Source organism: Nicotiana tabacum, chromosome 13 (genome assembly GCF_000715075.1).
Source record: "Nicotiana tabacum cultivar K326 chromosome 13, ASM71507v2, whole genome shotgun sequence".
In the NCBI taxonomy this organism is placed as follows: Eukaryota; Viridiplantae; Streptophyta; class Magnoliopsida; order Solanales; family Solanaceae; genus Nicotiana; species Nicotiana tabacum.
Window position 1 is genome coordinate 51,121,268 of NC_134092.1, and position 144,179 is coordinate 51,265,446.

Genomic DNA, 144,179 nt, shown 5'->3' on the forward strand with positions numbered 1-144,179 from the left:
AGTCAGCCCACATGGCATATGTGGGAAGGCGGCCTAGTCGATCGAACGCCATGTTGTGCACATAGTGGTACTACTCTTGGTAACACCCCTTTTTCATATCACATGTCAAACCACATTGTCCGTGGGGAGATGGCCTAGCTGATTGGGCGTGATCGGAGTCCGTGCTAAAAATATGGTGGTATATCGGTGCTAATGATCTCCCAACCAAAAATATATATTATTTTTCGTATTTTGAAAACTAGTATGTGTTAACTGGGCATTTGGATATTGTTGATTGTGATTTGTTGTTTCTACGGTTTTCCCTTTCTTATAATGGTATTCTGTTTTGAAAGTGGACATTTAGCTTTACTTAGTAGTACTTCTCCATAAGTGCTAACGTCCTTTTTCTGAGGGCGCTGCATCTTCAATGGATCCAGGTGATTCGTCAGTAGGTGGTTTTGACCTTCGTTAGCAGTTAGTCTCTATTCAGCAGATTTTGGTGAACCCTACTTTGTTCAGGGCTTCATGTCATTTGACGTTGTACTTTACATTTTGAGGTATAGCCGGGGCCTTGTCACCGGCACATCCATACTACTCTTCTATTGTACTTTGAGGCTTCGTAGACAGGTTGTGGGTGGTATATGATGTTGGGAATTAAACTAGTTAGTGTTCGTATTTGGGCGAACATGTTTTTACTATATTAGTAACATGTTATATTTTGGAAATCATAAATGAATATCCTTTAGTAGTGAAAAATATTGTGGAACACTTGACTCTTCGCTTGTCTATTACCTATATTAGTTCTTATATTGTTAATGGGCAAGGTTGGGTAGAAGGCATCTAACAGGCTTGCTTAACCGGGCTATTTGGGCGAACATGTTTTTATCATATTGGTAACTTGTTATATTTTGGAAATCATAAATGAATATCCTTTAGTAGCGAAAAATATTGTGGAACACTTGACTCTTCTCTTGTCTATTACCTGTACTGGTTCTTATATTGTTAATGGGCAAGGTTGGGTAGAAGGCATCTAACAGGTTTGCTTAACCGGTCGCACTCCCCAAGGTTAGGGCGAGAGAAACTTGGTATTAGAGCCTATGGTTTTAAAGTGTCCTATGATGTCTCGGAGCCGTGTCTAGTAGAGTCCTTCTTATCGGTGTGTTGTCGACCACACTATAATGGGGAGGCTGCTTGGACATTTCGGAATTTCACACTTCTTTGATACTCCAGATCGTGCGATAGAGATCAATATATGAAGCTAATTTCTTCGTTATGCCTCATTTTCAAGATGAGTAATCCACTAGTTCGAAGTTGTGATGAGGGAATGACCCCATCATTGAATCTGGGGGAGATTATACAAGAGTTCATTGGTAGAATGCATCGAGCCGTGGAGGGATTGGAAGAACTTATTGCTAAAGGAAATGTCCTTGTTCCCAACAATGTCACCGCACTACCGGATTGTGTGGTGAGAGAATCTAAGAAACAAAACAGAGTTGTTGGTGCTAATGAACCGGTATTTGTTATTTGCAAGAAGTGTCACTTAGGGAGATGTAGGATGACTCTTGAAATCAATTACAGTTGTGGAAAGAGGGGGCACAAGAAGAACAAATGCCCTAGGTTGGGTACACCCATCCCAGTCTGCCCGATGTGTGGGAATGAACATTTGGCATCGTGTTGTGAGTATGCTCAGCAGCATGTTAGGGGTGGCAGGTTTGGGAAATTCCAAAGGCCCACACAACAAACCGGTACGGGGTTTGTTATTCCTGCATTGGAGGCCTAGAGGAAGGATAAGGGGGATGCTTATGATGTATGCAAAAAGGGTGAATATCAGGTCAGTGGGGCAAGTCAGTTTAGCAGACCTCATCCTCATTGTGTGAAGTGTAGGAGATGTCATTCATAGGTATGTCACTATGGCACCAATGTATGCTACAAGTCTTGTATGAGGGGTCATGCTCAGAGAGATTGTCGTTCGTCTCGCCAGAGCATGGGCAGGGGTGCGACACAACCATCCAGTTCTACAGTTACTACGTCCACATCACCTCCCCCAGCTTGAGTCACTATAGTGCCCGTAGGGCGTGGAGTAGCTAGGAGTGGTATCGAGAGCTCGGGAGGGCCCAGCAGGTTTTAGGCTATGAGAAGGCGTCAAAAGTCGGAGGCTTCTCCAGATGTGGTTACATGTATATCGACTGTCCAAACTTGTGATATATATACCCTTATTGATCCCGGTTCCACTTTGTCATATGCCATTCCTTATGTTGATATATAAATTGGGATAGAATCGGAACAGCTTTATGAGCCATCCTATGTATCTACTCTTTGAACGAGACATATCAACTGTGAAGTCTCTTTATCACAGTTATCTTACTTACAACCTCTTGAGGAATTGAGTTCTATAATTATGTCCTTGAATTGAGTTATAACCCTAGGCAAATACTTCCCGCTTGCTTCCCTAAATGCTCAAGAAGGGACTATACCTGATGAGTCTCTTACAGAACATTCTGATTCAAATGGATAACACCTACTCACATGTACTTGTGCACGCACTACCATAATGTTTATCCACAAGGTATCAAATCTAATGTAAGGCAGCCTAGTGCCAAGATCTTTCTAGAGCCAGTCTCTTTCTCCTATGCACATGACTCATATGGTTTGAACAGTCACTCTACTCCCCTCTGTGAGCATTATCATAAACCCTTTCAACTGTCTAGTAATGTAAGAGCATATCTCAGCACCCATCATATGTGTACATGTCAATTGAAATGGTCACTCGTCCACATAAAGTTTCTCGGAAATTTGGGATTTCTCACAAATTCGCCATAAGAATATCTACTGTTCGCCCATCTCAGTATGACATTCATGTCCACCTAAAGAATGCCTTAGTGAGTAACTCACTTTGTTCCTAGTACTGTAGTTGCCCATTTAGTGGCCGGGTATTGCGTCTTGAGAGTTATTATGGAAAAAAACATGTCTCTCTAACCAACACATGATTTTATCCCAATCTTAAGGTGTCCTAGCTATGTGGTTTCACTCGTGAAAGGTTGAAATTAGATGCTTCCAGATTTCGGCATATATCATGGTCATATTAATTTGAAAGATAACTTTGTCGTATCTCTAGTCCTCTCGTATAGGATCAACTATTGGAAAGGGTTAAGTTGTCAAAATGATAATAATCTTACAGGTGTTCAACTTCTTTTTCAACCTCGTGGGCTTGTGGCAAAGATTCATTATGTTAGTTAATGTTGAGGGCATAACGCAACTTCATGTATTTTTGAAATCTCTATCATATTCATGGTGCAAGACTCATTTTGAATTAAACTGATATTCCCTAAACATAACGAGGCAACTGGTGTCATGTACTTTACTATTTCTCTTTAAGGCTTACAATTGCCAAACAAGGCACATATGGAGTGAAACAATTGCTACTATCACTTTCCTGACTTATCATCTTCCCAAAATAATTGATGCTAATGTTTGATCCTCTCGATCATGCCTCCCATACATCCCATGTCTAAAATGACTCACTAGTTATACATCTTAGGATCATGTACATGGTTCCCATATTATTAATATGTACTGGTAACTCTATGCCTCGTTTGTTGAACCGATGATTCCATCACAATGATTAACCACGGCAGCACTATTGGTGGTCACCCTAATGTCTCTTAGAATATAACCTCTTAAAATGCCCTTCTCAGTACAATGATGGATTCTTGAACAATTCCAGCCCAATCTCGAAAATCGCTGTTCCTATTTGTGGTAAATCTATCGAGAGTTGTAGGTTCAAACATGTCAAAAAGAAAGCATCATTCCATGATCGAACATATTGTATAGGAAGATTATGGTCATATTCATTCTACCACATCGTAGAATAATGCTTGAAAGTCACCAAAGGTTTAGTTTGGGTGTTCGACGTAGAGATTTAGAGTTGAAGAAAGTGAACAGGTTATTCTCAAGATTTTCTCCATAAAGATACTATGTGAATTGTTAATAAAGGTAAGATAGGTGTAGTTTACATTTGGGCCTTATGGAATCTTGAAACAATAAAATGGGCCAAGCTATGAGTATGATGTGTTTCCCATCGTTGTTCTCCATGCACCAGGTGTTTCATGTGTCTACGCCCAAAAGGGTAGTTGGGAGTCATTTGTCTATCATTCCGGGGGAAGCTATGGAAGGTGAAGTTAATGGGTAATTAGCTTATGAGAGGTTCCTAATTGTCATCCTTGCTATATAAGTCCGAAAATTGAGATTGCCTCCGTCAAGTCCTATGGCTAAGTTTGTGAGTAGAGGAGGTTGCCTCGATAGCCGAGAGTGTTGTGGAAAGGGGATATTCTAACTCATTTGTAGAGCCAAATGGTTGTGGTTCAAAGGGTACTTTCTACGTGTTATGGTTTAATGTGTATACATGGCCAGATACAACTTTTGTTAATGTAATGCCCTAATGTTGAGATCAATGTTATTGATATATATACTGCGATATTTTGTTGAGTTATGGATATGTTGTTCGGGTGGTTTTGGTGATTATATGGCAGGTGGATAGGCCCAATTACAGAGGAGACTCTACCGAAATGTTTGGAAAATTTGGGAGTTAGTCAAATTTGGGGGATTGCAATGTTTGAAAGGAGGGGATGAATTATGTTGGGTGTTTTGGGGCGGACTCTACTCTTCATTCGAGGACAAATGATCCTAAGTGAGAGGAGGGGGGATGTAAGGCCCCGAAAATTTCGCCAAGGAACTTTAGGGTTCGTGGTGTCGACGTAGGCTTACGTGTTTAAGGGTTGTATAAATTCTTCGCGGCAAGCAAGCTCGCCGCGGTACTGACTTTTTGGGTTGAAGAATACATCAAGGTGTTGGTGGAAAATTGTTTGTTAAAGGGCAAATTATGCGATCAGATTCGCGGCCGCAGATCCATTCTGCTGGCCGCATAAACGTCGCAGAGTTGAGCAGGGAGTTGGTGAATTTTGAGGGTTGTTCCTCGGTCCATTGTGTGATCGAAAACCTATTACGTGGTCCACACTTCTGTCGCACAGTTGCACGAGGAAATTTTGTTGGGCTATTTTGCGGCCCATTCTGCGGCTGCATAAGTGGTCTGCGGACCGAAGACCGGTCGCAGACCTGTCCAAATCATCCTAGTTTTTAGGCATCACTTTCGCGGTCCATTATGCAGACCCCATACCTGTTCTGCGACCGCAGACCTGAGTTCGGAGGGTCCATTTTTTCTATTTTTTTAACCCGACCCCATTTTGATAAATAGCCTTTGGGGCTCATTTTGGGGAAATTATCTGATGATTTTAGAGAGAGACGGAGAAAACCTAACACTCTAATCATCCAATCTTTCCCCAACCTTCAAGAATCAAGGAAACCAATCACTAGATTATCATCTATTCGGGTAAGAACATGTCCTAAAACCTTCATACAATTGTTATGGGTTTAATTAGGTTATTGGGGTTGGAATTAGGCCATGCGTGCTACAATAGGTTGCAGTATGTGGGTTTAATGTACTAGTTTGGGTAGTTTCTTGTTGAAATTGCTTAAGGGAGGAAGCGATTACCATTGTAGAGCTTTGTAGTCCATTTTGCATACTTGGTGTTCGACAAAATTCTTAAGAGAGATACACCATGTGGATTCTTCTAATTTTTATCCGATTTTTGCTACCTTCTTGTAGCTTGTTATTGCTAGAAGTATTGAGGCGTTGTAGTACCTAAAGGAAAGTTCAAACAAGGTATGTTGGCTAAACTCATCTTTTAGAATTAAACCCCACAATGGCCTTGTAAGTCCGGTGTTGCTCATTATAAATTGATTATTCCGAACAAGCCTTGTGTCAAAAGATATATGCGTTCAAATTGTATTTCAAACGTTCTTCTTTGTTTAGTTACTATTTGAGAATGTGGTTAAACATGGGTTGTGTGTTAATATGTCATGATTTGAAGCGTGATTTTAATGAAAACTAGCATGACGAATTGTGTAAGAAATCGCATGTGTCTAAGACCCTTAATTTGGTTAGTTGCTCAAATGTGTATCTAAAGTCTTGAATTAAAATTCCATGTTGTTGATAATCTGTAAGGATTCTTGAAAGTGAAAGAAAGGGGTTGGAGATGGAGAGTGTGGCCACCGTGCCAATAATGAGAGTTATGTTTCTGCCCAAACGTGGCTGTTTTAACTAGTGCTATGCTTTGTAAGTGTTTCCAATGTATCTTTAGCACTTATATATATTCATGAGTTGAAATAGTGTATTTCCCTTTTTGGAAAAAATATTTCAAGATTAAATGATGTGTTACTCGTTTATGCTTCTAACTTGTTCTTTGATTGCCAACCATTTTACTTTATTTCTTGGAAAAGAATTCATTGTGTTTAAGTCTTCAATGCTAATAACTTAAAGTTGTGATTTCCGGAATACTCTATATGTTGAAGCTTATGCGATGAATAATGAATCTTGTGAATGGCCAAAAGAGCCAAGGAAATATTATTGTTGTGAGTGGTTGAAAATACTAATGAAGGTTTATACAATGTGAAAGATTACGAGGTGAATACATTTGTAATTATACTACATTTATGTGCAAAAACAAAAAGATGTTTTTGGGAGTATCATTAGCAAAAGGAGGAACGGTGGGTCATAAGGCCCACACCCGAAACTATACGTGCCGGTGTACTGGTGGATCAACTATTGGAAAGGGTTAAGTTGTCAGAATGATAATAATCTTACACGTGTTCAACTTCTTTTTCAACCTCGTGGGCTTGTGGCAAAGATTCCTTGTGTTTGTTAATGTTGAGGGCATAAAGAAACTTCATGTATTTTTGAAATCTCTATCACATTCATGATGCAAGAATCTTCTCATTTTGAATTAAACTGATCTTCCCTACACTTAAGGAGGCAACTGGTGTCATGTACTTTACTATTTCTCTTTAAGGCTCACAATTGCCGAACAAGGCACATATGGAGTGAAACAATTGTTACTATCACTTTCGTGACTTATCATCTTCCCAAAATAACTGATGCTAATGTTTTAACCTCTCGATCATGCCTCCCATACATCTCATGTCTAAAATGACTCACTAGTTATACATCTTAGGATCATGTACATGGTTCCCACGTTATTAATATGTACTGGTAACTCTATGTCTCATTTGTTGAACTGATGATTCCATCACAATGATTAACCACGGTAGCACTATTGGTTGTCACCCTCATGTCTCTTAGAATATAACCTCTTAAAATGCCCTTCTTAGTACAATGATGGATTCTTGAACAATTCCAGCCCAATCTTGAAAATCGTTGTTCCTATTTGTGGTAAATCTATCGAGAGTTGTAGGTTCAAACATGTCAAAAAAGAAGCATCATTCCATGATCGAACATATTGGGTGGGAAGTCTATGGTCATATTCATTCTACCACATCGTATAATAATGGTTGAAAGTCACCAAAGGTTTAGTTTGGGTGTTCGACGTAGAGATTTAGAGTTGAAGAAAGTGAAGAGGTTATTCTCAAGGTTTTCTCCATAAAGATACTATGTGAATTGTTAATAAATGTAAGATAGGTGTAGTTTACATTTGGGCCTTATGGAATGTTGAAAAAATAAAATGGGCCAAGCTATGAGTATGATGTGTCTCCCATCATTGTTCTCCATGCACCAGGTGTTTCATGTGTCTACGCCCGAAAGGGTAGTTGGGAGTCTTTTGTCTATCATTCCGGGGGAAGCTATGGAAGGTGAAGTTAATGGGTAATTGGCTTATGTGAGGTGCCTAATTGTCATCCTTGCTATATAAGTCCGGAAATTGAGATTGCCTCCGTCAAGTTCTATGGCTAAGTCTGTGAGTCGAGGAGGTTGCCTCGATAGCCGAGAGTGTTGTGGAAAGGGAATATTCTCACTCGTTTGTAGAGCCAAATGGTTGTGGTTCAAAGGGTACTTTCTACGTGTTATGGTTTAAATGTGTACACATATCAAGATACTACTTCTGTAATGTAATGCCCTAATGTTGAGATCAATGTTTTTGATATATATATATACTGCGATGCTTTGCTGAGTTATGGATATGTTGTTAGGGTGGTTTTGGTGATTCTCTGGTAGGTCTATAGGCCCAATTATAGAGGATACTCTACCGAAATGTTTGGAAAATTTGGGAGTTAGTCAAATTTGGGGGATTGCAATATGTGAAAGGAAGGGATGAATTATGTTGGGTGTTTTAGGGTGGACTCTACTCCTTATTCGAGGACAAATGATCCTATGTGGGGGAGGATGTAAGGCCCCCAAAATTTTGCCAGGGAATTTTTGGGTTCGTGGTGTCGACATAGTCTTACATGTTTGAGGGTTGTAGATATTCTTCGTGGCAAGCAAGCTCGTCATGGTATGGACTTTTGGGTTGAAGAATGCATCGAGGTGTTGGTGAAATTTGTTTTGATAAAGGGCCAATTATGTGGTCAGATTCGCGGCCGCGGATCCATTCTGCGGGCCGCATAAACGTCGCAGAGTTGAGCAGGGAGTTATTATATTTTGAGGGTTGTTTCGCGGTCCATTCTGCGATCGAAAACCAGTTGCGTGGTCCACACTTCCGTCGCAGAGTTGCACGAGGAAATTTTGTTGGGCGATTCTGCAGCCCATTCTGTGGCTGTATAAGTGGTCTGCGGACTGAAGACCGGTCGCAGACCTTTCCAGATCATCCCAGTTTATGGGCATCACTTTCGCGGTCCATTATGCAGACCGCATACCTGTTCTGCGGTCAGTTCTGCGACAGCAGACCTTAGTTTGAAGGGTCCATTTTTTCTATTTTTTTAACCCGACCCAATTTTGATAAATAGCCTTTGGGGCTCATTTTGGGGCAATTATCTGATGATTTTAGAGAGAGGTAAGAGCATTTTAGATAGAGAAGGAGGAAACCTAACACTCTAATCTTCCAATCTTGCCCCAACCTTCAAGAATCAAGAAAACCAATCACTAGATTATCATCTATTCGGGTAAGAACTTATCCTAAAACCTTCATGCAATTGTTATGGGTTTAATTAGGTTATGGGGGTTGGAATTAGGCCATGCATGTGACAATAGGTTGTAGTGTGTGTGGGTTTAATGAACTAGTTTGAGTAGTTTCTTGTTGAAATTGGTTAAGGGAGGAAGCGATTACCATTGTAGAACTTTGTAGTCCATTTTGCATACTAGGTGTTTGACAAAATTCCTAAGAGAGATACACCATGTGAATTCTTCTAATTATTATTCGATTTTTCCTACCTTCTTATAGATTGTTATTGCTAGAAGTATTGGGACGCTGTATTAACTAAAGGAAAGCTCAAACAAGGTATGTTGACTAAACTCCCCTTTTAGAATTGAACCCCACAATGGCCTTGTAAGTTTGGTGTTGCTCATTATAAATTGATTATTTCGAACAAGCCTTGTGTCAAAAGATATATGCGTTCAAATTTTATTTCAAACATTTTTCTTTGTTGAGTTACTATTTGAGAATGTGATAAAACATGGGTTGTGTGTTAATATGTCATGATTTAAAGAGTGATTTTAATGAAAACTAGCATGTCGAATTGTGTAAGAAATCACATGTGTCTAAGACCCTTAATTTGGTTAGTTGCTCAAATATGTATCTAAAGTCTTGAATTAAAATTCCTTGTTGTTGATAATCTGTAAGGATGCTTGAAAGTGAAAGAAAGAGGTTGGAGATGGATAGTGTGGCCACCGTGCCAATAATGAGAGTTATACTTGCGCCCAAACGTGGTTGTTTTAACTAGTGCTATGCTTTGTAAGTATTTCCAATGTGTCTTTAGCGCTTATATATATTCATGAGTTGAAATTGTGTATTGGCCTTTTTGGGAAAAATATTTCTAGATTAAATAATGTGTTACTCGTTTATGCTTCTAACTTATTCTTTGATTGCCAACCATTTTACTTCATTTCTTGGAAAGGAATTCATTGTGTTTAAGTCTTCACTGCTAATAACTTAAAGTTGTGATTTCCGGAATACTCTATATGTTGAAGCTTATGTTATTGATCCTTGAAGGTAAATTAAAGAAAGTGTTGAATATGAAGTACGGCCGCGTGCGATGAATAATGAATCTTGTGAATGGCGAAAAGAGCCAAGGAAATATTATTGTCTTGAGTGATTGAAAATACTAATGAAGGTTTATGCAATATGAAAGATTATTAGATGAACATATTTGTAATTATACTACCTTTGTGTGCAAAAACAAAAAGATGTTTTTGGAGTATCATTAGCAAAACGAGGAAGGGTGGGTCATAAGGCCCACACCCGAAACTACACGTGCCGGTGTAAGGGTGGATGGTGATGGATTGTGATTATTCCCCTTATTGGGGATGAGATTGATATTAGCCGTGAATTGGAAAGTCAACCGACACGGCATATGTGGGAAGGCGGCCTTGCCGATCGAGTGGAGATCAGACGCCATGTTGCGTACATGGTAGTACTACTCTTGTAACACCACTTTTTGCATCACGTGTAACATTGTCCGTGGGGCGATGGCCTAGCCGCTCGGGCGTGATCGGACTCCATGCTAAAAACACGGTGGTATATTGGTGCTAATGATCTCCCAACCAAAAATATATATTATTTTTCGTATTTTGAAAACTGGTATGTGTTAACTGGGCCTTTGGATATTGTTGATTGTGACTTGTTGTTTCTACGGTTTTCCCTTTCTTATAATGGTATTCTGTTTTGAAAGTGGGCATTTAGCTTTACATACTAGTACTTCTCCATATGTAATAACGTCCCTTTGGACGGGGGCGCTGCATCTTCAATGGATGCAGGCGATTCATCAGCAGGTGATTTTGACCCTCGTTAGGAGTTACTCTCTATTCAGCAGATTTTGGTGAACCCTACTTTGTTCCGGGCTTCATGTCATTTGACATTGTAGGTTACATTTTGAGGTATAGCCGGGTCCTTATCGCCGGCACATCCATACTACTCTTATGTTATACTTAGAAGCTTCGTAGACAGGTTATGAGTGGTATATGATGATGGGAATTAAACTAGTAAGTGTTGGTATTTGGGCAAACATGTTTTTATCATATTAGTAACTTGTTATATTTTGGAAATCATAAATGAATATCCTTTAGCAGTGAAAAATATTGTGGAGAACTTGACACTTCTCATGTCTATCACCTGTACTGATTCTTATATTGTTAATGGTCAAGGTTGGGTAGAAGGCATCTAACAGGCTTGCTTAACCGGGGTACTCGGTTGAGCACCGGTCGCGCTCCCCGAGGTCGGGGCGTGACACGAGTCCAACCAGAACTTACAATTTAAAAACTTGACATATAATTGACGATCCCTTTGAGTCTGAACTATGATCCAAAGATGATTCTCATGCTCCTCTGGACTGCAGGAGTAATCCAAAATACCATCAATAAGACGATCACAAAAGAATTCAAATTGGGCTTGAACACACGGTTCATCAAATCCATAAATGTTGTTGGGGCATTAGCCTAACCAAATGAGATCACTAAGAACTCTTTTGACCATACCGAGTCTGAAAAGCTATCTTAGGGACATCTCATGCCCTAATCTTCAACTGAAGGTAGACAGATCTCAAATCAATCTTTGAAAACACTTTGGTACCCTAAAGCTGATCAAATAAGTCATCAATCCTCGGCAGCGGATACTTGTTCTTGATAGTGATCTTGTTCAACTGCCGATAATCTATACACATCCTCATCGTTCCATCCTTCTTCAGGAATAACACCGGTGCACCCCAAGGTGATACACATGGTCTAATGAATCCCTTATCAAGAAAATCTTGCAACTGCTCCTTCAATTCCTTCAACTCAACTGGGGCCAAACGATATGGTGCAGTAGAAATGGGTTGAGTGCCCAAAACCAAGTCAATACAGAAGTCGATATCTCTATTGGCTGGCATCCCCGGCAAATCTGTAGGAAACACCTCTGGAAACCCGCAAACAACTAGTACTGAATCCATAGAAGGAACCTCCGCACTAGGATCACGGATATAGGAAAAATATGCCAAACACCCCTTCTCGACCATATGTCGAGCCTTCACATAAGAAATAACCCTGTTAGTAGAATGGCCAACAGTCCCCATCCACTCTAATCGAGGCAACCTGGTATGGCTAATGTCATAGTCTTGGCATGATAGTCCAAAATAGCGTCATAAAATCCAAGCCCAAAATAAAATCAAAGTCCACCATGTCAAGAAGTACAAGGTCTACCCTAGTATGAAAGCTCCCGATAGAAACCACACACGAGCGATAAACATGATCTACCACAATAGAATATCCCATAATTGTGGACATATAAACATGAGCACTCAAGGAATCACGAGACATAACCAAATATGAAGCAAAATAGGATGACACATATGAATAAGTAGATCCCGGATCAAATAAAACTGAGGCATCTCAAATGACTCTGCCTCAAGTCTAGCTGGAAATGCATAAAAATGGGGATGGGCCCCTCTACTCTGACCTCCGCCTCTCTAACGGCCTCTAACTGGCTGGCCTCCACCTCTCGGCTGGAATCATGTCACGAGTACCCTGATGTGGTCTGCTGCTCATCAATCTAGGACAGTATCTTCTGATGTGACCCATACCTCTACACTCAAAGCACTCTCTCGGCTGTTGTGGCTGCTGAAGCTGAGGCTGACCCTGACGGTCGGACAACCACTATGATATCTCTAAATCGGTGGTGCATTGATGGGAGCTGAAGGTGCACCGTAGGCTAGCATCTCAGGATGAGACAATTAGAACCACTAGTGCCAAAAGCACCACGTGCTTCCTGAAGCACTAACTGAATCATCATGTGAGGATGGCCTCTACCAAATGAACCTCTGCCTCCAGACGAGGCACCACTAGAACCACCAAAATGATGAGGCCTCTTCTCAGATACTGCCTCTCTACCCTTACCACGAATCATCTCGATCTATCTAGAAATCTCTACGGCCCTCTGGAAAGAAATACCATTCCCCGCCTCCTTAGCCATCTTTAGCCTGATACCAAAAATAAGTCCATCAATAAATCTCCTCACCCTTTCTCTATCAGTAGGAATCAAGATAGCTGCATGGGTAGGTCCATAAATTTGGTCTCATACTAGGTAACGGTCATGCTACCCTACTGTAGGCGCTTGAACTACATGCGGTACTCCTCTCTCAAAGTAAAAGGAATGAACTTCTCCAAAAAAGGCTGCAAAAACTGATCCCAAGTGAGTGGTAGTGAACCTGATGGTGTGCCTCACTCATAGTACTACCACCACCTCTTGGCAGAACCGGTCATCTGAAACACTACAAAGTCGACTCCATTGGACTCCACAATATCCATGTTGTGTAACACCTACTGGAAATTTTCTAAATAATCATATGGGTCATCAAAAGGTTTACCACAAAAATAAGTAGGAAAGAGCTTGGTGAACTTATCCAACCTTATCAATCCCTCTGAAGACATCGCGGGCCTCTCCCTGGGTTGTGTACCCATAACGAGCAGAACTACTCAAACTGCTGGAATCGCTGAAGTATGATATATAGGAGCCATCTACTCCGGAGTGTGAGTGGCGAGAGTCTGAGCACCTCCCCCAGCCTGCAATACAGCTGGTGCCATAGGAAATACCTCAGCATGGGCCACACTCTCCATGAGGCGCACTAAGCGAACTAGGGCATCCTGAAATATGGGAATAGCAATGAATCTCTCCGGGACCTAAACGATTTGAATAGTATGGTCTCAATAGGGATCTCATCCTCATGATCGACCAGAGGCTCTACAATGGGTACTGCTGCACGTGCTCTAGGCTGAGCTCTGCCTCTGCCTCGACCCTTACCTTGGCCCCTACCCCTGGTAGTGGCTGCAACAGAGGGCTCTGGCTCCTGTCCAGCTATAGATGTTGTACATGTTCTCACCATCTGCGAGAGTAAAAAAAATAGAATGCAACTTCAGTAATAGAATAAAGTCACACGATAGAGAAAGAAAGAAGTGGAATTTTCTTAAAGCTTTATAGCCTCTAGAATATAAGTACAGACGTATCAGTACTGATCCTCGGATTCTACTAAGCTTGCTCATGACTTGTGAGACTTAATCAACCTAGTGCTCTGATACCAACTTGTCATGTCCCAGAATCCCAATCTCGGGGACGTGATGGCGCTTAACATCTTCTTGCTAGGCAAGCCAATATTAGATAACTACTTAACTAGTTTTAACAATTTAGGCAAAGAAATCATGATTAACAACTAATAAACTCGAAAATGAACCAAAGTATTTATATAAATAACATGGTACTAGATCTACTCCCAGATATCCAGAGTCACAAGTACGTGAGCGACTAGAACATTACAAATACTGTCTGAAATAAAGTACAATAGTTTGAAACGAAACAAATAGTAAAACATGATAGAGGTGGACTTCAGGAATTGTGAATGCCAGCAGCTCTACCTCAAGTCTCCGAAAGTAGCTGAATTTGAGCAGTCTCGCTACGCGCCGCTGGGACCAATACCGGGATAAGTAGAAGAAGGGTAGAAGTGTAGAATGAGTACAACCGACCTCATGTACTCTGTAAGTACCGCGCCTAACCTTGACGAAGTAGTGACGATGCTATGGCAAGTCACTCACAATAAACCTGTACGAAATAATAATAACAGAAAAACAAGAATAGAAATAATGTAGTAAACTCATATAACGGACCTGAAGGTCAACTATTAGAGGGCCCCAGAATAACATAATCTCAAACCTCGTATCACGATATCAAGAATAAACTCTATAGCCGTAAGAGAAGTAGATGCGATGAAAATTGGTTGCAGGGTATAACCCGATCCTACAATTAACATGATACCATGATCCGATTTCCATTATCATACCATATCATCATCTATTCATATAATATTCCGTCCTTATCTTTTCATACCATATCATTTCCTATTCCGTTGCGGCGTGCAACTAATCCCCCAATATCAATTTATTTTAATAACGTTGTGGCGCGCAATCCGGTCCCTAATATCAAATTATTAACATAAACAACTCAACACCAATATTTACGTAATATCAACACAAAAGAGGATAAAACGTACGGAACATTATAGAACCACCAATACAATGGAGAATATCTAACACCTCGAAATCCCAAACCTTATCGATTCATCAATACAAGAATAGCTAAATGGCTCACCTAAGCGAAATAACATGATAGAGTGCATCGAGTAATGTAAGGAAAATAAAAGCAGGTAAAACATGTGACATTGAGAATATACAATTAAGAGAAGTAGGAACAAGTAGTAGGTAAGCAGATTATTGAGTGAGAAATGAAAAAATCAAGCAAGCAACAACTAAGTAACAATTAACAATTAAAGCACAAATGTCAAGTAGGAACATGCAACAATTAAAGCATATATCAAGAGATAACATGGAATAAATAAAGACATGGAAATGCGAAGAGGGAGCCGCATCTGCGACATCTGGACCTCCTCTTTCCTCTTTGCAATTGCGATGCTGGTGCTCGCAATTGCGACTACTGCAGCACCAGCACTCCAGCAACCTATAACCAGCTCAAAACCATCCCAAAACTCACTCGATCCCTTGAGACTCCAAATCAAACATCTATACACGTTTAAAAATATCATACGAACTTACTTGGGCGATCAAAATACCAAAATAATATCTAGAACCACGAATCGGACATCAAAATACATGAAATTCAAAATAAAACTCAAGAATCCTCTAGAATCACAACCAAGCATCTGAATCGTATCAAACTAACTCCAAATTACATCAAATTTTGCAGACAAGTTCAAAATAGCAAAAGGGCATATTCCAAGTCCCAAAACAAAAATCTGAACCCGATAACCATAAAGTCAACCTAAGGTAAAACCTAAGGAATTTTCAAACATGCAAATTGTTAACTTTCGGCAAAACAAGCCATATCAACCTAGGGACCTCAGAATTAAATTTTAGGCATACGCCCAAGTCTAAAATCACAGTACGAAGCTACCGGAATGGTCAAAACACCGATTCGAGGCTGTAGTCAACTCAAATGCCATTTTAAGTCAAATATCATTTTTTCTTCAAATATTTATGTAAAGACTTTCCGAAAAACAACACGAACTACGCACGTAAATCAAGAAATATCAAATTAATCTAATAGAGGTCTCAGAACACGAAAAAAGGACCCATCGGATCGTCACAGTATCCAACATCAATAACTTAGGCAACTAGTATCTCAACTAAGTTTAGACAATATACTTACCTCAAATAAGCCAAGTCAATAATTCAAAAATGCCTTCTCACCCAAATGACCCAATTAAATCAAATAAAGCCATAGTAAACAACCCAAATAATAAAGCTTTTATCTTTATACAAATACACAAAGTCAACAAAAAAAGTCAACCCGAGCCTACATCTCGAAACCTGACCAAACTCGTAAATTTCAGTTATGTATTCCAATACGAGTCCAAATATATAAGTCTCACCCAAATCCGACTTCAAATCGCGGTTCGAATCCCAAATAATCACTCTCCAAAATCTAGTATAAAAACTCCAATTTTTCCCCTTTAAATGCATGTTCCAAGTGCACAAAACAACGGGGAATCAGGATATAACATCAAAATCAAGTAAAGATTACTTGCCCTCTAAAGTGTGGTGAAAAACTCTCCAAAAATCGCCTCTAGCCGAGCTCTAAATCTCCAAATAATGAATAATGAGCTAACCATTTGAAATAATAAACTGTCTAGCGATCTCCCCATCTGCGGATAAATACCTCGCATCTGCGAGCCCTCATGTGTGGTCAAAACTGCGCATTTGCACCCTTCACTGAGGCGACCAAACCTCGTAGGTGTGGAACTTTTTCGCAAAAGCAGTCTCTGCATCTGTGGACCTTCATCGCAGACGCGGCCCTTGCAGAAATGGCCTCGGAAACTAATCCGAAAATAGTCGAGCACTCTAGTACCCCGCCCAATCGTACCAACAAGTCTTAGTACTTCACCCAAACCTATCCAAAGGCTCAAAATACTGAAAGTAACATCAAAATCAAGAATCATCGATTAAAATCAATCTGTAAGTTCATAAACTTCCAACTTCAAATCAAGATTCTGATTCAAGCCTAACCAATATAAACCGGAATTGACCTAAACTTTGCATACAAGTTCAAATAACGAAACTGACTAATACCAATTTCAGGAACAATAATCCAAACCCGTTATCATCAAAATCAACTCCCGGTCAAATATATGCCTAAGTCCAGAATTGCCTTACGACCCTATTATAACCATCAAAACACGAATCTGAGGTCTTTCACACAAAAGTCAAACTTTGGTCAACTCTTACAACTTAAGTTTACAAAATGAGACTATGTGTCACAACTCTCTCCATAACCATCATTACAGATAACCAAACATCACATACACATATGAAAAACATCAAGTAGGGGAACCTGACTTAAATACAGAAAGCGACCGGCCGGGTACACTAAATCTTCTACTATATAAGAAAAGGACACATGCAAATATATGATCTATTTAAAACTTTATAAATATTAAATAAATAATTTTCATAATAAATACGATATAAAAACGAAACCCATATTTGATAGTATATATCCCAACTAACACATGCAAAAGTTTAAAATTGTATTCTTCTTGGGGCCTCCACCAAACCCTCCCATTTCTTCAACGGAAAAAAAGGGAAGAAGATAGTGTCCAGTTTCGATAGTAGTGATGTGAATTATCGAAAGAAGAGCAAGAGGGCTACACAATGTTTATTTGATGGTCAATGTAGAGAAGTCAATAATATGATCTGGTATTAGGTGGCAAATTGAAAGGTTGAACCACAACTTGGCAAGTGACGATACAAATCGACCGTCTCATTGGACAAGTTTATAATGTCAAACTGGTATAAAATTCCATCCTCATTGACCTCACTTCTTAACTGGTAATTTTCTTTTTTTAATGTTTGGGAACATATGAGGAGAATGTCAAACTTGTGATAAGTCTCACTAAAATTAAAACCTGTTATCGTACAAAGTTGAATAACAGAGATTGAAGAATACTTGCCTTTAACTAGACAAAAGACGAAGATTTTGGTAGCCAACTTATCAGAACTGTTTATTTTGTAAAATTGAATTTAATTTTACACCATTAGTGAATTTTAATCTGTAATCGCATGATTGTTATTGCTTTTAATACTAATTACAAATTAATGTATATTAAGGGATTATCTATAATTACTTAATAAATTATCTGATTATGTAAATAGTTTCACATGTTCATGACCTAAAGTTGTTGAACTAATGAACCATCATCCACAAAGCTTTCAGGAGATCAAGGACATAATGAGAAGGGGAACAAGAGTACTCCAGTTATCCATGGAGTTGAACTTGCTCAGTTTAAAAAGAAAATGATCTAAACTGGCAGAGTTAACAACATTCTGTATTATAATTATCTACGGAACGATATTAAATGAATGGGGGGGGGGGGGGGGGATGAAGTAACAGAAGAATTTATGTGGGAATAGTCTTCATACAATTTTGAAAAATTATCAAACTTTGACAACTTCGACTACTCCTATTTCTCCTAAAAACCGTCAAAACTCCAAAACAAAATGAAAGGACTGGTGTCACAAGACTTTACTTATAAGAATGCTTCAGTATGTCATGAATGTGAAACCTCAAACTAGACAGAATTGTTCCATTTGGAATTCATCTACTTTTTTTTTCAGTTTGGGAAAGTGCAGTTATCTAATGTTTCAGGAAGATCAAATAACTCAAATTAACGTTTATTTTTCTTTCTAATTGATGCAATGTCTTTTCTAAAGAAAATTGTTACATCGACTGATTGTGCACTAATTGTTTGATTAATTAATGAACAAAAATATACCTGAATGATGCATGAGATCGACCAAATGTAGGACGGAAGATTCCTACCTCTATTTTATGTTGGATCAATTACAAGGATGGTCACTTAGTGTACTTTTAATTTATTAATATAATAATTACTAAACTATTTTTTGTTATGGGAAAATGTAACGACCCGACCGGTCGTTTTGAGAATTAGCATCTCATTCGGTAGCGTAAGGTCTTGAGCAGTTTCGTATTATGTGTTATGACTTGCGTGTGTGGTCGATTTCGATTTTCGGATGATTCGGGATCAACTTGGAAGAAGGATTCTTGTTTTAGAAGCTTAAGCGGTAAGAGCTGACCGAAATTTGACTTTTATGTAGACGACTCTGAAATGGTATTTTGATGATTTCAATAGATTCGTACGGTGATTTTGGACTTAGGCGTGCGTCCGGATTTCGATTTGGAGGTCCGTAGGATAAGTTGAAGCATTTTGCTAAAAATTGAAAAGTTGAAGTTTTGGAAGGTTGGGAGGTTTGAATGGGAGTTGACTCGGTTGATATTGGGCTCAGATTGCGATTTCGAGAGTTGGATTAGCTCTGTTATGTCATTTAAGACTTGCATGCAAAATTTGAGGTCATTTCGAATTGATTTGATATGGTTCGGCACAAGTTTGGAAGTTGGAAGATTTGAAAATTCATAAGTTCGATTCGAGGTGCGATTCGTAGTTTCGACATTTTTTGATATGATATAATGCCTAGAGCAGGTCCGTATTATGTTTTGGGAATTATTGGTATGTTCGTATGGGGTCCTAAGCGGCTTTGGTGAGTTTTGGATATGTTTAGGTTGTGTTGCGCATGTTTATGATGTTTCGACGTCGTTTCTTCAAGCATTAATGGCACCACATCAAGAAAATGAGCTCCAAATGTAATATTTATTGAAGCATTAGATCCATATTATAATTACAGAGCCATAGCAAAAAGAATCCTCAAATTCAGACATTATATGATAGAGTTAGGCCCATTTTCGTGTCGAAAATAGTACTGGTTGTTAGTGTAGTATCCCAGGGCTCGCAAATGCGAACTTCTGATGGCATTTGCGACTTCTGCCTGTTCCAGTTCACATTTTCGAACATTTTATCGCAATTGTGAAATTTTCCAGTCCTGTTCTCATTCGCAATTGCGAAGGCATCTTCGCTTTTACGAGGGTTCGCAATTGCGAACCCCGCATCGCAAATGCGACATTTGTAGCTTGTTGTCAGCTGTGTAATTCGGGTTTTTGCTTCATTTTTTGATGTTTTTGAACCCTAGGTCCGAGAGTGGGCGATTTTGATAGAGAAATTTCATTTACAATTATTGAATAAGTGCCCTTGTTCAATTTCCATGAATATTTCATGATTATATTTGAGTTTTAACATCAAAATAGTGAGAATCAAAATAAACAATTGGGAATTTTGTCTAAATTTTGAAAATATGAATTTTCTTGATTTCAGAGTCGAATTGGACTCCAACTTGAAAACAAATCATGTACTTGAACTCGTAGGGTTATGAGTAGTCGAAATCTACCCCTCGACTCGGGTTTTGACCGCGCGAGCCCGGGTTGACTTTTGATGACTTTTTAAAAATTGTATAAAGATCCTAGCTTTGTTAATTGAAATTATTTTCTGTTGCATTGTTTGATATATTTAAGTCATCTTTGGCTAGATTGAGCCGAGCGGAGGTGACTTTGTAAAGGAAAAGCTAATTTAAGTATTGATCTAGCTTCTTTGAGGTAAGTATTTTTCCTGATTGTGTGCGGGGGAACTACTCCTTAGGATTTGTGGTAGTCGCCAACACATAATTGTGGTAGAACACTTGCACAAGCATACACATAAACAAATCACCCATATCGTTTTAAGAAGATGAATCCTGATGTTATTGACCATTTACATGTACTCCCGTGTACTTGCCTTCAGTGTGAGAGTTATTATGTTGGCACGTGAGTTGTCCGTGCAGTCATGAGTCATTGTTATTGTTGGTACGTGAGTTGTCTGTGCAGATATTAGATATTTTCACTCTTTTGGCACATGAGTCGTCCGTGCGGTTATGAATTGTAATATGGGCACAAGATTCCATGTGAATAGGGTTCGTGAATTGGGACCCGTTATTTTTTATTATGAGGTTTGGTACCTCGTGGAAATCTTTGAATAAATCTGGTGTAAAAGCGGTGGTTCTTATTGTGTTGTTACTTGTTTTTCTTTATTTGGTCTCACCGAACTTAGACTGTATTCAGCTTACTCTACAGCGTTGTTACCTGTTGTTCCTCGTTGCTAATTGTTGCTTTAGTATCCTATTATAAGCATTGTTTTAGTATTGTCACCATGCCTAGCTTTATATTGATATTGTCCCTTGCTAGTTCTACATTTAAACTTGTTCAAGTTGTTTAGTCCAGTAGGTGTCTTGACTGTCCCTCGTCACTACTCCACCGATATTAGTCTTGATAGTTACCAGGTACCGTTGTGGTGTACTCATGCTACGCTTTCTGAACATTTTTGGGCAGATCAAGGTACTTCGGAGTTGGTTGATCAATAGCTAGTTGTTCGGGTTTTGCTGTGGAGACTCAAGGTAAACCTGCCGTCGCGTTTGCAGGCCTCGGAATCTCCCTCTGATATTGTACCTGTACTATTTATTTCTATTCTGAAATAATTGTATTTAGGGATTTTCTAGCAAACTCAATATAGCTTATGACTTGTACTACCGATTTTGGGATTATAAGTTTTGTATAGAGATTTCTATTTCATATTTAACAGTTGTTGGTTGAATTTTGCTATTAATTCAGTAAGTGTTAGGCTTACATAGTCGTAGAGACTAGGTGTCATCACGACATCCTACGGAGGGAAATTGGGGTCGTGACAAGTTGGTATGAGAGCTTTTAGGTTCATAGGTGCTACGAGTCATAAGCGAGTTTAGTAGAGTCTTGTGAATCAATACGGAGACGTCTGTACTTATCTTCGAGAGGCTACATAACTATTAGTATAATTTTACTTCTTTCATTCCTATCGTGCGAATTTATTAATATCAGAGTTTGAGCCTTTGTCATTCTATTCTCTCACAGATGGTGAGGACACGAGTTGCAGTTACTGCTGATGCTGTCCCCAGAGACGGTGTTACTAGAGGCCGGAGCAGAGGCAGAGGCAGGGGACGAGGAGGAGCACGTACTATAGCTAGAGCACTTATCAGAGCAGCAGTTGAGGAGCTGCCAGTTGCTCCTGCTAGGGGACAGGCACCGGAGGCGCCTGTTGTTTCCCCTGGACTTCAAGAGACCTTAGCACAATTCCTGAGCATGTTTGGTACATTGGCACAGGCGGGGTAGATTCTGGTTGCACCAGCTACTTCATAGACCAGGGGAGAAGCTCAGACTGCCGCCGCCCGTACTCCAGAGCAGCGAGTCCCTATTGGTCAGGTTCAAGGTGTCATGCCGACACAGCCTATTGTTCTAGCTCAGCCCGTGGTTAGGGCATCGGCATCTGAGGAGGAACAGCTTAGACTTGCAATGTTCAAGAAGTATTACCCTCCTACCTTCAGTAGTTTGGCTTCAGAGGATGCACATGGTTTCCTAGAGGAGTGCCACCGTATTCTCCATATTATGGGTATTGTGGAGACGAGTGGGCATGCTTTTACTTCGTTCCAACTTAAAGGAGCGGCATATCAGTGGTGGAGAACGTACGAGTTGGGTAGCTCGGACGATGCAACTTCACTTTCAAGGACTCAGTTCTCAAAGATGTTCTTGAGAAAGTTTGTTGCCCAGACTCTTCGGGATACCTGGCACGCGGAGTTTGAGCAGTTGCGCCAGGCCACTATGTCAGTGTCAGAGTATGCTGTTAGATTTAGTGATTTGTCCAGACATGCACCTGCTTTGGTTTCTACAATTAGAGAGCGAGTTCGGAGGTTCATTGAGGGGCTCAGTCATGATATCCGGTTCAGCATGGCTTAGGAGTTGGAGACGGATGTTCCATTTCAGCAGGTGGTAGAGATTGCTAGCCAATTAGAGGGCATGCGAGACCAGGAGAGAGGGGGCTTGCGGGGTCAGGAGAGAGAGGACAGGGAGGCTAAGAAGCTTCATGGACTAGAAGCATCTACTAGTCCCTATTTTGGAGGCAGGGTACGCCATGGTAGAGGTTTTCTGGGTCAGCCAGTTCAGTTTGCACTTCAGGCTTCGCACGGTCCTTAAGATATCAATGGGTCTCAGAGTGCCCATACCGGACAGCTTCCGCAACCACACCAGCGGAGGGGTTGCTTTGAGTGTGGAGATACCAGCCACATGGTGAGAGATTGTCCCAGACTCCGGACAGAGGTATCACAACGGGGTATTCAGGCTATGATTTCTGCTCCAGTTATTGATATCCCCGCTCCACTAGCTTGGGGTGCAGGTCAGGCGAGTAGAGGGCGTCCAAGAGGGGGAGGCTTGGCCCGTTGATATGCTTTCTATGGAGGGGCTAAGGTTGCTTCACCTGATGATGTCATGACAAGTATGGTTTCGATTGTTATAGAGGGGCATCGTTCTTATTTTGATTTGGTTCTACTTATCGGGGTGAATCGTATTATTTTGCTTCACATACGGGTGACTTTTATGATTTTATACTCTGCTTATGTTGTTACCCCTGTTGGGAGATTCGATTGTGATAGCCATGTCTATCGTTCAGTTTTGTTCATTATTGAGAGCTATGAGACTAGAAGTGTCTTTTTGTTACCCATTACGGTAGGCTTTGTGATTTAGATACTCTACAGGTGTGGGGGTCCGGTATGTGTTGTGATTTTTGTTAGTGGAATTGAATTAGTGGAAGGTTTCGGTTGGTATGATGTGTATTCTACTTATGATTCAGAGCTGAGGATGGGATCCTCTCATTTCAAAGAGGTTTGTTATGTTTGGACCGGGTTGCGTGCCACGATAAAGTTATATTAGGATGAGATCCTTGTGATTTGTTCATATACTTTGATTCTCCTTTGTGGAATTAATTCGTAGTTTGCTATTGATAGGGAGTTATGCTTGTAGGGCTTGTTTGATAGTTCTTTCATGTGTTTCCTTGTATATTCAGCCATATTCGTGATGTATGTATTGGGTTTTAGCTTGCGAGGTGTGTGCCCAGGTGACGTTAAAAGTGATTTGTTGATTTGGGTGAATAGTTATGAGGTCTTCATGTTTCTTGCATCGTTGTGAGTATTGTGAAGGTTTGTAACAGGGTTCTAGCGGATATGAGGTTAATTGCCAGTGCTGGATTTGATTATAGACAGCTACTACGATCAGAAATGTTGTTATGGACATATGCGTGATGTGTTATGTCGTGTGGTTGTACCTTGTGGGTGTAGGCATGAGTTGTTGCAGCTGGTTGAGGCTGATATCGTGTGTTGGTGTGGGAATCGGCTCTTTGGGAAATGATCGGAAGGTGAGAAATTTGGTTCTAAGGTTATCAATGTGGGTAGAAGAAATAATTTTCAGTTGGGATGGTGTCGTCGGGCCTATGTAGATTGGGGTGACATGGGATCACCCGCGAGTATATATATGGTAAGTTCATTATGTGATTTGAGGATATCGAAATGGTTCTTGGCACGTTCGAGGACGAACATTTGTTTAAGTGGGGAAGAATGTAACGACCCGATCGGTCGTTTTGAGAATTAGCATCCCGTTCGGTAGCTTAAGGTCTCGAGCACCTTCGTATTATGTGTTATGACATGCGTGTGTGGTCGAGTTCGGTTTTCGGATAATTCGAGATCAATTTGGAAAAAAGATTCTTGTTTTCGAAGCTTAAGCGGTAAGAGTTGACCGGAATTTAACTTTTGTTTAGATGATCCTGAAATGGCATTTTGATGATTCCAATAGCTTCATATGGTTATTTTGTACTTAGGCGTGCGTCCGGATTTGGATTTGGAGGTCCGTAGGACAAGTTGAAGCATTTTTCCAAAAATTGTAAAGTCAAAATTTTGGAAGGTTGAAAGGTTTGACCGGGAGTTGACTCGGCTGATATTGGGATCGGATTGCGATTCCGAGAGTTGGATTTGCTTCATTATGTCATTTGGGACTTGCATAAAAATTTAAGGTCATTCTTGATTGATTTGATATGTTTCGGCACGAGTTTGGAAGTTGGATGATTTGAAAATTCATAAGTTTCATTCGAGGTGAGATTCGTAGTTTCGACATTGTTTGATGTGATTTAAGGCCTCAAGCAGGCCCGTATTATGTTTTGGGACTCATTGGTATATTCATACGGGGTCCCGAGGTCTTGGATGAGTCTCGGATACGTTTAGGTTGTGTTGCACTTGTTTTTGATGTTTCGATGTCGTTGTTTCAAGCATTAATGGTACCAAATTAAGCAAATAAGCTCCAAATTCAGTTTTTATTGAAGCATTAGATCTGTATTGTAATTAGGGACTCATAGCAAAAAGAATCATCGAATTTGGACATCGTATAAAAGAGTTATGCTTATTTCCATGTCGGAAAGACTATTGGTTTTTGGTGTAGTATCCCACGACTCACAAATGCGAACTTTTGATGGCATTTGCGAATTCTGCCCTATTCTAGTTTGCATTTGCGAACATTTTATCGCAATTGCGACATTTTCCAGTCCTGCTCTTGTTCCCAATTGAGCAAGGTTCTTCGCTTTTGCGGTGGTTCGCAATTTCGAACCCTGGATCGTAATTGCGAACCCTGGATAGCAAATGCGACATTTGCAGCTTGTTTTCAGCTGTGTAATTTGGGTTTTTGCTTCATTTTTTTATATGTTTGAAACCTAGGTCCGAGAGTGGGCAATTTTGAGAGACAAATCTCATCTACAATTGTTGGGTAAGTTCCCTTGTTCAATTTCTATGTATATTGCATGATTATATTTGAGCTTTTGTAAGGCCCTATAAAATTTTACCTAAAAACCGAGGTTTCGTGGTACCGAAGTAGGATTATGTGTTTACCTAAACAATTTGGGTTGAACAGTGCGTTGGGGAGTTGAAAAAAATATTTTTTTGGAAATACAATGCTTTTTCTGCGGTCACAGAACTGATCTGCGGAGCGCATATCTGCCGCAGACCAAGGCAGAAATTTGGGCAAAAGTTTTGGACCATTATGCGGCCGCATATTCACTTTGCGGGCCACATAACCCCTCGCAGATCCATCACACAAAAATATTTCAGAGGAACGTTCTACGGCGCATTATGCGATCGCATAACAGATTTGTTAACTACAGACCCGTCGCAGAGTGAGCCAGGGGTGCCCAGTTCCGGAGGGCCATTATGCGGTTCATTTTGCAGACCGCAAAAGCATTATGCAGTCGCAAATGCGACCGCGGACCTGCGTCGGGGCTTCTTTTTTTTTTCTAATTTTTGAACCTGACCCCATTCTTATAAAACAGCCTTGGGGATCATTTTAAAAGGGAACACATATATTCTAGAGAGAGGGAGTGCCAAAGAGTGAGAGGGGAAGTTCCTAAGCTCATCATCCATCAATTCTTGCTCAAAGTTGAAGATTTTGCAAGAAGAATTCACTATGTCTTCATCCTAGAGGTAAGGTTCTACTCCATAGCCCTCAATTTCGTGATTCTAATTGAAAATATGTAATAATCCAAGCAATTCTTGGGTGTGAGAGTTGTTTATTTTTACATGCATGTACCATCAAGGGTAGTAGAAAGATTTTTGAGCTCTTTTGGGTGAACTTTGGGTAGTGGGGTGAAAGAATCCACCATAGGAGGACCTTGAGACCTTAATGCACACCTAGTGTTCGATAAAATGCTCAAGTGAGTTGGAACTATGAACTCCTTCCTAATTTGTGTTCAACTTTGCTATATCTCTAAATAGATGGAAGTGGCTAGGATTTTCGGAACATTGTAGTAATTTAAAAAGGTTGAGGCAAGGTATGTTGGCTAAACTTCTCTCTTAGAATTGAATTACCATGATGTTCTTGTAAGTCCTGAGTTGTCCATTATGAATTGACTTTTATGATAAGTTTGGTGTCAAAAGATGTATTTATATGAATATGTTCAAAATGTGTTCCTGAATATTCTTATCATGTTATGTTGTTCTTCGGGAGCGTGTTCAAAGTATGAGTATGTATTAAAATGTTGTGACTTCAAGTCAAGCCAAATGAAAGTGATCATATCAAATTGTGTAAGAAATCACATGTGCCTAAGACCCTAAATTGCTAATGTGTGCTTAAAGTCTTGAATAGAAATGTTTGTTGTTGACAATCCGTGTTAATGTTTGAAAGTGGAATAGTGAGCATGAGTTATGAAGTACGGCCAATGTGCCAAGAATGATATTGCGTTATGGTCAATGATGCCAATAAAATGAATGACATGTAAAAGAATATGAATCGAGTGGTAAATACTTTTAATAATAAATGCTTGGGAGTATCGTTTAGCCACCGAGGAAGGGTAGGTTGGAACAACCTAACCCCGAAACTACACGTGCTAGTATAGGAGTGATTGAGGGGTAAATTCCCGTTTTAATGTGATGAGACTGCTTCCCCTTATATAGGATGAGATTGGTGTGTTGAGATGTTTCCCCTTAAATGGGATGAGATTATTGCTAGCGAGATTTGATGTGATGTCGACCCACACGGCATTGTGGTGAGACGACTTAGCCGATCGGGCTGAGATCGGATGCCATGTCACGCACATGGTGGTATTGTGAGTGTATGTCTCGAAGTGAGACGGCTTAGCCGGTCGGGCTGCGATCGGACTCCGTGCTAAAACACGGTGGTGTATCGGTGCTAAATATCTCCCAACTTAAATTACCGAAACCTATTTGAAATTTACCTTTCCCCTAACTTAACACCTTGATATTGTTTGAGTCTTTTATTGATTTCATGTTTTAGTCTCTGTTTACTGTTGCTCGTTCTATTGAGAGGGTGTTTAGTTTTACATACTAGTACTATTCCATATGTACTAACGTCCATTTTGCCGGGGGCGCTGCATCTTTAATAGATGCAGGTGGTTCCATAGTAGGTGGTATTGATCAGTGATAGCAGCACACCCTCTCCTCAGCTGATTTGGTGAGCCCCACTTCATTTCGGGGTCCTGTATCTTTTATCCTTTGTACATAGCATTTGAGGTACAACCGGGGACTTGTTGCCGGCACTGTCATATTACTCTTTTGTTCCTGTTAGAGGCTCCGTAGACATAGTGTGGGTTGTATCCTTTTTTTGGGAAGGTTAAAATAATAATGATGTAATCGTATCATCTGCTCCACTTTAATTATGATTGTACAATGTACTATTTTGGAGACTTGTTAATGGCGTAACAAATGGAAATGAACTAGTTTTTTCACATGACCTTTTACTGTCTAATTAATGAAATGTATTCTTCTCTTTATTCATGGGTGAGTTGGGTAGAAGGTATTGTAAAGGCGTACTTGACCGGGATATCTCGGTTGAGCGCCGGTCGTGCTCCCCGAGGTCGGGGCGTGACAGTTTTAACATGAAAATAGTGAGAATCAAAGTGAAAAATTGGGAATTTTGTCTAAATTTTGAAAATATGAAATTTCTTGATTTGAGATTTGAATTGGACTCCGACTTGAAAACAAATTACGTATTTGAACTCGTAGGGCTATGGGTAGTCGAAATCTACCCCTCGACTCGGGTTTTGACCGGGCGAGCCGGGGGTTGACTTTTGTTGACTTTTTAGAAATTGTATAAAGATCATATCTTTGTTAATTGAAATCGTTTTCTCTTGCATTATTTGATGTATTTAAGTTGTCTTTGGCTAGATTGAGCGGAACGGAGGTGAATTTGTAAAGGAAAAGCTAATTTGAGTATTGATCTAGCTTCTTTCAGGTAAGTATCTTGCCTAACTTTATGCGGGGGAACTACCCCTTAGGATTTGTGTCATTTTTGCTAATTGTGTCATGTAAAGGCTGTGTACGCGAGGTGACGAGTACGTACTCGGGCTTAATTGTGGAAATTCGACCGTTTAGGGCTCTTAGGTTCTTACGTTCATTAGATATGAAGTTGTTTTGTCATGTTAAATCCTTCATTTACTAAATCCACCCTTACGTGTCTTATTTTGAAATTTATTGATTCATGTTCTACCCTTATTGCTAATTAAACTCTTTTGTGCCTTAACTGATGTTTTTGCTTATTTTATTGTCATATTATCTCTTTCGTAATTGCTTAACCCTAATTGAAGTTATCATTATCCCTTCCGTAATTGCTTAACCGTAATTGAAGTTATTAGTATCTCTTCCGTAATTACTTAACCTTAATTAAAATTACTATTATCTCTTCTGTAATTGGTTAGCCTTGGTTGAAGTTTGTTATCCCTTTCATTGTTGACGAATTCTTATTTGGAATCATTGATTCATGTTATCTCTTTTATCGTCGAATTGTACTTTTGTGGAATCATTGTTACACATTATCTCTATCATGTTGAGCTATTCTTGTTGAGACCATTATTCCCTGTTGTTTCTTTCTTTGTGAGCTCGTTCTTCCATTTCTTTGTGTTCTGAAGTTCTTGTGTTGATTTACTTGCCGTATTCTCGTGTTATGGTTAATGTTGCTATTTTACTCAGTGTTGTTGAGTCGAGGGCTATGCGTGATTGTGGTATTGAAACTGTTTTGAGGAAATTTTACGGTATATGGGCACATGTTGTGAAAGTCATTTTATTGTGTTGTTATGTTTTAGCACACATGATATTATTGTGAGGATTGTCGGGGTGTTCGCACATGAGTTGTCCATGCTGTTGTTATTATTGATATTTACACATGTGGAGTGACAAGGCGGGCTATATATGTGGATTTGCGCATGTGGCGAGACAAGGTATGAATATTATTGTGCGCGTGCGGCGAGACAAGACGGGCATTTACTTTATTATTGTGCACGTGGAGAGACAAGATGGGCTATGTCGGGGAATGATTTGTGATGGCCTGGGGGCATTGTTATTGTTGATATTTGTGTAGTGTTCTGCCTACCTTGTGCGAGTTATACCGTGTACATTGTGGGATGATTGTTTCTTATGTGCCATTCGTTGTCTCTACACTTACTTGTTGACTTGAATTGTGGTAGAACACTTGCAAAATCATACACCTAAACAAATCACCAATATCAATTTAAGAGGATGAATCCTGATGTTAATGACCATTTACATGTACTCCTTTGTACTTGCCTACGGTGTGAGATTTATTTTGTTGGCACGTGAGTTATCCGTGCAATCATGAGTCATTGTTATTGTTGGCACATGAGTGGTCCATGCTGATATTATATATTGTCCCTCTCTTGGCAAGTGAGTCGTCCGTGCGGTTATGAATTGTAATGTGGGCACAAGATGCCAATTGATTAGGGTTCATGAATTGGTACCCTTGATTTGTGATTATGAGGTTTGATTCCTCGTGGAAATCCTTGAATAAATTTGGTGTGAAAGCGATGGTTCTTATTGAGTTGTTACTTGTTTTTCTTTATTTGGTCTCACCGAACTTAGATTGTGTTCAGCTTACTCTACAATGTTGTTACCTGTTGTGCCTCGTTGCTAATTATTTCTTTAGTTTCCTATTACAATCATTGTTTTATTATTGTCAACATGCCTAGCTTTATATTGATATTGTCCCTTGTTAGTTCTATATTTAAACTTGTTCAGGTTGTTTAGTCCAGTAGGTGTCTTGATTGTCCCTCATCACTAGTCCACCGAGATTAATCTTGATACTTACTGGGTACTGTTGTGGTGTACTCATGCTACGCTTTTTGCATATTTTTTTGTAGATCCAGGTACTTCGGAGTTGGTTGATCAATAGCTAGTTTTTCGGGTATTGCTTTGGACACTCAAGGTAGACCTGATGTCGCATTTGCAGGCCTCAGAGTCACCCTCTGATATTGTACCTGTATGTTTATTTCTATTCCGAAATAGTTGTATTTAGAGATTTTCTAGAAAACTCAGGAATGCTTATGACTTGTACTGTTAGTTTTGGGATTGTAAGTTTTGTATAGAGATTTGTATTTCATATTTAACTGTTATTGGTTAACATTTGCTATTAATTCAGTAAGTGTTGGACTTACCTAGTCTTAGAGACTAGGTGTCGTCACGACATCCTAAGGAGAAAAATTGGGATCGTGACAGAAAATCCACCCAACTTTCCTAAGTATCAAAACAAAGTCACTAACAATTGTTTTAACTAATTCACTCAATTTTACCTAAGTATCATAGAAGCTGTCTTTGTTGTTTCTTCCTAGCTTAGTGACTTTCTGTGAAAAGTAAGCAAAATTGAGTAATTGTTTCATTAAAAAAAATAATCTAGTGACTTTTGTAATACTTAGATAAAGTTGAGTGAATCAAAATTACAACTCATGTCATATTGCACACATACTTCAGTTATGACTTCAGTAAAATAAGTAAGTTAATATCCTAAAATTCCCTTTAACTATAAACTTTTCGCGAGTTTCCTATTTAATTATTAGGTGTGCCAAAAAACACCTCCCCCCCCCCCCGAACTATTATCCCTATCATAATAAAGCTCTCTTCTTGATTACTTGGCATAATGCGTGTAATAATACGTTGAACGGCGCGTAAAAGCTATAAAGAAATCATCAAAATTGGCCACCTGACATGGTATAACGGCTAGTTAGCCTTATACTTTTTATAATTTGTTTTTCCTTATATTTTCTCCTCATTTTCCTTATATTTCACTTTTCTTCCTCATTTTTTTTACCTTTCGTCACAACCCGAAAATCCTACCCTTGGGACCGTGATGGCGCCTAACATTTTACTTGTTAGGCAAGCCAACGTTAGAATAGTTTATCCATTTTTAACAGTTCAGATTAATTAAAAATAAAGAAACCAAAATAACTGAAATGAATCTGTATTAATGTGCGAAAAATCATAACAACTAAAATATCTAATACAACCTCGAATCTGCTGTCATAAGTGCATGAGCTACTAGAATAATACAGATAAAGGTCTGAATGAAAGTAAATATGTCTAAATGAAAATACACAGCTAAAATAAAGTTGAAGGAGACTTGAGGGCTGCGAATACCGAGCAGCTGTACCTCAAGTCTCCTTCCAATAGCCAACCCGAGATATCCACCAACCGCCACTGGGACTGACTCCAAAATTTACACAAGAAGTACAGAGTGTAGGATGAGTACAACCAACTACAGTACTCTGTAAGTGCCTAGCCTAACCTCGACGAAGTAGTGACGAGGCTAAGGCAGGTCACTTACAAAAAACATGTACGCAATATAAAATAATGATAAGGAAAGAAAATACGGAAACGAAATAAGGCGGTTAACTCATGAAAATAACTCCATCATCAAAGAAAACCAGTACTAGAAACAACAACCCTTAGAGTCTCGTACGAAAGTACCGAAGCCAACACAATATAATACGGAATAGAAACACATAAATTATTGCGGCGCGCAACCCGATCCCGCCGTACAACATTATCCTCCATTATTCCACCATCTAGATATCAATAATAATAAGTAAATATATGTTGCGGCGCGCAACCCGATCCCACCATTTAATCATAGTCAATATCATAATTCACCATTATTTCACCATATCGATTCATCCTTATTTCATGTGTTACGGCGGGCAACCCGATCACACCATATCAATATGCATTCTCCCTTATTTCACCATATCAATCCACCCTTATTTCACCTGTTGCGGCGCGCAACCCGATCCCACCGTATCAATATAAATAAATCAATAAGTACAATCAATTTAACAACTCGATGTTATACCCTATTTTAACGGATATGAAGCAGAACCAGAAAGAAAATCTCGTCCCAAATTAAGAATTCACTATGGTTAATACTAAGCAGTAAGACAACTCAAATAAATGACAACTAAATGGTACAAGTAAGTCAGTTAAGGCAAGTAGCAAATAATCATGGAAGCATGTGAGAATCTAACATTTTAAACACGAGAATAATAAATGACAAGTAGAAAATAACGACATGGGAAGCATTTAAAGCATGTAATAGTTAAGACATGGAATGAAATAATTAATGAAATACGAGAAGCAGGGAAACAAGTATTTTGGCGGCGTATATACACTCGTCACCTCACATATACGCCGCTACACATGAATTTCACATAGCACATAGCTCAAGGGTTCCTAGTTCCCTCAAATCAAGGTTAAACCCAATACTTACCTCACTCCGCAAATAACTCAAAGCTCTATTGGAGCCTTTCCTCTAAAATCCGCCTCCAAACCAATCAAACATAACCAAAATTGACTCAATAACATCAAATAATGCTAGGGAATTAAATTACAATACATAAGGTTAAGATCTTTATAATTTTTCCCAAAAGTCAACAAAAGCCAACCCTGGGCCTGCTTGGTCAAAACCCAAGATTCTGACCAAAACTAATTTACCCTTTCACCCCTGAGCCCGATTATGTAATTAGTTTCGAAATTCGGCCCCAATTTGATGTCTAAATTTGAAATTTGCAAAACCCCCCCAATTCTTTCCAAATTCATAATTTTCTACCATGAAAGAACAAAGATTAAGGCTAGAAATTAATGGGTGATGATAGAAATAGAAGAAAATAAGTTAAAGTATACTAATCTATGAAAGGATGATGAATTTTCTCTTCCAAATCGCCTCTAGGCCGAGCTCTAATGCACAGTGTCCCAAATGGTGTACGCGTTCGCGAAGGCTGCTCCCCCAGGCCTTCGTGTTCGCGAGCTAGTGCTCGCATTCGCATAGAGAAAATCACTGATCCCTCCTCCCCAAGTCCTCAACCTTATGGGTTGGCGAAAGGCTGCCCGCGTTCGCAAAGGCCAACCCCCCAAGGCTTCGCGTTCGGGTATATTCCATCGCATTCGTGGTGAAGAAAAACTCCCCCAGCCCATATTACACTTCACGATCGCGAGAGTATTTTCGCGATCACAAAGAAGAAAACACCAGATGACAATAGAAGCCAAGCCCCTCAAGCTCCAACCATTCATAGCCTATCTGAAACTCACTCGAGCCCCTCGGGTTCCAAACCAAACATGCATACAAGTCCAAAAACATCATACTAACTCACTCGCTTGATCAAAACACTGAAATAACACCTAGAACTACGAATCGACACCAAAACAATGAAATTTTCAAAGAAGCTTCAGAACTTTTATTTTAACAACCGGACGTTCGAATCACGTCAAATCAACTTCGTTTTGCACCAAAATTTGCAGACAAGTAATAAATACAGTAATGAAGCTATACCAAGTTCCGGAACCCGATTCCAGACCCAGTAGCAACAAAGTCAAACTACCGTCAAACTTGGAATTTCCTTAAACCTTTAAACTTCTAGTTTTCAACAAATGGCGATAATTCGAGATAGGGACTTCCGAATTCGATTCCAGGCATACGCCCAAGTCCCAAGTCACGATACGAACCCACCGAGACTGTCAAAACACTGATCCAAGTCCGTTTGCTCAAAATATTGACCGCAGTTAACTAAAATAAGTTTTATGGCACAATTTCACATTTTCATAAAATTTTCACATAAAAAGATTCCAGAAAAAAAGACATGGACTACGCATGCAAATCGAGGAAGGCTAAACGTAGCTAGTAGAGGTTTTGGAACACAGAAATGAAGGTTAAAACTATAAGTGACCTATCAGGTCATCACATTCTCCACCTCTACAACAAACGTTCGACCTCGAACGGACATAGAAAAGTACATGGACTGGTGAAAAGATGTAGATATCTACTCTGCATGTCCAACTCAGACTCCCAAGTAGTTGCCTCAACTGACTGACCTCTCCATTGCACCCAAACTTAAGGATAATTCTTACACCTCAACTGTCGGACCTGCCGGGCTAGAATAGCCACCGGCTCCTCCTCATAAGCCAAATCCTTGTCCAATTGGACTGAGCTAAAATCTAGCACATGGGACGAATCACCGTGATACTTCCGGAGCATGGACACATGGAACACTAGATGGACTGTTGATAAACTAGGTGGCAATGCGAGCTTCTAGGCCACCTCACCCACTCTCTCAAGAATCTCAATTTGTCTAATAGACCTAGGGCTCAACTTGCTCTTATTTCCGAACCTCATCACACCCTTCATGTGTGAAACCCGGAGCAACACCCTCTCTCCGACCATGATTGCAACATTACAAAGTCTACGGTCGGCATAACTCTTATGCCTAGACTGAGCGGTGGGAAGTCGATCCTGAATAATCTTGACCTTATCCAAGGCATCCTCTACCAAATATGTACCCTACATTCGAGCCTCCCTCGGCTCGAACCATCTAACTGGCGAACGGCATCGCCTCCCTTACACTGCCTCATAGAAAGCCATTTGAATGCTAGACTAGTAGTTGTTGTTGTAGGAAAACTCCACAAGTGGCAAGAACTGATCCCAAGAACCACTGAAGTCTATAACACAAGCGCGAAGCATATCCTCTAATATTTGAGTAGTGCGCTTGGACTGTCCGCTCATCTGGGGATGAAATGCTCTAGTCAACTCAACCTGCGTGCCCAACACACGTTGTACGGCCCTCCAGAAGTGCGAAGTGAACTGCGTACCTTGGTCAGAAATGATAGACACAGGCACACCAGGAAGAAAGGACGATCTCGCAGATGTAGATCTCAGCTAACCGCTCTGAAGAATAGGTAACTGCCACTGGAATGAAATGTGCTGACTTGGTCAACCTGTCCACAATGACCCATACCATGTCAAACTTCTTCTGAGTCTATGGGTGTCCAACAATGAAATCCATAGTAATATGCTCCCACTTCCACTCCGGAATCTCTAACTTCTGAAGCATACCACCATGTCTCTGATGCTCATACTTTACTTGCTGATAATTTAGACACCGAGCTGCATATTCAACTATATCTTTCTTCATCCTCCTCCACCAATAATGCTGCCACAAGTTTTGATACATCTTGGCGGCGCCCGGATGAATAACATACCGGGAACTTTGGGCCTCCTCAAGATTCAACTCACGAAGCCCATCTACATTGTCACACAAATACGGCCCTACATCCTCAAAACCCCATCATCTCCAACAGTAACCTGCTTGGCACCACCGTGCTACACCGTGTCCCTAAAGACTAGCAAATGGGGATCATCATACTGATGCGCTCATACAAGGAAGACCAAGCAGTTGTGCAAGCTAAAATACGAATGGGCTCTGAAACATCTAACCTCACAAACTGATTGGCCAAAGCCTGAACATCTACTGCAAGCGGCCTCTCCTCAACCGGAATATACGTAAGGATGCCCATACTCACAACCTTTCTTCTCAAGGCATCGGCCACCATATTGTCCTTCCCGAGATGATACAAGATGATCATATCATAGTTTTTCAATAGCTCCAACCACCTCCTCTGCCTCAAATTGAGATCCTTTTGTTTGAACAAATACTAAAGACTTTGATGGTCGATGAATACCTCACACGACACGCTGTAAAGATAGTGCCTCCAAATCTTCGGCGCATGAACACTGGATGCCAACTCCAAGTCATGAACAAGATAATTCTTCTCATGAACTTTCAACTGCCGCGACGCGTATGCAATCACCCTTCCATCCAGCATCAATATTACACCGAGCCAAATACGAGAGGCATCATAATACAACGTGTAAGATACTGAACTAATGGGCAACACAAACAATGGCGACATAGTCAAATCAATCTTGAGCTTCTGAAAGATCAAATCACACTCGTCTGACCATCAGAACGGGACACCCTTCTGGGTCAATCTAGTCAATAGAGATGCAATAGATGAAAACCCCAGCACGAAACGGCGATAATAACCTACCAAACCTAGGAAACTCCGGATATCTGTAGCTAAAGTAGGTTTAGGCCAGTTCTGAACTGTCTCAATCTTCTTAGGATTCACCTTTATGACCTCTGCCGATACAATATGTCCCAAAAAGGTGACTGAGTCTAATCAAAACACACACTTTGAAAAACTTGGCATATAACTGGCTATCTCTCAGAGTCTGAAGTACTATCCGAAGATGCTGCTCATGCTCCTCTCGACTGCGGGAGTAGATCAAGATATCATCAATAATACAATCACAAAAGAATCCAAGTAGGGCTTGAACACCGGGTTCATCAAATCCATAAATGTTGTTGGGTCATTTGTCAACCCAAATGACATCACTAGGATCTCATAATGCCCATACCGAGTCCGAAAATTATTTTAGGGACATCAAATGCCCTTATCCTCAACTGATGGTTTCCATACCTCAAATCAATCTTCGAAAACACCTTGGTACCCTGAAGCTGATCAAATAAGTCATCAATCCTCGGCAATGGATACTTGTTCTTAATAGTGACTTTGTTCAACTACCGATAGTCTATACACATCGACCTATCCTTCTTCTTCACGAACAACACGGGAGCACCCAAGGGAGAGACACTAGGTCTAATGAAGCCCTTATTAAGAAAATCTTATAACTGCTCCTTCAACTCCGGCGGGACCATACGCTATGGCATAATAGAAATAGGCGGAGTGCCTGAAGCCAGATCAATACAGAAATCAATATCCCTATCGGGTGGCATTCCTGGCAGGTGTGCAAGAAACGCCCCGGGAAACTCACAAACAACTGGTACTGATTCCATGGATGGAACCTCCACACTAGAATCATGAACATAGGCCAAGTAAGCTAGACACCCATTCTCGACCATACGTCAAGCATTCACATAAGAAATAACTTTGTTGGTAGAATGGCCAGGACTCCCATCCACTCTAATCGAGGCAACCTCGGCATCGCTAAGGTCACCATCTTGGCGTGACAATCCAATAAAGCATGATAAGGTAACATCCAATCCATACCCAAGATGACATCAAAATCTACCATATCAAGAAGTAGAAGATCTACACTAGTCTCAAGACTCCCAATATTTACCACACACTAGCGATAGACAAGATCTACAACAATAGAATATCCCACATGTGTGGACACATACACAGGAGCACTAAAGAAATTGCGAGACACGACCAAATATCAAGCAAAATAGGATGACACGTAGGAATAAGAAGATCACAGATCAAATAGAACTGAAGCATCTTTATCGCAAACTGGATTAATACCTGTGATAACGGCATTAGATGACTCAGGGCTAAGCCCCACCACTATGAACTACATCTCTAGGATGGCTTCTAGCTAGCTAAACTCCATCTCTAACGGCCTAACCTCCACCTCTAATGGCCTGAACCCCACCTTTGGCTGCCTGACCCCTGCTTCTGACTGGCTGAGAGGGCGGTGGAGCAACCGGTGCTAGAACCATGGCACGAGATGTAAGGCCCCGTAAAATTTTTCCTAAAACCCCGGATTCCGTGATGCCAAAGTAGGTGTATGGTTCAAACTTTTTGGATTGAACAATGCGATGGTAGTTGAAGGAAAATGTTGGGTAGAAGTACGCATTTTTGTGGCCCATTCTACGGCCACAGAACCACTATGCGGACTGCAGACTGGTCACAGAGTGGGGCAGTTTTCAGGGGAATTTTTTTTATGTCGATTTCGCGGTCATTATGTGACCGCATAACCATTTTGCGGGCCACACTTTGTTCGCATAATCATCCTTAGACTTTTTGGAGGGAGGTTCTGCGGTGCATTATGCGACCGCAAAATAGGTCTGCGGGCCGCATAGTGACCGCAAACCAGATCATTTATTTTTCCGATTTTGGCTCCCAATTTTGCGGACCACATAACCATTATACGGTCGCATATGCGAATGCAGAACCCATTCCGGAGCTTCATTTTTGGGGTTTGTAAAACCGACCCTATTCTGTTAAAACACCTACCTTGGACCATTGATATTTTCTGATATTTTTAGAGTGAGAGAGAGGGTCCTAGAGGGAGGAAGTGATCTTCATCAAATTGTTCTTCAATTCTCACTTAACACCTTGAAGATTATTAAGAGAGGCACATAGGTCTTCTTACTAAGAGGTAAGATTCTATCACCCAAACTCTTAATTTCAAAATGTAACTAGAATGGGCCATTAGTAAGGTAATTCATGGGAATGGGAGTGCTTACCTTGCATGAATGTATTCCTAAGGTATGTGGGGAGGTTATGAGTTAAAGATAGAAAAGAATGGGGTGTGGGTTGGTGGAATCTTTCCCAAAAATGGCCTTAAAATATTGATGCACACCTAGTGTTTGATAATATGCTCAAATGAGCTAGAATTATGACCATCTTCCTAATTTTGGTCCAACTTGTTATATTTATAAAATAGATTGAAGTTGCTTAGAATTACGGATCATATTAGAGTCTAAGAAGCTCAATTGAGGTATGTTGTCTAAACCCCCTTCTTCTTAGAATCGAATCCCATGGTGTGCATGTAATTGGAGTAAGTCCTTGATCATTATTGAATTGGCTATTCCTAATGTGGTTGTGTTGAAGGATGTTTGTTCAATGTTTATTCTAAATTGCTCATAAGTGAATCTAATGTCTTGAATGGGAAGCCTTATTGTTGTGGATAATGATGATGATATTTGAATGTGGAAAAAGGGGACCAGAATTATGAAATACGGCCAAGTGCCAAGAATGACTTTGTAATCGTAATCACTAGTGCCAATGAATTGAAAGTATATGAAAGAAGTACGATGTGAGATGATTGACTGAAAAAGGTAATGTCTCAAATGAGATGGCCTAGCCGATCGGGCCGAGATCGGACTCCGTGTAAGAACACAGTGGTATTGTGGATGAAATTGTGAAAATGGTTGATGTCTCAAACGAGATGGCATAGCCGATCGGGCCGTGATAGGATTCCATACTGCACACATGGTGGTACTATGCTGGAAATTATAACAAAATTATGGTAATGTCTCAAATGAGATGACCTAGTCGATCGGGTCGAGGTCGGACTCCGTGTAAGAATACAGAGGTATTGTGAATTGTGGAATATCGGTACTAAGGATCACCCAACCTAATAATATGGAAATTGACTTAAAAACGTATATGATCCTTAACTTTTTGTTTTAATAATATTTGAAGCCCTTATTGAAGTCTTGACTGTTCCTCTTGTATTATTATTCATTCTATTGATTTGGTGTTTAGCTTTACATACAAGTGCTATTCGACGGTACTAACGTCCCTTTTGCCGGGGGCGCTGCATCTTTAAGTGGATGCATGTGGTTACATAGCAGACAATGTTGATCACAGATAGTGTTGCATCCTCTTCTCAGCGGACTCGGTGAGCCCCATTTCATTCTGGGTTCATGTATTGTACATTTTGTTTATATTGTGGTCAGTTTTTGAGGTATAGTCAGGGCCATATTACCGACACCATCTTTACTTTCTTTTGTATCTTTAAGGCTCCGTAGACACTATGTCGGTTGTATATGGGTGCTAGAAAGGTCAAACGGATTATGTTGTATTTTAGATTTTTGTTCCACTAAATTAAAAAATGTATGAATTTTGAAACTTAACAGGGAAGTAGCAAAATGAAATAGTTTAGTAATGTCTATATATATGGTCCTTCTATTGTTTAGCTTATAAAAACACGCCTTCTCTTATCATGGGTGAGTTGGGTAGAAAGTATCTAACAGGCTTGCTTGGCCGGGTTCACTCGGTTGAGCGCCGGTTGCGTTTCTCGAAGTTGGGGCGTGACACGAGAACTCTGATGTGGCATGTCGTCCAATAATCCCAGACATGACCTCCTGATGTGCCAAATACCACCACACTCAAAACACACATGTTGCTGCTATGGCTGCTAAAGCTGGAACTGACCTGAATGGGCCGGATAACCATGGTGATAACTCTGAATCAGAGGTACACTGAAAGGAGCTGATGGTGCATTGTAGGCTAGCTGCCCAGAATAAGGTACATAAGGACCACGACTCCCAGAAGGCCTATGCGATGCTTGAAGCGCTAAATGAAATGGCCTGGGAGGATGGCCTCTGCCAAAAGCACCATGCCTCCAGATGAGGCACCACTAAAACTACCGGAATGATGGGGCCTCTTATCTGACATCGACCCCCTCTCCTTAGCACGAACCAACCCGATACGTCTAGCAATATCAACGGCCGTCTGAAAGGAAATATCACTCCCTGTCTTCTTGTCCATCTGAAGCCTGATAGTATAAATGAAGCCATCAATAAATCTCCTCACCCTCTCCTTCTCAGTAGGAAGCAAGCTAATGGCATGGCGAGCTAAGTCCACAAATCGAGTCTCGTACTGGGTGACAGTCATACCACACTGCTAAAGTCGCTCGAACTGCCTGCGGTACACCTCTCTCAGGGTGACAGGGATGAACTTCTTTAGAAATAGCAGTAAAAATTGATCCCATGTAAGTGCAGGCGACCCTACTAGTCTAGTCAACATATAATCTCTCCACCATTTTTGGGCGGAACTAGTCATCAGAAATGCGGCAAAATCGACCCTATTGGTCTCAACTATACCCATGTTCCGCAGCGCCTCGTGGTAATAGTCCAGGAAAGAGTTTGGTAAACTTATCCAACCTCAACATAGCCTTAGAAGACAAAGCGAGCCTATCACCGGCCTATGACGCAACATTCGGCTGAACTACCCCAATTGTCTGGGCTGCTAGAGTCTGATACTGGGGAGCCACCTGCTTCGGGGTGTGAGTAGAGGGAGTCTGTGCTCCTCCCCTAGCACGAGAGAGGACTAGTGCTACAGGGAAGGTATCGGTCTGGTCCACACGATCCATAAGACCTTTCAAACGGACTAGAACATCCTGAAGCACTAGAGTGGCTATGAACCCCTCCGGGACCTGAGCTGGTCCGACGGTAACAGTCTGAGCTGGAACCTCCTCCTCCTCAAAATCCACCTGGGGCTCCATTGCGGGTTTCGCTGTTCGAGCTCTGGGCTGAGCTCTGCCTCTGCCTCGGACTCTAGCACGACCTCGGCCTCGACCTCTGCCCCTAGTCGTAGCTGCCACAGAGGGCTCCGGCGGTAGATGCAGTGCATGTTCTTGCCATCTGCGAGAAAATAGGAATAGAAGCGTTCAATCATTAATGATAGAATAAAATCGCACGATAGAGTAAGAAAGTACATTTTTCCTAAACTCCATAGCCTCTGGAGGATAAGTACAGACGTCTCCATTCTGATCATCCAGACTCTACTAAGCTTGCTCGTGACTCATGAGACATTGGTAACCCAGTGCTCTGATACCAACTTGTCACGACTCGAAAATCCCACACTCGGGACCGTGATGGCGCCTATCATTTTACTTGCTAGGCAAGCCAATATTAGAATAGTTTATCTATTTTTAACAGTTCAGATTAATTAATAATAAAGTAACTAAAATAACTTAAATAAATCTGAAGTAAAGTGCGAAAAATCATAACAACTGAAATTTCCAATACAACCCCGAATCTAGTGTCAGAAGTGCACGAGGTACTAGAATAATGCAGATAAAGGTCTGAATGAAAGTAAAACTGTCTAAATGAAAATACATAGCTAAAATAAAGCAGAAGGGGTCTTCAAGGCTACGAACGCTGAGTAGATGTACCTCAAATCTCCGTCCAATAGCCAACCCGAATAATCTACTAATCATCGTTGGGAGTGACTCCAAAATCTGATTAAGAAGTGTATAGTGTAGTATGAGTACAATCGATCCCATGTACTCTGTAAGTGTCGAGCCTAACCTCGACGAAGTAGTGATGAGGCTAAGGCAGGTCACTTACAAAAAACCTGTATGCAGTATAAAATAATGACAGGGAAAGAAAATACGAAAATGAAATAAGGCAGTTAACTCATGAAAATAACACCATCCTCGAAGAAAACCAGTAATACCAGAAATACCAACCCTTAGAGTCTCGTACGAAAGTACCGAAGCCAACACAATATAATAAGGAATAGAAACACATAAGGCCTGCAATCTGATCCCACCGTACAATATTATCCTCCCTTATTCCACCATGTAAATATCAATAATAATAAGTAAATATATGTTGCGGCGCGCAACCCGATCCCATCATATAATTAGAGTCAATATCATAATTCACACTTATTTCACCATATCGATCCACCCTTATTTTACCTGTTGTGGCGTGCAGCCCGATCCCACCGTATCAATTTTAATTCTCCCTTATTTCACGCTATCAATCCACCCTTATTTCACCTGTTGCGGCACGCAATCCGATCGCACCGTAAAGTATAAACAAATCATAAAGTGCAATCAATTTAACAACTCGAATCACAAGAATCTCCACGATTTACGGATATGAAGCAGAACCAGAAACGAAATCTCGTCCCAAATTAAGAATTCACTATGGTTAATACTAAGGAGTAAGACAACTCAAATAAATGACAACTAAAGGGTACAAGTAAGTCAATTAAGGCAAGTAGTAGATAATCATGAAAGTATGGGAGAATATAACATTTTTAACACGAGAATAATAAATGACAAGTAGCAAATAACGGCATGGGAAGTATTTAAAGCATGTAACAGTTAAGACCTGGAATAAAATAATTAATGAAATACGTAATGTAGGGAAACAAGTATTTTGGTGGCGTATATACACTCGCCACCTCGCATATACGCCCCTACACATGAGTTTCCCATAGCACATGGCTCAAGGGTTCCTAGTTCCCTCAAATCAAGGTTAAACCTAACACTTACCTCGCTCCGCAAGCAAATCAAAGCTCTACCGAGGCCCTTCCTCTAAAATCCGCCTCCAAACCAATCGAACCTAACCAAAATCGACTCAATAATATCAAATAATACCATGAATTAAATTACACTGCATAAGGTTAAGATCTTTACACTTTTTTCCAAAATTCACACAAAAGTTAACCCCGGACCAGCTTGGTCAAAACCCGAGATTCGAACCAAAACTCATTTAGCCATTCACCCCCGAGACCGATTATGTAATTAGTTTCGAAATCCAACCCCAATTTGAGGTCTAAATCTAAACTTTGCAAAAAACCCCAATTCTTTCCATATCCCTAATTTTCTAACATGAAAGAATAAAGATTAACGCTAGAAATTAATGGGTGATGATAGAAATAGAAGAAAATAAGTTAAAGTATACTAACCTATGAAAAGATGATGAATTTTCTCTTCCAAATCTCCTCTAGGCCGAGTTCTAATGAAATGTTGGTGAAAAATGGGTAAAATCCCGTGTTTGAAAATGCTTAAGGTCTAGGCATCAGGCTTTCTTCGGTTTCGCGAAGGGCCTGCCGCGTTCGCGATACACAGCGGTCCAAATGGCCTACGCGTTCGCGAAGACTGCTCCCCCCAAGCTCACCTGATTTCGCCTCCAAAATCTGCCTGAGCCCCTCGGGCTCCAAAGCAAACATGCATACAAGTCGAAAAATATCATACGCACTCGCTCGCGTGATCAAAACACCAAAATAACACCTAGAACTACGAATCGGACACCAAAACAATAAAAATTTTAAAGAAGCTTAAGAACTTTCATTTTAACAACCGGACGTCCGAATCACGTCAAATCAACTCCGTGTTGCACCAAATTTTGCAGAAAAGTCATAAATACAATATTGAACTTATACCAAGTTCTGGAACCCAAATCCGAACCCGGTAGCAACACAATCAAACTACGGTCAAACTTAAAATTTCTTTAAACCTTTAAACTTCTAGTTTTCAACAAATGGCGATAATTCGAGCGCGGCACTTCCGAATTCGATTTCGGGCATACGCCCAAATCCCAAATCACGATACGAACTCACAGTGATCGTGAAAATACTGATTCGGGTCTGTTTACTTAAAATATTAACTAAAGTCAACTCAAATGAGTTTTAAGGCACGATTTCATATTTTCGTCAAATTTTCACATAAAACCCCTCTGGGAAAAAAAAATGTACTGCGCACGCAAATCGAAAAAGGCTAAATGGAGCTAGTCAAGGTTTCAGAATACAGAAATAAAGGTTAAAACTATAAATGACCTATCGGGTCATCACAACTTTCTTTTTTTTTCTTTTTTTTTTCATTTTCCTTCTTCATTTCTCCATTTGGTCCCCTCTCAAATTCTCCCTATCTTATTATTTCTGATTTAATTATTTAATTTTCTTTTTTTTTCCTATCTCGTTTTATATGAAGAAGGAACACCCATTCAATATATTATAGAAAATGGGGTTGCATGTATTTCTGGATGTGGGCAGCATGCATCTTTGAGAACTTCAATAACAAACGCTAATCTAGGAAGATATTTTTTTGAATGCAAATATTATGGAGTAATTGTCTTTCAAATCATTACATATTATATTATATTTCCTGCCTAAGATTTTAATTTATTTGTAATTGTCTGGTTTAATTTCTCAGGCTTTTGATTGGGTGGCTTGTGGCTTTTTCGGTGTTACGATCCGGAATTTCCTGGAGAAACAAAAATAATCATCAATTTACCAAAAAGCCCTAATTTTTATTTGAAAGAAATTAAATCAAAACCAAAATTTTGCAACTAAGAGTTTAATTTATACAGAAGCGGAGCCTGTGAGTCGATATCTTCTTCAACATCTTGAAATTTTGGTCTTTTCCCTTCGACAATCTTCAGCCAACAAATACGTATATACCCAATAAACCCTAGATTTTTAATCAAACTCGAAATTCTGGTATTTTCTTTCAAGAATCCCGAACAACAGCAAACATATAAAGAGAAATCAAGGGTTAATGAAGAAGAAACAAGATGAGATCGATGATTAATGTAGGAAATCAGTATCTTGAAGTCGCTATTGAGGAAAGGGATTTTTACAATTGACCGTATATTTTTTACCCTAGCTCCCCTTTTTTTTAATTTTAACTGTGTGCTTTTTTAAAAATAAAATTTGATTAAAATTTAAACTCAATAACTAATCCAGGTTTTAGATTAATTATCGATATGAAATGCTACGTGGGAGGTTCTTAAAAATAATAAAGAGTGTGTACATCAGGCACCTGAAAAAAGCAAAAAAGCAAGGAGGGGGCTTTATTATAAAGGTGATAATAGTTAAGTAATGGTCAACATGACCACTGTATGTAGACATCTTTTATTCATACTTTATTTGTGCAAAGCGTAAAGTGAATTCCATGCAATGATCTTCCAATTTTGAAGTTACCTGGAAATACAAGAGCCAGCCACCTTGCAATAGTCTACCATGTGCAGCGACATTAAACAAATTTTACTTAAGGTCGATTATTATTAATCATAAAAGAATTAACCTTTAATACTTGGAAACACTATCACAGATCACGGCTCGCGTTTAAAGATAAAGTAAAGATTATCTGCTCCTAATAAAAATGCAAAAATGGAGAGCAAAGTTGTCGGCTCGCTTGGTTAATATGGTATATTAACATAAGATCGTTATAGAAACTAATAAATTTCAAATGTAGACCCGTTTCTACCAAAAATCAATTATAGTCATGGCAAAAAAGAAAGGCTGAAAAATGATGAACAACAGGTATAGTCAATAGTAATTCACTTACCTTCTATCGGAAAAATAAATGGACTTATGGACAATAATGCTGATCTTATTAGACAAGGTTAAAAGAATAAACAGAAATGAGTATATATATAGTAGTATATCCTCATCTATCATCAAGTGGTGCGGCGGAAAGAACGAAACACTTCCTTCTTTAACGAGTCCTACACGATGCGAATATCAATTGGTCGATCGAGCAAATGGGTTTCGGACCTATATGGTTTAAAAAGGTATATCCTGATCTGGTTAAAGACGCGTTTGCTGGCTGCCGCTGACTTGGAGCCGGCAAAGAGGACAAGAGTTGTGGAGGGAAAGCCAGTTTGCAAGGCAACTAGAATGGAAAACATGGCTGCAGGATACTTGTTTGCCACCGACACTTGATTCAAAGCCTTCCATGCACACTGTACAAACAGTATCAACAACTTCAACGGTTGGCATTTCGTGAACAATTTGGGCAAAAGAAACATTTTTACAGACAGAAGTTGTAGGCTCAGGCATCGTCAAAGCCATGTCGAGATCGAAAAGTTGATCCAACACCGTCGTGCTCGACATTTTTCTTCTGTAATGCCTACTTTGTTAGTATGCTACTTGTATTTGATACTCCACGGAATAGCTCTTAGACCAATATATACATTGGTATATTGGTCTAAGGTCACGTGTGGTTTCCTGGATACAGTTGGTGGGGTTCGAAGAAGCAACCTATCTTCTCTTTTCTCTTTTATATTTATTTTTGATATACATTTACAAAATATATATACTACCGTCGTCCCAAATTCATGTGGCGTTATTTGATTGGACGCGTGAATTTAAAAACAAATACTTTTGAAACTTGTAATCTAGAAAATGTCATAGACATTTGTGTGAGTTAAATCATCTCATTAAGGATAAATCAAAAATTTAAAATTAATTTATTTCTAATAAAGAAGAATGATATTTTTTTAGGGAAAAACTAAAAAGAAAAATATGAAATGGACAGGAGGAATATTTCATAGCATTTGGACATAAGAATTGTAAAATTTCGGAAAAAAGTAAATTTTTTTTTTCAAGTGAAAATGGTATTTGAAAGGTAGAGTTGTGTTTGTATATGAATACAATTTTGAGCTATTTTTGAATTTTTGTGAGTGATTTGAAGTGAAAATTTTGGAAAATAGTCTTTTGGAGTTTTTTAAATTTTTGAAAAAAATCTGAAATTCATCTTCAAGTGAATATTGAAAATTTCATGGCCAAATACGGATTTCAAAAAAAATTAAATTGTTTTGCAAAAAAAGTGAAAAACTTTGTATGGCCAAACGGCCCCAAATTTATTTCCTCCGTTTTCAAAAGAACATGATTTAAAATACAAGAATGCATTAGTCTGTTTCATATCTATTTGAACATCGATTCCTTAATATTTTATCTGAATTTACATATATACTTTGTAGTTAAAACAAAATAGCAATACACCCGAATTTTTGGGAAAGTCTGTATTTGAGTCGCAGTTGTTCATATCGGCTATTTATGAGAGTTATTACTGTTAAACTTGCTTCATCTTATTTTTAATGTAAAATTGCCCGATTTTATTGTGATTGTCGGCTTGCCTAATTTTGTGATAGTATCAAGCCTTGGTTACATAGGTCTCACGAGTCATGAGCAGGTTTAATAGAGTCTTGTGGATCCGTATAGAGACGTCTGTACTTATATTCGAGAGATTGCCCAACCCTTAGAAATACTTCACTTTCTTGTATTCTTGTCGTGCAGATTTGTTGATTCTGGGAACTAAACTTCTGTTATTCTATTCTCCCACAGATGGTGAGGACACGTGCTACCGGATCGGGCGAACGGCCACCGGTACCACCAGTTAAGGCCACGAGAGGCCGAGGCCGCGGTAGAGGCTGAGGTGCAGCTCGTACCGCAGCTAGAAAAGCACCTGTAGACCCACAAGTTGCTCCAGCTCAGGAGCAAGTTCCAGATGTGGTTGAGCCGGTGAGACCAGCTCAGGCACCAGTTGTGCCCATTGTAATGCTAGGCCTTCAGAAGACTTTGACCGGATTGACTGTTTGCACTAGCCTTACTTAGGCAATTTCAGTTCAGGCCGCACCAGCCACTTCTCAGGCCGGGGGAGGTACTCAGACTCACGCCGCCCATACTCCAGAGTAGGTAGTGCAGGGACTCCAGACACCGGGGGTACTACCAGCCCAGCCCGGAGGCCTATGAGCGGAGCAGGCCAACCAATGATGCGCCACTTTCATGGCACGAGTTCTCCGTTCACTTTTTGGAGATGTTTGTGCCACCGACTCGCAGGGAGGAGTTGCGTAGGCTGTTCAACCAGCTATGCTAGGAGGGTATGTGTGTCACCCAGTATAAGATGAGATTTTCAGAGTTGGCTCGTCATGCGATCTGGTTGGTTCCCACTGAGAGGGAGAGGATTAAGAGGTTCATTAACGGCCTCAACTATCAATTGCGTTTTGTTATGACTCGGGAGAATGCATCAGGTGCTAGGTTTGATGAGGTGATTGATATAGCTCGGCAGCTAGAGTTGATCCTTAGTCAGGACCGTGAAGAGAGGGAGGCCAAGAGGCCTGGTGGTTGGTGTGGTTTTAGCGGTGTTTCTTCTGGGGTTCAGTCCCACCACTGTAGGGGTCGTCCTTATAGGCCGGCTCAGATGGCTCTTCTAGTTCATCGTAGTGCATCAGTTAGCCACGGTTCATACAGTGCTCATTCAGGTAAGTCGTCATTCAGTGCATTATCATCACAAACTTCTTACCATGCCTGGTCTGCTCAGGTTTCTACAGGCAGTTCCTCGGGTTATTAGGAGCAGCAGATCCGTCAGAGGACGGGTTATTTCGAGTGCGGGGACATGAGTCATCTCAAGCGGGATTGCCCTAGATTGTTGTGTGGGGTACCACAGCAAAGTTCTCGACCGATGATGCCAGCACCAACAACTACACCATATGCTCATCCAGCTCGGGGTGGGGCTCAGATAGCTAGAGGTCGCCCTAGAGGGGGAGGCCGATCAGGTGGTGGTCAGGCTCGATTGTATGCTATTCCTGCCAGGCCAGAGGCCGTTGCTTCATATGCAGTGATCACAAGTATTGTTTCAGTGTGCCACAGATATGCTTCTACATTATTTGACCCTGGTTCTACTTATTCCTATGTATCATCCTATTTTACTCGTTATTTGGATATGCCCCGTGAGTTCTTGATTTCACCTGTTCATGTATCTACGCTAGTGGGTGATACTATTATTATGGACCGTGTGTATCGGTCGTGTGTAGTGACTATAGGGGGATTGGAGACTAGAGTTGATATCTTATTGTTTAACATGGTTGATTTCGACGTGATCTTAGATATGGATTGGTTGTCTACATGTCATAATATTCTGAATTGTCACACTTAGACCGTGGCATTGGCGATGCCGGGATTGCCAAGGATAGAGTGGAGAGATTCCCTAGATTATGTTCCCAGTAGGGCGATTTCTTAGTTAAAGGCCCAATAGATGGTTGGGAAGGGGTGTCTATCATGTTTGGCTTTTGTGAGAGATGGTTGTGCTGATACTCCTACTATTGATTCTATTCCGATAGTGCGAGACTTTCTGGATGCATTTCGTGCAGACCTGTCGGGCATGCCACCCGATAGGGATATTAATTTTTGTATTGACTTGGTGCGAGGGACTCAGCCTATTTCTATTCCTTTTTATCGTATGGCACCAGCTGAGTTGAATGAATTGAAAGAGCAGCTTTAGGAGCTTCTTGATAAGGGGTTTATTAGGCCTAGTGTGTCGCCTTGGGGTGCACCAGTTCTGTTTGTGAAGAAGAAGGATGGTACTATGCGGATGTGCATCGACTATCGGCAGCTGAACAAAGTTACAATCAAGAACAAGTATCCTTTTCCACTCATTGATGATTTATTTGACCAGCTTCAGGTAGCGAGGGTGTTCTTTAAGATTGATTTGATGTCTTTGTATCACCAGTAGAAGATTTGGGACTCGGATATTCTAAAGACGGCATTCAGGACCCGCTATGGTCACTATGAGTTCCTTGTGATATCATTTGGGCTGACCAACGCCCTCGCAATATTCATGTATCTGATGAATAGTGTATTTTAGCCATATCTTGATTCGTTTATCATGGTATTTATTATGACATCCTGGTGTACTCACGTAGCTAGGGGAGCATGCACAACATTTGAGGATTGTACAACAGAGGTTGAGGGAGGAGAAGCTTTATGCCAAGTTCTCCAAGTATGAGTTTTGGCTCAGTTCGATGGCGTTCTTGGGCACGTGTTGTCAAGTGAAGGGATTAAGATGAATCCAAAGAATATAGAGGTAGTTAAGAGTTGGCCCAGGCCATCTTCAGCTATTGAGATTCAGAGTTTTCTCGGCTTGGTCAGATATTATCATTGCTTTGTGGAGGGTTTCTCGTCCATTGCAGTGCCTTTGACCAAATTGACCTAGAAGAGTGCTCCATTCAGGTGGTCGGATGAGTGTGAGGAAAGCTTTCAGAAGCTCAAGACTGCCTTGACCACAACTCCACTTCTAGTTTTGCCTTCAACATCGAGTTCTTATACTATGTATTGTGATGCTTTCCCAATCGGTATTGGGTGTGTCTTGATGCAAGAGGGTAGAGTGATTGCTTATGCTTCGCGTCAGATGAGGCCTTGGCCAGTCAGTTCGTGAGATTAGATGTTACGGAGCCAGTTGGGTTCTAGCCTATGTGGTTTCTCGGTCTTCCTTATATGATCACATCAGAGAGCGTCAGTATGATGATCCCAATTTCCTGGTCCTTAAGGACATCGTTCATCACGGTGATGCCATCGAGGTTACCATTGGGGATGATGGGGTGTTGAGAATGCAGGGTCAGTTCTGTGTGCCTAATGTAGATGGGCTACGTGAGTTGATTCTTGAGGAGGCCCAGAGTTCGCGGTATTCCATTCATCCAGGTGCCGCAAAGATATATCAGAACTTGAGGCAGCACTATTGGTGGAGAAGGATGAAGAATAATATATTGGGTTTGTAGCTCGGTGCCTAAATTGTCAGCAGGTGAAGTACGAGCATCAGAGACCCGTCGCATTGCTTAAGAGGCTTGAGATTCCGAAGTGGAAATGGAAGTGTATCACCATGGATTTTTTAATTGGTTCCCATGGACTTCGAGGAAGTTTGATGCTATTTGGGTAATTATGGATCGGTTGACAAAGTCCGCACATTTCATTCCAGTTAGGACTACTTATTCTTCAGAGCGGTTGGCTAAGATCTACATCCGTGAAATTGTTCGCCTTCATGGTGTACCGGTGTCCATCATTTCAATTCGGGGCATGCAGTTTACATCACAGTTTTGGAGAGCAGTGCAGCAATAGTTAGGCACACGAGTTGAGTTGAGTATAACTTTCTACCCTCGTACAGACGGAGAGTCTGAGCGCACTATATAGATATAGGAGGATATGCTACACACTTGTGTCATACATTTCGGGTGTTCTTGGGATCGGTTTCTGCTGCTTGTAGAGTTTGCCTACAACAACAGCTACCAATCGAGCATTCATATGGCTCCGTATGAGGCTTTGTATGGGAGATGATGTCGGTCTCCGGTGGGTTGGTTTGAGCTGGGTGAGGCTAGGCTATTGGGCACTAACTTGGTTCAGGATGCTTTGGACTAGGCTAAGCTGATTTAGTATCGGCTTCACACGGCATAGTCTACACAGAAAAGCTACGCCGATCGGAAGGTTCGTGATGTTGCTTACATGGTAGGAGAGAAGGTACTGCTCAAATTTTCACCCATGAAGGGTGTTATGAGGTTCGGGAAGAAGGGCAAGTTTAGCCCTTTGTATATTGGGCCTTTTGAGGTTCTTAAGAGGATTGGAGAGGTGGCTTACAGGCTTGCATTGCCGCCTAGTCTATCGAGTGTCCATTCGGTATTTCATGTTTCTATGCTCCGGAAGTATGTCGGCGATCCGTCTCATGTTTTGGACTTCAACACTGTTCATTTGGATGGTGATTTGACTTTTGATGTGGAGCAAGTGGCCATTTTGGATCGCCAGGTTCAAAAGTTGAGGTCAAAGGACATAGCTTCAGGGAAGGTGTAGTGGATAGGTTAGCCAGTCGAGGAGGCTACTTGGGAGACCGAGTGGGAGATACATAGAAGATATTCACGCCTATTTGAGACTTCAGGTATGATTCTAGACCCGTTCGAGGATGAACATTTATTTAAGAGGTGGAGGATGTAATGACTCGGCCGGTTGTTTTGAGTGTTGTAGCCCTGTTCCCCCATTTACTGCTTATTCTATGCTTAATTGTTGTTATGTGACTTGCCGGGGTAGTTGGTTTGGTTCCGGGAATGTTTTGGAATGAGTTAGGATAATTAGTCCCAAGGTTGAAAGCTTAAGTTAAAAAATGTGACCGGGTGTTGACTTATGCATAAGCGACTCCGGAATGGAGTTTTGATGGTTCCTATAGCTTTGTAGGGTGATTTTGGACTTAGGAGTGTGTCCGGATATTAATTTGGAGGTTCGTAGATTATTTTGGCTCTAAACGGTGAAAGTTGGAAAATTGGAAGTTTGAAAAGTTGAGAAGTTTGACCGAGAGTTGAATTTATGGTTATCGGGCCTTGATTTTGGTTCCAGATGTTGGAATAGGTCTGTTGTGTTATTCATGACTTGTGTGCAAAATTTGAGGTCAATCGGAGTTGATTTGACAGGTTTCGGCATCAATTGTAGAAGTTGGAATTCCTTAGCTTTCATTAGGCTTGAATTGGGGTTCAATTCGTGTTTTTCATGTTGTTTGATGTGATTTGAGGTCTCGACTAGGTTTGTATCATATTTTAGGACTTGTTGGTATTTTTTGTTGAGGTCCTGGGGGCCTCGGGTGGATTTCAGATGGTTAACGGATCAAATTTTGAACTTAAGGAATGGCCGAGGAGTTCTGGACTGGTGTGATCGCACCTGCTAAGGTCATGGTCACATGTGCGAGGCCGCATAAGCGAAGGGGCAATCATAGAAACGAGTTTGGCTAGGCTACTAATGGGTCACAGGTGTGAGGAGTATGCCGCATCTGCGAGCCCACAGATGCGTGTTTGGTTCCGCAGAAGCAGGGGGTGAGCTGGAGTTGGAAGTCCGCAGAAGGGATTTTTGTTGCGCAGAAGCGAGTCCGTAGATGCGGGATTTTGACCGCAGAAGCGGTGGGGCATAGCTTATGTGACTTCCGTAGTTGCGTAAATTTGACCGCAGAAGCGAAGAAATGGCTCGCAAAAGCGAAAAGCCTGGGCAGTGTTTAAATTCAAGGGTTCTAAGATTTTAATTATTTTTGGATTTTACAAGCTCGGATTAAGGCGATTTTTGAGAGGGGTTTTGAGTGATTTCTTGAGGTAAGCCACTTTTTATCATTTTTATGGAATAACATTGTTTACCTATTGAATTTTCCACCTATTTTATGTATTTTTAAACTGGAAGTTTGGGAGTTTTAGGCTGGGGATTGGAGTGCTAAATTTGGGAGTTTGAGTGACGATTTGGTGTTGGAATTTGGTATGGTTGAACTCGTGGTCGAATGGGTGTTCGAATTTTGTAACTTTTGTTGGGTTCCGAGACATGGGCCCGAGGTTGACTTTTTGAGTTGAGTTTTTGACTTTTGATTAAGAACTTATCATTTTCATATAGAATCGATTCCTATAGTTCGTGTTAATTGTATCGAGTTGTTTGTGGCAAGATTCGAGGCATTCGTAGGCTGATTCGCGAGTCAAGGGCTTTCTCGCGGAGTGATTAGATTTGCTTGAGGTAAGTATCTTATTTAAACTCGGTTGAGGCACCAGTTGCCTGAATTGTCGTGATAGCTACATGCTAATGGGTGCGCACATGCGTGGGGATGAACACATGTGCAGGCATCGGGGTCATATATTCATGTTCGGGTTGTGCTCAGGCTCGTATAAGTCTAGAAATTGACTGTTAAGCTTAAAGCTATGATATCTCTCATGCCGTAATAGTTTATGTGGTCTATTTGAGCCATGCTGAGGCTATATAGAGGTTTAAATCCATGAACGAACTTGATAAATGTTTTTCAGTGATGAAATTTCCGATTTTAGCTACGATAGCACACTTTGCACATCCCTACACTTTAGCATATCATTTATACCAGTCCGAGAGCATGAGAATCTTGTTTTATTCATCATATACATGTATACTTATTTAACTGCTCCTGTATGATATGTTTGGACGGAGGCCTGTGACTATGCTGGGCGGATTATGTTATTGGCACGTGAGTTGTTCGTGCAGCACGTGAGTTGTCCGTGCGGATCTATATACTGATATTATTGGCACGTGAGTTGTTCGTGCGGATCCATATATTGATATTATTGGCACATGAGTTGTCCGTGCGGATCCATATATTAATATTATTGGCACATGAGTTGTCCGTGCGGGTTCTATTGTTAGCACGTGAGTTGTCTGTACAACACGTGAGTTATCTGTGTAGCGTGTGTAATTTGCATTTTCTTGATCATTTATCTGATATAATTGTTTCCTTCCTTTACATGCTATGACATCGCATGAGTAGGGCATTTGAGAAATTTTGCACATGCATACACGAATATTCTTCTCATGAAAGTTGATGGGTCAGTTTTAAATATTGTTCTGTGTTAGTTTAAAAAGGTAGAACCTCACCAAAATAGCTAGTATCATCAATAATTTAAGCTTCTCTTACCTTGCCTTGTTTATTTAGGATACTTATTGAGTTGGTTGTACTCACACTACACTCTGCATCTCGTGTGCAGATCCAAGTATTTCTGGGCACGGTGGTTGCTAATCTTGGAGTTTTTACCTGTTCGGAGATTTTTTAGGTAGCTGCTTTGGCGTCCGCAGACCTTGACTCTCCTCCTCTATCTCTCAGTTTTACTTATACTGTTCTACCTTCCTGGACAGTGTTTCAGACCATGTTATTGTATAAATATTCATGTACTTAGTGACACCCAAATTTTGGAAAAGTCTGTATTCGAGTCGCAGTTGTTCATATCGACTATTTATGAGAGTTATTACTGTTAAACTTGCTTCATCTTATTTTTAATATAAAATTAACCAGTTTTATTGTGATTGTCGGCTTGCCTAGTTCTGTGATAGGCGCCATCACGACATGTTGAGTTTTGGATCGTGACAATTTGTGGCCTCATATTAACTTAATTATTATAATTGAATATCATTAGTGTTAACCCGTAAAAAAATACAATTAAATTTTACCCTATACAATTAGTAACAAGCTCATTGACGGATTGACCTATATCTCGGAGAATTTTTTATTTTCCTTGTTATTTTTCTATTATTATAGTAAGTAATAAGAAATCAAAGAGAGGGAAAAACAAAAGAAATAAAATCAGACTATTAAAGCAATTTCACTAAAAACCAGAGTTTTAAAAGTTGGAGGCATAAGGCAGTGTATTTTAATTAACGTGGAGAGTGTCGTAAGCTTCGAGAAATGGAACGTAAGTGATCACGTCCAAGTCACACCCCAAATAAGGAAATAAAAAATGGTAGTTACAGTAATAATAATCCAACGTGAGTCGGGGTCGAACCTCAAGGAGTTTAGTATGGGTGTTACGGTAAACACTTATGTGAGAAACTTGAAGTAACTACATTTATCTTTCAAACCAAGGTGGTTATTAATTTCACTAATTAAAGTAATAAGATTTGTGACTAAGCTAGCAAACAAGTAATAATCAGAATATTTTTGAAGTTTTATCAAATAGAGAAAGGCATAGGGTTGTAATCTTAACATAGGTGTAAACCTAATGGGTAAAGTCAATTTATGCTTGCTTGATAGATCGGGGTTATTATGACTCTCAATACTCAAGTACTCACTCTCTCGGTTAAGGAGTGATTATGCCCAATTCAGCTTTCTCAAGTCCAAACGGGTAGCTATAAGTACAATAGAATATGAGTCCAAGTTAGATTATCCCTATCTCTAGTTCAAATCTGTTGATTAAACTAATCAATAACTCAACTAGTTCAATTTCTTGTTAGCCAAGTTTTCCTAGACTAAGTTCCTCTTTCTCTAGTAAGAACAAGGTCAAAAAGGCATGAATCAATGTTTGCAACCATCAATTCTAACATTAAAGCATAGACAAGGCTAAATAACATTAACCCAATCAATAGCAAGCATAATATTAATAACGCATAAAATTTAGACACTAGGGTTGGATCATAATCCTGGATAAAAGTCTAGCTACTCATACTAAGAGTCATGAAAAGATGAAAATAAGAAGAAATCAAAGACATAAAACCTGAATTAAATAAAAGAGTAGATGATCTTCTCAAATTGTACCTCAAACTTTCTCCAAATAGATAAAAATAACTTACTCGTAGCTGCTACAATGAAAAGATACCCTAAAAAGTCATGAAGTTCTATTTTTAGGACTCCCAAATTCTATGATAAAAATACCCTTCCGGAGGGTTCTGCGGCCGCACATCTTCTTTTGCGGTCCACACTTTGCTAGATTGACGTTGCTTGTGCTTTCAGTATGAGAAGTTCTGCGGGCGCACTTCAGCTTTTACGTCCGCACTTTAATTTTTGTGGACCACATTTGAGGGGGCTTCAAACTTATTCAACTACTCCTTCTCTGATCTTTCAAGCTTGTCAGTGCGAACCTATTTTGCGTACAAAGTGCGACCACACATTTTGTTCTGCAGACCACACTTCTGCCAAAACTTTCTGAAGCTTTAGTTCTTCCTCTGGGGCCGCATTCCTTCTTTTGCATACCGCACTTGGTTTTCCGGCCGCAGGTGTAATTCTGCGGAGCGCACTTTTCTCAACACTTCTCCTCTTTACCGAATTAGGCTAGAGCATCTACTCTTTGAGTCATTTTACTTCATTGAACTTACATTTTCCAGCACACCTACAATTCAACCATTTTTATTAGACTAGGAGACAAAAATCAATACTTCGGACTAAAAACTATAGCAAGAGTGTATTAATGAGTGGTTAACATCCACACTTCTCTGTAAGCCCCATGAATCTTTAAAATATTTACTTTATAAAGTAATAAAATAGCATAATAACCATAACAAATATATAAAGTAGATTAAAGTATAAGAAAAACTTAAAAGGATTAAAATAACTCATAGAAAGAAAAAATCTAGCATTTTTAATAAATATAAACAATTCAATAGTGTAAAAGTTACTATGAGATAAAAATCAATTATTCTTATCTTTCAAACAATTAAAAATTTATAATTTCATAAAAATATGATAAAAATACATAATTTATTTCTCTAAAAGTTAATAATTAATAAATTTCATAAGTATTGTAATTTAATATATAACTCTTATGAGTAAATATAAAATTATTTTGAAATAGAAAAATAATACAAATATGATAATTTTGAGAGACATAAAACTAAGATATGAAGACCTATAGTAAGTGAAAATATAAAGTTTGGCCATCTATTCAGAAGAAATATTCTCAATTAGTAAATATGTACTACTATGACTCATTATTTGGAGTTATTGTCAATCTTCATATTTTTACTATAACGAGCCGACCGGTGTTTTGAGTATTTTAGCCCCGTTTCTCTTATTTGATAATCTATATATTTGTGGTTATGTGCCTTGTCCGGGGTAGTTGGTTTGGTTTCGAGGAGGTTTTGGAGTGAATTCGGACACTTAGTCCCAATGATGGAAACTTATGTTGTAAGAATTGACCGGAGTTTGACTTTTGTGTAGACGACTCCGGAACAGAGTTTTTATGGTTCCAATAGCTTTGTATGGTGATTTTGGACTTAGGCATATATCCGGATGTGAATTTGGAAGTCCGAAGGTTGGTTTGCTGCTTTTTGGCAAAAGTTGGAAAGTTGAAGGTTTGGAAGGTTGATAGGCTTGACCAAGAGTTGATTTTGTGGATATCGGGTTCGGGAGTTGGAATATGTCCGTTGTTTCATTTGGGACTTTCATGCAAAATTTGAGGTCATTTTGAGGTGTTTAGGCATATTCAGCGTATGTTTTGAATTTGAAAAGTTCACTAATTTCCTTAGGCTTGAATTGAGGTGTGATTCGTAGTTTTGATGTTGTTGGTGTGATTTGCGGCCTCGAGTAGGTCTGTGTTATATTTTGGGATTGGTTGGAGTGACTAGACGGGGTCCGGATATGTTTCAGCTGGGTTTCAGATCATTTTCTTCATGTTTAGGACTAGTGATTCTGAGTTTTTGGTTTCTGTCTTCGCGATCGTGAAGTAGTTATCGCTATCTCGGAAGGTATTTTGTTTCCAAGGGTGGTTACTCATCGTGTTCGCGGAAGGGGGCTTACGTTCGTGAAGCTTTGGGAGGTAGTGGTCATTCCGATCGCGAGAATGTGGATGAGTTCGCGTATAAGGGTAGTCCAATTAGGGGCGTCAGGCTATTCGCCTACACGATCACGAAAGGATGGCCATGTTCGCGAAGGCTCTGAGGTGGAGTGCATCGCGTTCGCGGCTTGGATATCGTGTTCTCGAAGGACTATTTCTTGGTAGTGTTTGGTTGTGCTTCGCGATCGCAAAGTTGGTCGCACGATCACGAAGGGTTTGCCTGGGTAGACCATAAGTACTCTATTTTCGAGGGTTTTAGTCATTTTAAAATATTTTGAGTTGTGGAGCTCGGATTTGGGCGATTTTGGAGGGGATTTTCACGATTTGGATTGGGGAAAGTGTTTTTTACTTGAAGTTTTTCACTATTCATGATTCCAACCTTGATTTAGAATTTAATTGATGAATTAAGTGAAGAAATTGGGGATTTTAGTAAAATCTTTTCTAAAGCATAAATCGATGATTTGAGGGCCGATTTGAGGCTGGATTTGGATGAAAAATATATATTTGGACTCGTATCAAATGGATGTTAGGTGTTTGTGAGTGCTCGGGTTTCGGGTGCGGCCTGGGGTTGATTGTTTTATTTTCGTTAAAGATCTTAGCTTTGTCATTTGAAATCATTTTCTATGGCTTTTATTGATGATATTAAGTTATTTTGGCTAGATTCGAGCCGTCCGGAGATTGATTTATGCGGGAAGGGATTATTAGAGGCTTGATTTGGATTGCTTGAGGTAAGTATCTTACTTAAACTTGGTTGAGGCACTAATTGCTTGAGTTATTTGTGATAGCTAAGTGCTATGGGTAGCGCATATGTGTGGGGTTGAGCACATGTGCATGCACCAGAGTATTTATTCATGTTCGGGGTACTGCTTAGGCAATAATATGCCTTGAGTTGATTGCTAAGCTTCATGTTGTGATGTTTCTCCTATTTGTACCCCTTTTTGCGAGCTATTTGTATCATGTTTGAGGTTACATAGAGATCAATCTCCTGATTGATTCTGATAAATTTCTACTTCCATGATGTAATTGTCTGATTGAGCTGTGATAGCACACTTTGCACATGCCTACACCATAGCATTTCACTTATATCATTCCAAGAGTATAAAATTTGATGTTCATTAATCATGTACATGTATTCTTGTATATCTGTTTTCTGTGTGATATGTATTGGACTGGTAGCCTCTGACCACGCCAAGCGGATTGTGGTATTGAGCATGTGACCCTGCCGGGCGGATTCTGATATTGAGCCTGTGACCACACTGGACAGATTGTGATTATAGACACATGAGTTGTCCATACGGTTGATATTATTGACATGCGAGTTGTCCGTGCTGATCCAAATATTGATATTATTGGCACGTGAGTTGTCCGTGCAGCATGCGAGTTGTCCATGCGGTTGATATTATTGGTACGTGAGTTATCCGTGCAGCGTGTGGATATGGATCTATCCCCCTAGCGTCACCCACTCATGTTCCTTTTTGGTAGTGTACATGTGGATATTGAGAAAAGCTGATCAGTGGTGGTATTGTTATGGAAACTCTACGGAAAAGCTGGCCAATGTTTGATTTGGTTATTGCATTTTATCTTTACTTGCAACTTCCTTGACTGCTATCTGTTTTATTTGCATATCTTCTTTATATGCTGGATTTTGACTAAGCAGAGTATGTTAAGTAATTGTGTGCACTATGGTGGTTCTTTTTGTGATTCATGACTCGATCATATTATTCTTCTTTACTTGTTTGATTTTATGAACTGTAGAGGTGATTAGAGAGTATTATTTATAATTCTTGCTCCTATTATCTCGCCGAAGTTAGTTATGATACTTGTTGAGTACATGGGGTTAGTTATACTCATACTATACTCTGCACTTAATTGTGCAGATCTAGGTGTCTGACAGAGTTGTGACTAGCTATGAGGTGTTGTTGTAAGTATTTTGGAGAGACGAGGTAGAGCTGCATCCAAACAGTTGTGTTGGCTCCTCTTTTCCCTTTTGTACTGTTATTTTCATTCAGACAGTATCATTATTCTATATCCCAGACTTGTACTTTTTGCTAGAGCTCATGGCACTGTATTACTAGTTTTGGGGAGTATTGTATTTCGACATAGTTATTCATGTTATTGGAATTAGACTTGTACTATTTCATTGCTTTTTCTATTATTACATTATGTTGTTTTCATGTTAGCTTGCCTAGAAAGTGACTTAAGCGCCATCATGATCGGTTTGTGGTTTTGAGTCGTGACAAGCTGGTATAAGAGCCCTAGGTTCATAGGTTCTACAGGTCATGAGCAAATTTAGTATAGTCTTGCGGATCGGTAAGGAGACGTCTATACTTATATTCGAGAGGCTACTAAACTTTTAGAAAAAATTAATTTTCTTGCATTCTTGTCATGCAGATTATTTATTTAAGATGTTTTAACCTTTACACTTCTATTCTCTCACAGATGGTGAGGACACATTCAGCCGAATCAGGCGGATAGGCACTAGTACCACCAGGCAGGGCCGCGAGAGGCCGGGGTTGAAGTCGAGGTGGGGCTCGTACTACAATTAGAGCAACACCTGTGGAGCCACCAGTTGCTCTAGTCGAGGAGCAAGTTCCAGATACTGCTAAGCCGGTGGGACCAACTCATACACCGGTAGTACCTATTGTTATACTTGATCTTTAGGAGGCTTTGGCTCAGATCTTGAGTGTGTGCACGAGTTTGTCTCAGGCGGGTGTGGTACCATTTGCACCAGCTACCTCATAGGCTGGGGAAGGAGCCTAGACTCTCGCTGCCCGTACGTCGGAGCAACTAGCTCAGGGTTATCAGACACTAGGAGTATTACCAGTTCAGCCAGTTGTTGCTGCTCGGGACGAGGTGGTTCCACCTATGACTAATGACGAGCATAAGAGGTTGGAGCGTTTAAGAGGCTTGACCCTCCAGAGTTCAGTGGAGGAGAGTCAGTGGATACTCAGGGTTTTATAGATCGGTGCCATCGGATTCTTCGCATAGCGGATATTATGGATATTAGTGGAGTTTCTTTTACTACTTTTCAGCTGACGAGGGAAGCCTACAAATGGTGGCAGACCTATGAATTAGGCAAACCAGCTAGCGCAACACCACTTACATGTCATGGGTTCTCAGTTTCCTTCTTAGAGAAGTTTGTATCATAGACTCGTAGGGAGGAGTTGCATTGGGAGTTTGAGCAGCTACGCCAGGGAGATATGACTGTCCCACTATGAGATGAGATTTTTAGATTTGGCACGGCATGTTATATGGTGGGTTTCCATATAGAGGGAGAAGATTAGGTGGTTCATTGATAGCCTCCACTATGGTTTATGTTACATATTGGCTTAAGAGTCTGAGACATATGCTAGGTTTGACTAGATGGTCGAGATTGTTAGACATTTGGAGTAGGTTCGCAAGCTTCCTCATATGGAGGCCAGTGACATTACAATAGATGTCATCCTTTTAGACCAGCTCAGGTAGCTCGTCATGCTCCTCCTAGTTACTCAGTTAGACATAATTCATACAATGCTTGCCCAGTTCAGTCATCATTGAGTGCACTGCCAGCACATAGCTCTTACCGTGCTCCAGCTGCTCAGGGTTCCATAGGTAGTTATTCGGATTATCAAGCAGCAACTTCATCAGAGAAGGGCTGCTTTGAGTCTGGAGACTTGAGCCATCTCAAGAGAGATTGCCCCAGACTTCTGAGTAAGGTCCCACAGTAGAGCTCGCAACTTATGATTTCAGCAGTAGCACTTACACCACCCATACAACCAGCTAGGGGTAGGGTTCATTCAGTAGGAGGTCGCCCTAGAGAGGAAGGTCATTCAGGCGGTGGTCTGGCCTGTTTCTATGCATTTCCCGCTAGGCCAGAGGTAGTTGCTTCCGATACCATGATCACATGTATTGTTTCAGTATGCCATAGGGATGCTTCAATGTTATTTGACCCTTGTTCCACTTATTCATATGTGCCATCACATTTTGCTCATTATTTGGATATAGCTTTTAATTCTTTCGATATGCATAATTATGTATCTACAACAGTGTGTGATTCTATTATGGTGGATCGTGTATATCAGTTGTGTGTGGTTAACATTAGAGGTTGTGAGACTAGGGTTGATCTCTGTTTGCTCAGTATGGTTGATTTTGATGTGATCTTGGGCATGGACTGGTCGTCACCATGTCATGCTATTCTTAATTTTCAAGCTAAGACCATGATGTTGGCAATGCCTAGGGTAGAGTGGAATGTTTCCCTAGATCATATTCCCAGTAGAGTGATTTCATATTTGAAGGCGCAAGGGATGGTTGAAAAGGGGTGTTTGGCATACTTGGCCTTCGTGAGGGATGTTAGTGATGATACTCCCACTGTTGAGTCAGTTCTGGTAGTGAGGGATTTTCCAGATATGTTTCCTGCCAACCATCCAAGCATGCCACCCGACAAGGATATTTATTATGGTATTGACTTAGTGTCGGGAACTAACTCCTTCTCTATTCCACCGTATCGTATGACACTAATAGAGCTGAAGGAGTTGAAGGAACAACTTTAGGAGTTGCTTGATAAGGGTTTCATCAAGCCCAATGTGTCCTATGGGGTGCACCGCTTCTATTTGTGAAGAAGAAAGATGGTTCTATGCTGATGTGTATTGACAACAGGCAATTGAACAAGGTTACCATCAAGAACAAGTACCCACTATCATTTGGAATAATTTCCTATGGCTTTTATTTAGCATATTAAGTTATTTTGGCTAGTTTCGAGTCGTCCAGAGGTTGATTTATACAGGAAGGGCTTATTGGAGGATTGATTTGGCTTGCTTGAGGTAAGTATCTTACCTAAACTTGGTTGAGGCACTAGTTGCCCGAGTTATTTGTGATAGCTACGTGCTATGGGTGGCGCATGTGTGTGGGGTTGAGCCTATGTGCACGCACCAGGGTATTTATTCATGCTCGGGGTGGTGCTTAGGCTATGATATGCCTTGAGTTGATTGCTAAGCTTCATGTTGTGATGTTTTTCCTATTTGTACCCCTTTTTGTGAGCTATTTGTACCATGTTTGAGGTTACATAGAGGTTAATCTCCTGATTGAACCTGATAAATTGCTACTTTCATGATGTAATTGTCTGATTGAGCTGTGTTACCGCACTTTGCACATGCCTAAACCTTAACATGTCACTTGTACCAGTCCGGGAGTATTAAATTTGATGTTCATTGATCATGTACATGTATTCTTGTATATCTGCTTTCTGTGTGATATGGATTGGACTGGTAGTCTGTGACCACGCCGGGCAGATTGTGATATTGAGCCTCTGACCATGCCAAGCGGATTGTGATATCGAGCACGTGTCCACGCCGAGCGGATTGTTATTATTGGCACATGACTTGTTCATGCAGTTGATATTATTGGCCCGTGAGTTGTCCGTGCGAATTCAAATATTGTTATTATTGCCACGTGAATTGTCCCTGCATCACGTGATTTATCTGTGCGGTTAATATTATTGGAATATGAGTTGTCCATGCAACACGTGAGTTGTCTGTGCAACGTGTGGATATGGATCCACCCCCATTGGTTCACCCTCTTAGGTTCCTTCTTGATGGTGTACACGCGGATATTGAGGAAAACTTATTAGTGATTGGTAATGTTATGGAAATTCTTATGAAAAGCTGGCTAGTGTTTGATTTGGTTGTTGCATTTCATCTTTACTTGCAACTTCCTTGACTGCTATATGTTTTATTTGCATATCTTCTTTAAATGCTGGATTTTGACTGAGCGGTGTACGTTGAGTAATTGTCTGCACCAAGGTGGTTCTTTTTGTGATTCATGAATCGATTATATTATTGTTCTCTACTTGTTGGATTTTATGAATTGTACAGAGTATCATTCATTATACTTGCTTCTATTACCTCGCTGAGGTTAGTTATGATAATTGCTGAGTACATGGGTTTGATTGTATTGATACTACACTCTGCACTTAATTATGCTTATACAGGTGTCAGACCGAGTTGTGGCTAGCTATGAGTATTTTGGAGAGACGAGGTAGAGCTGTATCCCGACCACAGTCATGGCGTCTCTTTTACTTTTTGTACTGTTATTTCCATTCAGACAATATCATTACTCTGTATTCCAGACTTGTACTTTTGGCTAGAGCTTATGACACTGTATTACCAGTTCTGGGGAGTTATGGTATTTCCACAGAGTTATTCATGTTATTGGCATTTGACTTGTACTATTTCATTGTTGTTTATGTTATTACGTTCTGTTGTTGTCATGTTGGCTTGCTTAGCAAGTGAGTTAGGCGTCATCGAGATCGGTTTATGGTTTTGGGTTGTGACATTTATAGATGAATTAAAACTTTAATCATTCATTTTTTAATGAATGAGGGTCAACAATTCTAATTAGGGAACTCGATGTATGATTTTCATTGGGAACTATTAGGCGAGCCTTAAACGTTGAGCATTAGGCCTTTGACTAGAATTTAAGTTATTAAAGCCAACAGTTTCAGTAAGAGGTTTAAAATATAAAGAAGCAAACATATGAAGAAGTCAAAAGGATTCAATATCTATTACAAATACATAAAAGATAATTTTGACCTAGAATATATGGTGTAATTTTGATGACTTGAGTTGACCACGGTCAACGTTTTTGGTAAACGAATTCGGATCGGTATTTTAACGATTTTAGTGGGTTCGTACAATGACTTTGGACTTGTACGTATGCTTAGTTGGGGTTCTGGGTGACCCAAGGGGGTTTCGACGCATTATGTGAAAAGTTGGAAAAATGAGATTAAACTTAAAACATCTTAAGTTTCAATGATCGATTCTTGAATTTTGATGTTATTTTGATGATTTGTGCTAGTGAGCATGTTTGAATGATGTTATTACACTTGTGTGAATGCTTGGATGGTAGCCCGAAGGGATCGAGTGAGTTTTGGATTCTTAGCTGACTAATTTGTTGCTTAATAGGATTGCTGGGGCAACTGACTTGTAGGTCTCGCATTTGCGAAGATCTGTTCGCAAATGTGAGATTCGCATTTATGATACTAAGCTCGCATTTGCGATATGGGGGCTGGGCGAGGCATATCGCATTTGCGAAGTCTATATCGCATTTGCGGACAGGGGGTCTTCATATTTGCCAATAGTTGATCGTATTTGCGATAGAATGGACTTTGGGGAAACTTCGTATTTGCAAAGCATTGATCGCATTTGCGAATGCCCAGGGTTCGCATTTGTGATGATATTATCGCTTTTGCGAACAGTTTTTCTCTTTTGCGAATAGAAGTTTGTAGTTGTGACATCTGCAGCTAGGTTAAATGTTCAGATTTCGGGACATAGCACATTTTATACCATTTCAACTCTAGACTTCGTAGAGGTGATTATTGAAGAGCAATTTCTTCCCAAATTCAATGGTAAGCAACTTTAACTTGTTTTTCAATCAATTTAAATTATTATTTCATGAATCTTATCATCAAATCTATGAATTTTAATGTAGAAATTAGGGGTTTTGGGTAGAATTTAGGAATTTGGTAAAATTGAGATTTAGACCTCAAATTGAGGTCGGAATTCAAAACAAATCACCTATCCGGGCTCGGGGGTGAATGAGTAATCGGGATTTGATCCGAATCTCGGATTTCGACCATATGAGCCTGGGTTGACATTTTGTTGACTTTTTTGATTTAGTTAAAGATTGAAATTTTTTCCTACATAAGTAGTTGATAAAACTTATTTTGAATTTTTTGAACGATATTTGGCTAGTATTGATTGGTTTGGAGGCCGTTCTAGAGGAAAAATTGTGTTTCGGAAATAGGTTAATGTCTTGCCTAACTTTGTTGAATGAATTTTCCTGATAAAATGATATTGTTTGCTACATGCTGGGGTGATGCATATATAAGGTGACGAGTGTATATACATGTGCCAGGGTTCCATGCCCAGGAAGAGGAATTATATTCTTCTTTGTACCTTTATGAACTTTGTGATTTTTCTTGCCTTAGGTTTTACTTGTTTTTTTAATAATATGCGTACGAATTTGAATGCTAGTGACCGTGATCCACCCCATTACAATTTGACTAAATCCGAGGGACACTTTGTGAAGCTGGTGATGTGAAGATAGTAATTTCCCTTTCCATGAGTGTAACTTATCAAGCACCTTAATAATTAGCCCTTGATAGTAATCCATTTTCCTCCTCGAGTATAAAATTGGACATCCAAGGTACGTGAATGGGAAATCATGCCTTCCAATTCCAGTGATTCTTTCTACTTTGGTAACCACCTCCATGCTAGTAGAGTGATGCATGTACACAGAGGATTTAGCCATGTTAAATTAAGAGTAATGTAGCGGACATTGTGGCAAGATATCCAAATTGTCAGCAAGTGAAGGCCGAACACCAAAGGCCCGGTGGGTTGGCACAGAATATAGAAATTCCAATGTGGAAGTGGGAGATGATCAATGTGAACTTTGTGGTAGGACTCCCTCGCACTCCTCGCAAGGTTGACTCAATTTGTGTGATTGTGGATTGTCTCAAGAAATCAACACACTTCTTACCTGTTAAGGCTACCGACACAGCGAAACAATATGCTCAGTTATATATAAAGGAAATAGTCAGGTTGCATGGCACTCCGGTTTCTATCATCTCAGATCTAGTGGAACAGTTCACAACTAACTTTTGGAGGAAATTTCAGCAAGGTTTGGGTACTCAGGTGAATCTTAGTACAGTCTTTCATCCATAGACCGACAGACAAGCAAAGTGAACCATTCAAACGCTCGAGGATATGTTGCGCGCTTGTGTTCTTTAATTCAAGGGTCTTTCATCCATAGACCAACAATTATCAGGCTAGCATTCAGATGGCACCGTTCGAGGCTTTATATGGTAGGAGATATAGATCTCCCATTGGTTTGAGATTGGGGAAGCATAGTTGATAGGGTTAGACCTCGTGCATCATGCTATGGAAAAGGTTAAGGTCATTAAGGAATGGTTGAAAACTACCCATAGTCGTCAGAAGTCCTATTTAGATGTTCATTGTAGGGATTTGGAGTTCAAGGAGGATGATTGGGCATTTTTGAAGGTTTTCCCCATGAAGGGTATAATGCGGTTTGGTAAGAAAGGATAATTGAGTCCGAGGTATGTCGGACTGTACAAGATCATTCAGATGATTGGTCAGGTGGCTTACAGGCTTGAGAAACCTCCAGAGATTTCCTTAGTGCACCTGGTATTTCATGTGTCTATGTTGAAGAAGGTAGTTGGAGACCCGACACTCATTGTTCTGGTTGACACTATTGAGGTTAATGAGGAATTGACTTATAAATAAATTCAAGTTTCCATTATCGATAGACAAGTCTGAAAGCTGAGAAATAAAGAGTTTTCCTCCGTGAAAGTGCTATGGCGAAACCAACAGGTTGAAGAGGCCACCTGGGAGGCCGAGGAAGAGATGAAGAAGAAGTACTCTCATTTGTTTGAATAACTGTGTATTTAGGTAGTTATGTTCTATAAAAATGTTAAGAGCTTACCTTCTATGAATAATGTATCACTTGTACAATGGATGTTAAGGGTGTTCCTTTCTGGTAATATATTGCTTATGAGGCCACGATTGGTGTTGTTTCATGTACGTTATATCGTTGGATTATGTATATGTTGTTAGGTTTAGTTTCTGGGATTCTCTGACAGGTGGATAGGCAATGTTATAGGGGAAACTATGCTGAAAGTTTTGGATATTTGTGGAGTTAGTCAAAAATTTGGAACTGTGGGTGTGTGAATTAAGAGTTGAATCACATTAGATGATGGTGGTGGTGGATTTTTTACCCTAATTCGAGGACGAATAATCTTAAGCGGAGGAGGATGTAAGGCCCCGTATATGTTATCCTCTGGGAATGTGTTCAAGTATGATTTGTGTATTAAAATGGGCAAAATACATATGTTACACACTTTATGAGGATATATATCATATTACACACGCAACCTTGTAAAATTGTGCCTAGTACACACCACTTTTTTCTTAACCAATTTTTGAGAATAAGCGTAGTGTCATGCACCAATAACGTCATGGCACGTGTTAATAATTTTTTTAAAAAAAGATTAAATACTTAAACCAATTTCTCTTTCCTCGCCTCTTTCTCCCTCAGAAGAAAGCCACCATACTTAAATTCTTCATTCTTTAAAGACCCACTTTCTTCATCATCTTTGTTCTTCTTTACTATACTATTTCTCCTTACTCTATAAAATTTTCACCACTTTTAGTTTCTAGGTTTTGTTTGTTTTGTTTGATGTAGAATCACCATTGTTACCGATGGGTTTGCCACTATAACAGTGGCTGGAAAATGGAGGTCATCGTCGTTTGCCTTTTTTTAACTAAACAAGACCAGATTTGATCGAAGAACATCAGCTTGCCAGAAAGATCTGATAGCTCCACCCACGCGGAGAAGATGTGAGCTCGTCAACCATGAACTGACAATGGAACTAATGACCTGGCAATGGAGTTCTTGGCTCATTTCTTGAGGTCATTGTCGGAATTATGAATTATGGCTGACATCTTCTTAAAGGAGATGCAAGAGGGAGGAGATGAGGGGGCTGCGGGCCTCGCCGGATTCTGGGGACGAAAGGGGCTCCAAAAGGGGAAGAAGGGCCTGCATATCTTTTTGTTTTCATTTAATTATTAAATTAACAAAAATAAGGGGACAAATAAGATTTAGACACGTGTGCTTATATAAGGATTTTGACAAATAATTCATTGGTTTGACGCGCTCATTGTTTTTGTTAAACACGCGCATTCCATCTAGCAAAAGTAGTGTGTATTAGGTACAATTGTGAAAGGTTGCGTGTGTAATATGATATATATGTCCTCAGAAAGTGTGTAACAGGGATTTGGGGTATAGTTCAAGTGCCAACTTATGTATTTTTCCTATTAAAATGTGATGACTTCGAGTCGTGTTTTATATGAAAGTTATTATGCCAAAATTTTGAAGAAAACTCAATGTGCTTAAGTCTCTTATTTGCTCACGTGTATACTTAAAGTCTTGATTAGAAATGCCTTGTTGTTGATAATCCATGATAATGCTTGAAAGTGAAAGAGGTGAGCAAGAAATGTGAAATATGGCCAACAAGCCAAGAATGATATTACATTTGGGCCACCTATGCCAATGAAATGGAAAGACATGTGAAAATTTATGCAATGAGCTGAAAAATCCTTTATGTAATAAACATTTTGGGAGTATCGTTAGTCACCGAGGAAGGGTAGGTTGAAATAACCTAACCCCGAAACAATATGTGCCAATGTAGGAGTGATTGAGGGGTAAATCTTCGAACTGATATGTTGAGAATATTCCCCTTAAATGAGATGAGATTGATGTTGTAACACCCCGGAAAATTTTGAAGTACTTAAGTTTAAAGCCCGGTAAAATTTGCAAAGAAAATAATGTTTCATGTTTCATTTGCAAAGGAAAATTTATGGCGGAAAAATGTAATTCTGCGGTCTATTATGCGACCGCAGAATCACTCTGCGTACCGCATAATGGCCGCAGAGGTGAGCAGTAGAGGACCAAATCTGCCAGCAGCTATGCGGTCGACTATGCGACCGCATACACAGACAGATTTTTTGATCAGTTTTGTCAGCAAGTATGCGACCATTATGCGGTCACATATGCGACCGCAAAACCGTTCCGGAGCTCCATTTTTGGATTTTTAAAACCAGACCCTATTTCGTTAAATACACTCTTTGGGCCATGTTTGAGCTATAATCTCACATTTTAGAGTGAGAGAGAGTGCCCTAGAGTGAGAAGGTGTTCTTCAATAATTATTCTTCAATTCTTGCTCATGTTTTGGAAGATTAAGAAGGGAAACTCACTAGGTCTTCATCCTAGAGTTATGATTCTACACCCTAACCCTCAATTTCGAATTTTGTGTAGAAGTGGATAATTAGCAAGATATTTTTGGGCATAAGAGTTGTTTATTTTACATGCATGTGTTATCAAAGGGTGTAGGAAGATTGTGAGCTAAAAATGATAATGATTGGGTTGTGGGATAATGAAATCCTCCATAAAAGGACCTTGAAACCTTAATGCACACCTAGTGTTTGATTAAATGCTCAAATGAGCTAGAACCATAATCATCTTCCTAATTTTGATTCAATTTATTATATTTCTATAATAGATTGAAGTTGCTAAGAAATTTCGGAATATTTTAGAGTTTAAAGAAGCTCAATTGAGGTATGTTGGCTAAACTCTTCTCTTAGAATTGAATCCCACGATATTGATGTGCATTATGTAAGTCCTGAGTGATTCATTATGAAATTGGCTATTCCGAGTAAGATTGGGTTGAAAGATATATGTTCAACAAGCATTCCAAATGCTTTATTCATGTTATGTTACCAATTGAGGATACGTTGAAATATGGGATGTGCATTAATAATGCTTCGAATTTAAGTCATGTTCAAACGAAGGCTATTATGCCAAATTTTGTGAAATATCTCTATGTGCCTTAGACTATAAATTGCTCACATGTGTTCTACACACCTTGATTTGAATTGTATTTGTTGATGGTGATGATGATGATGTTTGAAATTGATAAGGTGAGCATGAAATGCTGAATATGGCCAACGTGCCAAGAATGATCTTATAATTATGGACATTAGTGCCAATGAAATGAAACGATGTGAAAGTAATATGAAATGCGATGATTGATATAATAAGGTTGATGTCTCAAATAAGACAGCCTAGCCGGTCGAGTCGTGATCGGATACCATGCCACACACATGGTGGTGATTGTGCTAGAAATTGTAATTGAAATTGTTATTGTGGTCGATGTCCCTAATGTATAGCTAGCCGATCGGGTCGTGATCGGACTCCATGTTAAAGACGGTGGTATTGATATTGAGAGTAATTGTGGTTGATGTCTCTAATGAGATAGCTTATCCGATCGGGTCGTGATCGGACTCCGTGCTAAAAGTATGGTGGTATTGGTTTTGTGAATAATGATATTGTGAATAATGGTATTGCGAATAATGGTATTGTGGACAATGGTATATCGATACTAAAAATCTCCCAATGTGAGATATGGAAATTAATTTGAACACTGTCTTGATCCTAAATTGAGGTTTGATGTTGAATAATCTTGTTTGTATTATTTGTCATTTTATTGAGAGGGTGTTTAGTTATACATACTAGTGCTATTCGACAGTTGTAACGTCCCTTTTGCCGGGGGCGCTGCATCTTTAAATGGATGCAGGTGGTTCCACAACAGGAGATATTGATCAGTGATAGCAGTACACCTTCTTCCCAGCTGACTTAGTGAGCCCCACTTCATCCCGGGGTCATGTATCTTTTGTTCTTTATGTATTATGGTTGAGGTATAGCCGGGGCCTTGTTGTTGGCATTTTCATTGTACTCTTCTTTATCTATAGAGGCTCCGTAGACATAGTGTGGGTTGTGTATTGGTGCGGGGAAAGTCAAAATATGTTATGTTGTGGCTGTATTATTTGTCAATTTTAGACTTTAAAAGTGATGAAACTATTGGTAATGAATTGGTATTGTATACATGAACACCTTTTTGTCTAATTAATGAAAATATGTATTATCTCCATTCGTGGATGAGTTTGGGTAGAATGAAATCTAACAGGCTTGCTCGATCGGGTTCACTCGATTGAGCGCCGGTCGCGCTCCTCGGTTTTGGGGCGTGACTGATGTGTTGATATTTTATCCCCTTAATCGAGATGAAAGGATTTCTAGTAGAATGTGATGTCGATCCATGCAACGTTGTGGTGAGACGGACTAGCCGATCGGGTCGAGATCGGATGCCATGGAGCGCACATGGTGGTGATTGTGATTGTTATTGGATGTCTTTAGGTGAGACAACCGAGCCGATTGGGCTGAGATCGGGCTCCGTCCTAAAATCATGGTGATATATCGGTACGAAAGATCTCCCATCCTAAAATATTAAAATCTACTTAAAAACTTATCTTGCTCCTAACTTGATGCGTTGGTATTATTTGAAGCTTTCATTTTGATCATATGATTGTTTCTCCTTGTATTATTACTCGTTCTATTAAGGGAATGTTTAGTCTTACATACTAGTACTATTTCATATGTACTAATGTCCCTTTTTGCTGGGGGCGCTGCATATTTAGTGGATGCAAGTGGTTCAACAGCTGGTGGCATTGATCAGTGATAACAGTACACCCTCTTCCCAGCCGACTTGGTGAGCCCCACATCATTTTGCGGTCGTGTATTTTTTTGTTCCTTGTGTATTATGTTTTGAGGTATAGCCAAGGCTTTGTTGTCGACACAACCATATTACTCTTTTATACCTTTTAGAGGCTCTGTAGACATAGTGTGGGTTGTATATTGGTGTTGGGAAAGTCAAACTAGAATGTTGTATTTTTATCATATGTTCCACTTCAACCTATGAATGTGTAATGTATATTGAGAATTATAAATGAAGTAACAAATGGTAATGAAACTGTGTTGTTCATGTGATCTTCTTATTGTCTAATTAATGGGGATGCACCTTCACTTTATTCTTGGGTATGTTAGGGTAGAAAGCATCTATGAGGCTTGCTTGGCCGAGTTATCTTGGTTGAGCGCTGGTCGCGCTCCCCGAGCCCGGGGCGTGACAATAATTTTCAGTGTATCCATGCTTGTAGCCATTGATCATTTTACTCGGTTTATAGGTTAGTATATAGTTTTGCATTTAGTTATAAAAATTTCTCAAAAATACCTAATAGTGTTTGGCTTAGCATAATAAGCGATAATTCTCTTACTTGCCTAATCGCCTACATATTGTTCTCCGTGGGATTCAACTCCGACTCATAGTTGGGTATATTATATTGCATGTGTTCATGTCCACTTACTATTTTAGTAGTGGATTCGGACATCATCAAAATTGGCGCCGTTGGCGGGGAACAATTTGGCAAATTTAGGTTGTTTGAGAAGTAAGCGCATGTGCTTTGGTAAAAACTTGTGAATATTTATGTAATTATTTTTCTCATCTTTGTTTATTTATTTTTTTCATTTTCTTGTGTTTTTCCTTTTTATTTTATTTGTTTTTGAAAAATAGCATAATATAATAAAAATTGGTTGGATGGTAGTTGCTCATACTTTGATGACCCTTGCCCTTATTGTTGAGGACCACACTCTTGGCAAAATTATTTAAATTCTCCCGGTGGCGGATTGTACGCACAATCTCAAACCCATGAGTTGAGTATATGTGGGCGGATTGTACGCACAATCTCAAACCCATGAGTTGAGTATATGTGGGCGGATTGTACGCACAATCTCAAACCCATGAGTTGAGTATATGTGATAGGTGTGGTTGTCAAAATGGCCATTTTGGATTGTACTTATTTGTCGTTCCCTTCCCCGAACCCTCGCTATGACTATTCTACTTTGTGTGATGATAATTATAGGAATATGGAAGTGGAAGAAATTGAGCATAGTCAAATGGAGAGTTCAAGATCATAATGAAATGCGTACTTGAAGGAGGAAACAAAGAGCACAAAACCTTGGAGGAGCTTTTGGAACTAGTCTCCAAAATGATTTGGCACTTGAAAGGTTGAACTCACAAATGGGAGAAATGCTTGAAGTTTTAGAGGTCCAAAAAGCCTCAGAAGTGGATGATAGCCAAGAACTCCCTTAGAGGTATAAGCCAGAAATCCTTCTTTGGCACTTGATCAAAATCAAGAAGATTTCTCAAATGCTCAAAATGAGAGGTTAATGTTCATGTTGGAGGCCATTCTTGAAAATAAGGAGAAGCACAACTTCGCACTCAAGGACTTTAAACAAGTACTAAATCAAAATGATGAAACTACCCTCACCTTGGAAGAACAAATAAAACCGTTGGTTGAGGCTCATAATGCACACCAACTTGAAAGTGTGGAAAGAGTTCGAGAAAAGTCCAACTTCGAGGAATAAAGTGAGCTTAATTTTGAGGAATCAAGAATTGAACATCCGACAACCGACTCCATGCTTGTTGGTATTGTCGAGAAAAAAAATGTAATTAGAGTCAACCGGTGTATTTAAAAAGATGGTTAAGATTGACTCTTGTCCGGGGGAAAAAGAGGATGACAAAATCCAGAAAACGTTGCAAGTTAGGAGGTTGATATCTCATTCCAAGAAACATTGTATTTCCATGGTGATATGGGAATTAAGCCGTATGAATCCATATAGAAGTTCAAAGAAGAAAAACAAGAGCCATGTATATTGTAATTTGAAAGTTCAAGACGATAAAATGACATTTCTCAAAAGAAAGCCAAGAAATGCAAAATAACGAAATTGATGTTTGGCTTGATCAAACTTACCACCCCCTGCCGCTCGTGGTCACAAAATCTGAGTCTAAGTTAGGTACCCAGTTCATATCCTCCAAGTGGCAAGAAAAGTGGTAAAGTTAATTTGCGTCATGCCATGACGTGAAATGCGGTGCTTGATGGGAGGCAACCCATCGGTTTCAAATGATTTTGTTAGATTTTTGTTTTTGTAGGTTTATTTGCTTTTGTTGAACATTTTGATATGTGTGTCTTAGAGCACAGGGAAAGTGAAGAAAAAGTGGCTAAGCTTCAAATGCTTTTCTGCGACAAAAAAAAAAGTGTTACAACATAATGGTTATGCAGACATCATATTGGTCGCTGAAATAGTCATAAGTTCCTCAGCAAAAGTCTCCCAAAAATGCAGTAGAAGGCAAATTTAACGGACCATAATGGTTTCACGACCGCAAATGTGATTGCATATTGGTCAATCACACACTCGTCATTTCAAAACTATTAAGTTGTTTTTGAAATTTTCTTTTTTAGAATAGTTTATTATCTTATTTTGACTAATCTACAAAGTTTAAGAATTTTTGGAGTTGATTTGTGCAGGTTGAGGGTTGGTACATGGAAAAATAATGGTTGCCCAATTCTGTGTAGTAGAAATATGGTGCAATCGCACCTACAAAAATTTGTGCGCAGATGCGCTGGCGTAGGAGCAAATAAAGAATCATAGATGCGGCCTATGTGCAGAAGCGGTAGAGAAACCGCATAAGCGGCATCGTAGAAGCGCTATAATATCCGCAGGTGCAACTTTCGGGTGTGTTTAATGAACAAATTCCCTCTTTCATCAGGTAAACACTAAACCCTTATGTCCCAAAATCTAACTCCTCTCATGCAACTTATCTTTATCTCCACTGCTCCCACTAAATTTCTCACACACATGTAATAAGGTATGCTCTTCCTCTCTCTCCCTCTACTTCTTCTTCTTCTTCTTCTTCCTCTCTCTCCCTCTACTTCTTCTTCTTCTTCTTCTTCCTCTTCCCCGTTGTATCAATGTTTGTATTAGATGTGAGGAAATTTGTTGAGAGTGTGCTTGTGTGTGCTGTGGCTGTTGAAAAGAAATTAGGGAAGTCTGATTACCCAATTTGATTTAAGAATCTTAACACCTTGTGCTTATCATGTGTTTGACAATTTGTTCGAGAGAAACTTTATTGCTATGTGACTTAAAATCCTGTATAATCAAGTCATGAATCATGCACTGCCCAAATTTAGAAGCCTTGAGTATAGATTTGATGAAAAAATCGTAATTTGAATTGCAAAAAAGTGGCAGTTTCTGGGGTTCTTAAAATTCTGATGAACATCGCATATGCGATAAAAATGCCGTAGATGTGGCCTCGCACCTGCAATGTCTCTTCTGCAAGTGAAATTTTTGTTCAGTAGTGAAAGATCACATTAGCGAAAAATTTTTGTAGATGCAGAACCGCACCGGCGATGAGTTTTCTACAGGTGCGATGACTGGGCAAAAAATGCAAAACCAGTAGCTTTGCAAATCTGGCTGCCAGAACCCATTTGGCTTGAGTCTTTGGCGTACTTGCAGTCTTTTGACTTGCTTAACATGATTCTAATGCCCGACTAATATTATTTTTATTTTTTAGGTATTTTGAGCTTCAAAATCGAACATGAATGAAAATGCGGCGCTTGACTATGAAGTTGAAGAAGTGGCGGAGGATTTGAACTATGACACCAATAGATTCATGTCGTATGATTTTCAAAGCCGGTATTATGATAATATCCTCACGAAGAAGCTCAAACTTGAGAATGAAATTGCTAATGACAAAGTAGCCGAGCTCCTTCCGGATTTCCATGGCCGGCTAGTTTCAAGGGGATGGAGCTACTTCATCCCCACTCAGTGTAAGGCTAATGCAGAATGGGTGTGGGAATTTTTTACAAAATTAAAGCGTACACATTTCCTAAACCATGAACTTACAATAAGGGGAAAGATTGTGAAATTCATACTTGAATAGATAAATGGTGTCCATGGGCTTCAAAACCATCTGTTCGCGTCAATGCAAGAAAAAGATACATGCGACAATGGTAATTGTCTAGTTTCAAAACTTTGTCCTGCATGCAAAATAGTGAGTTGGGATAAATATAAGAAGGGCATCAAATGTGGTGATTTCACAGCAGAAGTAAAAATGGGGTAGTATATAATTGCGAGCAGAGTGTCTCCTTCTACTAACGTGTCTGATGTTCCACATGTTAGGGCCCGGATGATTGCTTGCGTCCTTGATGACATTTCAGTGAATGTCGTTTATTACGTAGTTTAGGAGCTGAAGGAGTATGTTATTCAAGGTAGCTCAACATTGATATTTCTGTCATTGATTATAGAGTTCTGGCGGCGTGCACAAGTTGAGGAGTGGGATGGAGATCATTGGGTACCGGTAGATAAAACCTTTCACCCATTGAGAGTGATGGGAAAAGGTAGTGTTCTAAAGAGTAAGAAGAGGAAGATGGAGATTGTTGTAGAAGAAGGGTCCTTCTCACAAGCTACACAGGCTGAGAGACCCTTTGGGATGCTCAATTCCTAGCTTTCCTCCATTCGTGACTTAGTGTCATAGCTCTCTAGTGGGCCATCACACTCCCAGCCTATGCTTGACTACTATACTAGAGAAGAGATGAAGACATGCGTGGAGGCCAAGAAAAACCAAGCCGAGTCTCATAGAAGTTAGCAGCTTTTGTTTGCAGGCTCGAGGCAACTTATGGCAATATTTCCAAGGCTCATGTTGACCTAAAATAAGTCTTCACGAAGGAGAAAGAGAGAAATAAGAAGAAGGGCAGATTCATGGTGAAGATGTGGAGAGGCATCAAGGCCATCTTCAAATGGGGGTAGCCGAACAGGAAGATACCAGTCGAGGACAAGGACGATAGTGAGGGGTATTCTTTCTTATCGGATGATGTTGATGTTGATGATACTAGTGATGATGAAACCGAGAGCTCTACACAACAGTGATGAGCCTTTTCCCGCAGTCTGCTAGTCTGATGCAGACCTTAGGGAGACCCTCAAACTACTTCTATTTATTTAGATATTATGCAGTGAGGACAGTGGATTATTTTTAGTTGGGGTGGCTTTAGAGAGTATACTTTATTTGTGCATCTATGCTTAACTTGTGTCCTTGTCGGGCTTATACTTTTGGATGGATATTATGTGTCCTTGTCGAGCTTGTTTTCCTATAGTGGATGATCATGTGCCCTTGCCGGGCTTAGTTTGTGATTCGTTATGTATTTGCGGATTAGTCTCTTTTGTTTTTTATTTTATTTTTTTAGTAGTTTTTAGTTTATGTTATTTGTATTCTTTTAGTATTAGTCATTTTTGTTATTTTATATTATTTTTCGTAGTTTTTAGTTTATATTATTTTTATTTCTTTAGTGGTACTATATTTTTTTCAATAAATCTCCTTGGGGTTTCTTTATGCCACGTTTCATTCCCGAGGAATATTTTTGTGTTGCACCGGTGACTTTTTCCTATGATAGATGGCGTAATAACTTTCTTAATGGAATGAGCCTTCATTATTTATTTGGAGACTTTTGGATAATTTTGTACTAATAAAATTAATCTTTTGTATGTGATTTTGTGAATTGAGAACACCCCTCCGAAATTTTGTGAAAATTTGAAAAAGTAAAATGCATGGGAAAGAATAATTTTTGTGATAACTTGTTGGCTCGTTTTATGACTCTTTGCCCACTAGTTAGCATGATTTTTCTCTAATTATTATTATTAAGAAGTAAAATTGATCCGTCTTGATTAGTTCATATGCCATGTGTGTTAGTTTTTGTTAAAATAATTCATGTGCTTACTTTTACCATCTAAAACTTGCCCTGTTGGTCTTTCAATGCTAATCTTAATTATCCTTGGTTGGCGGGGTGACCTTAGACATTCTTTGTGATCTTTGAAAAAAGCATCTTTAGCCTTTCAAGCCTACTATTGCATAAATATTATCACTAGTTAACCCCATTTGAGCCTTTAACCTTTTCTTTGGCTAACACATTATAAACCTTTACCCCATTTGTAAAATAATTTCCTCTCTTGAACCCGTCCCTCCTTGAATGTTAATAATGAGGCTAAAAACCTAAGTTGGGGGTGTTGGTATTAATTGGGAAATAGTGAAGGTGTACATTGTGTGTAAAAGCAAATAGCTCAAAGTTGAGTTATATGAAGATACTTGATATGCTCAAATTATACCTATATAAATGGTGTAAGGCGGCCGATGTCAAATATAATAACCTATCTAGGTTGGGGTATAATTCCACAGGGAATAGGTGTGAAAAGGTTACTTGAATAGTATGAAACTTGACTTAAGCCGTAGTTCTACTCCGTTAGTGTAAAAAGAGTTTTGTAATTGTGAATTGTCAAGAAAAGCTATTTTGTTAAGAGAATTTGATTAATTTGATTAATTTTATTAATAAACCAAGGTTGTGTCCCCATAATTGGAATGTAATGCTATCAGTGTTAATATGATATATTTCTAATAGAAGATCCTTTGATATGCAAATGGTTCCTAAATGACTACCCAATATTTTCCAATAATTAGGTAGTATTTTTTCTTTATGATTTTCTCAAATATAAAAGAGTTACAATTAAGAATAACCAATTTATGCCACGTAGAACCCACTTATCCCTAAGCGATTCTATTAAACAAGGTTTAAATTCTTGAGTTCTTACTATTCAATTCTACCAAACCCTAACCTACTTTTCCAAGTGAAGATAGAGTGAAATGGTACTAGTCAATGTTTGCAACCATCAACCATAAATGAAGCATTAGAAATGAATAAAAATCAACCAACTATTATATATATATATATATATTCAATGATAAAGATTCATTAACATTACACCCACTTAGGGTCCACAACCTCAGTATTAAAGTTAGCTACTCATACTAGAATACAAAAATAAAGTAATAAATTAAGTCATAAAGCTTACAAAGAGGACAAAGTCTTGGATTCTCTCTCAAAAGCTTCCAAAATAGTGGTGTATTCAATGTTCTTAGTGTAGCCTTTTATTCAGACAAGATGGTCCACAAAAATCCTAATCATTCTATTTATAATGGTCTAAAAGTCGTGGTCAAAAAGTGACAAAAATGACCTTGCAGATTAAGTATGCGACAGCAAAATGTGTCACATAATGCATTCGTGGTCCGCGCATCTTCATTATTACCGCAGAATTGATCGCAGAGTTTTCCAATTTTTCATCGCATTTTGGTTATGCGGTCCGCATATTGGTTTCGCAATCGCATATCATACCGCAAAGTCATCTTCACTGTAAATCCTTTTGCATTTGTGCAATCACTATGCGGTTCGCACAAGAGTTATGCGACCGCACAATGGATCGCAGTTTTGTCTCTCAGATACTGGAATGTTCTGCTTTACTCTGCGATGGGTCTGCGGTCCGCACATCACCTTTGCGGTCATAGACCTGCCGCATTTCTGCCTTTCCATGGGTTTTTGTCATCATTTTCATGTTCTTGGTTCTTCAAGTCTGGTTTCCTGCAAAACACTTAAACTACACAAGAAATGACTTATAATGCTTTAAAAGATGAGCTAAAGTCTACGTATTTAGAATCAAAACACCCCCAACTTAGACACTTGCTTGCCCTCAAGCAACTAAAAAGTCAACCTACCAAATACTAATCTACTTCCTACTAGTCACAAAGTAACAATGACTATGGATGGTGCTGACTGTTAGCTAACAAGCATGTAACTTCTTTTATTCACCCTTCATTGAATACAAAGATCATTTAACAGTCCGAATAATCAGTTTGTTAGCTTCGAGCCTCAAGAGCAATGACAGAGTGCTACCTCTAGCTAGATATGCACTTGTACGCTACTATAAGAAGCCTAGCTTTTGCTAAATCTTGCAATTTATGTGTGCTCACATCAAAGAAAATCCCCTACTCAACAAATATACACAAGGGATACAATCAAACACTCTTGCACTTAGAAAGAAGGCTAAGTGCTACAAGTATCAGTCCATATGCTTGCCCTTATTTTAACTTATTGCTACCTAAGGAATAATTGGTTGTAGATCAAAATGAACTTTTTAAGGGTTGTAATGTTGGCTTCGGGATGGGTTGGATGAATATTTGGGAATATAGTGACTGCACTCTCCTTGAACGCTATACACATTCTTTCTCGACCAACATACAATGCCCTTGTTGATATCTAATTGCTACTATCAACCCACCTTGTAGTTCATGACCGCTCCCTAGTTATTTTCCTTACCACGTTTCCTCACCACTCCATTTTATTTATTTATTTAGTTAATTTTTTTTGGAGTGAGTATTTCATAGTTTGAGGGAACATGTTCTAGACATTATAATTTGAGCACATGCATTATTTACACAAATTCTCACCACTCACGATGCATGAACTGCTCGAATCGGCATAATTTCAGCCCTCAAGTGAATACAAGGAAAATCAAGGCTTCATCACATGATATTTGGCATTCTAAGTAAGCATAAAGTGAAAGAGCGAGCCTCGATTTCATAAAAATGACTGACTATTTATTTACAAAATTTGAAGGGTGCAATTTATTCCACAAAAACATATCACATGCTTGAATCTAAAACAATAGCACCAAACAAGTCAAAACGTTTCATGCTACGGCCATGGTTCAACTATTACACCCTTGGAAAAGAACCCAGCAAAGAAAAACAAAGGGGAATTCATTACTATATACAAATCTACACTATTGGGACTAAGAGTTTATATACAAGTTGCAAAAGTCAAAAGTATTGGGACTAAGAGTTTATATACAAGTTGCAAAAGTCAACTACCCTACCCACAACCTAAAAACATACATTGTCCCAATGCATTGAAAAAGTAAGAGCAATGTTTAGGAGCTTCATGAGGCGCACTAGGCGCTTGGATGGGTTGGAATATTTGAGGCGGATGTATCCTCTGACTAGACAGTGGTGTCTGAGACCAAAGTAGGAAGCTCCTCCAGTTGCGAAGCCGGGTCATGGACCTAGGAGCTGCTGACCTCACCCGATGATGGCTGTGTGGTAGTAGCCATGGCAACCATATCTGCAAGGGAGTGCGTGATAGCTGTCTGCACATCCGGCTTCTCCTCACCCAGTCCTCTGTAGCAATAACCTGTTTGCCTCTATTGTCCCTCTGATCTTCTCCATCTTCAAATATCCACTCCTCATCAGTTTCCTCACGAGACTCTCTAGATTCCTCATCTGAAAGATCATCGGTGTGTGCACAGAACCCGGAGCCTTTAAGATCTCAGTACTATGTGCCTCCTCAGCTGACATGAGGTTTGTGAAATCTAGATCAAGGCTTGGTACGTGGGAGGTGCCTGTGCCCTACTCCCCTTCCACTGGAAGAAGGGTGGTCATGTCAAACTCCAGTGTCTGCATCTTATGTAGCTCCAGCTTGAGCTCATCTATATCCTTTTTGAATTGAGCCATGTCCCCAGCTACACCTCGCTCAACCTTGTCAAGGCGAGCTTCAATGTGCTTGAGTTGATCCTCATATGATAGATGTTTCTTTTGAAGATCACTTACTGAGGTTTGGAGCATGGCCAATGCTTGCCAGATGAGCAATCAAAGTTCTTTTGTCAATTTGTCTACTTTGGCATTTGCATGTTATGCCAGTAGACCAACTTTGGACAGTGCAGGCAGTGAGACAGGTGGTGTCGCAGTGGCTGGTCTGGGAGTGGATGTGGAGGTAGCTAGTGCTGAAGATGTGTTTGGCACTGACGAGGCAGTATGTGCTCCTGAAGCGGGCAAGGCCGGAGGGAGAATGAGTGATTTCTCTGGTGGATCTTAGACCACTTTCTCCGAAGCATCATTATGCCGAGTGATTTCAATGTCCTGAACAACTTTTACTATGCGGTCATGTTTGGGAACGGAGGAACCTCTGCGTCTTTACAAAAAAGGTTTCTTTCTGGTTTTACCGGACCCCAATCTCAAGGAATATAAGCTGTCTCAAATCAATCTTGATACCTGACATGATGCAAAAAATGAGGATCGCCTTCTTAAGACTTATGTCGGTCTCATTTCTCGTAGGCATTATACGAGAACAGAAAAAACTTAGCCAATACCAGCCTTCTTTGGTGAAATCCCTCTTATGAATCTTCTGGCGTGGTGCAATCTAGGGTGGAGTTCCCTTGGATATGACAGAGGCTACCCAAGCACGCTCAGATTCCTTATTTTCAATCTTTGAGTCAAATTCTGCCATGCCTGGCTCCCAATCTTCGAAATATGCATCATTGATTGAGTGGGGATCACAGAGTATTTCAACTCCTCGGACTAAGATAGAGTTCAAGTATATACGATTTCTCTTTTGTTCTGAGTTCTTGGATGCAGCATATGCAGCATAATATTCACTAACAAGTGTCTCATTGTACTCCCCTGAAACCTTAGTGAAGAACTCCCATCCCCTCTTTTGGATATTTTCTAGCACATGGGGGTATTGTTTTTCATGACTGTTCAAACGTAGCTGCTTTTTTTCAAGGACCCTTATTTTTTCCAGGCCATCTCTTTACAGAGTTCAAGAGCCAGTGATCCTGAACTTGAGATCCTCACCACTCTTTCTGCGTGCTTAGGCCTGAAGTTCACTGGTAGAACAAGGTCAAGTTGTGCCTCTTCCTCTTTAGACTGGGAGGTGGGCTCAGATGATTTTCTAGATGTGCCAAGCCGTTTGCATTAGGGTTTCAGTGATTGTGGGCTTATAGCTCCTCCTGTCTCTTTCCTCGTGTTGTGGGTGCTCGTGATGCTAGGGATTTCGTTGGTTCCATGGATGACAATTAACGTGATGTGAGTACATGGTAAGGCATGTGTACCATATAGTAAAGAAATGAGAGACAAAAACTGTTCTTTTTCCCACTTATGCGATCGCAGAACAAATCTGCGGACCACGAAGTACGCCGTAAAATAGGACCTGTTAGAAGCATATATTTATGCGAGCCGCAGAAGTGGTCGCAGGCTGAGTTTGCAATCGCAGATCGATCTTGTTTTGGGCCTCAAAACTCAGCTTACTCTGGTGGACTATGCGACAGTTATGCGGTCCGCAAACTATTTCTGCGACCGCAGACTCAACCGCACATTGGTATCTTTAAAACTCCTAAGCATAACAATGCGATGATTTTGATGATCGCAAAACAGTTATGCGGACTGCAAAGATCATCTTCTCCACATTGAAATGTGGAGAACTCGTCCACATACAATATTGTGCAATTCATGATTTTCTATACTACACAGCTAATGCACACTTTCACGAGATAATTACCCAACAGGCAACATTAGATCAATTTTAAGTACCACCCATCAATTTCCACTGTGTATTTCCAACAATCACTAAAACCTACCCTCAAATTAGTAACTCTAAATCTAATCCCCCTGATTTTAATTGACCCGATACACATATTTCCCTCAAAAATTGATTCCCAGTACAAGATACAAGAAGTAGGGTGGAGAGAGAAGGGTAACATGGATGGGATGGGGGAATGAGGCGAGTGAAAGCATACGTAAATATTCAAATCAACCGAGCAAGAAGAGGATTAGAAAGTAACATACCATGGTGAACCTTTTTTTTTGGGAAGATCGATTCCTTTTTTCTTTTTTTTTTCTATGTTTTTCTTTTGTGTTCTATTTTCGTTTCTAAGTATGTGAAATGAGAGTAGAGAGATGTAAATGAGAGAGAAAAAGAAACTAGGGTTTAATACCTGAGGGTTTTGTGGTGAAATTACCATCGCATAGCAGATTATGCGGCAGCATATGCGTTTTGCGATGTATTAGTACATGGGTGGTGTGCAACAGATTTGCGACCCACTCTACGATTGCAGAATCATTTTACGGGCCGCAGAAGTTGAATTTTGTCTGCATTTTTAAGGCCCAATTTGACTTGGTGTTCTGCTTTTGTCTGCGACATTATGTTGTCCACAAAATCTTTATGCGACCGCATATGTTGCCGCAGAACACAACTGAAGTTCAGTTTGCTTTCCTTCATTTTCTATCTGCCTTTGCATCCCATTTCTTTGTATTTTGAGGAACCTTAATTCTAAACACACATGTCAAACTATTCAATACTTACAAATAAACCTACCAAAATAAAAATCTAACCAAATAATGTTACCAACACATGGGTTGCCCCCAAGAAGCGCTTGATTTAACGTCCCGGCACGACAATGTTGCCCCACTTTGGCTAATCAGTGGTGGGGATTGGTACAAGATCATCCTTAAGTGCGAATTATTCTACCAGTTGCCTTTCTCCATTGGTTCTGAGGTAATGCTTGAACCTTTGGCCATTTACTTTGAAAGTTCGAGTCCCGTCCTCAAATTCTAATTCAATAGTGCCATAGGAAGACACACTCACAACTTTGAATGGGCCAGACCATTTGGATTTGAGTTTGGCCGGAAAGAACTTCAATCTTGACGTGAAGAGAAAGAACAAGTCATCGAATTTAAATTCCCGCTTCAAAATCTTCTTATCATGAACAAACTTCATTCTTCCTTTATACATGGTTGCATTCTCATAGGAATGGAAACAGAATTCTTCCATCTCGTTAAGTTGTGTCATCCTTAGATTAGCAGCTTCGGCCTAGTCAAGATTTAACTTTTTAAATGCTCACACGGCTTTGTGTTCAAGCTCCACTAGCAAGTGACAAGCCTTACCAAAAACCAACAGGTAAGGTGAGGTTCCAATTGGTGTCTTAAATGCCGTTCGATAAGCCCACAATGCATCATCTAGCTTCTTTGACCAGTCGGTCCTGTTTGAATTAACAGTTTTTGTTAGAATGTTTTTGATATCCCGGTTGGAGACTTCAACATGACCGCTTGACTGAGGATGATTAAGGGGTGGCCACCTTGCGCTTAAATCCATATTTTTCGAGCAACCCGGCAAAAGATTTATTGCAATAGTGAAAACTACCATCACTAAGAATAGACCTTGGGGTTCCAAAACGAGTAAATATGTTCTTCTTCTAGAAGGCGGTAACACTCCTTGCCTCATTGTTCGGCAAAGAAATTGCCTCGACCCATTTGGATACATAAGCTACTTCCACCAAGATATATGCCATGCCGTAAGAGCTTATGAAGGGACCCATGAAATTTATCCCCCACACATCAAAGATCTCGACCTCCATCACAAAGTTCATAGGCACTTCATATCTCCTAGAAATTGACCCTTGTCTTTGACATTGATCACATGCCTTGACCATTTGGTTTGCATCTTGGTAGATCGATGGCCAATAATAGCCACATTCAAGCACTTTTGCCACAGTACGGTTTCCACTGTGGTGACTCCCAACTGGGGGGCTATGACATGATTTGAGAATTTGAGTCACCTCATCTTCTGGAACATAATGCCGAATGATGTTGTCAGTGCAAATCCGGAACAAAAAGGGTTCCTCCCAATAGTATTGCCTACACTCCCGCAAGAATGTTTTCTTCTAATAAGCTTCCAATCCATAGGGGATAAGGTCACTAACCAAGAAGTTAGCGATGTCGGCATACCATCGAGTGAAGGTGCTAGATATTGCCAATAAGTTTTCATCTGGGAAGGCATCATTAATTTCAAGATCTTCTCTTGGTATCCCTGCCTCTTCAAGCCTAGATAAGTGATCCGCAACTTGATTCTTTGTTCTTGTCCGATCCTTGACTTCAAAGTCAAACTTTTGTAACAAAAGAACCCATCTGATCAATCTTGGATTAGCATCCTTCTTTGCCATCAGGTAGCTGAGAGAAGCATGATCGGTGTAGACTATCACCTTGGATCCCAATAAATACGCCCGGAATTTTGCAAAAGAATTAACAATGGCAAGAAGTTCTTGCTTAGTTATAGTGTAATTCATTCGTCCACCATTGAGTATGTTGCTTGCGTAGTAGACAGGATGAAGTATCCTTTTATACCGTTACCAAGCACTGCTCCAATAGCCACACCATTGGTGTCACACATGAGTTTAATGGAAGAGACCAATCGGGTGTTACAATAATAGGTGCCGTGGTGAGCCTTACTTTCAATTCCACAAAAGTTTTGAGGCACTTATCATCGAACTCAAACTTAGCATCCTTTTCAAGGATTTTGCACATGTGGCTTGCAATTTTTGAGAAGTCCTTGATAAATCGCCGATAAAAACCGGCATGCCCCAAAACGCTCCGAACACCTTTGACCGAAGTGGGAGGAGGAAGCTTGGAAATTATCTCGATCTTTGCCCGATAAACCTTAATGCCTTCCTTGGAGATTTTGTGGCCAATAATAATACCCTCATCCACCATGAAGTGAAATATTTCCCAATTTAGCACAAGGTTTGTCTCCTCACATCTTTTGAGAACATGCATAAGATTGTCAAGACAATGCTCAAAGGAATCCCCATCTACAGAGAATTCATCCATGAATACCTCTAAGAAATCCTCCACCATGTCCAATAAGATTGACATCATGCATCGTTTTAAAGTAGCTGGGGCATTGCATTGCCCAAATGGCATCCGGCTAAAAGCAAAGGTCCCATACAGACATGTGAATGTCATCTTCTCTTGGTCCTCTAAGGCTATGTTGATTTGGTTGTAGCCGGAGTAACCATCCAAGAAGCAATAAAATGACCTTTCTGCTAGCTGATCAAGCATTTGATCAATAAAAGGCATAGGGAAATGGTCTTTGCAAGTAGCACTATTGAGCTTCCGATAGTCCATGCAAACTCTCCACCTGGTCACCGTCCTCACTAGTATGAGATCATTTTTGTCATTTCGAATCACGGTCATGCCCCCTTTCTTTGGCACACATTGCATCGGACTCACCCAAGGACTATTGGAAATGGGGTAGACAACCCCGACATACAACCATTTTATGATTTATGTCTTCACCACCTCTTGCATGGAAGGATTTAACCTCATTTGGTACTCCACGCTAGGTTTGCTATCTTACTCTAGTTGTATCTTGTGCTCACACATTTTGGCGGGAATCCCTCAGATATCCGCTATAGTCCAACCAATGGCCTGCATGTTCTCTCTCAAGGTATCTAATAAATGTTCAACCTGCAGATCATTCAACAAATAAGAAACAAATACGGGTAGAGTTTCATTAGAGCCAAGAAATTTATACCTTAAGTGTGGCAGAAGTGGCTTGAGCTCGAGTTGTGGCGGCTCGAGAATTGAAGGCTTAGTGGGAGGAGTGACTCTATTCTCTAAGTCAAGAGAAATCTTCTTTGGTGCATAAGTGTAGGACCCAAGCCCTTCCAACGCATTCACCGATTCCATGTATCCTTCCATGTCCTCACCATCAAAATTTACCAAAATAGCTATCAATGCCTCACCAAGGCATTCCTCTTCCATCTTTACCTCGACAGCATCCTCTACCATTTCAACAATATCAATGACTAAGATACTCTCGTCTGCATGTGTAAATTCCGTACCCTTACTTGCTTGGAAGGTAACTTCTTCATCATTAACCCGAAACTTAATCTCATTGTGTTCCAAGTCCATGAGTGCTCTCCTGGTAGTAGGGAATGGTCTACCCAAGATGACAGGGATCTCTTTATCAATAACATAATCGAGAATAACAAAGTCGGTGGGGAGGAGAAACTTTCCCACTTTCACAAGCACAACATCAACTATTCCCACCGGTTACTTTATTGAACGGTCGGCCATTTGCAACCTCATACTTGTAGGCCTAGGAATTCCCAATCCCGTTTTCTTGTAGATAGCAAGAGGCATTAAGTTGATGCTAGCCCCATTATCACAAAGGGCTCGTGCAAAGACAGGTCATCCAAAAGTGAATGGAAGGGTGAAGGCTCTCGGGTCCTCTTTCTTTTGCACGGTGGTTGTTGCGATGATGGAACTAACCCTATGACTGACATTCACCACTTCATTCTTTGTGGTTTTTGTTATGCCCCATAGTATTACATCGATATTACACCCTGCAGTATTACATTACGATGCTGTTACGCTCCGCAGTATTATATTACGATGATGTTACACCCTATAGTATTATACGTGAAATTGTCATAAGATAATTGACCTCAATTCATGAACAAGGTTATTTGGAGATTATAAGCATTATGCTATTTCAAACACGTGATGAGTAAATTCATGAAGGAGAAAGAGTAAGCCAATCAAAGGAAATGAGTTTTGTCGAAGTTTGGCAATTTGGGATAAAATATGGTCCAAGCTATAATACCCCGTATTTATGGACTAGTGCCATACAAGGTACCACATGACCATGATTATAAAGTGTATTAAAAGTGAGTAGTACTTTTAAGTAATTTGAGATAATTCTTAATTATGTGAGTAATTGGTCAATTATTGAGTAATGCAAAATTACCTAGTTAATTAAGGAATTATTGGGTGATTAATTAAAGAACTGGATAAGGTTAGACCCTCCCCCACGTGGCAGCAAGCCACCCCAAGAATTGTGACTCTTAAGTCATTATATATGTGGCAAGATTAGAGATGTGAGATTTGGTAAGTCTTAAGAACACGAGTCACATATCCATTTATTAAAAGAGAGCCATTGTAAGTCTTAAGAACATGAGAATCATACATCCATTCTTAAGTAACGTGAGGATTTTTCATAACATATTCAACCAATTCATACAAGGATTCCAACATTAGCAACGTGAATCCAACGAGATTTCTTGAAACAAAAATTCATGTAGCAGTAACGTGAATCTCTTGTAATAAAAATTCCAACGAGATTTCTTAGCACCTTAGCAACATGAGATTTTGCAATTTTAAGGGAGTACAGTGCAATCTTTCTCAAGAATATCATATGAATTTTCCCCTACTTCGATTCGCCATTATGTGTCGGGTGTTAAAGGGGTTGTCAAGAGAATTGGCTTAGGTATGTTAAGGCTAAGCCCTTCCTTCATTTTTGCGTGATCTCTAATTACATGCATTTGATAACGAGGCATAAAGAGAAGTTCATACTCCCGAATTTATATAAACTATCCTAGTCTTATAAATTACAGTATTCTCCTTATCGGGACATCATATTTAATTGAGTATTGTCTTCTTCCAGTCAAGAGAGTAGAGAGCCTATATATACAATATTACAATATTTTCATTACCATCGAGCTATAATCGATGGGCAGGCCCCTATTGGGCAACCTCTGATCAGATGGTAAGTTATATACTGAGCCTACTGTGGCTGAGCGCCTATGAGCAAGCCCAGTTGGCCGAGATACAGAGCCTAGTATGGCCGAGTGCTTATGAGCAAGCCTACTACGGCATAGCAGTTATATATATATATATATATATATATATATATATATATATATATATATATATATATATATACCGAGCCTTGTAGGGCCGGACAACTATTTTACTTACTATATTGAGAGAGTTGAGTCAGTATCAGCATGTAAGCATATCTTCAGATTATCTTTGACTCTCAGTTACTTTCAGTTATTATACTATCAGTCCAGTTTCAGCTTTCAATATATTTCCTTATATACTCGGTACATTATTTTGTATTAATGTCCCTTTTCTGGGGGCGCTGCATTTTATGCGTGCAGATTCAGTCAAACAGACGAGTAGACCTCCTCATTAGGTGTTGCCTGAGTTCACCTTGATTGATAAGCTCCATGCCCTTTGGAGTTGCCAGGTCTAGAGCTTTATATACATCTTGCGTATATATGTATGTATGTTATGAGTAGGTCGGGGCCTTGTTCCGATCACAGTACATCCATCAGTAGAGGCTTGTAGACATATCTTGTCAGTTAGTGCAGTATGTTGGGCTTGTAGGCCTTGTATGTATATTTTGTTGGTTTGTCAGCTGTAGTAGTTATGATGGCCTAATTGACCTAGCTTTATATTGATGTCTAGTCATCATTCGCAAATTGTCTTGCAATGTGGCCCATGGCCAAGATGTGACATTATATGTTCAAAGTCCCTTAGTCGCAAATTGGTACGCAAGGATAGGTAAGGCACCGGGTGCCGGTCTCGTCCCCCCAGGTTCGGGGCGTGACAAAAGTGGTATCAGAGCAGTTCAGTCCTAGGGAGTCTACAAGCCGTGTCTAGTAGAGTCTTGTTTATAGGTGTGTTGTTCACCACACTTATAGGCAGGAGGCTACAAGGCATTTAGGACTATCACTCTTTCTTATTACTCTAGATTATGTGGTAGATCTCACTTATATGAATTCAACCTCCTAACTTCTATTATATTCGTAGTAAGACAAAACCTACATCCAGAAAGACAGTTGGTAAGAGATTCCATGTGGCTGTGGAAGAGTTGAGTCAGAGGAACTCGATTTTGCATAATAATTATGATGATTAAATATAATGTCTTCCGCAGAACATGCGTGTACTAAGACGTGTAAGCCTCTTTGATAAGGAGCCTTAAGGTAAGAATATCTATTCACCCATATGGTGAAAAGCAATAAGAGATTCAGAAGGTAAATACAAGTTTCAACAAGTAAAAAAAGCAAGGTGAAGAAGGGTACGAGGCACCCAGTTAATGAAGATTATCAGTATTTACAATTCAGACATAGGAATATAAGCCTTTTGAGTACCTTCAACAATAACAGAGATATATACAATTGATTACACACATCTCAATTATGCTCTATGGGAGCTAACAAGTGTAGTTTAAGAGAAGGATGTGGTATTAGGACCCGGCTGGGGTTAGAGTTACCCAAAATGATGAATGTATTATTTGCGTTAGTTGACATTTCCGAAGGGTATTGCAAATGTGTTAATAGATCTCCTAGTGAGACACCCAGATGGTGCACTCTAAAATGGTTCATCTGGATATGAGTACTATAAAGATAGGCACTTAAATCATGGAAGGGATAAATATTACCTTAGTATGGCTCCCATCCCTATTAGAGAGAGAATGTTAGGCAACTCGAAGAGCCAGGGGACAGAGCAAGGGGAGCTAAAAGCAAAAGAATATCTTGTTGAAGTTTAAGAATAAAGTGATAAACAAAAATATTAGCAGGTAAATAAGAAGAGAGATAATGAAGCATTATGAGTGAGATGTGATACATGGATGACAACGGTAGATGACAGTATCACTGAGTCTATAGCCAAGTGAAGGAAAAGACGAGAGGTGACATGCCTTGAGACAACAAAAGAGTATAGGCCATAAAGTCATATCCTCATTTCGAGAAATATGTTCGTGACTCCAATGCCACTACCAAAAGAAAAAGTTAGACACCAGAATAATAAAAATTAGTATGGACTGATGAACAAGATAAACTAAACATGAATTAGGGACTGAGTAATTTGATAATGGTCGACATCATGCGAATTTCAGATCGCGTTTCGGAGATAATAGAATGGACAATAGAAGAATAACCCTTAAAGGTCATTCAGGAGGATGCTTCCCTAAAGCAAGCAATGGGAGCAAAATTAATAGCTTAAGGGACTATATGTGCAAGTTACACTAGGTGTCACCCTCGTGACTAAGGAATTTCATTATCCTTGGTACAGAAGGATTTCCGCAAGGCGAGTAAGGGTCATCGATGATGTGAAAAGAAGCGAAAGACAAAAGGTAAAACATCTCTATGTAGATCATCGTAGCACTAAATCTTAGTACTCCCATAAAGGGGGAAATATGGAATGATGTGGCATTAAGTCAGAATTAAGTAGTTCTACGAACTATGGAATGGTAAAGGAAGAATGCGATAAAAAAATAAGAAAGGGATGAGATTGCACTTATTCAAATCCTACAGATATGCAACAATTCCAGAAAATTGTGCAAACACGATGTCAAAGAAAGGAATTAAAGGTTCCTACCCGAGATGTTATTGATAGATAAGGAGCCAGTGCGGGACGTAAGTTAAGATAAGGAAATAACCCAAGAACGATTATGCAAAATATTGATATGAGAATGGGCCAACGAGTAGTTGATAGTTGATTCAGGAAGAGCCTAGTTATGGCTAGACAGGAGGTTACAGACAAATTAGCATGTTATGCAAGATAAACATACTAAAACCCAATATAGTGAATTCAGCCTCACAGTAATGTCATTATAATACTTGATAAATATTCACATAGGAGTTGGGGTAGTTAAAGGTACTGTATGAGTGTCATGGAAATAAAAGAAAGCCCCACTGGGAAGACAGTCAAAACTTCAGAAGCAACCGTACGAGCACATGAGTATGGAGGAGTCAGAGGGACTCCCCTAAGTACTGCAATGAAAAACTAGCTGAGGAAATAAGGAAGAAGGCTTCAACCTAAGCACAATGACCTAAAGAGGAAATGTTCATGTAACAACAGTCTCACAATAACATTATATGCACTCCATGAGAAGATGGCACCTACCGTGGCTAATGAACAGGAAGTAAAATCAGAAGTGATATTTAAGATCATATGAGTTGTATGGAATTCCAATATGCATGGGCACTAAGATAAGCTAAGTATGCACGGAAAAGGTGGCAGAAAGACCAGGAAAAAGTAATAGCTTACGTTTAAAAAAAGCTGAGAAGGGACTAAAGGAATTATTCGATCAATGATCCAAAGTTAGTTACGTTATGAACGCACTTAAGAGTTTGGAGTATTATCAATGCGACATATATGTTTACAATCATATAGTCGTAGAAGATTCCGGTATAAGTTAAAAGAAAGAAATGAGCCCAGGTCATAGACAAAGGATTGAATTGTTAGAAGATTGTCTCATGGATATTCTATAGCGTCCATGAAAGGCTGAAGTAATAACTAATGCCATGAGCCGCAGGTCGGAAGATAGCTTAAGCCTACATAAAGGTTGATCAGAGGAAACTAAAGAGTTACATCAACTAAGTAAATCAAGAGTTTCATTATTGGACCCAGAAAATTATGGACTTTGTGACTAAGAACATTGCAGAATCACTCTTAATATCAGAGGTACAAGAGAGACAATACAGTAGCCATATTTTATAACAGCTCTATGATAAAGCCAGTTAGAGAAGTACCAGCCTTATAAAACGTGAGTATGAAGCTCTCACCAAATCATGTAAAGAGGTGCAAATATTATAATAGAAATTCAAGTTGTGGATGTTAATTATACCTATGTGGAAGGGAGGCCATGAAAGAGATAGAAGATGTGATACGAGACTTTAACGTAAGTAAGGTAAAGGTAAACAACGTACGAGATACTCAAATGCAGAAGGTTGTGAATAGTCCATACTTCGGATAGAAGGCTAAAAGCGTGGGGATTCAATATCCATGAATGATAGCGGCATCGTCAGTGGCATATCTTTCGGCCTATGGTTTCTAGGTATCGAGAGGTCTAGTTAAGAGAGTAAAATAAGAGTAGAGACAATGTGATGTCTCGCTTGATATTCCACAAAAACATAAGGAAATCGGTGCAAGCTAAAGTATGGTAAAGCGACAAAGTCTTAGGAAGACACGAGTAAGGATAAGAAAGGGAGAGTGAGAAGGTGATGAGAATGAATAAGTCCTCAGGATTAAGTCCATGAAAACAAGAGAGCTGATGGTTTCTCTAAGTTGTAAAAAGCTCAGCATAACCTGAATGAACTCAAAGGAGTCTAAGACTAGTAGCATTTAGAAGAGATGGAATGTTGCCCAGGTAATAGAATGAGGGTGTAATTGTGACAAATAAAGGATGACGTTTGGGCCTTCGATTGAGTAATGATTTGAAGAAGAAGAAAAAATAAGGGATTTGAAGAATTGTACAGGATTAAAATACCCACATAAGTGAATCACATTGGGATGCTATGAAATATGGTTATTGAAGTACAGTATCGCTCCTAAGTGGATCAGGAAAATCACTTCAAATATTCCTCGATGCAACATAAACCCTAGTGGCAATGTATTACGTAAGACGTTTCAAATTATCAATAGAATATTATAGATCAACATTGAGGTGAATCGACAATGGACGGATAAAAGATACAAAGTACGAGATGAGATTAGGCCATCACTCTTAAAATGAACAGTAATGAAGAAGCGTTAAAACACTTAGCTTTATGCATATAGGATAAGCAACGAGAGTAACCTGGAGATTGATCGCAGACCTCAGTAACAACAAATTGAAGTAAGAGTTATGGTATAGTATGGCCTACTTAGATGTAGTAAAGCTAATGACGCCCAGAGGGACAGCTTGACATAATTTCGTATATGTTCACAAGTGAGGCCAAGAGATTGGCTAAGATCTAGAGGAAAGAAGAGAGAAGTGTCGCATAGGCGCACATACAATGTTAGATTCGTACACGCTGCATGATAGAAGGTAGCAACAGTTACGAGATTAGAAGGATTGCGACTATAAGTCGTGGTGTGAGAAAGAGGCTTAAAGGGGGGGAACGCCCTGTCCTTTGGAGTTATTCAAAGAACAATTGCCTAAATGGAAAGGAGAATATTAAAATCTTCGCAAGGGCTATGGGTTATGAGAATGATAAGTGAATTAGTCAACATTCGAGGACGAATGTTCCAAAGGGGGGAATGATGTTACGCTCCATAGTATTACGTCGATATTACGCCCTGTAGTATTACATTACGATGATGTTACGCTCTGCAGTATTATATTACGATGATCTTACACCAATAGTATTATACGTGAAATTGTCATAAGATAATTGACCTCAGTTCAAGGACAAGATTATTTGGAGATTATAAGCACTATGCTATTTCAAACACGTGGTGAGTAAATTCGTGAAGGAGAAAGGATAAGCCAATGGAAGGAAATGAGTTTCGTCGAAGTTTAAAATTTAGGATAAAATACGGCCCAAGCTATAATACCCCGTATTTTTGGACTAGTGCCATACAAGGTACCACATGACCATGATAATAAGGTGTATAAAGTGTGTTAAAAGTGAGTAGTATTTTAAGTAATTTGAGATAATTCTTAATTATGTGGGTAATTGGTCAATTATTAGGAAATGGAAAATTACCTAGTTAATTAAGGAATTTTTGGGTGATTAATTAAAGAATTGGATAAGGTTAGAGCCTCCCCCACGTGGAAGCAAGCCAACCCAAGAATTGTGACTCTTAAGTCATTATATACGTGGCAAGGTTAGAGATGTGAGATTTGGTAAGTCTTAAGAACATGAGTCACATATCCATTTATTAAAAGAGAGCCATTGTAAGTCTTAAGAACATGAGAATCATACATCCATTCTTAAGTAACGTGATGATTTTTCATAATATCTTCAACCAATTCATACAAGGATTCCAACGTTAGCAACGTGAATCCAATGAGATTTCTTGAAACATAAATTCATGTAATAATAACGTGGATCTCTTGAAACAAAAATTCCAACGAGATTTATTAGCACCTTAACAATGTGAGATTTTGAAATTTTAAGGGAGTACGGTGCAATCTTTCTCAAGAATATCATACGAATTTTTTCCTAATTCGATCCGCCGTTACGTGTTGTCGCAATCAACAGGTGTTATAGGGAGTGTTAAGAGAACCGGCTTAGGGATGTTAAGGATAAGCCCTTCCTTCATTTTGGTATGATCTCGTAATTACATGTGTTTGATAACGACGCATAAAGATTAGTTCATACTCTCGAATTTATATACATTATCCTAGTCTCATAAATTACAGTATTCTCCTTATCGGGACATCATATTCAATTGAGTATTGTTTTTTTATAGTCAAGAGAGCAGAAAGTCTATATATACATCATTATAGTATTTTCATTACCATCGAGCTATAATCGATGGGCAGGCCCCTATTGGGCAACCTCTGATCAGATGGTAAGTTATATACCGAGCTTACTATGGCCGAGTGCCTATGAGCGAGCCCAGTTGGCCGAGATATAGAGCCTAGTATGGCCGAGCGCCTATGAGCGAGCCTACTACGGCAGAGCAGTTATATATATACCGAGTCTTATAAAGCCGGACAACTATTTTACTACCGAGCCTTATAGGGCCGAATAACTATTTTACTTACTATATTGAGAGAGTTGAGTCAGTATCAGTAGGTAAGCATATCTTTAGTTTATCTTTGACTCTCAATTACTTTGAGTTATTATACTATCACTTCAGTTTCACCTTTCAGTATATTGCCTTACATACTCGATACATTATTTCGTACTAACGTCCCTTTTCTGGGGGCACTGCATTTCATGCATGCATGTTCAGTCAGACAGACAGGTAGACCTCCTCATTAGGTGTTGCCTGAGTTCAGCTTGATTGATAAGCTTCATGCCCTTCGGAGTTGCCGGGTCTAGAGCTTTATGTACATCTTGTGTATATATGTATATATGTTATGAGTAGGTCAGAGCCCTGTCCCGATCACAGTATATCCACCAGTAGAGGCTTATAGACATATCTTGTCAGTTACTGCAGTATGTTGGCTTTGTAGGCCTTGTATGTATATTTTGTTAGTTTGTCAGCTGTAGTAGTTATGACGGCCTTGTCGACCCAGCTTTATATTGATGTCTAGTCAGCGCTCGCAAATTGTCTTGTAATGTGGCACATGGCGAAGGTGTGACATTATATGTTCAGAGTCCCTTAGTCGCAAGTTAGTACGCAAGGATAGGTGAGGCACCGGGTGCCGGTCTCGTCCCCCAGGTTTGGGGCATGAAAATTTTCTTTTTAGTGATCAACTCCTTCTAGTACTTAGTAAAACCCGACATCTCTTTAAATGCTTCCACAAATGGAATGTTCACCGATAACTGCTTTAGTATGTCATAGAACTTCTCTAGTTTTCTATCATCAACCCTTCTGCCTAGTCTTTGGGGGAAAGGAGGAGGAGGTCTAGGAATTGGTGCTAGAGGTTTTGGTGCATCGATTACCTTTTCCTTAACCTCTTCATGGTTCATTTCTTGAGCTTTCCCCTTCGTTGGGAGTCTTTCTACTTCAACAACATTTGGCACCTCAACTTGTGCCTCGACTTCTTGTTCAGAGTCTTCCACTTCGACCACTTGTTCATTCTCTCCTTGATGTAGTTTCCAACTTTGAGTTGTAATGGCCATGCAATGAGAAGTTGGGCTACTCCCACTACCTTTTGGGTTTGCAATAGTATCACTTGGGAGTGTGCCTTTTTCCTTAGGATTCTGTTCTTTTGTTAAATCCCTCATTTGCATCTCCAACATTTGAATAGATGCGGTGTGAGAACCCACAAGCTCGGTCATATGTTTCATTGAAGTGTCGGATCTCTCTTGATTTTGCAATACTCTTTCAAGCATGCTTTCCAACTTGGAATCACTTGAAGAACTCTCCTTCCAATGTGGGGAGTTAGAATGTTGCCCCTTTGGCGGAACATAGGGGTTTGAACTCCTATTTAAGAAGTTGTTGTTGTTATTACTCCAATTTCCTTGATTTGAACTACCTTGGTCATTTCGACATTGTTGGGTACCTTGCCCTTGCGGGTTAGATCTCCATTGGTGTGGTTGTCTGGAACCTTGGTATGGTGGTCTTTGATATCCTCCTTGTGAATTGTTGAAATAATTTGCTTCTTCATAGTCCTCATTTGACATTGGTTGCACATCTTCCACAACATTCACTTTCTTTATTTGGCTTTCAGTGAGAATTTTTGTTAATACATTGACATTGGTAGCAAGCCCGGCAATTACTAGATCTCTTTCTTGGTTCGTCTTAATCATGTTGGTCAAGGAAGGAGTACCATATGCAATTCCACATGTGGTGTCTTCCGAGTGCCAAGCTTGGTTGTGTTCGACCATTTTGTCGAAGATTTGTGTGATCCTTGCAAATGTTTTATCAATAAATGATTCATCCTCCACATTTTTGGCTATGGATTGATTCATAGGATTTAAGCGCATATAAAACATCTCCAACAAAATATTATTCGGAAAACCATGATTTGGCGACCTTACCAAATATAGCTTGAATCTATCCCATGCCTCATGTAGATGCTTTCCCGGTAGTTACTTGAAGAAGAAACTTTTATCCCGAAGCTATGACTTCTTTCTCTGTGGGAACCATTATTCTAGGAAAGCTCGGACAAGTTCGGGCCAAGTATGGATGGAATTAGGGGGTAGATTTTTGATCCACTATATTGCCTCTCCGGTTAAAGAGTACTTGAACACCCTCAACCTCAGGGCAACATCCGAGACATTATTCTGCTTATGCATTGCACATACACCCAAAAGGTTTTTGAGATGTTGTGTAGGGTCGTCATCGGTGGAATTTTGAAAGAACCCCTCTGCCTTTTGTATTAGGATTAGACGGTGTTCCACTTTGAAGGTAGCAGCATCAACTCTAGGAGGGACAATGGCGTTTGTATTCTCAATATACTCATCTATATCCGCAAACACATTCTCTTCATCCGGTTCGCCTATGTTTACCTAATTACACCAAGAAAAGCAAGCAAAGTGTGATGGAATACCAGAAGATGTAAAGTAAAGCACACACTAATTAGTAATTTCAAAACCGTATTCCCCGGCAACGACGCCAAAATTTGATAACCCAACTAGGTTGGGGTCGAATCCCACAGCGTATAGGTGTGAAAAGGTTACTTGAATAGTGTGAAACTTGACTTAAGCCGTAGTTCTACTCCGTTAGTGGAAAAAGAGTTTTGTAATTGTGAATTGTCAAAAAAAGCTATTTTGTTAAGAGAATTCGATTAATTTGATTAAGAAACCAAGGTTGTGTCCCCATCAAGTGAATGTAATACTATCGGTGTTAATATGATATATTTCTAATGGAAGGTCCTTTGATATGCAAATGGTTCCTAAATGACTACCCAATATTTTCCAATAATTAGGTAGTATTTTTCTCTTTATGATTTTCCCAAATATAAAATAGTTACAATTAAGAACAACCAATTTATGCCAAGTAGAACCCACTTATCCCTAAGTGATTCTATTAAACAAGATTTAAAGCATTGAGTTCTTGCTATTCAATTCTACCAAGCGATAACCCACTTTTCCAAGTAAAGATAGAGTGAAATGGCACTAGTCAATGTTTGCAACCATCAACCATAAATGAAGCATGAGAAATGAATAGAAATCAACCAACCATTATATATATATTCAATGGTAAATACCCATTAACATTACACCTACTTAGGATCCACAACATTAGTATTAAAGTTAGTTGTTCATACTAGAATACAAGAACAAAGAAATAAATAAGTCATAAAGCTTACAAAGAGGACAAAGTCTGGGATTCTCTCTCAAAAGCGTCCAAAATAATGATGTATTCAATACTCTATGTGTAACCTGTTTTTCACACAAGATGGTCCACAAAAACCCTAATCATTCTATTTATAATGGTCTAAAAGTCGTGGTCAAAAAGTGACAAAAATGACCCTGCAGATCAAGTATGCGACCGCAGAATGGGTCACAGAACGAATTCGTGGTCCGCACATCTTCATTATCACCGTAGAATTGATCATAGAGTTTTTCAGTTTTTCATCGTATTTTGGTTATGCGGTCCGCATATTGGTTTCGCGACCGCATATTGAACTGCAACGTCATCTTCACTATAAATCCTTTTGCATATGTGCGATCACTATGTGGTCCGCACAAAAGTTATTCAATCGCACAATGGATCACAGATTTGACTCTAAGATACTGGGATGTTCTGAATCACTATGCAATGGGTCTGTGGTCCGCACATCACTTTTGCGGCCACAGACCTGCCGCATTTACTCTTTTCATGGGCTTTTGTCATCTTTTTAATGTTCTTAGTTTTTCAAGTCTGGTTTCTTGCAAAACACCAAAATTACATAAGAAATGACTTAAAATGCTTTAAAAGATGAGCTAAAGTCCACGTATTGAGTATCAAAAGTACCGCATTTCTACGCACGTCAATACTCAATATCCAAACAGAAAAGCAAAAGAAAATATATATAAAACAAAAACAAGCGAGTCTTGAGAAAATTAGAGAGGTAATTCAAGGTGGTTAAATGTTGGTAAGTAGAGGTAAATGAGGGCGATGTGATTTAAAAAGAAGCAAAGTGCAAAAAGAAAGACAAACACGAGTAGTGTTCAAGGAGGGTGTAGTCACTTGTATCCCAAATCCTTATCCTACCCTTTCCTAAGCCTACATTGCAAGCTTAAAAAGTCCTTATAGGACCTCCAACTGAATGTTCTTGAATTGGCGGCGAATTAAAATAAGGGCAAGCTTATGGCATGATATTTGTAATACTTGAAATTCATTATTGAGAGTGAGTGTCTTTATGCATTTGTCCCTTGTGTTGTTGTTCTAAATATGGTAATTTTGGGACATTCTTTCTTGTGAGGGTACATGAATTATGATGGATTGGTGACAATAATAAATTCCAAATTGTGTGAAATGAGCATATGTAGTAGACTAGTGCTTTTGAGTCACTTCTTGAGGCATGGTTGTTGTCATTTAATTATTTTGAAACTCCATTGCATTCTTGAGATTGAGCTTTAAATGAGGGAGTTATTTGGTTGAAGTTTACATGCTTGAGTCTAATTACTAGTATCAACCAAAGCCATAAGTGTTGCGAGTAATTGGAAAATGTGATTTGGAAATATAGCAATGCCAATTATGCTTTAAATGGCAGAGCCTCATTGAGTTTTTGGTTTTGATTTGCTTGAGGACAAGCAAAAACTTTAAGTTGGGGGTGTTGATGAGGCTATTTATGTGTGTATTGCTATATTTTAAAGTGAAAGCAGTCATGAAGAGAGTTGAGATCAAACAAAGTGGAATTGAGCAAAGCATTGTTGAAGAAGTGCAAAGCTAGTTAGTGATTTTGCACCTGCGGAACAATTTACGCTTCTACGGACTCGCATCTGTGAAGAAATAGTCTGCATCTGTGCAATAGAAGATGGTACACTAAGATCATATCTGTTTCATGACCCAAAATCTAATTAGCTGTGATGGAACCTAACCGAACCCACTAGGTAAGCCAATTAACAATAAACACAATCCAAATAAGATTACTAGAAAATAAATGATGAAATAACTGAATTCATATACAACATCCCAAGGACTGGTAGTACAAGTCACGAGCCACTGAGACTTAAATTTACAAAGCTGGTATGAAATAATAAAATATTGGTTTGGAATATACATAAACATAATTTAAAATATAAAACCACCAAGGACAAGTTGTAGTTATATCCGAAAGATAGGTACATCTTCAATGCCAACTCCCACCAAACATAGCAACATCAGCTCCTAGATCTGCACGCAAAGTGCAGAAGTGTAGTATGAGTATAACCGCCCCATGTACTCAATAGGTATCATAACTAACCTCGGCGAGATAGTAGAAGCAAGAATTATAAATGATACTCGCCAATCATCTGTACAACTTAAAATTTCCAACAAGTAATGAACAATAACATGGACGAATCATGAAATTTCAGATAAGATCACCTTGGAGCACAAAATGTTTTTAACGTACTACACTCAGTGAACAATCCGGCATATAAGGAAGATATACAAATAATTTAGATAAACAACCAAGGAGTATTGCAAATAAAGAAGAATGCAATAATCAAATATAAATTTGTTGTGGCGCACAACCCGATCCAAATAGAAATCACCTCACGGCTCTCAGGCCTGCATAAAAATCTCAGTAATCAAACCAAACCAGTAAACAACTCTGTCATAGCTCACATCAACCAGAAATGCGTCGGCTTCTCACAATCCGCATGTAACAATCAAGAGAGAAACATGAGAGGGTGACCTTAGGGGGGTGGATTCATATCCACACGCTGCACGAAAAACTCACGTGCTGCACGGATAACTCATTTGATAATAATATCAATAGCACAGACACCTAACGTGCTACACGGATAACTCATGTGACAATAATATTATTATCTGGATCCGCACAGATAACTCACATGCTACACTGACAACTCAAGTGCTAATAAACCACAATCCACTCGCCGTGGTCACATACACAATATCACAATCTGCTCGGCGTGGTCACAAGCACAATATCACAATCCACACCGCTTGGTCACATGCACAATATCACAATCCACCCGGCGTGGTCACAGGATACCAGTCCAACCATATTACTCATAAAGAAAATATTCAAGAATACATGTACATGATCAAACAACATAAAAGTTCATAATCTTGGACTGGTATAAGTGACATGCTAAGACATATGCATGTGCAAGTGTGATATCATAGCTCAAAACAGATGAATACATCACAAAATAGCAGCTATCAGGCTAAATAACGAGATTAACCTTTATGTAACCTCAAACATGGATCAAATAGCTCACAACATGGGTACAAATATAAGAACCATCACAGCATGAAGCTTAGCAATCAATCCAAGGCATATCATAACCCTAGCATTACCCCGAGCATAGATAAACACCATGGTGCTCACACATGGGCTAAACACCTACACATATACGCACCCATAGCATGTAGCTATCACAAATAACTCAGGTAACAAGTACCCCAACAAAGTTTAGATAGGATACTTACCTCAAGCAAGCCAACTCCAATACAAAGCAAGCTAAACAATACTTCTAGTCAACTGACCATCGAACGGCTCGAAATTAGCCAAAAGAAACTCAAAATCATCAAATAATGCCAAGGGAAACAAACCCAAACGAAAAAGGTCAAATCTTTAATCAGATACTCAAAGTCAACCAAAAGGTCAACCCGGGCCTGCACCTCGGAACTTGAGAAAACTCACAAATTCCAGCAAACCATTCAACTACGAGTCCAATCATACTAATTTAACTCAATTCCGACTCCGGATCGATGTTCAAAACTCAATTAATCACTTTAGGAAAGTTTAACAAAAATCCCTAATTTTTTCCTTTAAAATCATCAATCAAATGTAAAATATCGAAGTCGAAATCATCGAATATAATAAAATCCGAGTAGAAAATACTTACCCAATCCATGTGGTGAAAATCCTCATCACAATTGCCCAAAATCGAGCTCTACATCCCAAAATATGAATAGAATAACTCAACCCTCGAATATATAGAACCTGCCCAGGCATTTTTGCATTTGCAAACAAATAGTCGCTTTTGTGGCGTCGCTTCTCCAGAAAAACACTGAAGCCCTGAATCCTCGCATATGCTGAAATCACTTTGCTTCTACGACATCACAGGTGCGACACAAAATGCGCTTCTGTGCTCCTTATCACTTTTGCACCTTAGTCCATCGCTTCTGCGCTTCGGCAGATTCTCCCCAAGTCTCGCATCTGCAGTGATCCCAAACTCAGCCCCATTTCGCTTCAGGGACCTCATGTTCACACTTGCGGACACAACTCCTGCACAAAGAGCTCCGCAGGTGCGATCACACCAGATCCTGCCACAAACCAGCCTTAACAATTATGTTCCAAAATGATCTGAAACCAGTCCAAAATTAACCCGATCCCCTCGGGGCCCCGTTTGAACATACTAATAAGGACTAAAACATAACACGGTCCTACTCAAGGCCTCAAATCACACATAACAATATCAAAACCATGAATCGCACCTCAAATCAAACTTAATAAACTTTCAAACTTTGAACTTCCAAAACTCGTGCCGACCCATGTCAAATTTATTCGGAATGACCTCATTTTTTTGCACACAAGTTCCAAATGACATAACAAACCTATTCCAACTCCCGAAAAAATAATCCAAACCTGATATCATTGACGTCAAATCCAGGTCAAACTTATGAATATTTCAAACCTTCAAATTGCCAACTTTCGCCAAATAGTGCTGAAACCTTCTAGAAATATCCAAATGCAAAATCAGGCATACGACCAATCCCAAAATCACCATTGGAACATAACAGAACCATCAAAACCTCAATCCGAGGTCAAATACACAAAAGTCAAACTTGGTCAACTCTTCCAACTTAAAGCTTCTAAAATAAGAATCACTCTTCCAAATCAATTCCGAATCACCCGAAAACCAAAATCGGAAATATACACTAGTCATAATACACCATACGAAGCTACTCATGTCCTGGAACCATCGAACAAAATGCAAAATGCTCAAAATGACTGGTCGGGTCGTTACATTCTCCCCCACTTAAACATATGTTCATCCTCGAACGCGCCAAGAGTCGCTCCAAAGCCGTCGAATCATTATATAAATTCACCACACATATACCCATGGGTGATCCCACGTCACCCTAATCCATATAAGCCTGACATCACAACCTAACTAAAGTTCCTTACTTTAACCTTAGTCCATAAATCTTAGAACCCAATTTCCAACATCTCGAATCCATTACAAGACCCGATTCTCATATCCATACATTGTATAAGACAAAACATGCTTTATGAAGCTATAACTATAACCCAATATATAATCACATTACATACGACGTGACTCACATACTCATAGCAATAATTTCCAATCACAGTAGCTGCCCAATAGTAAACCCGGTACCGGTAACAAACCTCATATGAAATAAAACCTTGTTTTAACCCTTCATACCCTGTTAATGATGAAAGAAACACATAGAGACTCATAACCACCCATCAAATCAACAAGTCGTGGAGTTCTCTCACCGACCAAGAAACATAGCCCAAGTTCTAAGTTGACTAGTGACATTAGTTTTCCAAACATAGAGTAATCAAATTCGATAGTACCCATTCTAGGTCTAATGAGCTCATCTCATCAAATATATTTACTCTACTGACATGCCAAACCAATACAACCTAAAAACATAAATTGTGCAATATGTGCACCAATAAGCAACAATTCAAATGTACCCAAAAATGGAAAATGACTCAAATGAGAGAACAGTCCCGCAAGCTCAACAGGTACCACCACAAGAGCAATACTATAAACCCATCACACAGGTAGAACCAAAACACATGAGATCAACATCAAGGACCATAACCCAACATAACTCTGTTGCGATGCGTAACCCCATCCAAACACCGGTCCACATAAAACACCTCAAGCCATATTGCTCAAAATCAACAACCATAAACAAATCAACAATATCCACACAAAGTGCATGACCATAACCATGGAGAAATGGATAGAACAATATACCAAAAATAGGATTGACCATAACCAAGGCACAATCAACCATTCAACACCCCAAGAATCATCCCGTTCGAATTTCCCCATAAGGCCTAAAGAGAGACGCATCATGTGTGCAAATAGCCAACAAATCACAACCCATCGTAGCATAAAAGGGTAACAAATAGACTATCAGAACACGAACAAGATCAACTGTAAATGAATGACGCACACCTTAACTATAGCAGTGATGAGTCGACAAATCCGACCTGGTGTAGAATACACGTCCTTATTAGGCCTACCAATGGGCCCCCAAATCAATTCTAGTTGTCCATAAATAGATAAATAACCCTTCAAAAATCCACAATCACCTAATCATAACGCATACCACCATCCGTTAACCTCATAAAACACCTTCACTGTCCACAACTAAGGAATAGTCCACCTTTGAGGCTCTCGGTCTCCAAATCACGAGAATACAAAAATCTCTATATTTGATTCCGACTCGCCCACTCAATTGACTAACACATCCTTCATAAACCCTCATTCCATGAGAACTACTTCCATAGTTCTCCCGTGCCACATAGCAAAATCTGAACATCAGTAGTCGATCAACAACTCGAGTACCGCAATACCAATGAAGCATCTGTAAGTCAAAACACAAGGTGCCTTCTGAAATACGCACTCTTCTAATGTGATACCAGATAATGCCAGCATTCTTTTAAACATTAGAAATCGTACATGCTGTCTAGAACTCATGACCTTCACTTCGAAACTGAACCGCAACCCTGCACCTGCATATCTCAATCACACACGGCGCATCGCCTCTAACATACCATCATATGAAAGCACGAGAATCCCATTATCAACATTTAGTCACACGTAGGATACATACCCCATCAGCAAAAAAAAAACTTCCATCTGATTCAATCCATGAGATAATCACAACACGCAACATACTCCTCATGTCGGTATAAAATATCTATCTCAAGTCGTGATAGAAATCATCGAGAACTCTTCAAAACCCATTAGTACAAGACTAAGCCATCAGAACCGAATCCATCTAAATCTATCAAGTCACGCAGGTTGCTCAACCTAAGAGTACTGCCACAAAATACCGGTAAAACCACACCACACCAAGAGAACCAAAATAACTGATCATTCCATTACAATACTGATCCGACCTACTACCAAGATTCCCTATTTCTCCGAGTTCTTTCCAAATTACCTTTAAGTTTACACTTCTCTTTTCTAGTACACTATGACCCTTAACCCAACGCTCACCACAAGAGATCCTAGCATGGAATCACATCGCCTTAAAGCCCATAAGTTGCTGTATTCCCTCTCTAAGCACCCAAAAAATACAACAATTGAGATACCCACTATGAGGAGGTCTTATGTGAATCTGAAGCATTTTCCTTAAGCTCTCTGATACTGAAACATATAACCTCTAATGATATAGATATAGCGAGTATCGACACCTTTCAATGCAAATCTCAGATCTTATCCTTTTACAAATCCAGAAATTCTTCAAATGCCACATATGAATCTTGAATCCATTAGAACCTTCTGGAAAGTCCTCCACCCTATGCGAATCTCAAATGCACCATCCAGATGAGTCAAACAACATGTGTCCCATTAACAAACCAACACCGAAAGAAGTAACCCTACCTTAACGCAACCGAGCGACTCCCTTTTCTTAGCACATTACATCTACCACGAATGGTTACCCAAATAATTTAAGGATTTTTAATATGCCCATAAAGTGTAATACATCATGTATCTAGAAATTTCATTGCTCAAGTCACCCTCAAAACCAACTTCTTCACATCATGACTAATCCACAAACATGCCTCAGACCGAATCTAATGTAACACATGACTAATCAACCTGATCTTCCATAGCAGACTCCCTCACTTGTCTCAAAGCCATATAACACAAATTTTGATAGCCCACAATACCCTTACTCCATTACTGCCATAACCCCGCACTGTAGTTCAACTAGATCCTTCATAAGCTCATGTAACACAAATCCTAAATACCTCAAATCATGTGTTAGGCTCACATTCATCCTCGGGAAAGTCAAGCCAACTTCCTCAAGTGATCCAAACTCAAATTGCAACACATATAACCCATTGGTACAAAGAAACTCTCCACAAAATATCATAAGAATCCCACATCCATAGACTACCCTACAGGTAATAACCCACATGCTTAGCCTCAAACTAGCATCTCTGTACGCACTATTCTGGCCAAAACCACAATGCAATCGCTAAATCTTCCCGACCCTAAACTCGTCAACAAGATATAAGAATATACCTCATTCCACAATGAACATCATGAAAGACACCTAGCATACTCATAGCTCACGACTGTGCAACACATCAAGATAGAAATCGAGCATCCATAGTCTTTTCACATCCCAATTAAAATTCTTCTCGTCACATACGAACCATCTAAGCACATCCTGCGGTCATATAATACTCATCATATAATTATCCAACCACTCACTGAGCCACCAGTCCTACTCTTATGGAATCTACCGGACATAGAAGTCCAAAAGCACATACCCACTCAACTGAAACCATCGAGCCCAAGCTGCGATGAAAACCCGGCCTGAAGTCCTTTAGACTGGCCCATAACTACAACACCGAGAATACATCTCGCACCTCATCCATGGAATCACAAGTCGTCGGTGCACAACTAATACTGAGCGCTCAACATAACACACGAGTGAGAGGAAGTAATTCAAATAGAAACACTTCAAGCTTAATTCAATGTCGCACGATAAGGAAAGAAATATGGGAAGTTTACCCTACATGCCCTGTAGCCTCTCGAAGATAGGTATGAACATCATCATACCGATCCGCAAGAATCTACTAGACACTTGTTAATGACTCGTAGAACCTATGAACCTGGGGCTCTGAAACCAACTTGTCACGACCCAAAATCTAAGTAGCCATGATGGCACCTAACCCAACCTGCTACGTAAGACCGTTAAATGATTAAATAACTGAATTCTTATACAACATCCCAAAGAATGGTAGTACAAGTCATGAGCCACTAAGACTTAGATTTACAAAGCTGGTATGAAATAATTCAACATTTGTTTGAAATATTGATCTTCGGCTAAAAAATGCATATATTTAACAATTATTGCCTCACATTCTAGTACTTTTAATCATTTTTTGAGTATTAATTATATTACTTTGTGCTTAATATTATATTTTAAATATTTATGTATAAAGCAGTGTGAAGATGAAGGGATTTGAAACAAAATTAAATAAAATGCGGAAGAAAAAGAAAGGAAAATAAAGGAATTAAAAATAGGGAGACAAAAGGGGGACACCCTTTGGGTTTTGTCCCCCCAAATGTATGACAAAAGGGAAGGACGGGAAATTCAGTTGAAAGAAAAGAAGGAATTAGCATGAAAATATTTACTGGATTTAGCGTCAGAGCCAGCGCTAGGCACTACCCTGGATGCTCAAAACTGAGACTTTTCCTATTTCGCCTGGAATAAGGTTATTTCGACCCTACACTATCTCCAACTCATATAAAAGGGGTCCTAAACCTATTTTGGAAGGGGAGGACGTTTCTGAGAGGAACATTTGATCAAAGGAGAGCATAGAGCCGCCGTGGAGGCCGGGTTTCATCTTTTCTTCCATCAAACTTATTAATTTTTATGTATCTTTGTATGATTTATTATTTTGCTACCATGTGTATGTGGAGCTAAACTTCACGTTCTAGGGTTGTGGTTCTTTCGTGAATATTGTGATTCAAATATTAATTTTGGTTTCTTAGATTATCATGTTGGTTTATTTATTCAATCATGCGCCTAATTATTTAATTGCTTGATCACCAATTAAATACTATTTACGAATCTAGAATTGAACGTAAAGTGGGAATTCTAGATTGCACATAGGATTGAGTAGAGCATGTTCTTGAACCTGGGCATTGGGGAACGGATTCGCAGTTAGGATAGACATATACCTAATTGTCTTGCTTGGTTGATGTATAGGAATTATAAATGCATTCTTGCTAGTTCTAACTCCATAGACATATAGGCGTTATGTTAGATTGAATAGGCGAGTAAGAACTCGACAGATTCTTATGAGCAATATCAACCCTGTCAACCAATAAACTAGATGAATTAGTCCGTCAATTGAATTGAAGAATACAATAGGAATGTAAGATAACCCATAACCCTGGATCGTGTTTTCATTACATCCATAACATAAAAATCTAATCTTCCTTTGTTCAAAGTTCATTATTTGTTTTTATTTATTTTAATTAGTTTAGAATCAAATATTTCTAGTTTTAATTCTTTTTTAGATAGTTAGAATAGTCTAACTTAGTTAATAGTTAATCACAAGTCCTTGTGAATTCGACATCCGACCTTAAGTCACTTTATTGCTTGACGACTGCGTATACTTGTGTGTGTGTTTGGCCGCAACATATTTTTGGCGTCATTGCCGGGGACTTAGAATTAGCTATTTTTCTATATTCGACTTTTACTTTTATCTTTATAAAAAAAAATTTTGTAAATATTTTTTTTTATAACTATTTGATTTTTCTCTTAGTGTATTTCTAGTTTTCTCAACATGGCATCAGGAGATGAAATATATGGAGGTAAGGTTATTGATGAAGACGCTTGGTTGATGGAAGACTTTTATGGCCCATATTTTTGCGCTTGTCATGGCCTGACCTCTTGGAAATCTGAATTTGAATATGGGAGTAAGGGTTGGTATTGGGACAGATATTCTCGATTAAGCGAATGTACAGAACGATGTTGTCTTTTAACAACGTTGGTGAATGATTGATCTAAGGAGAGAGTTGATCTTGCACATGAAATTGATATGTTTGGTTTGGATTTGCACAACTTGGATGTAGATTTGAGTGCAAAGGTTGATGCGTGTAACACCCAATAATTTAATTATGAGTTGTGTGAAGATGAAAAAAATCTTCTAGACCAAATTGAGGAGCTAAAATGAGAATACCAATCATTAGACTATATTTTTCTTGAGGATGTCAATATTGAGAAGATTACTCTAGAGTCATATGAGGGAGTAGATAACATTACTTTGGAAGACATGGGTATATGTAAATATGGGGATGCAAATAGTAGTAAAATTCATGAGTTAGGGCGCATTAGACCTCATTCCGATCATTTTTTCACATTGTGTTTTGATAGTAAGATAGTAATCGAGCCATCTGAGCCTATGAGGGAGTCAAAGGATGAGGATAAGAATGCCTATATTCTTGAATTTGTTGTGCCAAAAAAAAAAATACATTCCTCATCTAAAGTGTAGAGTAAAAGATTTATTACTTGGCCTGGTTATCTTTGTAGCCCCACCACTGAAGCATAGCCACAGACTGGATGCCATGTTAGGGGTACAATTGAATTAGGCGCTTGTTGGGAGGCAACCCAGTTTTACTGTTTTCTTTTAGTTTTGGTTATTTTTTTCTTATTGTATTATTTTTGTAGTGTTATGTTTGTATTTTTGTTGGAGTAGGAGCATAGAGGCAAAGCCAATAGGTGTGTGAAAAGTCGAGAAGGTGGTTGGAACTAGTGTGAGGTACCCGCACAAAGGATCATACCTGGGAGAAATTTGAGTATCCCGTGAGCTGCGAATACTTCGGCCTTTGGCTTACCAGGGAGTCTCTTTTACCCTCTTATTATTTATTGTATGCATGGACATTGCAAAATTTTATGTGTGGGGCGAGAAGATTATCTGAGTGATTTTCTGTAGCTTAGTTGTAGTATGATTTCTTAATGTAGTGATTTTTGTTTTTTTAAAAAAAATGAAAAAGAAAAAAATTATAAATTTTGGATTTTTCCCGACGATGGATTTGTGGACAACTTTCTTGAGGAATTAAAGTCTAATAAAATAATCTAAAAATATTTTCTTTTTATTTCTAGTTAGTTTTAGTTAGATAATAATCCCCCTTAATTTTTCTTTGTGCATCGGTTCTATTCTAGGGGATGTAACTTGAACGAAGTGATTTATTTTGTTTGATTAGATTTTTTTAGAAGTACTAAAAGAGGGAGAAGAAAAATATTTGTGACTTCTTTGATACTAGTGTCTTTAGGCCTCACCTTGAGTAGTATTTTCCTGTGAGTGCTTGAGTAATGAATAAAATAGCAGACTTTCTGACACATAGACTCAGGGCTGTGAATCTGTATATAACTTACTCTTATTTTGCCGTTCGCTATGATCATGCTTGTCTTAGAGTAGAATTGATCCATCTTGATTGATACTTGTGCCATGTGTGGTGAGAATTTCTTACATATATTCCATATTTTGCATCTTAGTCTAGAACTTGCCTTGCATGTTATTGAAGCGAAATAAAAGTGTTGCTCTGTTTAGAAGATGATAATAGGCTTTCTTTGATATGTCTTGTGAATTTTAGCCTTTTCAGATATTCTACCACTAGTTAGCCCTTTGAGCATGTAGCCTTTTGTTTGGAAGCCGTATTTTTTTTTGATTCTTTTGTTGAATCCCTAATTTTTGCACTCTGCTTCCTTGAGCATTTTTTCTTAGACCGTGATATTAATTGATGAATTTGAAGAATGGGATGATTAAGTGAAAAATGGTGACCAACGATAGCTGAAAAGTGATGAAAGATCCTCAAAAGAATGTGACATGAAAAAAAAACTAGGTCTTAGAGTATGATTTGATGGAAATACTTGTGAAATAATAGATGAAGAGATGGGTGAAAAATAAAATTAAGAGATGAAAATATTGGGTGATGAAATCCAAAAATGCAAAGTGCTTAGGGAAGTGTAAGTTTATATAGTTCTCTTACCCGTCCCCTAGCCAACATTACAACCCGTTAAAGTCCTATTTGATTTTATTCGAGCACACTTAATTAGTAAATATGTACATAATGTGCAAGCCTATGGTTCTTTGTGCATACATGTGAATTCGTTTGTGAGTGCGAGAGTTGTTCTTTGATGCTAAGTCCTTAAATGATATTCATTCTTTGATTTGAGTGTATGGACTATTTATTCTTGTGAGGGCACTTGTTTCATGATAGATATGTGATGTTATTAGCTTTATTTGACAGAGTAGGTGAGCGAGCTTAAATTTGGTGAGTTAGAGTCCCTCTCTGAGGTTAGGAGTTTAGAAGTTTGTTGTTTCTTTGTGACTTGTATATCTTGCACAATGATCAGGAAGTGTATATCTAATGGTTTGAGTTGCTATAGGGCCTAATTGTTAGTATCAACCCAAGTGGTGGTATTTCTAGGCTTGATTTATTGAGAGTGATTTTAATGCTTAATCGAGAACGAGCAATAGTTTAAGTGTGGGGTGGTATTCTTCGGCTAAAAAATACATATATTTAACCATTGTTGCCTCACATTCTAGTACTTTTAATCGTCTTTTGAGTATTAATTATATTACTTTGTGCTTAATATTATATTTTAACTGTGTATGAATAATACAGTGTGAAGATGAAGAGATTTGAAACAAAATTAAATAAAATGTGGAAGAAAAATAAAGGAAAATAAAAGAATTAAAAATAGGGAGACAAAGGGGGAACAACCTTTGGGTTTTGTCCCGCCAAATGTAAGACAAAAGGGAAGGAAGGTATCACGACCCAAATTCTCTCTCCGTTAAACTTCGTGATGTCACCTAGTCTTTACGACTAGGTAAGCCTAACACTTGCGGAAATGAAATGAAAAAAACATGAAAATGTAACAACTAACAGTAACAGAAATTTTAATAAGCAATTGAGATGCCACTCGGCATATACAATAATCAACTCTCGAAATATACATGACACTCCCAAAACCCAGAACACCATAAGTCACAAGCTTCTATGAAGTTCTAACTGTTCTATACATCAGTGTCTATAGAAATAAGAAAAGAATCAACATAGGGGGATAGATGGGGACTTCGAGGATATGCGGGCGCGGGCAGATGTACCTTGAAATCTCCGAAACAGCAACAACTGCAAATAAGGACGAGGCTGGTAAAAGGAACCTAGATCCACACACGAAAAACATGTGCAGGAAAGGGCGTGAGTACACCACAGCGGTACCCAGTAAGTGCCAGGCCTAACCTCGGTCGAGTAGTGACGAGGTCAGGTCAGGCCCACTGGTATATAATAATAAAAATAGGAGAATAAGCAGTATAATAAGAGACTAAGGTTCAATGAAGGAAAACACAGTGAAATAACATAATAGTGCACAGAATTAAGTGACAGGGGATCTCCCGAGATACCGTCTCGTAGTCCCAAAAGTAAATTTGCAGGGACAACTCTCGAGGTACCGCCTTGTAGTCTCAAAGTAAATGTGCAAGGGGATCTCCCGGGATACCGTCCCGTAGTCCCAAAAGTAAATAAGCAAGGGAATCTTCCGGGATACCGTCCCATAGTCCCAAAGTAAATACACAGTGCAACCAATTACAAATGACAAGTACAGCAAGAGAAATCTACAATCTAGACTAAGTACAAGTCGGGAAAGAAGCAGGAATTCAATAGGCATGCTGCAAAGAGTTCAATTACGCAAATAAGGCACGTAGACATGTTATTCTAAGCTAACTAGGTAACTACGCATGCTAGTATATTCAATAAAGGTGGAAACATGGAATGTCTCAGTAAAAAATCAGGTTTTTCAACAAATAACCCGTGTACGAACTCGTCACCTCACATACACGACGCTCACATAGTAAATTCAGTACCAAATCCTAAGGGGATTTCCCCCATATAAGGTCAGGCAAGCCACATACCTCAAACCAAGCTCAATCAATCCGTAACAATGCTCTTTCCACGGATATCCGGCTCCGAATGGCCCAAATCTAGCTAAAATCAATTACATACCATAAATACAAGTATAAAAATTAATCTAATTAACGAAATCAAAGCTAAAGCAAGAAATTGGAAAATCGCCCTAAAAACCTCCCCGGGCCCACATCTCAGAATCAAGTAAAAGTTACCAAATATGAACACCCATTCACTCACGATTTCACTTGTAGCAAAATTATCCAAATTCGATATTAAAATCCCAATCAAAACCCAAAAATCTTAATTGAAGAACTTCTTCCCATTTTCACAATTTTCAACCCAAATCCGAAATTTAATGATGAAATTAATGATAGTTCAATGGGATATAACTAAAATCAAGTGTAAAATCATTACCCAATCGATGTCTCTGAAAATCCCCCAAAATCGCGTCCAAATCCGAGCTCTCAAACTCAAGTTTTGATAAAAATGGCCAAACCCTCATTTTTGAAATGTTTAATACTGCCCAATGATTCCTTAATCGTGATCGCGGAAATAGCCTCGCGACCGCGAAGAACAACCCTACGCGTTCGCGGTGAGCAAAGTGCACGGCCCAGCTTTGGTCCACTTAACCCTACGCGAACGCGACCTTTTCTCTACATTCGCGAAGAACCACCTCACTTCACTACGTGTTCGCATGCCCCCGTATGCGAACACAAAGAACAAGTCCATCCTCTCGCCCAGCTAGCTTACGCGATCGAAGATCACCCCACGTGATCGCGTATAAGGAAACCAGAACTCAGATACCAGAAAACTTCAGCAACCTCCTAAGTCCAAAAATCGATCCACTGGGCATCCTAAACACACCCGAGACCCCGGGACCTCAACAAAACATACCAACCAGTCCTAAATCACCATACAAATTTAGTCAAGCCCTCAAATCACATCAAACAATGCTAAAATCACGAATTACCCTCCAATTCAAACTTAATGAACTTGTAACTTCAAATTTCCACAACCGATGCCGAAACCTATCAAACCACGTCCGATTGACCTCCAATTTTGCACACAAGTCATATTCAACATTACATACCTACTCCAACTTTCAGAATCAAAATCCGACCCCGGAATCAAAATTCCACTACCGGTCCAAATCTCCAAAAATTTGACTTTCGCCATTTCAAGCCTAAATGAGCTATAGACCTCCAAAACACTATCCAAACAAGCCCGTAAGTCCAAAATAACCTATCAGAGCTATCGGAACCGACGGAACTCCATTCCGGAGTCGTCTTCACACAGCTTCGACTACGTTCCAAATCCTAAGTCTTAAACCTCCATTTAGGGACTAAGTGTCCCAAAACACTCCAAAAACCAAAACGAAACCTCCCGGCAAGTCACAATAACAGAAATAGATATAGGAGAAGTAGTTAATTCGGGATCGGGGCTATAACTCTCAAAACGACCGGCCGGGTCGTTACATCCTTCACCTCTTAAAACAATCGTTCCTCCTCGAACGAGCATAAAGACATACCTGAAGTGGTGAAAAGATGAGGATAATGGCTGCGCATAACATGATCGGTCTCCCAATTCGCCTCCTCGGCCGGCTGACCCCTCCATTGAACATTCACGGAAGCAATATTCTTTGACCTCAGTTTTTGAACCTACCTGTCCAAAATAGCCACTGGCTCCTCGACATAAGATAGATCCTTTTCCAACTGGACTGAGCTGAAATCCAACACATGAATCGGATCACCGTGATACTTCCGGAGCATAGAAACATGAACTATTGGGTGTACCCCTGCAAGACTGGGAGGCAAGGCAAGCTCATAAGCAACCTCCCCAACGCATCGCAATACCTCAAATGGGCCGATAAACTGTAGGCTCATCTTTCCCTTCTTTTCGAACCTCATAACGCCCTTCATAGGCGAAACCCAGGGCAAGACCCGCTCTCCAACCATGAATGCAACATCGAAAACCTTCCGGTCCGTATAGCTCTTCTATCTGGACTGGGTTGTGCGAAGTCGATCCTAAATCACCTTCACCTTATACTGGGCATCCTGAACCATGTTTGTACCCAATAATCTAGCCCTTCCCGACTCGAACCAACCCACTGGGGACCGACACCGCCTACCATACAGAGCCTCATACGGTGCCATCTGGATGATCGTCTGATAACTGTTGTTATAGGCAAACTCCGCAAGTGGTAAGAACTGATCCGAAGCACCCCAAAATCTATCACATAAGCCCGGAGCATATCCTCCGGTATTTGAATAGTGCGCTCGAACTATCCATCTGTCTGAGGGTGAAATGATGTGCTCAACTCAACCCGAGTACCCAGCTCCTGTTGTACAGCCCTATTGAACCATGGTGTAAACTGCGTACCCCGGTCAGAGATGATAGATACCGGTACGCCAGATGATAGATCCGCTCCCATTACCACTCCGGAATCTCTAACTTCTGAAGCAACCCACACGGCTGCTGATGCTCATATTTCACCTGCTGGCAATTTAGGCACCGATTGACATACTCTACTATGTCTTTCTTCATCCTCCTTCACTAATAGTGTTTCCTCAACTACTAATACATCTTAGCAACACCCAGATGAATAGAGTACCGCGAGCTATGAGCCTCCTGAAGAATCAACTCACGCAAACCATCTACATTAGGCACACATAGCCTGCCCTGCATCCTCAATACAGATCCCTAATAGTGACCTCCTTAACATTGATGTGCTGAACCGTGTCCTTAAGGATAAACAGGTGGGGGTCATCATACTGATGCTCCCTGATACGATCACAAAGAGAAGACCGAGAGACCACATAAGCCAATATTCGACTTGGCTCAGAAATATCCAATCTCACAAACTGGATGGCTAAGGCCTGAACATCCAATGCTATGGATCTCACTACTGCTGGAAGATAAGCTAAACTCCCCAAACTCTCCGCCCGATGACTCAAAGCATCGGCCACCTCCGCCTCCACTGATGCAAATTAAGATCCTTTTTCTTGAACAGATGTTGCAAACTCCGATGATCAGTGTAAATCTCACAAGGGACACCGTATAAGTAGCGCCGCCAAATCTTCAGGGCATGAACAATAGCTGCTAACTCAAGGTCATGGATATGATAGTTCTTCTCATGTACCTTCAGCTGTCTGGACGTGTAGGCAATCATCCTACCGTCCTGCATCAACACCGTGCCAAGACCAATTTGCGACGCATCACAAAATACAGTATAAAACCCCAAACCTGTAGGTAATACCAAAACTAGGGTTGTAGTCAAAGTTGTCTTAAGCTTCTGAAATCTCTCCTTACACTCCTCTGTCCACCTGAACGGAGCACCCTTTTGGGTCAGCCTGGTCATAGGTGCTGCAATAGATGAGAATCCCTCTACAAAGTGACGGTAATACCCCACCAAACCAAGAAAACTATGGATCTCCATAGCCGATGACGGTCTAGGCTAATTCTACACTGCTTCCACCTTCTTCGGATCCACCTTGATCCTATGACTCGATACTACATGGCCCAAGAATTCCACTGAGTCTAGCCAAAACTCACACTTAGAAAATTTTGCATATAATTTCTTTTCTCTCAAGATTTGAAGCACAATGCTCAAGTGTTGCTCATGATCCTCCCGAGTCTGGGAGTACACCAGAATGTTGTCAATAAACACAATGCTGAAAGAGTCAAGATAAGGCCGGAATACACTGTGCATCAAGTGCATAAAGGTTGCTAGGGCATTGGTCAACCCAAAAGACATAACAAGAAACTCATAGTGACCATATCGGGTCATGAAAGCATTCTTCGGGATATCTGGCTCCCGAATCGTTAATTGATGATAGACTGAACGTAAGTCAATCTTGGAGAACACTCTGGCACCTTGTAACTGATCAAATAAGTCATCAATACGAGGTAATGGATACATGTTCTTCACTATAACTGTTGTTCCACTCACAGGCCTTAGAGTCACCTTTTGTTGTTTCCTTACTACTGTTTGTTTTATTCTAAATAATGTTGTATTTTGAGATTTCTTGTGTACTCATGGTAGAGCATCTGACTCAGTATTACCGGGTTATGGGATTTATGACCATTGCATTCACATTACAGCTATGTTATGGCACTTTTCAGCTTTTATTTAACAGTTAAGTTGCTTTATTCTGTTTGATCTCATTATTTGTTAGGCTTACCTAGTCTTAGAGGCTAGGCGCCATTGCGATCCTTAAGGTGGGATTTCAAGACGTGACAGTTATTTTGATTTTCATCTAAATAGTCAATATATGCGGCGATATATGCACTAAACAAATGTGTTTAGATATTATTGATGAGATTTTCCAACATGTTAATATTCATGCGACGACATAACGGTGGCTTGTCAGGGATTGTTATGGGATGTATCGGGGCTGATTCTTGTTGTTATTTATATGTTAGAACTAATGGTTCATGTTTTGATCAAATTCTTGTTTTCATTAAATAATTTTTCCCTCGAGTTCATATGCGTTGTTGGTGGAATTGAATATATTATTTTTTGCCCTGACCCTATTAATATTGTGTTGGCAAAGGCGGATTATTTTACATTGAGTTGTTGTCACATATTCTTCGAGGTGGTTAATGTTTGTCATATTATGCTTTTCGTTGTCCGTTTTATGTGGATATCTTGCACATGTTATTTTGACTAGTGAGTGTTTGGACTTGAAACTTGTCACTACTCCACCGAGGTTAGTCTTGATACTTACTGGGTACCATTTGAATTGTACTCATACTACATTTCTGCATATTATTGTGTAGATCCAGGTACCTCGGATCGTGTTAGTCACTAGGGAGACAGGTCAGAGTTGTGGAGACATTAAGGTATAACTGTTGTTCCGCTCGCAGGCCTTAAAGTCACCTTCTGTTGTTTCCTTACTACTGTTTGTTTTATTCCAAACAATGTTGTATTTTATGATTTCTTGTGTACTCTTAGTAGAGCTTCTGACTCAGTATTACCAGGTTATGGGATTTATGACCATTGTATTCACATTACAGCTATGTTATGGCACTTTTTAGCTTTTATTTAACAGTTAAGTTGCTTTATTCTGTTTGATCTCATTATTTGTTAGGCTTACCTAGTATTAGAGACTAGGCGCCATCATGATCCTTAAGGTGGGATTTCGGGATGTGACAATTATTTTGTTTTTCATCTAAATGGTCAATATATGCGGCGATATATGCACAAAAAAAAAACGTGTTTAGATAATATTGATGTGATTTTCCAACGTGTTAATGTTCATGCGGCGACATAATAGTGGCTTGTCGGGGATTGTTATGGGATGTATCGGGGCCAATTCTTGTTGTTATTTATGTGTTGGAACCGTGGGTTCATGTTTTGATCAAATTCTTATTTTCATTAAATGATTTTTCCCTCGAGTTCATATGAGTTGTTGGTGGAATTGGATATATGATTTTGTACCCTAACCCTATTAATATTGTGTTGGAAAAGGCGAATTATTTTACATTAAGTTGTTGTCACATATTCTTCGAGGTGGTTAATGCTTGTCCTATTATTCTTTCCGTTGTCCATTTTATGTGGATATCTTGCACATGTTATTTTCACTAGTGAGTGTTTGGACTTGAAACTTGTCACTACTCCATCGATGTTAGTCTTGATACTTATTGGGTACCGTTTGTGTTGTATTCATACTATGCTTCTGCACATTATTGTGTAGATCCAGGTACCTCGGATCGTGTTGGTCAGTAGGAAGACGGGTCAGAGCTGTGGAGACATTAAGGTATAATTGTTGTTCCGCTCGCAAGCCTTAGAGTCACCTTTTGTTGTTTCCTTACTACTGTTAGTTTTATTCCAAACAATGTTGTATTAACAATGTAGTATTTTGAGATTTCTTGTGTACTCTTGGTAGAGCTTCTGACTCAGTTTTACCGGGTTATGGGATTTATGATAGGTGTATTCACATTACAGCTATGTTATGGCATTTTTCTGCTTTTATTTAACAGTTAAGTTGCTTTATTCTGTTTGATCTCGTTATTTGTTAGGCTTACCTAGTTTTAGAGACTAGGCGCCATCACGATCCTTAAGGTGGGATTTCGGGACGTGACAGTTATTTTGTTTTTCATCTAAATAGTCAATATATTTGGCGATATATACACACAAAAAAAAGGTTTTTAGATAATATTGATGTGATTTTTCAAAATTGTATGTATTGAATAATTCGGAATCCACATGCAACCCACGTGCCGAAAAATTAGTATATATATATATATATATATATATATATATGTATGTATTATCAGATTTAATATGAAAAGCTAGCTACACATATTATGGGTTAATTTAATCTAGTTTGTAAAAAAATAATGCACTAATAATACCCAAAACTTAAATTATTATTTCTTGAAAATTGATAATAAATTGTGCGCCGCCTATAATGATTTTTATTTTGAAGTACCACTTGCAACATTGATATTGTAGTGATAGTCAGATTCAAAGTTTGCGGAGTGGGTCGTCATCCTTTTCATGTCTTTTTCTCTACTTGCCAGCGAGTGGGTGGAACTGTGGAAGGGAAATTGAGTCATGCATGAACAATTCAAATATGGGTACTCCTAAGAAATCGAATACACTATATTAATATAAATTGATCCTGTAATTAATTGATTAAACTTATCCATTTTCCAGTTTCTTCGCCACCAAATAATTATAATAGAAGTTTTAGATGCCCATTTAATAATTTAATCCAATTATCTATTAGATTGTGCTGTCGGTATTTTTTTCTATTCTTTCTTTGTTGACAAAGCTAACACGTGGGAGTTTAGACTTTTGAAAAACATAAAGCTTGATCATGATTGTTGGCGCCACAAGGATGGCCACCACATGTGATCATGGAACTATTTTTTTTTTTAGATAATCATTGTATAACCAATGATGGGCTCTGTTTGGGTAGAAAAGTTTGAAGTCAACTTTTATGCAAAGTTGGCAAGTTGTTTTTGCCGAGTTGTTCTTTAAGCAATATTTTGTTAAGGGCGTAAATGATTCGATTCAGCCGGTAATTTTATAAAATTTGTACAATACCAATCTTTGAGTTTTTTACTTTTCTTGTCTTCGTTATATCTTGAGTTGTTATTGATTATTGATGTTGGGCACTAACTTTTTTTTCAAACTCGTCACTGCTTTCAGCCTAAGTTTAGATGTGTTACTTATTGAGTACATGGGGTTGAATGTACTTATACTACACTTTTCACTTTATGTGCAAATCTAGGTACTTTGGGGCATGATGGTTGCTAGAGTTCATATTGGTACCAGCTTGTGGAGACTACGAGGTAGCTGCTATGTCGTTCATAGACCTTGAAGTTCTCTTTCATATATTTCTGTTATTACTGTTCTATTGTTCGGACAGTTGTTTTGAGGATTTGGCCACGTATATTGAGATTCTTTAGTACTCATATACTCATAGACATCAAATCATTGGGATGGTTGTAGTAGTGTTATCATTGTTTATTTAAGATATTTCATGATATTTCCGCTATTGAGATTATTAACTTATGTTAAATGAGTTCATTATTTATGTGAAACTGTTAGCTTGCTTAGCAAGCAGTGTTAGACACCGACACGACTTTAGTGGGAGTTTGAAAAAAGTTGATACTCAACTTCATAACCTCAACAATCCATAATAGCATGAAATCACAGAATTTATCCAATAACAACAAATATAACATTAAGGTGTACAATTCAAAGATAAGATAATCATGCTTCTCGATTCAATATATCCAAAGAATAATTCAATTTCCATGTTTGCATACAAAAATTAAATGCGCCAAGTCGCATCTATAGGCGTTGACGATCAATTTGGACCCATCCCCCCTTTAAAAATAAATTATTTATACTTAACGATTGTTGATACACAATTTTTCTCTCATATTTTTTCAAATAGCATGTATACTTTCAAAATGTCATTCTGCATCACTATTTAACTTACAAGATCTATATGAGCATTTTTATAATTTTCAGAGTTTTAAAATTAATTTTTTTGCATTTAAATTACCTGAATATTTACTAATTATTTCTTTAAATTATTTCTTGTGATGCCTTAATCATCCAAACTATTATTTTCACCTATATACATGCTTCAAATATTTTTACTTCATTCCACATAATTGTATTGGTATTTTTAGGCTATTCACACAATCTTACAATAATAGCCTATATTTTGCAATTGTAGTGTATTTGTCATTTTATTCAAGGTCAAAATATTATTTTACATTTCTATAATCTTCTACTATTATTTAAAATTATTAATTTGCATAAATAGCATTTTATATATTTATTTAACTATTTTTTTATTAAATTATTTCCCTTTTAATCTCTTATTTTAAAACTGGCCCAATGTTTGAGCTAATTTTCGACCAAACAAGACCCAAATCCCTGTCCCAATCCCCAAGCCCAAGCCAAACGACTTCTAATTCCCCAACCCGGTCGGTACCCTTCAAAATAACCCGCCCCGCTCCTCGTTTTGATCTTGGCCGTTGATCTCAAATAATCAACGACCCATAATTAACCTACCCATCTCTTTATATCCCCTAACCCAAAAACCCTAACCCATTTCACTCGTCCGCCGCCTCTAAACACTCCCCCCCTCCTTCACAAACCCTAGCCGCTCTTTCTCAATCTTTTCCGAATTCGGTTCAATCATGGATTCCTTCTATGATTTTCTTACCTTTTATGTGTTACCTCAGTATTACTTACAAGATTGTGGTATTACTTAGTATTTGCCCCATTTTTGGCAAATATCAATCTCCGAATCAAGGGAGATCAGCTTCACCCTTAGGTATTTGGACGATATTTCGTCCATATGCATTATGGCAAGGTCGTACGAGTTCGATTCAGTGAGATTTTGACTATTTTTTGGTTCTCCATCATGAACTAGGGTTTACCTATTTTTTCTCCTAATCCGATTAAAATGATTCTGCATGTTATTATTTCCTTATTTATGTTTGATTTTACATTGTTTTCTTGATTTCTACTACTATAGAAACCCCTCCCCAATTCCTCTCTAGAAAAAAATGAGTTTCCACGACTATTGCACTCGATATATTTTCCTCACTCGTTCACCTTCTCTGAAACACTTGGCTCTTTGGCCGGCTGAAAGCCAAGGACATAATATTATCAACCTTATCCGGTGCAAGCACTGCTCGGGGCCCTTACGAGGCTCTTGTGAACTCTGAAGCATCAGAGATTTGGGGTTCTTGCTGCCAGTATTCTAAAATCTTTATTCTTTTGCTCGTCTAATTTTGCTACTGGTTAGTGCCTATAACTCATTCAATGTTAATTATTTTTCCTTTTGTATATCTCTATATGTTCTAGGTATTAAGAACGTTTAAAATTCTGAGAGTATGATTTAGTTCCTTTGTTAGTGGTGAATCCCTGATACTGCACTGCTATGGTACTCCCCTGTCATTCTGTATTCTTTGATAGTTGAATGCATTTTAGTACATGTGATATATTCCAGTTTGTTCTTAGTTTGCATTATGATAATATGTGTTCTTCACTATATCCTGCACTTCTATGTTGAATTTCCTTGTTTTTCTCTGGAATCAGTTCTATACCTCTATGTTTTTCTTAGTATCCGAACATGTTTGAGTTTTAAGTTTCAATGCATGCCAATTGTAGATGTTCTTTTAATGAAACTGAGTACCTGTTGTTAGTTATAGAATCCTTTTTATGCCTTGCTTTGGGTACCATGCTAAAACTCTTATGAAACCATTCCTTTGCTTTGAATGAATTACTGAGTCTTTTATTTAATCGACCGTTCTTTGCAAACTGGTCACAACTATATGGATCTCACACCGTCTTAACATCTAGCCTAAACATGTTTCCTTGCTATCTGTAATCCTGATCTTTAGCATCATCTAAGACTTTGGGATAAATGTCACATTTTCTCTCTTATGTATGGTCAACTGACATGTTAATGTGTAGCTAATCTGCCTTTCACATGCCATAAGTTTCTGTAAAGACTTTGTACTATGATCTATCCCCACCATGTTAAGTTTCATGCTATTGACCAAGCTATACTACTAGCATGTTGATATGTTGTTTGTGACCTTATTAGAACTATCATGCTAGAACTTTCATTGTACCAGATAGACATTTGAAATCATTTAGGTCAGTGTCCTATTCTGGACTTGTTTGGCATTATGCACTGTGATATGTTTATCTTATAACCTTAGAAAATCTGATTCCCTTAACTCTCTCAATGTGTTCTTTTGCTCAATATACTATCTCCTGCTAATTGATCGAGTCTGGAATTTAGTATTGTTATATCAACTTTCCATGACGAATCTAAGCCTTATTGATATTCTTAACTTGTATGTATTTTGATTAATCAATCCTGCTATATCTGCTTCTAAAATACAAAAATGCATTCTTTCAAATTCTGTCACTTATTTGTTGTTAGTAGGTCCAGAATTCTTTAAGTAATTGCTATGTGTATTTGTCAAATCATCAACTCCCAATTGTTTGGTAAGTAAGACTCCATCAGGGTTCTAACATGGGTCCAAATTATGGACTTGGGCTGTACAATTGACACCCTCCAGTTCTTTGAGCTGAATTCGCATCTCGCCTGCTATTCGTAGAAGGTTGAGCTTGTGGAAGGCCCAGACAGTGTTGGGTTTTCTTAATTTTTTCTTTTGGGGCTTTCTCTTGGGCTTGTAGTTTTCTCGTGTATAATATGTACTTATGTTCATTAATTGGGCCTGTAATAATTAGCAAACAAACAACAGGGGTGTTAGTGAAATTGAAAAAATGGGTATATTCTAATATTTGCATAAAAGGGTAGAGAACATGCCTATAGGGTTTATGTGACCTACTTGTTATTCTATCCAATCTGCCATATATGCTATTTGGTTTTTTCATGTACACTAGTAGAAACCATGCTTATAGGGAATCACACACCCACTCAACATATTTTACTATGTTTACTGTCATGCGTTATTAGACAACATGCCTATAGGAATTCGGTGTCCACTCATTCAATTTGTGTAACTGCAGTGTATTTACTAGATAACATGCCTGTAGGATTATATTAACTTATGATTCTCATCTAGATATCATGTCTATATGACCTTAATTGATTAATTAGCTACTGTTATTGATGTTTCCATTATATTGCTCGCCTAGAAAATATGCCTATAGGGATGAAGTGTTATAGAATCAGTTTCAATTTCCAACTCTTAGAAATCTTGTCTATAGGTTACTGTTACTCGCCTGGAAAGTATGACAATAAAATCAAACGCGGATAATTTTTAAGCTTTCAAGCAGTTTTATTGCCTCATTGCGCAAACAATGTAGAGATCATGCCTATAGGATTTATAATACCTATAATCTGCAAATTCATTGTTCCAGAACAACAGCACTGCTTGTACACTTAAAAAATTAAAATCACATAAGAGCATGTCTATAGGACTTAAGGACTCTAATTCGTCTTAATTCTGAAATTTGTCTACTGCCTATAATATGAACTTGCTCGCGTGCATTTGTTGCTTACATGTGGAGGCCAACTTGAGCATTTATTGTCTTTATGTGCAGTCCTACATGTTTTGAATGTCGCTTAGATTTATCATTTTTTAGCAACCTAAGTAAAGTCTAGAACTATCCAAATAGTAGGTCCAAAGCCTTCTGGGCTGTAGGCATAGGACGGGTAGTGCACGCGTAGGACACGACTTAGAACCGAATTAAAACGCTTTAGGTAAGAAACTTTAACATAGTAATCGGGTAGCAGGAGATGATAGTCTGTGCCTGCTGAATAATATGAGCAACTCCTATCTAAAAGGAGTTGCGAGGTATTATTTATGTTGCACAGGGTGATCCTTTAGGCTAAGAAACATAGGAATCCCTCCCCCCTTTTTATATAATTGATATCTACATTGAGTCGTTTAAACATTGTAGTTGTATCCTTGTAGTCCTTAAGATTTGTACCAATTGTGTTATAATGAACTTCTTCAACCTTTATATTCTCTGTATTTATTTGATCACCTAGTCTAATTACATAATCCACATAGTCCTAAGTTCGGCCGGGACTCACAGTTGTGGACCTCGAAGAGTGCCTAACACCTTCTCTTTGAGATAATTTAAGCCCTTACCCGATCGTTGGTGACGTTAACTAGTCAAATAGAGTTATCTACACAATAGGTGCCCTAACGCACCTTAAAATCCTTAGGTGGCGGCTCTTCTCTTTTAATCTCCTCCTTTAAAAGAGTTGTCACACGTCGAAACCCCGCTTTCGCGAGGAAGAAAAATGGGGCGCGGCAACGATTTGCAAAAACTGGACTTCTGCACCATCTCGGGCTCGTCGAGTTCCTGGGTAGCTTGGCAGATTAGCATCAATTATTTTTAAGCATTTTGAGACATTTTCAGTATTTTACTTTGAAATAATTACTCGAGTCATCGAGCCGCATTTATTAACGTTTTAAAGATTTCAATTAATGCATTGCTACTTTTCGTATTTAGTATTATTCTCTAAATTTTCTCTTCTTACAGCATTATTATTACATATCCCGATGAACCTGTGACTGTGACATGTAATAAGACAACGCAATATAAGGATAGTGATTCAGAAGACCTGGAAGATGATACGATACCTGAGGAAATCGTCAAAGAAGTGGAAAATTTTGAAAACAAGCCAAAGTCCAATTTGGACGAAACTGAAGCAGTTAACTTAGGGGATTCTGAACTGGTCAAAGAAACACACATAAGCATTCATCTATCACCGCCAGAGAAAGAAAAGTACATCAGATTCCTAAAAGAATATGAAGATATCTTTGCATGGTCCTACGACGATATGACGGGATTGAGCATATCCATAGTAGCTCACAACTTACCCACTAATCCTATATGTCCACCGGTAAAGCAGAAGCTCAGAAAATTCAAGTCGGATATGAGTTTGAAGATAAAAGAGGAGGTCACAAAGTAGATCAAAGCCAAGGTTCTTAGAGTGGTCGAGTGCCTGACTTGGTTGGCCAACATTGTGCCAGTTCTGAAGAAAGATGGGAAAGTCAAAGTATGTGTTGACTACCGAGATCTAAATAGAGTAAGTCCCAAAGATGATTTCCCGTTGCCTAATATACATATATTGATCGACAATTGTGCCAAACATGAACTCCAATCCTTTGTGGATTGCTTCGCGGGATACAATTAGACCTGGATGAATGAGAAGGATGCTGAAAAGACAGCCTTCATCACGCCATGGGGAATATATTGTTATAAAATGATGCCATTTGGTCTGAAGTAATGCCGAAGCCACCTACATGAGAGCCATGACAACTATTTTCCACGACATGATACACAAAGAGATAGAAGTGTACATGGATGACGTTATCATCAAATCCAAAAGGAGTACGAATCATATAGCGGATCTGAGGAAATTCTTCAATCTGCTTCGAAGGTATAATCTGAAACTGAATCCTGCAAAGTGTGCTTTCAGAGTCCCTGCCGAAACATTGTTAGGATTCATCGACAGTCGCAGAGGAATTGAGTTAGACCCATCAAAAGTCAAAGCAATCCAAGTCTTTCCACCTCCAAAGAATAAGAAAGATGTGATGATCTTTTTAGGGCGTCTTTATTACATCAGTCGCTTCATAGCACAATCAACAGTGATATGTGAGCCAATCTTCAAAATGCCGAGGAAAGATGTTGCAACAAGTTGGACTGAAGAATGCCAGAAAGCCTTCGACAAAATCAAGGAGTATTTATCCAAACTGCCGGTTCTGGTCCCACCAGAGCCAGGAAGACCACTGCTGCTTTATTTATCTGTACTGGATGGAGCTTTCGGTTGTGTTTTGGGACAACATGATGAAACTGGAAGAAAGGAGCAGGCAAAATACTATCTGAGCAAACAATTCACACCCTACGAAGCCCAGTACTCTTTGCTGGAATGCACTTGATGTGCTTTGACATGGATAGCTCAGAAGTTGAGGAATTATTTCTATGCATACACTACATATCTCATATCGAGGATGGATCCACTAAAATATATCTTTCAAAGTCCCATGCATACGGGTAAGTTAGCAAAGTGGAAAATATTGCTTAGCGAGTTTTACATCATCTATATAACTCAGAAGGCGGTCAAAGGACAAGCATTGGCAGATCATCTAGCAGAAAATCCCGTAGAAGGAGAATACGAACCATTAAAAACGTATTTTCCCGACGAGGCGGTGTCGTTCGTGGGAGAAGATATCACTAAAGCATATAATGGTGGGAGAATGTTCTTCGACGGAGCACCAAACTTCAAAAGAGTAAGTATCAGAGCTGTGTTGGTATTAGAAACCAGCCAACACTATCTGGTATCTGCAAAACTCAGGTTTCCATGCACCAACAATATGGCAGAATATATGGCTTGCATCTTGGGACTCATGTTGGCCATTGACATGAATGTTCAGGAGCTATTGGTAATTAGAGATTCCGATTTGTTGTTGCATCATATTTTAGGAGAATGGGCTACAAAGAGCACCAAAATATTGCCATATTTGCACTGTGTACAAGAGCTGATCAAAAAGTTCACAAAGATAAAATTCAAACATGTTCCGAGAATTCAAAATGAGTTCGCATATGCATTGGCCACTCTATCTTCCATGATACAACACCCAGACAAGAACTTCATCGATCCTGTCCCAATAGGAATTCATAAACAACTAGCTTATTGTGCTCATGTTGAAGAAGAGAGCGATGGAAATCCGTGGTTCCACGACATCAAGAAATATTTGGCAAAAGGTGAATATCCAGAGCACTCTACCCATACTCAGAAGTGAATGCTTCGAAGATTAGCCAACTATTTCTTTCAAAGAGGATGAACTATGTATAGAAGAACTCCTAACTTGGGGTTACTACGGTGTGTCGATGCCAAGGAAGCATCCAGATTGCTCGAGGAAATACATGCCGGAACCTGCGGACCACACATGAATGGCTTTGTCTTAGCCAAGAAAATACTAAGAGCAGGGTATTTCTGGATGACTATGGAAACAGACTGTATTAAGTATGTTCAGAAATGTCACAAAATGCCAGATACATGTTGATATGATACGAGTGCCACTAATGAACTCAATGCACTAAGTACACCCTGGCCTTTTTCCGCTTGGGGCATGGATGGCATCGGTCCAATCGAACTCGCTTCTTCAAATGTGCATATGTTCATTCTAGTGGCCATAAATTATTTCACAAAATGGGTCGAAGCCGCAACTTACAAAGTTGTAACTAAGAAGGTCATCACCGATTTTGTTCGGGATCGCATTGTTTGTCGGTTCGGAGTGCCAGAGTCAATCATCACCGACAATGCCGCCAATCTCAACAGCTATATAATGAAGGCCATGTGTGAAAATTTCAAGATCAAGCATAACAATTCCACATCATATAGGCTGCAAATGAACGGAGCTGTAGAAGCAGCCAACAAAAACATTAAGAAGATACTAAGGAAAATGGTAGATAATTACAAATAATGGCATAAGAAGCTGCCATTTGCTATGCTCGGGTATCGTACCACGATTCACACATCAACTGGGGAAACTCCCTACCTATTGGTTTACGGTACTGAAGCAGTTATTCCTGCCGAGGTAGAAATCCCTTCTTTAAGAATAATACAAGAGGTTGAGCTCAGCGATGCAGAATGGGTACACAGCTACTACGAACAACTAGTTCTCAATGATGGTAAAAGAATGAATGCGGCATGTCACGGTCAACTCTATCAGAACAGGATGGCAAGAGCCTTCAACAAAAGGTTCAGACCGAGGCAATTTACACTGGGGCAGTTGGTGCTAAAACAAATCTTCCCACATCAAGATGAAGCCAAGGGGAAGTTTTCACCCAATTGGCAGGGTCCCTATATGGTTTATTAGGTACTGACATGAGGAGCACTTATACTTCCAGAAATGGACGGAGAGATTTGGCCAAAACCTATCAACTCAGATGCAGTCAAAAGATACTATGTTTAGGATGGTTCGCATTTCTTCACTTGATGTAACTGAACTACGCTTGACCTAATTCCCATTTAAGAGGGGATATGTAGGCAGCCATGTGGGTTCGGTCGCACCTTAATAAAATCTTCATTTTCCCATGGTCAGAAACTAGGGGCAAGATCGCAAGCTCAGTCGACTTCGTCGTGTATGGAACAACCAAAAAGTATTGTCAGAAGTATGCATTTAAACTGGGGCAGAATTTTGAGGAGGACCCTCAAAATTCTTTAAAAAAAAGGAGGTTGCAGTGTATCTAAATGTGTATTTCAAATAAATCAAAAAAGAAATGATAAAGTTTGAAGAGTATTTGAAGATAGTGGAACAAGAAGCCAAAGAGCTATAAATTGAAGAATGCACAGAGTTCAAGAAAGAGGGCCAAGACAAAATTTTCTACATTGTATTATTTTATCAATTTTTAACTATTATCATGTGTAATATCATCACAGATTATGTTATAAACTCTGTGATGATCATAGAATATTTAGTGCTTTCTAGTTCTTACTTTTTACATGCATGCTAGTAGGTGAGGCTTTTTTATGCCTCAATAGGATTGGTAAGGTAAGGTTTAGCCCAGTTTGTGTTGCCTTAGTCCTATGCCTTTGGAAAAATATCCTAATGACTATGAGATTATATGCCCTCGTGAGACTTTACCGGTAGCTACACCATGATCCTCTACATGAGGCTGCCATCATAAGGCAATGTGAGACGCATAAGAGTGATTATATAGCCAACACATATAGGTAATACTACTGGTGCTATTGTCCCCCTTATTTGTACTTTTCCTATGTGTTGTGCTTTTCTTTTTTATTATTAATAAAATAACTACTAGGCACGCCTAGTAGTCTAATTTGCCAAAAAAAAAAAGGTGTCGCAGTCACCGACTCATCTAAATTACTTGATCTTACATACTACAATACATTTCAAGCAATTATATTTATGCAAATAATTTGTCAAATGTATACATATTTTTAGAAAACTTTATTTCTATAACAGCCGGATTCTACCCAGGGTAACTCAAACAGGACTGCAAGACAAGAGTGAAGGCAAAGCAAGGAGTCAAGAGCACAAACCAACCTTTCCCCTGCAAAACTCATAATGTTTCTTTGAATTCAGGCACAACGAACACAACAGTAATATTCGCAAATATATACACACAACAAAATCACTATCTTTATAACGACAAGGTTGCCATACGCAATACATCAAGCTAAGAAATATTTGACCCTCTCATAGCTATCCTTTGCTTTTATCGCATAAGGCTAAGCAATGACTTTCCTTGCATGAGACTAAGCATTATCTCCTCTTCTTGTATGAGGCTAAGCATTGCCTCCATAATTTCATAAGGCTAAGCACTGTCTGCATGAGACTAAGCATTGTCTCCTTTCCTTGCATGAGGCTAAGCATTGCCTCCGAAATTGCATAAGGCTAAGCACTGCCTTTCATTGCATGAGACTAAGCATTGTCTCCCTTTCTTACATGAAGTTAGGCATTGCCTCTATAATTGCATAAGGCGAAGTACTGCCTATCCTTTGCATGAGACTAAGCCTTGTCTCCATTCCTTTGCATGAGACTAGGCACTGTCTTCACTTCTTGCGTGAGGCTAAGCATTGCCTCTGTAATTGTATAAGGCTAAGCACTTCCTTTCCTTGCTTGAGACTAAGCACTTTCTCCCTTCTTTGCATAAGGCTAAGCACTGTCTTCCCTTGCATAAGGCTAAGCCCTACCTTTTCCCCTCACGAGACTAAGCATTGTCTCTGTTTCCTACATAAGGCTAAGCATTATCTCTCTTTGCATAGGACTAAATATTGTCTCAACTACACTGCATAAGGCTAAGCACTACCTTTCCTTGCGTGAGACTAAGCGCTGTCTCCATCCTCTACATAAGGGTAAGCACTATTTTTTTTTCTTGCACGAGACTATGAATTGCCTCCCTTCTTCACATCGGGATAAGCACTGCCCTCATCTCATATAAGACTAAGCCTTGTCATGTCTCGTCCTTGCATATAAGCAAGCATCACTTATTTCTTTTATCAAATGATTGATACTGCCATATCCTTGCATTTCATTGGCTGAAACATTGCCATTTTGTCCAAAGGCGTCATAGTCTGAAGGTATCATCCTCAAAGCCGGAAGACATCATTCCATGTCCTGAGGATCTCTTGAAACTGTGAATCATTATTCAAAGGCGTCATAGTCCAGAGGCACCATCCTCATAGCCCGAAGACACCATTTCATAGCCTGCGAATCCCTTATCATATGCTTCATGGCCCAGGACATCATGGTCTAAGGATATCATCCTCATTGTCCAAAGACAACCTTCATGGTCTAAAGGGAATTTGCATCATGTTTAAATTTTTGCAATATTCCATATATATATTCGCATGCACCGTGTTTTAAGTTTTGCAAGTAATCCAGGAGGTAAACGTTCTACAAACATGAGCAATCTTCGCTCAGGTTTCCGTTCACAACGTTCACATCCTTCAATTGCTTCAAACGTAACCGATTACCAGTAATTGCTTACCTTTTACTCTATGACCGTTCAAATATCTGCCTTGTGACACATTCGTGACGTTTCAAATTCACATTCATGACTCCGCATAAATTCATTTGATACTATCCTATCCAAAAGAACCCTTTCCGAAACATACGACCATTCATATAACAACTCCATTAATTTTCTTACCTTTTATGTGTTACCTCAGTATTACTTACAAGATTGCGGTATTACTTAGTATTTGCCCCATTTTTGGCAAATATCAATCTCCGAATCAAGGGAGATCAGCTTCACCCTTCGGTATTTGGACGATATTTCGTCCATATGCATCATGGCAAGGTCGTACGAGTTCGATTCAGTGAGATTTTGACTATTTTTTGGTTCTCCATCATGAACTAGGGTTTATTTAATTTTTCTCCTAATTCGATTAAATTGATTCTACATGTTATTGTTTCCTTATTTATGTTTGATTTTACAGTGTTTCCTTGTTTGTTTGCTTGATTTCTACGACTATATAAACTCCTCCCCAATTCCCCTCTAGAAAAAAAAAGAGTTTCCACGACTATTGCACTCAATATATTTTCCTCACTCGTTCATCTTCTCTGAAACACTTGGCTCTTTGGCCTGCTGAAAGCCAAGGCCACAATATTATCAACCTCCTCCGGTGCAAGCACTGCTCGGGGCCCTTACGAGGGTCTTGTGAACTCTGAAGCATCAGAGATTTGGGCTTCTTCCTACCAGTATTCGAAAATCTTTATTCTTTTGCTCGTCTCATTTTGCTAGTGGTTAGTGCCTTTAACTCTTGCAATGTTCGGTATTTTTCCTTCTGTATATCTCTATGTGTTCTAGGTATTAAGAACGTTTAAAATTTTGTGAGCATGATTTAGTTCCTTTGTCAGTGGCGAATCCTTGATACTGCACTGCTATGGTACTCCCCTGTCATTCTGTATTCTTTGATAGTTGAATGCATTTTAGTACATGTGATAGATTCTAGTTTGTTCTTAGTTTGCATTAGGATAATATGTGATCTTTACTATATCCTGCACTTCTATGTTGAATTTCCTTGTTTTCCTGTGGAATCAGTTCCATACCTCTGTGTTTTTCTTAGTATTCGAACATGTTTGACTTTTAAGTTTCAATGCATGCCTATTGTAGATGTTCTTTTAGTGCAACTGACTACCTATTGTTAGTTATAGAATCCTTTTCATGCATTGCTTTGGGTACCATGCTAAAACTCTTACGAAACTATTCCTTTACTTTGAATGAATTACTGAGTCTTATGTTTAATCGACTGTTCTTTGCAAACTGGTCACAACTATATGGATGTTATACTGTCTTAAGATCTAGCCTAAACATGTTTCCTTGCTATCTGTAATCCTGATCTCTAGCGCCATCTAAGAATTTGGGGTAAATGCGACATTTACTCTCCTATGTATGGTCAACTGACATGTTAAGGTGTAGCTAATCTGCCTTTCACGTGCCATAAGTTTCTATAAAGCCTTTGTACTATAATCTATCCCCCACCATGTTAAGTTTCATGTTATTGACCAAGCTATACTACTAGTATGTTGATATGTTGTTTGTGACCTTATTAGAACTGTCATGCTAGAACATTCATTGTACCAGATAGACATTTGAAATCCTTTAGATCAGTGCCCTCTTCTGGACTTGTTTGTCATTGTGCACTCTAATATGTTTATCTTATAACCTCAGAAAACCTGATTCCCCTAACTCTCTTAATATATTCTTCTGCTCAATATACTATCTCCTGCTAATTGATCGAGTATGGAATGTCAATATTTTTATATCAACTTGCCATGAGGAATTTAAGCCTTATTGATCCTCTTAACTTGCATGTCTTTTGTTTAATCAATCATGCTATATCTGCTTCTAAAATACAAAAATACATTTCTTCAAATTCTGTCACTTATTTGTTGTTAGTAGGTCCAGAATTCTTTAAGTAATTGCTATGTGTATTTGTCAAATCATCAACACCCAATTGTTTGGTAAGTGAGACTCCATCTAGGTTCTAACATGGGTCCAAAACCTGGACTTGGGCTGTACAATTGACACTCTCCAGTTCTTTGAGCTGAATTCACATCTGGCCTGCTATTCATAGAAGGTTGAGCTTGTGGAAGGCCCAGGCAGTGCTGGGTCTTCTTAATTTTTTCTTTTGGGGCCTGCTCTTGGGCATGCAGTTTTCTCGTGTATAGTATATTCTAATGTTTGCATAAAAGGGTAGAGAACATGCCTATATGGTTTATGTGACCTACTTGTTATTCTATCCAATCTGCCATATATGCTATTTGGTTTTTTCATGTGCACTAGTAGAAACCATGCTTATAGGGAATCACACACTCACTCAACATGTTTTACTATGTTTACTGTCATGCGTTATTAGACAACATGCCTATAGGAATTAGGTGTCCACTCCTTCAATTTGTGCAACTCCAGTGTATTTACTAGATAACATGCCTGTAGGATTATATTAATTTATGATCCTCATCTAGATATCATGTCTATAGGACCTTAATTGATTAATTAGCTACTGTTATTGATGTTTCCATTATATTGCTCGCCTAGAAAGTATATCTATAGGGATGAAGTGTTATAGAATCAGTTTTAATTGCCAACTCTTAGAAATCCTGCCTATAGGATACTGTTACTCGCCTGGAAAGTATGCCTATAAAATCAAACGCGAATAATTTTTAAGCTTTCAAATTGTTTTATTGCCTCATTGCGCAAATAATTTATAGATCATGCCTATAGGATTTATAATACCTATAATCTGCAAATTCGTTGTTCCAGAACAATAGCACTGCCTGTACGCTTAAAAAATCAAAATCACATAGGAGCATGTCTATAGGACTTAAGGACTCTAATTCGTCTTAATTCTGAAATTTGTCTACTACCTATAATATGAACTTGCTCGCGTGCATTTGTTGCTTACATGTGGAGGCCAACTTGAGCTATTTATTGTTTTTATGCGCAGTCCTACATGTTTTGAATGTCCCTTAGATTTATCATTTTTGAGCAACCTAAGTAAAGTCTAGAACCATCCAAATAGTAGGTCCAAAGCCTTCTGGGCCATAGGCATGGGACGGGTAGTTCACGCATAGGACACGACATATAACTGAATTAGAACGATTTAGGTAAACAACTTTAACATAGTAATCGGGTAGCATGAGATGATAGTCTGTGCCCGCTGAATAATATGAGTAACTCCTATCTAAAATGAGTTGCGAAATATTATTTATATTGCACGAGATGATCCTTCAGGCTAAAAAACATAGGACCCCCCTTTTTATATACTTGATATCTATATTTAGTCGTTTTAATATTGTAGTTCTATCCTTGTAGTCCTTAAGATTTGTACCAATTGCGTTATAATGAACTTCTCCAACCTTTATATTCTCTGTGTTTATTTGATCACCTAGTCTAATTACCTAATCCACATAGTCCTAAGTTAGGCCGGGACCCACAGTTGTGGACCTCGAAGAGTGCCTAACACCTTCTCTTTGAGGTAATTTGAGCCCTTACCCGATCTTTGGTGAGGTTGACTAGTCAAACAGAGTTATATGCACAATAGGTGCCCTGCCTAACACCTTCTCTTTGAGGTAATTTGAGCCCTTACCCGATCTTTGGTGAGGTTGACTAGTCAAACAGAGTTATATGCACAATAGGTGCCCTAACGCACCTTAAAAATTGTTAGGTGGCGACTCTTCACTTTTAATCTCCTCCTTTAAAAGAGTTGTCACACGTCGAATCCCCGCTTTCGCGAGGAAGATAAAGGGGGCGCGACAACGATTTGCGATGAATGTGTTGAAAATATTTTCTGGTCAATAATACATTTTTTTATAAATATAGTAGATAATTAGTAAATTAATAATGTTAGATTAATAATTTGGTATTAAATATATAGAATATAAATTATCCTTACTATTTTTGAAATTATTAAAATATCTTCTATACTTTGATGCACATATTTTATAATTAATTCAACAAATTAATCATTGATGTTTAATTCATAGCTTACTATTTTAAATTAATCCAAAGCTAGTTTCAATACTTAGTAAATAAAGTACTTTAATAAAAAAATAATTATTACAATAATTTATACTGTATTTGATGATTATATTTTTATCACATTCAATGTGAATTAAATAAGTTAAATTAAATTAATTTTAAAGGGGTTAGAAGCTTAAAAGGCTGCAATATCAAATGCCCAATCAAATGCAATATGGCTAGTTGTTAAACCAAAACCAGCCCAATCCCCATCTGACTCGGTCCGAAATAATCTTTCCATTCCACTTTGGCAATCTACCCGAACCCTTGAGAACCAATCGAATTTCGCCACACTTCTCCTCAATCCCACTCACAAAACAAGCACACTCAATTTGGGCCGTCGATCTATACCATCGATGGACCATGTTTATTACTGCTTTTACCCATTATTTTAAACCACGCGCGAGACTATATCCTCACCGTTGGATCACATAGATCTAATTGTCCCCGTTTTTTCCAATAATGTTTACTTTAAATCGATATGGCCTAAATTATCAGGCTCGTTGATCAAATGATCCAATGGCCCAGATCTCCTCTCTCATCATAAACCTATGAGACCAACTAAATGGTCTCAAACCCTGATCATTTCCCTCTTGAACGGCCGCTCCCTTTCCCAAAACACTCTCTTTTCTCTCATCCGCTCAAAACCCATCAATCCCAAATCCTTGCACAAATCTGTGCAAGGTCACAAAATTAAACCTCACAACACTCAATATGTATCTTACACCCACGAATCTTGCTATTTCTTTCCTCTTTCATCACAAGATTCAAAATTCCCAAATCAGAAAGCCTAGGCTCAACAATGAAATTTCAAATTGTCCGATTTCTTAATGTGTTCTATCAAATCGGCGCATGCATGAATGTTTGATCAGGCTTCATCATTGTTATTCAATTGCTCTTTCAAACAAAGTGACCTCTTGACATTAAATCTTTGACCGATGGTATTTCGATTCAACGGTCGATTTCTCTTCTCAAGTAAAACTCTCCACCATTTTCCCACATTTTTCTACGGTTTTACACGTTTTGCTATCATCAACTACTCTTCGTCATCTTCCACTATCTAAATTCAAATATGATGGAACCCTAAGGAATAAAAGTCTACTATAAATACGAGTCTCAATTGCTCACCTAACACAACGAATAACCCATAGTAGAATTGAATACAATCTGAAAGAAATAAAGAAAGAAAAGAAAAGTTTTAGATGTCCTCACTCTCCGATCTTAATTTTTATTTCCCTTCTCCGGTTATGCGTTCTTTACTATTCGATCTTGAGTTTGGATTCCTAAATGGCTAGACGAAGCTTTTGTTTGATTTGCTGCCCTGCAGAAGGTCAGTACACACTGACCCTCCCTTTTCTTTCAATTGTGTGTGTTTATTTGGTGATTTTAATGTATGCTGATTTCCTTTCGTTCATGATATATGTTAGTAATTATGTTTGCCTACTATATTTTCTGTTGTTCTCATTGATCAAAAATGATTATTCTCGTGATAACTTATGATTGTGCTAGTATTGCTAGCTAATTTGTGTTAATGAAATCCAAGACTTAACTAGATAACATTTGCTGTAGTGGATGATAAAAATCTTGTTGAACTCTTGTTATTAGCTAAAAGACTGTTGATATTTTCCATGATTGTTCTGTTAACCTTGCCACCATGCTTAGCTAAATTGATTAAGCTACGATATTAGACTTATTTGATGTCATGCTGGAAGTTTATATCTGCTGCACCAGTATTACATTGATTCTTAGATTAGTAATGTTATATCACTTGTCTACTTTGATGATATTGGAACCATACATGTTGTGCACATTTAATAACTCATATAAACTTGCTGGTATAACCTGAACTCCTTTAATAAATTTAGTAGCTTACTTATTAGGTTACCTGCTTATCTGTTATATCTTGTAACCTTGTAACTCTTTGGAAATATCACTATGTATGGGTTCGAGTGTCTTCTATTAACTCTCATGCTTATGTGTTTATCCCGTTAAACTTATGAACTTCATGTTTGCTCTTTTAGGAGGATCCATGCCAAAGCTAATATACTTTTCATTTAAAACCGCTTTATTGAAAGGAAGTTAAACCTTGTTTTCCCTAATAACATAGCAGCACGAGCTATGTAAAAACCTAACATAAAACTACTGTTGTCACTTATAGGCCTATGAAAACCTATTGATACTTGTTTGTCTTGTTTAAATAAACACTACACCACGCTAGGTTGATATCTTGGCCTTAAAAAAACATAGTTGTGAACCAGCATGTTTGATTGATGATCTGACAGAATAGTGAACATGATACCAAGTTTAGATTAAATTGAAACTGATTACCTAGCCTATTTTGATGTCTTTACTTGGTTAAACAAGAATGTTAGTATATGTATCCAATATAGTGAGGAATCCACCATGTGTATGGGAACTCTGATTGTTCTAAAGATAAATTAAAATGATTGATGAAGCAGTGCGAACTTAGTTACAAACTATTGAAAGTTTGAATCCCACACTAGGACTAATGGGGTTAATGAGTATCACTTAATTTAACATTTTGGATTAGTGTACTAATGGTTGCCATGAACTCACCCTATTAAACATCTGTGATTAGTCTCTTTGAGTATTCTGATATATGTGGAATATTCCTGGACATTGTTAGTGTCTGCAGTAATTGACCTTTACATTCTAAGCTCTGATTCTTTAGGATAATGGTGTGATTCCTTAAATGTTTATGCCCCTGCATTTTGATCCTATTCTCTGCAACATCAGAACTTTTTGTAGTTGAACTTTTGTGCCTATTGTTTCTCTCATATTGTCTGATTAAGTAAATACCTCTTTGTATATAAACCTTTGGGGAGAAGTTAGTGTGAGTTATTAAGGGTATTTGGGCAGGAACCTAGTTTGTCTATAAGGTGCCCTTCCCTTACACAAGCACTGCTCGGGGTTCCTGAGACCCGAGTGAACTCTGAAGCGCCATGAATTCAAAGGGTACCATGTCCATGAATTAGGTCTTATACCAAGCTCTTGGTCATTGACTGTCACTAATCCCTTTAGGATTAACACAAAAAAATTTGGTCTTCACTCTAATCATGTCTATTTGTTACAGCTTTATTCTGTTGGACCTCATGTAGGCTTCTCTATACTCTTTAATAATGCCTATATGTTACGGCTTATTTTGTTGGGACTCACGTGACATCACTAATGCCTTCTCTATCTCTTTGTATGCGTGTTTGGATTTGGCGTTGCTGAGTTTCTTCGGAACTCAAGGCCCAAGTTCCAGTCTAGATCCATTTTGCCGAGTGAAGTCCGTTGTTGTTCGTGAACCTGATGGGCCTTGACCACTTGCCCAATCCGAAGAGTCCAGTTTCTCTTTCCTTTTTTCTTTAGACAATAAAGATTAGCTGCTCATTTCTGTGTATATCTACATGATGATAACATTGTTATTGCACATTTCTATTATGTTTTTGATCGTTTTAGAACCTACGCAAACCAAGCCCCATAGATAAATAAAGAAAAAGAATATGAATTTGTCTATTATAGTCACTAATATGTTTCGATATTTTTTACTATTTACAAATTAGAAATAAGAGACTCAATTTTGATCACCACTAACTATTTTCACAAAGCCTTTTTTGAGTTTGGACAGATTGGAGAAACGAACGACCTTTCTTTGAAAAAGAATTAGAATTGAATAGATGTTTACAAGGCTGGTTTTCGAAAAGTAAAATCAACATAGCTTCTAATTGAGAACAAATAACTTCAAAAGGATTTCAGAAAAAACATGGTTTTAATTGGAACGGATTTTCAAAGGTATAACCGTGTTTCACTTTTCTAGTATTCTTTATGTCGCGACCCGGAATTCCCACCCTCGTGACCGTGATGGCACCTAATATTTCACTTGCTTGGCAAACCAACATTAGCTATGTTTATTAACAAATTTTAACAATTCAAATCAAATTATAACAATAAAATTTGAATAGTCTAAAATACGGTGATAAACTATTGAACGACGTAATCAAAACAAAATCCCAGAAATTTGAGTCAAAATACATGAGCGTCTAGAGTACAACAGATAATAGTCTGAATAAACACAACTGTCTAAATCAAAATAAATAGCAAAGATGATATAGAAGGGGTCTTCAGGGCTGCATACGTCGTGCAACTATACCTCAAGTCTCCACGATAGCTGGATCCAGGCAATCTCAATAAGCGTTACCGGGACTAACTCCAATATCTGCAGAAGAAGTGCAGAGCGTTGTATAAGTATAACCGACCCCATGTACTTTGTAAGTGCCAAGCCCAACCTCGATGAAATAGTGACGAGGCTAAGGCGGACCACTTACAATAACCTTTACGCAATAGTAATAATAACAGGAAAATAAGAAATGGAAGTATAGCAGTTAATTCGTGAAAACGGACTTGAAATGCAACTACAGAGAGCCCAGAATAACAAGTATCGTAGTTTTATATCACAATACCAAGGCTAATCCAATAATCACAAAGAATTATTACATATAAAATCCGTTGTGTCACGCAACCCGATCCCACCATATAATCATCTACCAATATAATAATTCGTCCTTATTCCACCATTTCAATTTATTACTTTTCAATTTCTGTTGCGGCGTGCAACCCGCTTCCCAAACAATTTCAAATATCAACGTAAAATAATTCAAAAACCAATTTTATAGGAATATCTACATCAAGAGGATGAATGTACAAGGCAATAAATAACCGCAGAATAATCAAAGAATCTCTAACAATTCGAAGTTCTAACTTTACCAATTCATCGGTATCTAACAAATAAACAACTCCCGTAAGTGAGACCACATTATAGAACACAATAAATATTACAAAACAATAAGATAACTAAAGCATGTGACAATCAAGGTATGCAAGTAAAGCAAGTAGGGGCAAGTAGAAAATAAGCATGGAGTCATGGGAGAGACAGACAAATTAAGACAAGGAATAATTAAATAACAAGTAACAATTATGGCATAGAGGTTAAATAAGGCATGTAACAATTAAGGCATTAAACAAGATATATCATGAAATAAATGAAAACATGGAATTAATTATTATGACGGCGTATATACACTCGTCACCTCGCATACACACAGTTTTCCCACATAATTAACATAAAATATAGTGCAATAATCCCTAATTCCCTCAAGTCAAGGTTAGACCCAATACTTACCTCACTCCGCGAATCAGAGCAATCAACCAACTACGACCTTGCCTTTGAATAAGCCTCTAAACCAACCAAATCTAGTTAACTATCAATCAAACGATTCAATACAAGCTTTAGAAACTACCCATTAATGAAAGAGGTTCAATTTTGATCATTTTTTAAAGAGACAACAAAAGTCAACCCTGGGATCGCCTGGTCAAAACTCGAGGTTCGGACCAAAACCCGATTATCCATCCATCCCCATGCCCAGTTATGTGATTTGTTTTGAAATCCGACCCCAATTCGAGTTCTAAATCTCAATTTTAACAAAATCCCCAATTTCTACCCAAATCCCTATTTTCTACAATGGAATTCCTAAATTTGATGTTGAATTCTAATTAAAAGTGACGGGGAATTGAAAATAATTGGATTAAAGTCACTAACTAATGAATTTGGAAAGAAATATCTCTTGAAAAATCGCCTTCAGAGTGTTTGGGGTTGAGAAATGGTGTAAAATAATATATGTCCCGATTTTCCCCTCTTTTGCCCAAATACAGATGACGCAATTGCGAAGTCTTGTTCGCAATTGCGAACATCGCAAATGCGAGACAAGGGTTGCAAATGCAAATCCTGTCTCAGAAGAATAGAAGTCGCATATGCGACAAATTGAAAGCAGTTGTGAATAACTAGCATTCACAAATGCGGACAATATCTTCGAAATTGCAAAGAAGTCCTATTTTGCCAGGCATCGCAAATGCGACCAAGTGATCACAATAGCAACCCTGTGCTGTTCGTAATTGCAAACCCCTTTCCTTGCAATCTCAGGCCATGCTCTCAAATGCGAATTCTTGTTCGGAAAAGTGAGGCTCGCAAATGACTTCAAACAATCCAAACTCATCTGAAGTGCGTCCGAAACTCACCCGAGTCCCTCGGGCTCCAAATCAAACATGCACACAAGTGTAATAACATCATACAAACTCGGTCGTACAATCATATCACTAAAATAACATGTAAATCTATAAATCAACCCTCAAACATAATGAAATTTGAAAGTAAAATCAAGAACAACTAGAATCACATTTAAGAGTCCGAATCATGCCAAACCAATTCTGAATTGAACCAATTTTTGCAGAAAAGTTTCAAATAGTAATACGGACCTATGCCAAGTCTTAACATCAAAATCCAAACTCGTTATCTATGAAGTCAACTTACGGTCAAACATAAAAAATTTCTAAACTTTCTAAATACTAGTTGTTGGGAAAATGTATCAAATCAATCTAGGGACCTCTAATTTCAATTCTGGGCATACGCCCAAGTCCAAAATCACGATACACACCTATCGTTGAAACATCCATTCGAGGTTGTTTTCAAAAATTGTTAACCGTGGTCAACTTAAGTTGTTTTTAAAGCCAAAAACCATGTTTTCTTTAAATTTTCATATAAAAGTTTTTCAAAAAGGGACACGGACTATGCACGCAAATCAAGAAACATCAAACAGAGCTAACAGAGGTCTTGAAACATGAGAATAAGGGTTAATACTCAAAATGACCTATCGGGTCGTCACATTCTCCACCTCTAAAAGAAATATTCGTCCTCGAACGGACATAAAAAAGTACCTGGACTGGTGAAAAGGTGGGGGTATCTATTCTGCATATCAGACCAGGACTCACACGTGGATGCCTTGATCGGCTGATCCTTCCAGTGCACTCTTTTAGAAAGATAAGTCTTAGACCTCAACATCCGAACCTTCCACTCTAGAATAGCCACCAGCTCCTCCTCATACGTCAAATCCTTGTCCAATTGGAGTGAGCTGAAATCTAATACATGGGATGGATAACTGTGACAATTCCGGAGCATGGAAACCTGGAACAACTGGTGAACTATTGATAAGCTAGGTTGCAATGCAAGCTTGTAGTCCACCTCATCAACTCTCTTAAGAATCTCAAAGGGTCCAATATACTTAGGGCTCAACTTGCCCTTCTTCCCGAATAGCATCACACCCTTCATGAAACTCGAAGCAAAACCCTCTCTCCAACCATGAATGAAACCTCACGAACTCTCCAATCAGCACAACTCTTCTTCCTGGACTGTGATATACGAAGCCGATCCTGAATCATCTTGGTCCTTTCCAAGGTCATCCATTTGGGGATAAAATATTGTGCTCAACTCAACCCGTGTGCCTAGATCACATTGTACGACCATCCTGGAATGTGATGTGAACTGTGTTCCCCGATCAGAAATTATGGACACTGGCTCACCGTGAAGGCGAGCAATCTCGCAGATATAGATCTCAACCAATTCGCTCTGAAGAATAAGTAACTGCCACCAGATTGAAATGCGCCAACTTGGTCAACCTATCCACAATGAACCATACAACGTCAAATTTCTTCAAAGTCCGTGGGAGCCCAACAACGAAATCTATGATAATATGATCCCACATCCACT